Source organism: Telmatherina bonti (assembly GCF_933228915.1).
Source record: "Telmatherina bonti genome assembly, chromosome: 15".
Lineage (NCBI taxonomy): Eukaryota > Metazoa > Chordata > Actinopteri > Atheriniformes > Telmatherinidae > Telmatherina > Telmatherina bonti.
In genome coordinates this window covers 10451007-10574514 of record NC_136613.1, presented here as the reverse complement: position 1 = coordinate 10574514, position 123508 = coordinate 10451007, and the positions used below count along the sequence as shown (strand labels likewise).

At 39.1% G+C, this 123508-nt stretch overlaps 1 protein-coding gene across 1 annotated transcript; it reads right to left on the bottom strand.

Annotated features, from left to right (window-relative positions):
* Positions 1-15529: 15529 nt before the first annotated feature.
* Positions 15530-71008, bottom strand: arhgap20 (Rho GTPase activating protein 20; the record flags this gene model as incomplete). Its single annotated transcript, XM_079254825.1, has 15 exons — positions 15530-17287; positions 18435-18546; positions 24429-24618; positions 24761-24870; positions 25881-26045; positions 26318-26508; positions 29714-29911; positions 30363-30429; positions 30584-30661; positions 30811-30895; positions 31121-31162; positions 31807-31956; positions 32773-32949; positions 41039-41124; positions 70892-71008. 15 exons carry the CDS (start codon positions 71006-71008, stop codon positions 15669-15671), a joined length of 3387 nt encoding a protein of 1128 aa, XP_079110951.1. The 3' UTR covers positions 15530-15668.
* Positions 71009-123508: the final 52500 nt, after the last annotated feature.

Sequence of the window (123508 nt, the reverse complement as noted above, 5' to 3'; positions counted from 1 at the left end):
AGAAAAATCAATTTGTTTTTTTTTTTCTTCCATCTTGTGTGACATAATTTCATATTTCTCAGGAGCAGCTATCTGACGCTCACACATCTACAATTTTTCCAGATTCCCTTAGTTTTTGTGAACATTTTCCTGAAAATTAGCTTTTTTTAAAAATTCTAATCACAAATTTTTGTCAGAAGTTGGCACAGAGTAGTTACTCTTTACACTCTTCCCTTAAAAGCCTTAAGCTTGGGCTGAGTGTTCTCTTTTATATCTAATCCTGACACCCTTACCAATTGCTAAGTATTCTGTTGATTTTTCAACAAACTTTTCTGTATGTCCCACCATTTTTTATGTATTGCTGGTGTTGTTTCAGAAACTACTTTTCTGTTGTGTCATCAGTTTCCAGATGATGGAGACAATTAAACTACACTGTGGATATCACTTATAAAATGACAAACCTGAGACCTTTTCTTTATGTCTTAAGATTTAAGACCACCTTGTGGAAGGATTCCCAGAAAATTGTCAGGGGTTCCCCAAGAATAATGGATAAAAGGAGTCTTCAAAAGATTTTTTTTTATTGATTTCATGGGGAGCATGGACAGGAGTGTTGGCAGTAGTAACAAAGAGGTAGATGAAAGCCGAGCCTAATCCTTTTCTTTTAATGCCAGCAAAGGTCACACTCATGTGCCTTTCCACCCACCTCCTCTGGCACGCACACGAAGGTGACTAAAACATACAAAAGCATACATACCAGCTGTCCTGAGGTTTTAGCAGCATGCAGATAAATGAGAAGTGTAATGAATGACTGGGTTTAGATGTTTGTCTTCAGTGGTGTGTTGCTGTTTGTGTGACTGAGAAAGTGCAAATCCAACATGCTTACACAAGTGTGTGTTCTGGTATACAAGCGCGTACACAGACAGAAAGAGCATAGGAATGGAATAGATGGTGAACAATTGTGGAGCTGTAGTCAAGAAGCCTGTACAGAATCCCTCTTTAAAGAGAGAAAGTCTCCTCTACTGTGTCACTTATAGTTGTTAAATAATAGGAACTTTTGTCAAAGATCACTCACAGCAAATTCAATACATGCAGTATATCAAACAAGGGCTTGGGACAAGTTTTGAGGTGGTTTTCTTTTGAGACTTTATGTGTCTTGACTTCTTTTCATTCTGATGGAGGGTCTCTTGCCTAAAGTAGAAACAAACTTGTGCATCTTCTAAATAAACGAGTGATTAAATTCACTCTTTAAAATGAGGTTAAAAAATGTTAGAAAGCATTTGTTCTACATTTTGATGAAGACCTATCTGGCAAAACCAAGTCGATCATCATCAGGGTTAGTGTTTACCAATGAGCCAGCTCACGCCAATGTACGAGCTGACAACATCTGAAGTAGCATTAGAAGAGGGAAAAAACTACACAAAATTGGAAGGAAAAAAAGAAAGAAAGCAAAAAGAACTCAAAAAAAGAGTCATGAAAAACAAATTTAGGTTCAATCTTCAGCATTTTAAAATGATTCAAAACTTGTTTTATGGTATACAACAAGTCTTCACTCATCACTGAGTTGACAGCCGCACCTTGTCTTTATGTGACTGGTCTATCTTCAATGGGAATAGTTATGGGGAAAAAAAAAACTGCCATCTAAAATAAAATGTATGTACTTCAAAATGTTTGCAGCACTGCAGCTTTTGTGAATTTACACTCCCTCCATAATCACATTTGCAGTTGTTCATCTTTACTCTCAAACAGGTACTGTATCGCTATGCCAGGTTTCCATTGGTTATCCATGTTCTAAAACATAAATTTTGTTGCCTGTTATGCAACCAAACTATGTTGGAGGTCTTAAACTGTTCAAGCTGTGCCCATGATTTGCAGTATTTAGATGTAAGAATGTCAAACAAAAACCTGACATGTTTTTCTGTGGTTGTATACCTCAGCAGAGTCTCATAAACCCCCACATAAGCACTTTTTGTCATTCAGAAAATACAATGATAAAATATGTTTTGTTCTGTTCCAGAAGCTACTTCTATCATGTTGTTTGAGACGGTAAAATAGAAAATAAATTATTCGGTGTTCCAATTTAATGTGTGGAAACTTAACCAACATCAGATGCAGAATCCTGTGGGTTCGGGAAGTTTGGTTTACTCATGCCCTCTATTCAACACAAAATTACTGTTTTACTAAAGCAGCAGAATGTGTGTCAGGAACAAAAATATGTGGGAATTTCAACAGGGTTCCTGTCCAGGGATTTACATGCTTTTTAAAGAGGGTCAACAGAATTATAAAGGCAGAAAAACATTACTAATTGCTGTTTTGACTGAAATTTTGGAGTGGAATAGATTTTATCAGGCATGACCTCATTGCTCAGTAAGCTACGTGTTGGCTGAGGAATCTCACCGAGAAGCCAAGAGGCCTTAAAACTCTCTTATCATCATTATAAAAATAAAACCAAGCTTTTCTGTAGCCAAGACGGCAGCTGAAAGTCAGAGTGTACACTGCACCTGCAAAACTAGCAAGAACCCTTACACAGATTAAGATAGGAGTAAATGCAAAGAAATACGCCACAATAAATCAATACATTTCAGCCATATATGGAGTTGTGTTAAACAGAAACTCCTACTTATCAAAGCTGAAGTTTGACACATAAAAACATAATAAAGAAAAATAAGGTTAAGGTTAAAATATAAACCGATTAGTAAGTAAACATTACAAATAAGTCCAGCCTTACTGCTTCAATAGGTGGGTAAGTCTGAGAACTACTAGAAGCAGAAGTTTTGACAACTTGTTGGTCTGGGGAATTGGTGTGAGTTAACACCATGGAAAAGAGGAAAAAGAAAATAATCCTCTAAACAACAAATTAGAAATGATCCTGCTGCAACTGTTGCTTTCCATCAATCTACAAAGGGTTGTGAGAACATTTCCAAACAAGTTGGAGTCCATTATTTTAAAGTTAAATTGTTCTGGAGTAAAAAAAAAACAAAAAAAAACAAACAAAACAACAACAAAAAAAAATATTTAAAACTGCTACCAATCCTCTCAAGAGTTGGTGCCCCAACAAGTTCATCCCAAGGTTGGACCATATCATTCTTAGAGAAACTGCAAGAATCCCCAGAAGGTCAACTCAGACGTCCACAGTTAGCATATGTTAAATGTTAACTACAGTAAGAAGTATGGTTTGTGAAGGATTGCCAGGAGAAAATCTGTTTTCTCTAAAAATAACACTGCAGCACAGCTTAGGTTTGAAAAATTGCATCTGAACAAACCACTAAACTTCTGGAACAATGTCCTTTTGAAAGATGAACCCAAAATGGATATTTTTGATCATAATGCACAGCGCTAGTCTCAGAGCTGCAGACTCAAGCTTTTATGGGGTAGCCAGAGGGTGAGCAAGACTTTATCAAGGGTGGGCACATATGAAGAAAGGATATTATGTTCCTCTCTTTAACATGAACAGTGGCATACACTGCTGTGTCACATTGGAGACACATGGGAAATAAAATTTCTTTTTGTTTATAATCTGGATCACTAAATGGAAATATTTGCAAGAAGTTTAAAAGGTCCATAGAAAGTAGGCTTCTCCCCCTAGCAGTTCTGGTTAACTGTCTAGTGGTGGCAGTGGTAAACTGAAGCCCTGTGTCTGACCAGAATGGCTTGCTTGGCCAGCTCCACATTGGGAGCTGTTGGGGTTGCTGACAGCGCTGGAGTCTGTCTTGGATTGAATGTCATTCTTTCTTAAAAAAAACAAAAAAAACAAAACAAGGACATAGCTCTCTTTTTCTCCCCATTCTTACATCTTAGCACACAAATTACGACTCTTCCCGGCCACATTTATTGACATTTTCATTCTGTAGCTTACTTTAAAATGGATTTACATCCTTGCTAGTCTCCTGTTAAATCCAACTGGTTCATATAGCACTAGCTTAATCAGCCCTAACTAACTTGGATGCTGTGGTATTCTTTGAGTTGGGAAAATCTTAGTAAATTGTGATGATACATAATCTCTGTATACACTCATTGATAAATAAACATTATGGTTTCCCAAGATTATCCTAAAATTAATCTAATGCCATATCTAGATTAGCACTGCTACATAATTTTATGCTAACATTAGGCTAATATCCTCTTCTAACATTAGTTGGACTTGGTTAGGCACAAAATCTCTTTTGGAAATGTACAGCCAAATATAAATTTTTTTAAAGATGATTAATTAGGAAACCACTATATAACCACTATAAAAATTTACATTAAAATGGTGTTATCAATGCATGTATGGAAAGCTGTTTCTATCATTTACTCCCCTAGTGAACTGTAATTCACCTGAGGTGACATCTGGGTGTCAATCAGATTTCAGAGTTGGCCATATGGGACTATTTCTCTATAAACCAAAGTTGAACTGAATTTGGGTCATGTAAGAAGACAATTATCCAATTCAATAACATATAGCCTACCAATAAAATAATGGCTAAAATAAAAGGAGAAAACAATCAGTGTTGCATTCAAAGAATGTAATAGAATATAACAGAGAGCAGCTTTTGACTCCACTTATGGCTTGAAAAGAAGCTAAAAGCTAGCTCATTTGTAAATAATAGTTATGATATGGCATGCATTACTTTTGTTACAATTGAAGCAGGAAAAAATAAATTCTGAAAAATAACAGAAGCAGGAATATCTCTGCAAACATGAGAACAACATATTGTAAATAAGCTACAAAAAAAACAAAGCAGGCTAAAGCAAACAGTAAGCTATGCTAACAACAAACAGTGTTGCTAGGTCAGCTTATTATAAGTGACTTTGGGCTTGTGTTTTTTATAAAGACGCTTGTAAATGTCATCAGTCGCGGGTTGCGGTTTTTTGGGATTGTTTTCAAAACACTGGTTGCTTATTTGGGCTTAATTTATTCCTTGTATGAACTATTCTTGAAATCTTTTTCACTAATGCACATTAATGTGAAAAGCATCACACAGCAGTTTATCTATTTCTTGGATCTGTCCAAAAAACCCATTTCCTTGGAAACCACACTGGCCCAAACCGGTGTTGTACCATAACGTGATTGTCTGCTAGAAACTGGAGGATAGAAATTCATATATATATATACACATATATATATATATATACACATATATATATATATATATATATATATATATATATATATATATATATATATATATATATACACACATATATATATATATATAATTCTTTTTTCTCTGAGGGGCCAGGACTCTTCTTTTGGGCTTGTTTTCATCCAGCTGGTTGCATGTTTTTCTTACACGATCTGGTAACACTGACAAGCCATTGTCAAGAAGCAAACAGAACATTTGTGCTTGAACTTACTGTTACCAAACAGGACAATTACCAAACAGCTTAATTGTGAACTTACTGTAATTATATTGTGAATATTCAGAAAACAAAAGCCTGTTGTGATTGTTTATCTGTTGCAGTCTGTAGTTATGTTGACAACAAAAGGTCAATATCTTGAGATATATACTGTAGATAATAGCAGGACCAATTCTTGGCTTGTAAGTTTAAGACTTTTTTTTTTATAATGTGCTGTAAGGAGATGAAACAGCTACAGTAGGTGGTTGTTAGATCCATGTTGTAGATGCTGAACCGATTCCATTACATTCAGTAATTAGCATTCTGACATAAGAGAATTGAACTTCAAGACTATACTGGAGGGGAACTGCACCAGAAAAGAAACCATTGCAACCAAGCAGCAGATAAACTTTTATCCTACATGTAGGAGAGAAGTGGAAATAACTACTGTCAGATATGAGAATCCTCTGTGGAGGAAGGAAAGAAGAAGAACCCAACTTTCCAATGATCATCTTTCAGTTCACAGAGGACAAAAACAGATTCACCTCTGACACCGACATTGCTGCTAAATTTTGCTCTCATTTGTTTTGTTATCTTATGACAGTTGCATAAATCTTGTCTTACAGCTGGTATTTACATAACATGAACTTTAGCAAGTCTGATAGTTTCTTTCTTCATCCACACACAGTTGAACCTGAGCAACATAGATCAGCACAGGGAATATTTTAATGTTTTATCTCAGATTTTGACCTTTTATTTAAGTTTTTACATCATCTTCATATGCGGGGCTCTGGTCCCAAAAGCACACTGAAACCAAAGATAGTTTTACTTGTTTTTTTTTTTGTTTTTTTTAGCCAGAACAGATTGAATTTACAGACACAGGAGAAAAAGTTTTTTTTTTCAGATTGAGGGACATGGTTGTTTCCACATTTTTAGCACCAGAATATATCTGATACCCACATGTGCTCTGTTAAGATAAAAACGACACTAAGGTCGGGTCATCTTGTTTAACCTTCATGCATTCTGTTGAAATATGACATGAGTTTCTTTGTCCCACCAGTAACTGGTGTTTAATAAATTTGGAATGTGGTTTGCTGTGAATGTTGACAGCAATGTATGGATGCTAATGGCTGCATTTTTTTGTTGGATGGATGTGACATTGATACAGTACATGTATTATGTGTCTGTTATTCAAATTAGAATTTTATTGATCCTTTATTTAACATAATGTCTAAAACCAAGCTGCGAATTCATGGCCATATGGATATGTCACTACTGTCAACACACCTGAGTAGATGCTATTTGCTCGTTATTGTAGCTACATTGCAGTATTAATATCTGAAACAGAACACTGATTCTTGGTTAGGTTTAGGGAATAAAAGTACTGGTAATAGTAATAGAAACAAGCTGGTTGGAGTTGGTAAAATCTGAGTGCTGCCTCAGTAACATCCTTAATGGACCAGTAGACACAGCAAGTGTTGTGGTTGATACTCGCTGCGATCTAGATGCAGAGCAATTACAGACTGTCCTACATGTGTAGAACCTCCCACATTGGTAGGTATGATATGTGCACTGAAATAAAAAATCTTAACTTATAGATTTACACAACGACATAATTTCTCATTTGCAGCAACAATTTTAAGATCTAACTAATCTGCAGATGTGCACAGATGGTAGCAGCGCCACAGTCAGCCTTAATATTTTTTATCCATCACAGTATTAAAACAAACAAAAAGCTCTTCATTGAATTATTCATTCATTCATTTTCTGAACCGCTTATTCCAATTCAGGGTGGTGGGGAAGCTGGAGCCTATCCCAGCTGGCTTCGGGGGGCAGGCAGGGCACACCCTGGACAGCTCACCAGTCCATTGCAGGGCCACACAGAGAGACGAACAACCACTCACGCTCACACTAATTCCTGGGGGCAATTTAGAGTGACCAATTAACCTATCATGCATGTCTTTGGATGGTGGGAGGAAGCCGGAGTACCCGGAGAGAACCCACACATACACGGGGAGAACATGCAAACTCCACACAGAAAGGCCACTGACCAAACCAGTGACCTTCTTGCTGTGAGGCCACGGTGCTAACCACCGCGCCACCGTGCAGCCTTCATTGAATTAGGTTGCAAGTAATTTTTTTTTTCTGCTTCAGATTTTATCTGAACACCCACAGAACCTAAAGAAAACATACCAAATTAACACAAAGTTGATGACCACTGCTGGTTAAATACTAAGCCAATCCTCTGAAAGAAAACCTGACTACGTGCTTCTTACTGCACCCTCTATCTTGCTCTTCAAGCTCATCTTGATAAGACTGATAGAAGCTGTCACTGCTGCTGAATGCTTGACCAGCCGCTGAAATGTCAAGAATCTGGGACTCCAAGACGCCCTCTCTGAACCTTCACCTTCTTCCTTTGTATCTCTTCTGTCTCGTGATAAAGGGTGATGCTAAGGGAAGGAAACCGAGATGTATAAAAATATTTTACCTGCAAAAGCTTTTCACGGGACAACGGGAAACAAACAGAACTGATTTGATAGTATAGCAAGGTTTTCTTCCAGCTGCTTGCAGCCTGTCTTACTTTTTCCTGAGGAAATGTTCACTTCAGATACAGAACTTAAAAGCTTAAAGGATTCAATAAATGTTTGGATGTCTGTAAGTTTCGAACCTCTCAAGAGGGATAGCCTGAAATTTGGACTTCTTCCACAGTTTCTTTCTTGTTGTTTTTGTATAACTAAACGGAGGATAATTAATTGTAAATAACCACATAATGTAAAATCCATGGTAACCTTAATGTTCAGTTCAAATCTTAGATAAACTGAGACGCAAAGTGGAAGATTCAAAATGGAGCATGCGTATATGCAGAGATACGTCTATTTGAAGTGTGTGGTAGGTACTGCTGGTATTGTTTTAGAAACCAAGCTGGATGGTCCTTCTCATTAGTCCACACCCATGATCCATGGTTTTCCGAACAAATTAACAATCTTTAATTAATAACCAAACCAAAGAACAGTTTACTTTACCTAAATCCATTTTTAAATGAGCTTTGGCCAAAATTCTATTCTAGTCATTTAGCAGACGCTTTTATTCAAAGCAGCTTACATACAAGAGTGAGAACAACACAAGCAAGAAATCAGACAGGAGAGGACATCATGGATGGGTGCTGGTCAGACTACTGACTACTGACAGACTCCAGTTGGATGCGGATGTTGCCAGGTAGCGCTACAGGCTGAGATTTTGTCCCTTTGTTAAAATACAGAAACAATAAATCTCACAATGTTTGTTGCAAAGAACTGGGCAAAGTTCTCCAACTCCTCTGACGAAGCAGAGTTAAACTTAGTGGGGAAGTGCTCCTTGAAGAACTGAGTCTTCAGCTTGCTCTTAAAAGATGATAAGGAGTTTGGCAGGTCGTTCCACCACTGTGGAACAACACAGGAAAAGTCTGGTTAGTGATTTAGCCTGTCGTAGTGGTGGTAACGCTAGGCGTCTTTCCCTGGTAGACTGTAACTGGTGAGAGGGAGTGCAGCTCTGGAGGAGTGAAGGTAGACGGGAGCTGTTTGATTGATTGTTTCATAAGCCAGAAGCAAAGCTTTGAGTTTGATGAGTGCTGTGACCGGAAGCCAGTGAAAATAAGATGGTGACGTATTAAGATCACGTTCACATACAGCTTTTTCACCTGTGGATTGTACAGCAAATGGTGTTCACAGACAGCGATTTCTGGAAGTGTCCCTGAGCCCATGCACCGACTTCCAGCTGAGGCTCATGCATGTTTTGAAAGCAATGCTGGCAGTGGGCCTGGCGTCCACAAGTGTCCAGTTTTGACCTCTGTCCTTGTCCCTTGATGCAAAGACATTCCCTCTGATTCTGTGAATCTTTGATATTATTTCCTGTATATGGTGGGATTCTCAAAGTTTTCAGTTTTATATTGACAAAACATTTTTCTGAAATTGGACTGAAATTCTTTTTTTTTTTTTTTTAATACCCAGTCACATTACTGATCTGTTGCCAGTCAACCTCTAGCTGTTTTTATTTAATTCTTTATTTTTTACCTTTTGTTGCTCCTGTTGAAACATTTTTGAGAGGCTTTGCTGCCATCATATTTTAAATGTGCAAATTTTTTCCATGAAATGGTAAAATGTCTCAGTTTCAGTATCTAATATACTGCTTACAGTACACAGTTTACAGAAATACAATGTGTTTCAAGAGCCAGATGTACTCACATTTATAGCAGTTTTTCAGCTCAAACTTCTGGAGCATGAAGTAAAGTGTTCAGAGAAAGTGCTTGTCAAGACTTGCATGTTGTCCTTTGGAGACCTCACTTGTCCTCCTAACTCTTATCAAGCCTCTAAATCAGTTTGGCCTGAAATTGCTGTCTTCCAGAAAAGATCAGAAGAACTAGGATTTATTTTCTTAGGTCTGGAAGAAGTCCCGAGCTCTGAAGCATTTTTAGTCTCTTTGTCTCTTAGAAGATGGTACAGAATCTCTTTTTTTTTCTTTTTCTTATTCTTACCCACCACTCTAACTCCCTGTGACTAAATCTGGGATTTCAGACCAAATGCCTCAACACAAAGACCTGAATCCAGCATCTAATAAGGTTTTGTTCAATTCATAATTATGTTGCAAATGTTATTTGGGAAAGTTTTATCAAGATGATGCAAAAAAAATGTTTTATTCTGAGCAGCTTTTGTAACAGGTGAAAGTGGTGCAGGACCCAAATGCAGGCCACAGAAATGCAGAAGGCAGTTGGGATGCAGCAAATTGTGTTTTAACCCAACAGAAGGACAATAAGGCAACTACATCAATGAACAGCAAATGAAAACTGAAACCAAGTGGTGTATGCACATAGAAAGCACAACAAGACACAGGTGGATTGAATGAACTAAATGAAACCAGGTGAACTAATGAACAGGAAAGGGAAGCTAAACCAAACACACAGGGGAGGAAAACTACAAAATAAAACAGGAAACCAGGCTAAACACTACATATCCCCACAATAGAACATTAAAAACATAACAGCTAGTCCATGTTATGTCATAGTACACAAAACTACACATCAGTTTAACTGAACCCGTTTAATTTTCTCTAACGACACATAATAAAGTTGTCTCACATTTCAGAAGGTGTAAGGTTAAACGGATCCCACATTCATGGATATCTGTCAATAATGCAAGATGTTAATCCTCCAGTTTGGCTGCATGATGACTTTAGTCATCAGTTGTGCAAAGAAATGTGTAACATGAGTTTTATGGGACATGTTTACATGATGCAGCTAAGTAGTGTTTGTTTTGCAGTGCAACCAGGCCAACCAACGACCAACATCGAGCCAACGTAGCCGCCGTAACCTACCTGTTGATCATAATGTCACCCGCACTGGAAAGTATGAAGCGTCCAGATCTGAAGGTTTTTGGTGAGTTAGCGATATTTTCTCATTGTTTTGACATCTTTATAAATAAATGAGTCAATCTGACTGCCTGTTTCTTGTTGAAAATGTGGCAATGGCTTCCACCGAAGACAAACAAAAGCTCAGAGAAGCAATGACAAAGCCAAAGAAAATATTCCTATGCTGTGTTGTTGGGAAAATCACGTTGGAATTGCTTCTAGAAATCATCCATGAATTAAACAAACATTTGAGAAATTAGTTTTTAAAATCTGTTATGAAGTTGTAAATGTGTCCAAGAACTTAAAACAGGATTTGACATGGGAAAATGTGCATGAAGAACAAAGAGAATGTCCTGTTGAGACTTTTTTAGTTTCAGCAAAAGGCTTGAACATGTCTTTAAGTTAAACATGGTCTAGCTTAAGCATAGCTGGATGTCTGACATTACCTTTGTTTCTAGGTCTTTGTTTTAGAGACATATTAACTCCAAAAGTATTGAGATATCTGCTTTTAGACAAACTATCCCCTCAGTTAGGAGCATGAAATAACCACAAAATGGTTTGGCATGCTAGTGTGATAATAGTTTCCATCTTTGGATATATGGGACCAAGCCCATGCCATAATCCCCCCCTCCACCAAACTTTACACTTGACACTTTGTAGTCAGTCAGGTACTATTTAGGGACATACATTTTGTAACTTAAACACACAGATCGTGACTCCTGTATCCATATTTGTAAGTGTGACAAGTACAAATAAAATATAAAAGTACCGATCAATTCTGGAATTCAGAAAATAAATGTAAGTCAGAAAGCACAAGTAAATTTTACATTGATAAACACAAGCCACAGATTACAAGTTTGAAAGTTAAGTACAAAACATTCATTCATTCATTACCTAAACCCCTTTGTCCGATTAAGAGTCACGGGGGAGCTGGAGCAATATGATGATTTATTGTTTGGATGATGGAAAATATCTATTGTTTTATATGAGGCTCTATCATTTAGGCCACAATAAGGTGCTTTAGTGTAGTATTTTGCATCAAGATGCACTTTATGGCATGCATGTACACTGCAATAAATTAACAAACATGGAGAAATATGGTAGCAGACATGTTTCAGAGCAGAGTAATTCACTAAAAGATGACCAGCCAACCAAAACTGATGAGCTTGTTCATAGAAGAGGGGAAATATCTGTTGCATGGATGCGGTTTGGATCTAACAGGGCTGACGTGGAAACGACAACAGACTTGCTCACAGTCCCAACAATGAACTCCGACACAACTAACTTATTTTATCACCTGCACAAGAATCAGGATAAAGAATACAGAATAAAGAATAGATTCAACGAGCAAAAGCCACAAAAGCAGAGTCAAATGGAGGCAAAAGCTCATAATAAACTCCAGACATAAACACTGTAACAGGTATTTCCCCCAGATGGAAGGAGATCACTGCTGCCGTTATGAAGCACATCTGACACATAACTGATGACTCACATAAAATTACACAAACAATTTTATATCGTTATGTATATCGTTATGGGGATATGAAATGAGCTATATCGCCCAGCCCTAGCCCAGCAGTCTTTGGGCAAAAGGCCCTGGATATACCCTGGACAGGTCACCAGTACAAAACATTTGATTTATATTTTACACACCAACTCAAAAGCCAATAAGATTTAAACTGAAAGCAATCACAGAGAGAAGAGGACGGAGGTCCTCTGTGTTCACCTCTAAACTTTGTCTGGCAAAGTAAGAGTACAGCTGTCTGATCAAGGCCAGAACAACTCTAAAATCTACGGTCAGTTTGATCAGATTTTTCCAACAGATTTAAAATGAGAATATTTTCACAGTGAGGTGATAAATTTCATGCACATTTTTTAAAATTTATTTTATGAAAACTATTTGGTCAGGAGCGGAAATCCACATCACAGTCCAATCTAAGAACAATGACATTCTCTTTGCATCGCAGATGTCTTTTCCTCAGTCTCTAGTTGCTTCTTAACCTCATGACATTTTCCAAGGAAGTCAAAGGAAAGATGATATTTCTGATTGTAATGCCAGACTTGCCACAATCTGTGCAACAATAATAGATGTCACTTCTTGTTGGTTTAATGATGGAACATTTCCTACTTAAAGTATTGTGGACTTTCCTGAAATATAATGCTCGATTATGGCCTGCATCTGAGTATGAACCAGAAGTCACGTTTACTTTCATTTGTGATGAAGTTTAATTCTTATTGCTCGGTGGGCGGGTCCTACCTCCGCAATGTTGGCAGTGTCATGCGCGTTGTCTCGCCCGGAAAATACAAATATGGACAAAGAGGTGGAGCTGAGAGAGGAGCCGTGAGAGTCATGATGGATGATTGACATTGAGCGAACTCCGAGCTAAAAGCTAACTGAGCTAACCCCGAGATAACAGGAGCTAACCAGCTAACGGAGGTAAGCGGGCTAAAGCTAAGTCATGTTGTTAACCGGCTAAAAACCGCGGCTGTTCTACGTTCTTCTTACTTGATTGGTACCTGTCAATCAAAAGGACCCGCCCCTAAATATGCCAAACTTCGAGATTAAATTACTTTTAAACGGGCGAGTTAGAAAAAAATTCACTCCCCCAACAGTTGTCATGAAGGTAAACCTGACCTATTAAACCTAAAATGGATTTTTGTACCAGGCTGAAAACATGTTTATTTCTGCCGTGAAGTTGGCCTTTTTAACATAGGAGTCTATGGGGATTTGCTCTGTTTTGGAGCCCCTAGTGGATGAAGGGGGAACTGCAGTTTTACGCACTTCCGCATAGGCTTCACTTTTCACCGCCAGAGGTTGCCGCTTGGAAAAAATACAGGACAAGCCTCCAAAAGTTTGTAAAATATATCGGAGACTGGTCCAGGTAAAGGAATCATTCCAGATACTATGAACCAGAATATGAAAAAAATAGGGGCCCTTTTGAATTTTCATCAAAGAAAGAGAACAAATAATTACAATTTGAGGAGAACTGTGGCCCATGGCGGAGGTTTGCGCTCTCCGAGTGCCTTTCTAGTTCCTAAATACAACACGTTCTGTAAAGATAACAAACTCAAACATGGTCCAGAGTAGTTTCAGAAGAACAACATTTATTAAAAAAATCACTGATTTTCTTTTTGTGAACGTTACACATCAGATGTACACAATATACAAAGGGTGCGTTTGATAGCAAATATACTTTCTATTAAAGACAGCAGCAGAATTGGCATGTACAAAAATACACATTATATTTTTTCACACAACATATAACAAAACAACATCATATAATTATATATTTTTTATATATATATATATATATATATATATATATATATATATATATATATATATATATATTTTTTTTTTATATATATATATATATATATATATATATCTGTATCATAAATATGCAGAATATACAGGCTCAATACATTTTATGGTAGTGGAGATAATTAGAATAAAAAGAGGATAAAAAATTTTTAAGACAGCACTGAAGATGACAATGTCGTTATTCTGTGAGAACAGTTATGCAAAATAACACTGTTTATTAATTATTGTGCTACTAATAAATCAGTAATTGTACTTTTCATTAGATGAATACTCAGTGAGATAAGGTCATTAATGAAGTTGTGTAAAAATAAACACTGCCATGTTCGCATCACAGACAAAAAGGATCAAATTATGGACAAAACATGAAATACTGGCGACACACACACACACACACACACACACACACACACACACACACACACACACACACACACACACACACACACACACACACACACACAGATAAGAGTTTCTTACTGAAAATAATGAAGTGCTTTAACAGCTAAATGTTTCAGCCTCACCGGCAAAGGTTTTCTCACAATTTTCCATAAGAAAATCCCATCATAATCAATCTTCTGGCTTTCTTCCACACAAACACACACATGGCGACAGCCTTCCCTCCACCTCCAGTCACTCAGACGCAAACCAGCACTGCTCAGACAGAGGGGTATGTGGAAAGAAAATAATAACCAGCTCCGCTGATGCACCGATTCACTCTAGGAAAAAGGAATAATTCCTGTAATAAAAGCATCTGGGTTAAAAAATAAATAAATAAAAATGTTGGCGGGGGGGTGCAAAGTCGGTCCTCGAGGGCCACCATCCTGCAGGTTATGGACATTTCCTGCTGCAGCGCACCTGAATCAGATTAATGGATCAACATGCATGAGCAGAATTAAATCAACTCACAAGAGCCATTTAATTTGAATGAGGTCTGTTGGAGCAGGAAGACACCTAAAACCCGAATGACTGCAGCCTTTGAGCACCAGAGCTGGACCACCATGGTTTAAAGGAATAAGTATGTACAAGAACATCGATGTTCTAACTTTCCTCTCGCAGCAGCACAGAGGAAAACACTGCAGGTGTCTACATTTTCAAGCAGATTGAGCTCAATGTTTTTACTGTTTTAAAGCCGTTAAACAAGCCAGTTGTGTGTTTTCTACTGGCGTTAGGAGCTGTAAAAATCTACTTTTATACACACTTTACAAGTTTCCACCGTTAAAAAGACTCTTTGTCCTTTTTTTTTTTATTATTTCTGGAAAACTCTTCCAGGGTTTCTCTGTGTGCTGAAGATGCAAAATGACATTCAGAGGGAAAATAAGGATAAAAGGAAAATGACTTTAACTAAAGCACAAGTTAAATAATTTAGTTATCAAATTTGTCTGTTTTTCAACTTCTTGGGGGAGAACTGTAAATTACTTGAGGGTTTTTGGTGCAGCAATCTCTGAAGTTTTGTTGAGCACTATTTATGATGCAGCAAGCAGGGAAAAATCAGTACCTTTTTAATCTCTGAAATACCATTACAGTAATCCGCAACACTCCCCCCCCGCAATAAAAAAACAAGCATGTATAATGGTAGAATATATTCGCAACAATAAAAGCTGTATGGCAAATGAACATATCAGATTTAAGTCTGCCTCCTATTTACAATTTGTCTGTACAAAGTTTTTATTTACACATATGACTCTTCTGCAAAAAACAGCTGTTCAAAGTCCTCCAGCCGCGGGTCGCTGCACCGCCTGCTTTGCCACTCCTTCTTACTTTGCACAATAGCGAGTGCAACCTCCTGACTCCTCTGGCGGCAGGTGTCTGCATCCACCTGATTCTGCGAGGAAAAGTAGTCCCTTACGGCGCGGGTGGCGGAGGGAGACAGGCAGAGCTTCGTCTTGCCATGGCTGGGCCCCACATCTGGCGCTCTCAGTCTGTCCTGCGGCTGATGTTTAAGAGCACGAGACCTGTCCAAGGTGAGGCTCGTGGAAGGGTCAGAGTTCGCTAAGACCTTGGCAGGTTCAGACGCTCGGCGGGGAAGAGTCTTTCTCTCTTTATGACTTTCCACAGTCGGGGTTAGAGAGTGGGATTTTGGTCTCTGTAGGACCAGAGTGGTGGCGTTCTGTCCATAGAAAACGCCCTGTGGAGGCTGCACACACTCGCTCCCCAGCGGTGTCTTGGGGTTGTTATGGGAGGCTGGGTTCAGGCGCTTGTTGAAGACGCCGGTCTGGTCATTAAGCTGCCTCAGCTCTTTGACTGTCAGAGGTTTCTCTGCCCCCCTGTAGAAGGGAGAGCGGTGGCGTTGCAGCTGCAGCAGAGCCTGCTGATAGGACGGAGGGCTGCTAGATCTCTGCTGGCAGTTCTGATTCCTCACCGCAGCTTCCTGTGTAGCGGCACTGTGACCATTACTGGTTGGATAAGAGTTTCCATTTACGACAGGCAGGTCCTCTGTGCGTCCACCTTCAGGCTGCCGAAGCGACAGACTGCGGTCCTTCTTAAGCCACGTGTTAGGGTGGAGGCCATGTGAGTGTGTGGTTTGGCTGGTCCGAGCAGGCGGGGCGGATTGCTGATAATGAGGCAGAGCTTCCCTCTGAGGAGGGGAGTTTCTGGGCGACTGCTGCAGCACTGCTCCATTCGTTGCGTAGTCAGTTGAGTACTGTGAAAAGGCGGAGTCTAAAGAGCTGAGGGAGGAGCCTGTTGGCGAGGTTGCCGGTGACGACAGACTGGAACAGCTGGCATCCAGTCGCAGTGGAGGCGGAGGTGCGTGTTTCACCTTCCTCCTCCCACCGCTCTGGAGTTTGGCTCCTCTCTTTTCATCTTTTCCGTCCTCTTTCAGCTGCAACCGGTTCAGGCCCTGCTCCAGAAAGACCTCGTCCTCCTCCTCCCCCCCCTCCATGGCAGCGTCATAGCTTGCCTTCCTCGCAGGGAGGTGGTGGTCCTCAGCATTAACGGGCATGTTGCTTGAGGATGGTGTGCTTGCTAAAGCCAAGGCAGGCTCTGAACTCCTCCTCAGCCTTCGGGGACCCTGGGATGAGCCGTTGGCCTGGCGGGTGCGAGGCTGCCGCACCGCGGGGCTGAACCTCCTCGGCCTTGCCAGAGGGGGGAGCTGCAGTAAGAGGTCTGCGTCAGGATCCGGATCCGGATCACCATCGCTGAGGGTTATGACAGAGTCGCGGCTGCGGCTGTCAGGCTTATCTTTATCACAAAGCGGCAGCTGTTCCTGGTAGGGAGACTCCGGATCGTCGTTCAGCTCGTTCTCAAGACTGTCGTAGGATGAGTCGTTCATCTGGAAGGACGACACATCTGGGGCGGAAAGATCAAAGGATTAAAAAATTTTTCTGAAAGATAAAAAAAAAAAAAAAAAAGAAGATTCTGAGAGAAACCAAGATTGTTGACTGCAGCAGATGAATGAACAAAGTCTCAGTTATCTGCTGGAGATGTGGAGAACAGAGGACAAAGCATCATCCTGCTGTGCGCTCCTTGACCTCTGCTGGTTATTTACAGCACCGGGAGGAAAATTAGTGCGGCGCATGAATGAAGAGATTCAGTGGTGATTTAATCAGCACCTGTGACCTTGCCAGTCACTGAAATGACTGCAGGTCAATCTGCTGACCCCAATCAACAGGACTGAAGGAGCCAGACAGAGAGCCAGTCAGCCTCAACCCACCTCACTGAATGCAACTCATTTGTCAGAAAGGGAAGCTACGAGTCATTTTTCAGGTTCGTTTACAGTCTTATGTTGAAACGCTGATGTCTGAAATCAGTCAGTTTCCGGTCAAGTCTAAGCATTGACGTAACAATAACAAAAGTATGAATAAAATATTTGTTTCTGTCTTGTTTTGGTTATAATTTACATTCCAGGATTAATTGTTGCCCAGGTGCATCTCAAGGCTTTTTCTTGCTGCATCATTTTACAGCTTTATGCACCGCAACACATGCTGGATATCAACACACTGTTTTGAATGCACAAGATGGCTGATTTATTTATTTTTTTTTAAAAAAGCCAAAACAGATGTTATCGGAAGGTTGAGAGGTAAGAAAGAGAATGGACATTAGAGTGGACATCAGGCTGACTTTTACTGGCTGGAGAGAGCTCAGAGTCGAGCTAGGATGCAAGATGGATGCTGAATCAGCGTTCATTAGGAGCCAATCTTTGCCAAAGTTTAGTAGAACTACTTTTAGGGATGAACTTTTAACTTTTAACCCAGCCCATTTCCTCCACTTGGTCCTAACCATGTTTTTCCAGTATAAGTTACCCATTTTTTGGGGGGAATCATTGCGTTTCGGACCTCTAGCTATTCATATTACCCCCCTGTTAAGGTTCTATATAATAATTATTCCAGACACCTTACTTTTGGGGTACAGAAAAACCAACTTGTAGGCAGTAACTGGGACTGGGTACTGCTACCCTCTGTGTAATCTCCTCCTCATCTTTCAACTCTGTCCTTACCAGATCCATGATCGCTGCTGCTGCTCTTCTGGCTGAAGGCTCTGAAGAGCGAGGTGACGTCTCCCAGGATGCTGCTGCAGTTCTCGATGAGGAAGCGAACAAGTTCACACACCTGCAGGGAAAAAGCACCGCCTGGTTAAATTATAAAGTCATTCACATTAAAACACATTTGCCTTTTTATTATGCTCCCGCAGCTGCTGACACTTCTGTTTCTTTTACCGATTTGCAGTTGCATGACGTACTCTGCTTATGTAAAGGTTGTTGCATCAGTTCCTCAGGGAAGCAGCCAAAGTTCAGCAGGCATTTAGCCAACATGTAGTTTCTGAGAGTGTCGGCACAACCTGATGAATAAACTCACAAACTGCTGGATCAAACATTTAATACCTATGTGGAGTGTGTCTATTACTCTTGGAAGATGTTATCTTTATCCTACCTGGTACTGGATGTTCTTGTACAATTAAGAACAAAAAATGCTTCCATTTATCTTATAATTACAGAGCCTTATGGCATGTTTTTTTTATTTTTTATTTTGTTTTTTAAATTTTGTATTTAAACACAAGTTTATCAGAGATTTACCTCTCTTTAAACCACCGAATCATCCAGACAACTGGCTTTGATGAGGCTGCAACTAAATGCCAGTATATGTTTTACCCGAGGACTCCACTAGGGGACAACTCAGACCATATTACGAGATGGAAATAATAATTACCACTGACAACACAAACCTACATTCTTCATCAAGAACAATATAGTTGTTTAGTTTTAAAATGACATATCTGGTAGTCTTTCCTATGTATGGAAAAAAAGACCATATTGAACACAAATACACTTTGGTTTCCAACTTTCTGTAGAAAACTGAAATCAAATCATTGTTTAGTTAAAGTTTAATGAATTCAGTTGTGAGATAACTTAGATTTTCATTGCACTTTATCACCTGGATGCTACTTTAAAGCTATGACCCAAATACATTTGTAGCAGTGGTTTCAAATGGGTGTTAAAAATTGGTGGGATCTTTTTGGGTGATCATCTTTAGAAATGTTTATGCTGTGCTGACGTCAGCTTTCCAGGAGTATTTGCATTCCACGGTGACGGTGAAACTGCCGACCTCTCCATCTCCTGCAACTCCCTCCTCACTGTCCTGCGTAATGTCACGTTGAAATTATATGACAACGTTCACCTGAATGTCTATCACTGGAAATGTTTTTTTTTTTGTAGCTTCCTGGTTGGTGTACTACCTGTTTTGAAGAACACTTTTGTGCAGATATTTGGAGGTAAAGACAGAATCACATTTTCTGTTTACTTAAAAGAGTCGACATTCCAACAAGATTAAGTATTGAAACATGCCAACTGCGCTGTACGAGTACTATCAGCGCAGTTGGAATCTGTCTTCAAACAAATCCCAAAACTTGTCTGAAGACGCCGCCTTTTAAACTAAACAGACAAAATTCACTAAACACGGATGACGTCTTCCGTCACAAAATAGTCAGCAAACACCAGAGCTGCTTGGAAATACTGGAGACTTTCCAGCTGTGGAAAATTTCCACTAAAATCCACCCATCATGTTTATGTATTCGAGTTTTCTTTCGCTTCTCCCGCCATCTCTGTGCCTCTGTGACAAACATACATCATTTTTATTTTCTTCTCCGTATGCAAACAGAAAGGCCACATCTGTAAATGCTGCGCCAGCTCGCAACAACATCTGCATAATTTTACACATTTCAGCATGAAAGAGTAAAAACATTCTGCCATGTGCCATTGCTGGAGAAGAAAACCCTTTTTTTTCTCCCTAAAGAACTACAAGTCATTGTCTATTTGCTCACTTTTACCTGACAAATTATTGGGTAATGAGCTAGGCTCAGTTACAACTTAATGAGCTCCAGTAGTTTAGTTACACAGCTGTTGCTGCAGAACAAATGCAACTTGTTGCTCTTGGTCTTGTATATTCTGCTGCTGCATAAGCTCTACCCAGACTCCATATTTGTTAGTAAGTGCTGCACATGGCTCAGATATTACTTTAAATATTCATGAACTGATCTGCTTTCCATTGCCTGCAGCACACAGATATGAACACATGTGTCTCAACTGTTTAATCCCTCCTAAACTGTACTCAAACAATGGCTGACACTTAAGTCTGCAGCTTGACTATATGCAACATCTTCTTTACCATCTGCCTTCTCTAAAAGAAAATACACAAAGGCATCTCAGTGATTTGCTTGAGGGGGCGTGAAACCCATCAATCATCTTCACAAGACTAAGAGTGTTTTGGATTAAAGGGTAGATAACTTCAGTGACTGTTGCCTTTTTGTGACATCCATCTGCACAGTGACATTCCACTGTCTCATTCCCGAGCAAGAGTGTTTGCAAGCAAACATTTAATCGTGCTGTAAACGAGCCCTGTATGTTAATGGAGTTAAAATAAAAAGGCCTGGAACAGAAATAGGACAGGGATGGGTTGATCATGTGACTTGCAATGCAGCTACAAATGCGGGACACAAACTGGGAAATGTATGCAAGAAGCACATTGAATATTAGATTTTGTATGCCTATCATTAAATTAACTGTAAAAAGGGAATAAAAAGTCTATGTACAAGCAGAATATTGACTGTAAAGCTAGTTATTCCAGCTTATCAGTTAATCATGCAAGGTGCTTTAACCAACTTTCATTTTTTTTTTACCATTTTGAAACCGTAAAAGTGGAAAAAAAAAAAAAAAGATCAGAAATGTGTCACGTCTGTCTTTTATTCCACTTTGTCGCCTTCCCTGCCACTCCTTTCAATGGCTTCACCAGCATTCCTCCCTGTCAGTCAGTGAGGGCTGCTACGTGATGTTACAAAGCACTGTTGGAAAAAGCCTGTGGGCATCCAGGACACTTTCACCCATCTGTCCGTCAACAGTCAGTTCACAACTGTTCCTTCTTCTTCACCTAAGTAGGATGTTTTCTTAACATTGTTTTAAACCATTCAGAAAAAAAGAACAGGAAGTGTATCATCTGAATGCTATGTACCATTCACAAAATATTTGCCTGCTACACAAACACAACTGGAACCGTCACAGTATAAAATACTAGAGCAGGACAGGAAGCACACACACACACACACACACACACACACACACACACACACACACACACACACACACACAGTTAGCGCATGTGTGAATATGCAGTTAGAGGTCTTTTTTTTTTTTCTTTTTAACCAGACCTAACCAGCATCACAGCATACAGTACAACAGCAATCTGCGTGCCATATTTTTGCCAGACAGATTTGCTCTGTCAAGGGAGACATGTCATATATATGGCTGCCCTTGATATTCTAAATATTTTTATTATTATTTCTATTGAAATCATCATTTGACTTGATATAGCAGCACTGGACCTGACATGGGAAAAGAAAAAGAGAAAAGAAAGAAAAGAAAATGAGAAGAAAGAAAAAACAAGGAAAGAGAAAAGATAAAGAAAGAAGAGAACAGAGCGTCCAAGCTGCTAAAAACACGGTGTTCGCAAAGACAATAAAATCTACTACAGTGTTGCAGTACAACAAGATATAAAGTGGAGTAATAACAATATGCAGAGGTGATTTCTCAGGGTGAGGACCACCTCTCGGTTTCAGTCATGTTTGGAAGTCAGGTGAACTTAAAAGAGCAAAACAAAAGTTAGGGTTTGGTTTGCGTTTTAGGAACCAGACATGAGCAGAAAACAAACTACACACAAACTAAAGCTGCGTTTACCTCAGAAGCTCCTACTTATCCAAGTGAAGACGAAAACATCCAAATTATATGATGCTTGGAAGAGAAAAGGACACTGGTCCAAAACCCAGTCCGCTAAAACTCTGCATTCACCAGACAAGGCTGAAGACCAGCCAACAAGTCCGACTGCATGGTGGAAGTTTTCAAATCTCACTTTGTTATTTTGTAAGATCCTCATTTTTTTGTGTTTTTTTTTTTCTTTCCCCAGAAAAATGCAGCCGAGGCTCAGAGCAGATATAAAAACATGCAGTATGGAAGCAGAAAAGCTTCATCAGGGGAGTATTTGTGAAACCAGATCTTTTTGGTATTTGTGGGTGTTGAGGATTTTTGTGCTGACAAGTATGAATGTGTGTGTGTGGACAAAAAAAGAAAAATGTGTGTTTGGTGACATGACTGTCCACACAGAAACACACACATGCTCAGTGTCAGGATTCTGTAGGAAATTCTTTGCATGTTTTCTCAATGAATCTCAACCATTTTAGTATGAACACACACATTTTCACACACATTTGGAAAAAATAGGCTAATTAGCCACCCACAGAGACGATTTGCAACACAAAAACTTTCCACATGGGCCACCGGTCAACAAGGTATGCGTGCTGGATTGTTCCTCCAGACTACATGATGGTTTGTGGTGGGCGAGGTGGCTTCTGCTGGCTGCAGCAGCTGCCTGGAGAAATAAGCCCTTTCAGGTTACGCTGGCTGACCAAGACATAGGGGAGAAAGTAAGGCGCTACTTTCAGACTCCCAGGAATCCACGAGTCTACAAGAAAACTATTCCAGCTCCTGTTCCGCCCATCGCTAAGCAGGTTCCTCCTGCTTTCATAATTCAAGACGTGCTGAATATATTTCCAGGCAATTATGTGAATGTTTCGGAAGAATATGGCTGAAAGTTTCTTAAGAAATATTATATAGACTGAACATATATGGAAAATGTGTTGTTTTTGTCACGTTGTTTGTGCGACTGTCGTATTTTCTCCCAAAAAGCCAGCTGAGGCAGAGTGCGAGCTCCTGGGGTCTGGTTCTGCTGGAGGTTTATTCTTGCTCTGTTCTGCATCCCGATCACGCTCAGGATGGGAACCAAACATGATTTATTGACTTTTTTCAGCTACATTATTCAGGAATTGGCGTATGTAAATAAAATTATCCTAAATTTGACTAAAGTGAACTGATCTGAACTCCAAAAAGGAGCAGGACTCTAAATAGACTAGAAGAAATTAGATGAAAACTGGATTAAATTGAAATTAAATTAATCATAAATTTGACTGAACTGGAATACTTACCCTGACTAAATGGGAATAAATTTGTTTATAATGAATTGGAATAAATTGGATAATTATAAATTAGATAAATCTGGAATAAACTAGATTAAAATAAACTCAAACAAAATAGATTAAATTGAAATTATTTGTATTCTAATGAATTAAACTGAACTGGGAGTTGATGCTTATAATGAAGTGAATTATATTGCAATTTGATTGTAATGAATGGATTATAAATGCAACTGAAGTGTGTGTGTGTGTGTGTGTGTGTGTGTGTGTGTGTGTGTGTGTGTGTGTGTGTGTGTGTGTGTGTGTGTGTACCTGTGTCAATGACACCTCAATATTAAAAAAAACATCTGTCTGCTTGGCTCTGTGGGTTTTATAAAACCTCACAGCACAAACACACTTTTCTGAACCGGTTAGTCTAATTAAGGGTCGTGGGGAGGCTGGAGCCAATCCCAACAATCATTGGCTGAGAGGCAGAGAACAGCCTGAACAGGGCGCTAGTCAATCCCAGTCCACCACAGAAAGACAAGCAACCATTCACACTCACTCCTAGAAGCAATTTAGAGCAACCAGTTAACCTAACATGCATGTCTTTGGACGGTGGGAGGAAGCCAGAGCACCCAGAGAGAACCCACACATACACCCCACAGAGAAAGGCCACTATTTCGAGCCTCCCACCAGCTGAGGCTCGAACCAGTGACCTTCTTGCTGTAAGGCCACAGTTAACCACTACACCACACCGTGCAGCCCACACACACCCATGCTATATAATTCCACTGAAATGATAAATTCCTCCGTCTCAGCAGCTCTCCTTCATGCAGAAGGAGGGCACATCAAACTACCCACACTGACATCTTTACAGCGAATAAAACCAAACATACTGAATATGCATGTTGGATATGTTTATATCCCAACATTTCAGTTTTTTCTGCCAATCTTTTTCTTCTTTCTGTCCAAAACACTTTAACATTCTTCTTCGTACCTTTTTCGTGGCTTCCCCTTCCATCTCAGGGGAGCTTGGGGCTGGAGGCCAAAGCATGCTGGGAGCAATACAGACAGACAGGTTGAAGGCGTTCATCTGGTTGTCGTGGGCGCTGCCTTGTATACAGTGCAGCACAGCGATCACGTGTCGCAGCAGCAGCAGATTCTCGCTGGGCAAGAGGTCCAGCAACCTGTGGCAGATAACACCCGTTATGGAGAGGAACACAGCTTTAGCTCAAAGTGAAGCCTTTTGTGTGTGTACTGTGAAATAATGAGCGGACAGGCAGGATTTCAACCTGAAATATGGATCATTTTAGGACTTAGAGCACTTACCTCTGGACAGCTGGCACCCTCTCCTCCCCTCCTTCCCCCTCCATCACGTCCATCCACTGGTCATACAGATCCACACACAGGATGCTGCCTGGGATGTTTCGCAGGAAGTCCTGTATGCAAAAGTGTCTTTTACTTTATGTTAAGATACTGTTAACAGATAAATTTCTTGATTAGTGTTACATTACAGTCCTGGTCTTTTTTTCTCTCTAGTTATTTCACTTGAAAAACATTCTCATCTTCAGCCAGGAATGTCTCTATATCCAGGTTACATACAGGAATACTAGACCTCCATTAACATACTAGACCTCTTTCTGTTGGAAAACCTTTGTTAGATGCTTTTGGAACAAATGCAGGCTCGATTCTGGAGCGTTTTTAATGGAAATGACTGATTTTCTAGCTTCTGACTTGTGTTTAACTGTCATCAGTTTAATCTTTATTTAATTTATGTGGTTCTGAGTGACTCTTTTGGCCTGCTAATGGATAAAAAAGTCAAATCCTTGATTAAAATGAACTTTTTAATAACTTTTGGTTAATTATATCATTTTTACATTGCATCATTTTGATATCAATTGTGCTCAAAAGGTGTTATTGCAAGCATATAATAGAAATAAGAGGAAAAATTAATGTGGAATTCAGACATTTTTTAAATCTTAAAACCATACTTTCACACAGTATCTTATAATTATAAAAAAGGGTAAATTTAAATTTTTACTTAATAAATTAATTCATCCTGAACCATTTTCTCTTAGGAAAAAAATAATCTAGGTTGGACTTTTTTAAAAAAAAAATTATAATTCACTAATTTTCTGACCCATTTCTGCAGAGCACAGAGGAAGATGATCATCTGTGTAATAAAAAAAAACCAAACAAAAAACACCTGAGCTGCTCCCTGGATGCCTTGCACAGCCGTGGCTCTTTGGCCTGGATCCTAAACAATGCTGCACCTTGTGAATGTGACTGGCCGCCTGCCTGGCTGCACGGAGGCAGATTATCCTGTCTGGTCTTAGATGACTTTGGACACACATCAGTCGTGGCTGCTTTCTGTTGTCTGGCTTTCAAACTGGTGAGATGGTGAAGATTTGTCTGTGTGTGTGTGTGTGTGTGTGTTTGTGGGCGTTACCTTGAGGACAGTGGCAATGACGAACACAGACTGGTGTGTGATCTCTGGGTCCTCGGTTCCGCTGTCCAGCCTGTCTCGAAGCTCCCGGCAGGCTTTTGCACCGGCTGACCGCCTGAAGATGCCTCTGGTGTAAGACCCCTCCAGGTATAGAAACACCAGCATGTCCTGGAGGAAAGACAAAAAGACCATTAACAGTCAGTAATCATGGGAAAGTAAAAAAAAACCACAAAAAAAAAAACAAAAAAAAAAACCTCCTCAGACAAATGAGAAAAAAGGCTGAAATTAAGTCACATTTAAAATAGAAATGGTCCCATATTTTTGCAAAAGCTTCAATATAATTGCTTTTGTTAATGCAAACACAGTCCACCCAAAAATCTTCCTGTGACCCATTAAGAGGAGGTCCTACTACTGGCCCAAGTGATCTCCAATCAGCTCACCATAACAGGCTTAGGAAGACCTTGATCTGGAGAGCAGATGGAGCTCAGGGGTCGCCCAAACAGCCGTCCCTGAGTCGGGGAGATCAGTGTCGGGGACACAGGCACACCATCGAGCTGCGTGCTGGAACCTCTCCAGAAAGGCCAGTTGATCAATGACCTTTTTCTCTTGAAAGACTTCTGCTGACCAGGCTCTGTGGGGGGGAGGACGAGATGAGCTGTGTTTTCTGTTGCTGTTTCAGTGATAAATGTTGAATAGCAGAATGAACATCGAACAAATCCTACATCACTCCATAAATGCAGCCTCAAATATGGTTTTATAACATTTTTATATCATATTCTACCAAACCTGAGAAAAAAAGCTCTGACATGTGTTTTTTTGACAATTTGTACTAGGGGTGTAAGAAAATATTGATATATGAAAATATCGCAATATTTTGTGAGACAATATTATACCAATATTCAAAAGCACTGAATCAATTGTTATCAAACAACTGATCTTTACTGACGAGGCAGATTTTCATGTCTTTATTCATCTTATACATAAAGATGAGCGTTTTTTATTTATTCTGCTGTGGAATGTAGATCATCTGTTCTTACTCAGTAAGTTGATGCCAAGCATGCAACAGTGTTCAGTGTTTACTAGTAGTAAAGAAAACGGTGGCCTGTACTGTGGTACATACAGTATGGTATCGCCAGATTCTTGCCAATACACACCCCTGAATATGTGCTGCTCAGTGAGCGTTTCGGATATGAGGGTTAAAGTCACTCCAGAAAGCTTATCAAGCCTCTTCTAATCATACATCTGCTCAACTTCAGACGAAGCTGTAACTCAGAAGTGGAGGGTTTCAACTCTTTTTGCTCTTGCTCAATAAGTTCTAGATGTTATGTTGGCATTAGATAGAAGCCAGATGAGCCAAAGTTCTTAATTTCAGCTCCTTATAACGTAAACAACAATGCAAAGGAGATGAAGGATCTGAAAGTTCAGACTCAGATATGCGGGTTACGGTATTCTCAGCACTGTTGTTAACCGGACAGCTATCGTTACGTTCTGTGGCGCAACAACATTGGCCATTTTGACATGTGACTTCAGTCAGACTGTGGCTAAAAGAGAGGTCTGGAGCTCACCAGCTGCTCGCGGTCCAGCTGGAGATGAGAAAAATAAGGATCCGAGAATGCAATTGTTTGCATGTGTGTATTCTCTAAGGGTTATTGACCGCATCAGATCCTGAAAGAGGCCAACCATGATCATTCCACATCTAATAAAAAAATTTAACCTGTGAAATAGAGGTTCTGGGAAATGTTAGAAAAAGAAACTGCTGTTGAGTCCATTTCAACTGAAGCATGTCATAAACGTGTTATTATGACTTCAGAAAATGGTCAGTTAGTGACAAAAATATCTACAATGTAGCTATTAAGTCTTCTAATTTCTAATCCCCCCCCCCCCCCCCCCCCCCAAAAAAAAAAAAAAAAAAAAAAAAATCAACAAAGAGGGTAAATATTAATTTTGTCTGCAAAAATCTGTAATCTGAGTAAATATTAGAAACTAAATATCCAACAAATTTACTGATCTTTTAAAAGTCATTTAATTATTCCTGACTAACTAGCCAAATCTGCAATAAATCTTTCAAACACGCTATATTGGTGATTTGAATTAATAACATTAATATTAAGGGTGGGTTGTGATTTTTATCCAAGGGTGGGCCTCTACTAACAAACAATAGATTCTTTCACTGACGGAAGGGTCTTGTGGCCAAAAAAGCCCTCAGAAAACACACAGTATCGCTCGTATGAAGTTCATTATTTAACAACCTGTTGTGGCGTCATGCCTAAATACACTCTGGAGGAAAGTTCAACATTAACAAAGTTACTGGCCTGTTCTGGTTCTTCTCTGCATGCCTCACCATCCCTGACAAAAATACATGACCTCGCTGTACATCAGGTGTTAAGTCCATACAGCTCTGTATGCATGGCGTGGCTTTGGGGCAGGAGAACGAGGAAGCAACACCAATCATCTTATGTTAATGGTCTACATGAGAGGTATGGGCAGGTGAAAAATGTCATGTTTTCTTATGAAGAGGCATTAAAATACATCTGGCAAGACTGGTAAAGACAATTCAGATTTGATCTGCTGTGTGAAAGCTTCGAAGGGATGGTTTTTACACAAGAAGTAAGCTTAAAATGTCCTGCAAACAAAAGCTTGTTTTCCCCCCCTAATACGTCAGTGAACTTATGACAGGACCATTTAAAAAGGTGTGAAAGGGGGCTTCTGCTTGGCTACCGCCCAGTAAACCATGCATTCGTTAGCTTTGGGGCTCAGGGTGAGCAATTAGTCCTCTAAGGCCACCGGGCTGGTATGGAGTGATTACGTAAGACACTGTTATGCTTGAAGCAAAGGAATCTGAGGCGAAGCCTGTGGTTGGCAAAACTGGAGCCTCCTTGACTGGAAAACACACACTTTTTCTCCACAACTTGTTTTCCCCCCTAAAACCTCATGTCATCCTTTTTTCCATCCCATCCTCCGTATCCGCAGTTTGTCCTCATTCCTGTCCACTGTCATCTTGTTTTTCTTCCTTCCTCACCACCCACCGCCTCAGTTCCTTGCTTGAGCACCATCTTTTCGGTTTCTCCCTCTGCGAATTCCTCTTTCTCTATCAGCCAAGGTCGGCTGTTTCTTTTTCCTTCACCTCGGCTGGCCTTCAGACTTACTCAATAGCTGTGTCATCTCTTTTCACTTTCCATCTTCCTATTCTCACACTCGTCTGTCCCTGCTGGGGTTTCGTCCTCTTTGTCCGTCGGCTGTTTTTCTTACTCTGATACACAGTGTGTCCTGCCCCCTGCTGTAACCCCTCATCCGTTAAATTCTCCCTCCCTACTGTTCTCCTTGTTTCCTCGTCCACCTGTTGAGTCTTCCTCGACACCAGAGTAAGCCTATCACTGTCGAGTTTATGTAAGAGGAACAAACTCTGGGAAGTACTTTCTGTTCTGCATTAATACTTCTGTATCCTCATATTTCTTCTAGCGGTTTCAAAGAGAATTAGATTTATGAATGGATTCTGGACACGGTGACTGCATGCTTAGAAACCTCAGCTGTCATGTTAAAGGAAAACTCACATTCTTTACAGCTTTCTTTAGACGCACATAGTTCAGAAGCCTTTGTCGCTGTGGGAAGGTCCACAAGCAGAGAAGTACTGTAAATAGCGGTTGTGCATCTGTCTTGTCACAAGTCTCACCCAAAAGTTGTCACTTTTGAAGCTTAAAGGACATTTTGATTTTAAGATTTGGCTTCTGAAATACTCAGAAAAAATAAGGTTTATACTCCATTTTTACAGCAGAAGTTCTTTATTTTTATGTTTTATGAAGCTGCTGTTTTCTTATAGCGTCATGCGAATAGCTTACCTATCAGCTGTGATGACCCCAGGATAACCTTGTTGGGTCGGAGAATAAACTGGCACTGGGTGTCTGGAGGGAGGCACTGGTCCAGCAGCAGCACTCCTGGGCTGTCTGTGGGAGTCATCGGATCCCTCCCAACTCCTCCAGAACTGCTTCCGCCATCCCGAATGTGACTCATCTTAATGCTGAAGGGAAACTCGTGGCCTGAATGAAAGGTCATAGTCCAGAGGTTAGAGGTGGAGAGTCTGGTATGCACAGTGTGTGCATCGTGGACATGAAGCCAAAAGCAAGCAGGAGAAATTAGAGGCAATGCCGGCAAAAGGAAACGACAAAGCAGAAGTACTGAGCAGGAATAAGAAATACTGCCACTATAAAAGCATCTGCTCTGAAACGCTCCCAGATGTGGAGTTTTTGATGCTTGAACAGGAGTGACGCCCAGCTGTGGGCTATCTTTACATTAGTGCCGCTTGCTTTTTTCTTATTTTTAAAGAATACTCATTCAAGCAAGAAGAAATGAGCATTTCATTCAATTAAGTTATGAAGAATTTGCTTGGAGCTATAAGCATTAAATGTGTTTTCCTTAGTTTCTCAACTTAAAGCTCAGTTTAATGTTGTGCATGTTTATGATGGTGTTTTAATGACTTCTGGAGCTCACCAATGAGAGGATATGGAGGGTCGTCCTTACAGGAACTCACCCACAACCGGTGGTCTTTTACACAGCCCTAAACACACACACATAAAAAGACAAAAAGTTAAAGTCAAATGTTGCACGCATTTGCCTGTCGAGACACCTACATAAATGCATGAAAGGCTGGTTTTAAATTCTCCAACTAGCTACCGAGCTAAGTATCTTGTATCTAGCTCTGTTTTTTTTACCGATATGCCAAACTGCTGCAGAGCCATGCGGATGACATCAGTGGTGCTGTCAGTGTTGCTGACTGCAAGCGTCTTGGCCTGTTGGAAAAATGATGGAAATATGGATCATCATAAATATCCCCAGGGCTAGCAATGCTATGAATTATTTAAATAAGTGTTTTGGTGCTGAAAGAAATCAATTTTAAAAAAAAAGAAAACAAGAGGAAAAAAGAAAAAAAGTTTCGTACATATGCACAATTTCCAATGTCCTTGGCAAATATCTTCAGAGGGATGGTTTTTGGATCGTCCTTCTCTTTTCCCTCACTTATCCGACTGAATGCAGGAAGAAAAAAACAAAAAAAGACGCAATTGTAGAAACAATATGAAAAAGCTTATGCAGACATGATATACAAGATCATTAATCATGTAGCTCTCACAACAAATTAATCCCAACATTCATCAAATTCTTTCTGCACCAGATGTCACATCTGATTTGCAGTGAGATCTGAGATATGATGGTTAAAATAAAAACCACTGGAGGTTCAAGCAATAACTCACCTGTTGATTAGCACCAACCACTTGTCCTTCAGCTCTTCAGAACTGAAAAGTAGGAAAGAAAATGATAAAACATGATCAGATGCTTTGCTGTGTTACGCAAGTCTTGCTGTGTGAAACCGCAGACTTCACCCTGAGCTAAGAACGCATTCCTGCTCACAACAAAAATGCACGGAGCGTGCTTGATTTAAAAACACAAGCGTGTGTACCACCGAGACAGGTGCAAAAACACAGCACGGCATGTATGATTGCATTTATTTACGTTGCATGTTTGAGCTTGCAGTGCGTGTGTGCGCGCTTGTCTGCTCTAGTTTGATTGAGGTTTCGGCTGGGCTGCTCGATAAATAGGAACTGTCTTTGTGCTTGAAGGTTGGAGGATTTTGTGGCTGCATGTTTGGTTTGTAGTTCCTCTCTGTGATGTACTTCTGCACCTCAGAACATTGTGTACTCTTTTTAGAACTATACTGGTCTGACTCAGGGGAGGAGCGTCATGCTCATTGAGCTCGCCATGAATAAAAAAGCCATGTAGGCGCGGTTAATAAAGTTACATAAGAAGACATTAAGTTGCATTGAGCTGATCTTGCTTGATTAAATTAAAATGGTCTACGGAAAATGTGGCGATATTTCCACTTTCCAGACATTCCTCTTTTTAAATATGCTGTAAATTGGATCTGAGGGTGAACACATACCTGAACGTGGCCACACAGTTGCAGGTGGGCCAGCCCATAACGAAGCTCCTCTCAGGGTTCGTACTTCCCTCACACACCTCCTCCATGCAGTTAGCTGTCCACATCTCACACATTCGAACTTGGGCCTTAACTTTAAAATGAGTAGGAGACCTGCATTTGGAAACATTTGGAAACCCTTAAAGAACCATTTCATGTAGAAAGCAAATATTAAACTATCTAGCTATTTTAAGAGGTTAAACACCAGCGCACTCGCTAAATGTGTATTTATTCACCACAACATCTCTAATTATAGTGGAATAAGATCCAACGACGCATATTTGGCACACAAACACACACTTTCTGCCATGATAGTATTATAAAAAGGCAGAAAAACACAAAATACATCACTTAACCTCCCTTCCCTGCTATTGGTGTCTTCCAAATGTACGTTCCTCTAACTCAGCCTGTGTCCAGCCACATTTTTTTAAAGCCAATTATAGCGTATATTCTTTCTACTGGAAGGGTCAGCTCCACCCACTGGCACATGACTCCCTGAACACACCACAGACATCCTGATGTGTGTGCACTGAGGCTTTTGTGTGTACAGTCACTGCATAAGTACACAGTCCGTATGTTGATGTTTGTGTGTGTGGACTTCAAAAATGGCCATGTGCTCTTTAAGTTTCTATTTTTGAGTGTGTGTGTTGTAGTTTGTGGGTGGGGAGCCCCATACTGCAGGCAAAAAGCAGCTAGGTCGGTGGGGGCTTTGATCTTGGCCAGGCTTCATATGGATTTAATTGGCTGGGAAATAATTATACACTGGGGTGGGGGGGGGAAGAAGTGGGAGTCAGAGTACAGCTCAACCATCAGACTAAATCTGAGAAATAACCTAAATATTTTCAGTTTTGTTACTTTTTTCCTGCTGATTTCTCCTTGTCTTTTTTTTTTTTTCCTGTAGGAAACAAACAGCGGGGGAGGGAGACTCACTTCGCCTTGGCGACGAGCATCGTGTCAGTGAAGAGGAAGAGGTGTCTCTCTTGGGTCTGCAAGCCGGTCTTCAACTGTGTTTGGGCGTGACCCAGGAACAAGCGGCCTGGACACTCAGCCAGGAAGGCCTGGACGAGGGGGGACGACTCGGGGCTGGCTGGCATCAGGCAGCTTTCCCTGGAGGACAAAACCAAGACAACACAGGCACACAATGAAATATCGATCCCCAATGGAGAAATGTGTCTCCTGGGTGTATTTGGAGGTATGCGCTGGAGCAGCATGTGTTCAGAAATATGGGCTCGGCCAAAATTCTTTACAGAGAAATTTTTCGTGAAGCGGAGCAGTGCGCTCCAGAATGGTTCACAGCAGCTTGTTGGTGACCTGCGACAGAAATATGAAGGTGCTGGAAAATATGAAACTACATAACAAGCATGTGCAATGTTTCTTACGAAAACCCCTCTGTTGGGACAGAAAGAGAGAACCGAGGCAACAGTTTCTAGCCTTAACAAGGTGCTTCTTCTAATAACAATAAACTTTCTCTACTGGCCGTTTTAGGAGCATAATTCAACTCCAAACTGCATTTTCATGTGATTGAAACAATCCGGCTTTAACTTTAATTACAATAGTAAAGTGTTTAGACATAAATGGCATGTGTTCCCTGCAGCTTGTGAAGAAACTCGCTAAACCTACCAGATTAACCTCCAACTTTATCTGTGGGGCTTTATGGTGGCCACAAGATTATAACGTCACCGTACACACTTTTATTGGGGAGTCATATGTTCCCTTTAATTCGACTGTTTTCGCTGTGGAGGAGGTCTTTGCCAAATTGTTTAAGAGTGTGACATAACCCAACTGAACGCTGGAGGCCTGTGGAGTGGTGAACCAAACTTGGAAAGGCCCACAGGCAGCCTAAAACGTCCAAACAGCTAACAGAGGCTCAAAAAGCTGAGTTTTCACCGCATTATTTCCTTACTTGTTACAGTGGCGACCACGCATGCCATCAGGCATCTGAGTGAAACAAACGCTGCACTTTTAAACCTGTTCTGCAATTGTTTGGCCACAAATCATGAGTTATGTTGCATAAGCCAGTTGGAGAAGTCTGTTAGGCATTATTTGCATGTTTGGGATGAGCACAAAGACGGTTCTGGAAAGTTAAACTGTCAGAAAGATGAAATGGAAACGCTGAAGCTGTTGCCTTTCAGTAAAGCAACTTCCGATCAGAACAAGTTTTACTTTTATGCGTGTTTGTTAACCGTGATTTTAACTGAGAGTTTGCCTCAATGATGTATGGATGTAAACAAAGGGGATTTTTTTTTGTGGTGGAAAAGGAAATAATTTGAGTGCTCCATCCTTTCCTGTTTATTTGTCAGAACCAGATAAAACATAAATACCCACTTGGAGACACATTTTCTATCTCTGCTTCTGCCTCTTTCAAGCACACACACTCTGCTCCTAATTCCATGAATCGTTCCCTAAATAGTTTTCACTTTTCATTTCTAAGTTACAAGTACTTATAGGACACATGCTATTCTCCAGTGGCAAAGCACCGAGGAGCTGTCCAGGTTTCGCTAAGAAGCCAATTCTTTCATGCACCATATTGCTTCCAGCCACGTTGCGTAAGCGATTGCTTGCATAATGATTTGGTGTGTTTCCTTGTTTTGTTAAATGCCTTTGTGTGTCATCCAAAAATAAACCCAAAGGGAGCTTAGAGAATTCAGTTCAATTAAACAAAGGTTGCCAATTAAGCAGGGGTTCAGAGGAACATGTCGCCCTGCAGGAGCAGCAGCAGCTGTGAAACTTTGCACTACTTATTTCCTATCACGCTGCAATGCTGGGAAACGCAGTATCTGCAAAACCTTTAAATCTTGTATTTAAGCTCACAAAATATATCCAAGTGAATTTAAAATTTCTATTTGAATTGGCAGCAAGTTTGTTGCATGACTGGGTAAAAAAAAAAAAAAAAGAGATAAATGAAGATGGGAAAGGGTTCATCAAGCGGTGGAAGACTGTGACTACTGTTACAAAAATAAACCAAAAAAAAAAAAGAGAGAAAAAAAAACTGAAAGAATTTCTTGATTTCATCATCTAAAGCACTTAATATCATTAAAAAATTCTGCACACATTAGGCAAGTATGAACTTCATTACTGGAAGGCCGTGAGGTTCGGACGGCGCCGCATCACAAACTGGCACGACATCTTTGTTGGTGCAAAGAAAGTTCATCTATGGATTAGGAAAAGTACGATAAGACTCACAAAGTCCAATCAAACTAAACATTTCCATCCAGGAAATGTCTTTTTCCAGATGTTTGGAGGCTTGTCTTGCTGATTTCAGCCAAACCACATTCTCCAGTTATATACCACATCTGGTGTGTAGCAGCAGTTCTGCTGTTTAATTAACATTTTGGGAATTACGAATAAAAATGTGACAAAAATTCCAAACTGATGTGGAAATCCAAAAAATAAAATAAAATAAAAGACTCAAAAACAACAGAACACATGCGCATGTTTCAACTTTTCATGAACGTATTGCTGAAATTGCATTTGAAAAAAAAAAAAAAAAGCTTTACTAGTAAAAAAAAATAAATAAATAAAATGTAAGCTCTTTCTACAAGGCAGAAAAGTTCAGATTAGAGTGAAGAAACATGCATTTTAGGAATATAACAGGAAAGAAAAGGAAAAACAAACCTGCAGGATTACACTGAAGGATTCTTGATTAAGTTGCGCTGGGATTAACGTCACCGCGTGAAGCCTCAAAATTTTCATCAGCACATGCTCCTTTGTTCTTTGTTGTCAGTGCAAATCCTTAAAACACTCCTGTCATCACCCCCCATCCCACCTCACACACACACACGAACAAACACACACACACACACAGACAAACTTGTAAAGCCCCTTTCACATCGCGCTGCTCGCCAGAAAGACAACATCGTCCGTATTCACCACACATCGTCAGACTGACAGCTGAGCCGGCCACCCTTTGAATCTGATGGATGAACAGCTAATGTCTCCATTGTACATCATGTGATGTTGATAAATTGAGCACCCGCCCCGCCTGCACATACATGGCCACCTTTGTGGAGGATTGTTGACTTTTTGGAACACAATATAGGGCCAGTGTACAATGAACCGCACAACACTGCATACTAATCTACTCTCGGATGAATATTCAAGCAGCGCCGAGAGGATTTTTATCTGTTTTATCAGTGTAAATCACAAAGTCTGATCAATTTCAGCAACACAGACCAAATATTTGGGATGTCTGTCATCAGACAGCTGACTAGAGAAAAGCATTAAAAACCTGCAACAAAATGCTAAAAGCAAAGCCAGGGGAGATTCCGAACAGTTTGAGGAATGAACTAAATGAATGATTGATTTGAATAACAAAGACGTGGATCTGGTCTCATCGTTTTCGGAAGTTAGCAGGATTTTTCTCGTGGATCGACAACAAGTCGCTCATCAAGTAACACCAAATGAACTTAAATCAGCTGAAAACCTTCGAGGCTTGGGTGAGAATGACGAGTAAAGCCTGAGAACAGCTGGACAAACAGCTGTTAACGTCTCTTCTACTTATATTAAACAGGTTTCTTTCGCTTTTTCATGAATAATTTCCCCTTTTTCTCCTTGTACAGTTTCAGTTTAATAAGTCTGTGTGATATTTAGACTTCAGCATCTTATTTCTCCCTTTAAACCATGAAGAAATTTTCAAAAATCATAATAGAAATGAATAAGTTTTATTAAAGGCACAAGCAGAAGTGAGGTTATCAGGGAGGTTAAAGTGGTTAAATATTAAAGTTGATGTTTTGCCTCGTTCATCCATTCATCTATGTCTGAATTCACTATATCCATGTGATCACCTCAGCTGTCAACTGTTCAACATAACTGAACAGATTGACACCTTCAGGGCAGATATGACACACACTGACGTAACAATAAAGATCCTGAGAACTACTGTATGTGTCTTATTCATGTCTTCATATATATAAAAAAAAAAAAAAAACAATATATCATTGTCTGCATCTGATTTGCCTCTGGGGTCAAATCTGACACCTTCTCCTCAAACAACTTTGAAGATTTGTTTGGCATGAATCCAGTACAGACCAGGAAGAAGCAAATGAATTTACGTCCGCTGGCTGTGAAAGAAGCATTCATCATCTCTTCTGTTTGTGATGCAACATGTAGACTAAGACTGAGATAACGCAGAACAAGAGGAGGGTCTGTGATGTGATGGTGAGTCACAGATGTGTCCAAGTCCAAGAGAATTTGAGGAAAAAAGGGAGTCAGATGTGTAAATGCGTACTAGCCTCTGTGTGCAACCTATTGACCTTTTGTGTTGGTTTTTTTTTTTTTTTGCATACTGGAGGATTGCATCACCAGCAGTCTGACCTGGTTCTCCAGACAAGCAGCAATACACAGTCAAGTGTATGAATTCAGGAGACAAAAGAAATGAAAGAATGCCTGTTTGCATGCAGATTCAGGAACACATCATTTTACACAGCACGCACCACCCCGTACCGTCTCTGAAATCCACAGCAGCAGCTTTTGTTCATTACTGCAACAGAACAACAGTAAGCCCGATGGCAAAACCCACACTGACTCACATTCATCTGAGAATTACACTCATAACAATCAAGATTATTTAAAGGTCGGATGAAAAAGAACAAACAAAAAGCAAACGCTAACCACTCAGTCTACACAGGCACGCTTAATCCAGAAACTGTTTCATAGTCTCAACTGCAACCAGCTCAGTTTTACAAATTAAACTGTCTGTTTCACTTTTTCCCCCCTTCGCCGAGTAATTTCCATATATTCAAACCATAAAGTCATCTGTCGCAAAGCTTTCCATATATCCAGAGGAAAAACATACATGGCAGGGCATGCTTGTGCAGAGGATGAGGTCAGCTGAAACTCAGTAAAGGAGAAGTTACTCGGCGCTGCGAGCAATAATATCTTTAGCAGGGCACACCATTAAAACCAGGAAATGTCTTTTCCATTATGCGGATTCTTGTTATCTTGAGCACCAAATGTCTTCAGACAGCTGGATAGATCACAGAATATCTTTTTTTCAAGGTTTGGGGGTAAGATTAGAATTAGGATTAACTGAATAGTCATATCCTGACAAGTGTTTTAATAAAACACACTTAGATGATAGAGTGCTAAAGGAACAGATGGTCGTGTTGTCAGCAGACAGATGTGTGTGTTTTTCACATTCGCTTTTTTTTTTTGTTTTTTTTTTGGGGGGGTGTTGCATCTTGCATGTGGTGACTAGTACAAGTGAGTGTAAGGTCAGTTCTGTCAGCCAGTCATATGTTTTAATGCTTTATGGTGCAGCCACCTTCCTCAATGATGGATACGTTTCATTCCCTGAGGAGGAAGGGACTTAAACTCCACTTTGCTGCAACAGTATCCTGAACTGTAAGCCCTGAGGCTGAAGGATGAGGTTATACATCTGGATGACGTGTGCCTGTGTGAGAACGTGATGTAAATGGCTGAGCTAAAGTCCAGAGGCCCTTTCCACACCTCGAAGCTGGCAGAACAGAGCAAAAAGACACTTATGTTGAAGACAATAGGCAAGGAGAATTAAAGAGCACAGACTGGGCGTTAAAACTCTTACATGCATATAAATCACATACGTTAGGCCTTGCTTTCATCTGGACACTCCAAATATACTTAATTATCAGGGCTGTGAAGATATGCTTTTGTTCCGATTCAATTCAATACTGATTTTTTTTGGGTGCCGATTCAATTTAAATCGCAATTCTCACAATTCTTCGATATTGCTGTTTTTTTGTAAATTAAAAAACAAAAAAAATCTTTTGTTTGTTCCTCATTTTTCTTGATTTCAATGAGGACAAAACAACACAGTAGCCAGATCATCCTTCTGCTACAATAATGCCCAAGAAGACAAGTAAAAAGAACAATAAAAAAAAACAATAAAAATTACAAACAATTTTCTTATGGATTATTTTTATTTATTTATTTATATAACAAAAAACAAACAAAAAAAATCGATTTTAAAATTGTGAAGCAAAAAAAATCACAATTGTCGATTTTTCAATTCGATTTTCCCACCCCTATCGATTATGAGTGCAAACACGGGTAAGAACAAGAAGTAAGAAGTAAAGTTGATCCCAGGTCAAATGATCGTGTTCCAGTAGGTCAGCATCTTCAGAAAGAGGCACTCTGCATGTGCAGAACGAATCAAGGCAGGATTTAAGTACGTTTAATGAATAGACTAGGATATAATTCAAAGCTAATGAAAGAAAAGACAGTGATGTAACTGAGAAAACGCTCTGCTCATGAGAAATTATGAAAAGCAGCATAAAACACCAGCTGAACAGCTTGTCAGTCACACTTCTGATTTGAGTTGTTTTTTTGTTTTGTTTTTTAATGTCTGTCCTCAAACCAAAGAGCATAACCGCATCCAACCCTTCCAAGCCTATGATTCCATATGGTCAAGATGAAACAAGCAGGGTGGCTTTATCTCTAAGCTCTCCAGCAGACTGCCACATTACAGTCACAGAGTGGACATTTGTGAAAGGAGAAAGTACGCAAACCTTAAAAAGCTGCTCAGTCACAGCAGAAATTGCACACATGGAATATTAGTTGCTCTCTCTGCGGAGCCACTGGGGTTTACTGGGATGAGGAGCTCATTGGTGATGCAATGACGTTTAAGCTGCGGCCAAAAACTGCTGGAACTACTGATACATCCATTTTAGCTGAATTAACGGGGCTTCGGGGTGTTTTTATAAAAAGCAGCTTCCAAAGCACACACATGGGTTGAAAAACCACAGCACAAAAAAATCATGTTAAAAACTGACTGTTTTCCAAAACAAACAGGGACTAAAATCACATCAACCACTATCATGACATACTGGGAATCATCTAACCACTCCGCTGGAGGGTACCCCCTGCACACACATTAATAAACACCTCACCCTCGCACCTCCTGATGTGATGCCAAAGGTTAAAGGTGACAGCTGAGGGTGTCAGGCCCTGGCTCCACACCTACGTTACTTCACACATAAACACACACAGGCCGGTCAGACTTGGACAGACTAAGTGGCTCTGTCAGTCTGACTCTATTTGTCTTTCACTCAATAGGTTGCTTGTCTCAGCCGCTCACTATACCTGCAAGCCGAATATCTGCGTTGCCTCACTTACTTTCTTTAGCACATGCACATTCCTCCCCAAGAGAACTGACCCATTTAACAGTGTGGAGAGTTTCCTTCAGCACTGGTCTGAAATGTTGGTATTTACACACTTTAAAGCATGCTGCAGCCAACTCTGGTCTTCTTCTGCAGTCTCTAAAAGGTGCTGCTTGCATGCATGTATGTCCACCAAGTCTGGCTTGTCTCTTTGGAGGCATTTTTGGATCATTAAAACTTACGTTTCAAAGGCTGAACGTGCTTTGAGGACAAGCTTGCCTCAAAAGTCGCCACCGAACATACAATACAAAAGCAGTTTCAAGTAAATAAGCACCGTCCCCAAAGGGTGTGTAATGGCTTATTTCCGACCCCGTTAAAGGAAGAGGAAAGGCATTTGAGTGATACGGGAGTGATGAAAAGACTGATAGCTCTGGGAGAAGTAAGTGTTTAAACCGCCCCAGTGAATGAATCCCAAAGAAAAACCCTCTTAAACTCTTCAGCAAATTGGGGGGGAAACATGTGAATCTTGTGCAAATATCTACGATGCGGGCTTTAGTCCTCTAAAGCTCTTTTAAAATGCATAATCTGTGTGTGAGACTGCTCACTACAGATCCAGATTTTCACGTCTGCCTGCCGTTTTTATCCGCAGCTCCCAGGCTTCAACTTTTCTGCCCCCTCCTCCTCTAATCTCTGTGCTATCGGCCCTTAAATCCGTGCCTGAGTTTTTCTGGGAGGATTCAGTGACAAAATCATGAAAGGTTAGCTCATAAATGCATCTTTAAATGCAGCTTGCAATACCAAATGTGAATGCCCCCCCATGTTGTAAGCAGTTTTCGTATTATATCAAATCTGCATTTGATAGTCCATGTCTTGCAAGTAAATGGATATTTATCCAGAAGCAACGTGCTCCAAAAGAAACTAAAGCACAGTAAACACAAGCTATTTGATTTTACATTCATATTAGTTACCTTTACAAACCTCTATAAGATGACCAATCATTTATACAAAACAATAAAAAACATAATTTGGGATCATTTGACCATCATCTACTCAGACAAGTCATATAATGAAGTATCAAGTCGCTCCACTGCAGCAGAAAGCGGGTTGTAGGTGTTTGTTACCTGGATGCGCTTCTTGATCTTGTAAGTGCTTTGCTGATGACCAGTGAAGGTGCTGACTGCCGTCTCTGAGCCAGGGTCTTCATCTTCTGCACAGCCAAGGAGAAAGGAAGACACACAGCGTGGGTTAAAACACAGCTTTTGTTTGCAGGTCACGAGAAGTAAATCACGTACAGCCATTTTTCATAGCATGATGGCAGATTGGTTGCAAAGTCCACAGTAAAAACAGTGTGTGAGGCTGGTTGTTAGCTGTGCAGGAAGTACAGGACCTGAGAGAAAGGGGATAATGGTTATTGATAGAAAAGAAGAAGTGACAGCAGGAAAGGGAAACATGAAGAAACCTGACAGAAAAGTGACGAAAGTGATTGACACTCAGACATCGTTAGGAGTTGCGTTAAGTTTATGATCACTCGTATAGCCTCAACTGTAACGTGCCCAGCTGAATGCTCCCTCACAGAAGTATGATCGGCATCCTACTGGCCGCCACAATTATTCCAATTAAATTTAATCTATTTACAACATACCAAAATTCCCCGGCAACATATACTACAGTTATTCAATCTGAGAAAGGGCTGAAACGTCCGAAAGTAGCATTGCAAATGAAATGAGACATGGCATTTTAAACTTGTTTCGCAATGCCATATGGAGAATGTTCATGTCTTTGCAGCCTTACATTAGATATGTAGGACAAAGTTTAAAAAAGCCTTGTATAAATTACATCGTGGTGAGTGTCATGGGACACCAGACTTAACATTTGGAGGAAAAGAAGTTGCACCGACTTTACATTTGACCTAAAATGAACTGCTCTCCCTGGCTACGTCGTTATGCTACAGTTTATTTGGGATGTATAATGTATCAACAAGTTTCAGCCCCCACAACATAAGTCATGGTCCCATAATTTCAGTGAAATCAGGGATAAAGGTGACAGCGAAATCACTGAGATGACACCTTGTTATTCTTGCTGTTGCATAATGGCAGGCTGCAAAAGAAACAAGGAAGAAGCTGGTGAAAAGAATGAACCTTAATGTCTCAGATAATGCTGACATGTCTGCAAAAGCCAAAGAGGAAGCATGGCATACAGGCATAACCTTAAAAAAAACATCAGACTCATCATTTAAGTTACAGTTGCAGTACCTTTGCAGTACCTTTACAGCTGATGCTGTTGCCACATCCACACATATCCAGAAAACTTCTCAATTTTTAATCAATTTTGCAGTCAGTAGCTGAAAGCAAAGGCCTCATTTCTCTCCTCTGTTTTGTTTTCACAACTTCCAAAGCTTGAATGTAAAAGGAGCTACAGGAACATCATTTGTAACTCACTAAGATTATTTTTCACCAACACCAAGCTCAGGCCCGTGAAGTAATAAATGTCTTTAAAAAAAAAAAAAAAAAAAAAAAAAACCCAAGAAGCTCCAGTATGAGAAGCAACTGTAGCCAAAAGTAGATGCTCTGGGTGAAGGACTGCACCAATGAACTACAGCCATGTATGTATCAATTTTCCTGCCAATCTGAAGAAGAGGTTTGGACTGTAAGAAGTTTAAAGTAAACACAGAACTTGATTTAAGTGTCTCAATACTCAGAAAAGGTAGATTTTGTCATCATTGGAAAGGTTTTAACCAAGGATATCATTGATATCTGTTCACACAAGTCATAATGGTAACCTTTAACGAAAAAGAAGATGGAAAAAAGAAAAGAAAAGCTTCTTTCAGGGACACTAATTTGTTCTTTTTCCAAGGCTCCCATCCTGCCTGCTGACAGATGCAGTGGCGGGGTTTGAACACGACATGAAGGGGGGCGCTGTTCACTACAAATTTATGAAGCAACTAAAAGGAATTGCTTATTTAAAATATTGTCAATAAATTGTAAAAAAAAAAAAAAAAAAAAAGAAAGAAATCGGTAGCAAGACTCTACATTTACAGTCCAACCTTTTTTAAAAAAATTTTATTTATTTATTTTACAGAAAAAAAAAACCTCCAAGTAGTGTTGAAAACCTTACATTTAAAGAAATGCTTCAACTTTTTTTTTCTTCTTTTTTGTTTGAGATGCAAGAAATTTTCTTGTTTGGTTGCGTCTTGCCTTTAAAATGATCAAACATCCCTTGCAAACAAAGAAAAACATTCAAGAAAATATTATGCGACATATGAAATTCATTAAATCTGAAGAAAATATCGCCTAAAAATAAAATAAAAATATTTATAGTCTCTTTTGTTCCTCACGCACTCCAAATATTAGACTTTTGCACACCTCGAACTGTTGGTTCAAATCCTCCTCAAGCATGAACCAAACCATGGAAAGATGCAGAATCGCAGGATTAAGATCCCAACATACTAAAGAACAGATGTATACAGAAGGCACATCCTCAGCAGCAGTGTTCACACCAGCTTCACCCACTGATCTTTACTTAACACATATAAACATCTCAAATTTGTAAGAAAAAAGTCATTATCCGATATAAATAACAAGCCACAGTAAATAAAGCAAATAAAGATGACGGAATATAGAAGAAAAAGTCTTGATATTTGCTTATTGATGCTGAAATATTTGTGTGGCTCTAACAAAGAGTCTAATTTAAATGTGGCTTCGTTGTCTCTTTATGGGGGAACCGAGTCAGAACCAGCACCCAGAACCGGTTCTCCTTCACCAAGAGTCATTAAAAAGAGCCTCACTGGTACCTTTTTGTTGTCGGGAGGCGGTTTACTGTCCCCAGTCAGAGACTCGGACCTGTTCTGCCCCATGGTCCCCTGATGCGGTGGCATAGTTTCCATTAAAGCTGTGGAGGTCCGCGGGGCCGCGCGCACCAACAGTATATTCCCATGATATGAGAGTTAACTTTTAAAGTTTATCCGGCAGAGAGGAGGGCGCGAGTTCCGGGACAATCCATGATGGAGAAGAAGCGAGTTGACAGAGCAGGACGTGTGTGCGAAGCTCCGCTCTCCGGCTGAGCTCTGTGTGATCTGAGTGCCGAGGAGACGGTCTTTCTGGACCCGTTTAACGGCTGTGAAGCTAGAGGAAGTGAATCCCGCGACTTCCGGTAAAAAATTTTTTTCCAAAATAAGTTTTTTTTTTTGTTTTTTTTTTTTGTTCAGTACAGAGTGACGTTAGGTAGGTTAATAAAAGTCATTATTAATCAGAGGTGGCAATTCCTGGTACAGGAAGTAAAAGTCCTGCCATGTTTTTGGATCTACCTGTACATTTAGAACATGTGTTTTTCCACTAACTGGCTCGTTTACCTGACAAATAAATTCTGTTCAGGCTGCATGGTGGTGTAGTGGTTAGCACTGTGGCCTCACATTAGAAGGTCATTGGTTCAATCCTTGGCTGGGGAAAGGTTTGGTCAGTGGCCTTTCTGTGTGGATTTTGCATGTTCTCTCTGGGTACTCTGGCTTCCACCATCCAAAGACATGCATGTTAGGTTAACTGGTTACTCCAAATTGCCCCTGTGAGCATGAATGGTTGTTTGTTTCTATGTAGCCCTGTGATGGACTGGCAAGCTGTCCAGGGTTTACCTTGCGTTTTGCCCAAAAGACAGCTGGGATAGGCTCCAGCTTCCCCGCAACCCTGAATTGGATTAAGCCAGAGGTCACCAACTCCAGTCCTTGAGGGCTACCATCCTGCAGGTTTTAGTGTTTCCCTTGTACAACACATTTGATCCAAGTGAAAAGGTTCTCCAAGAACTTGTTGTCATCTTCTGCACCTGCCTGTTAATGAGCCATTGGTTTGGGTCAGGTGTGTTGTACCTGGAAAACAATAAAACCTGCAGGAAGGTAGCCCTTCAGGACCAGAGTTTGTGACCCCTGGATTATGCGGTTAGGAAAATGAATGAATAAACTCTGCTCATTAAATTCAGCTTGTTTGGTGACTGGCTGGAACAGCTGCTGGACAGGACTTTTACTTTTTGGACCAGGAATAGCCACCTCTGTCAATAATAATTTAAAAAAAAAAAAAAAAAAAAAAAAGCACGTGCAAGTATTTCCACAGCTTTTTATGATAAAAAAAAAAAAAAGAGGAAAATAACCAAATAAAAAAATGACCAGGACTTGAATCAATTATAAATCAAAAATCTGTTTGAATCAAGAATCGATTCTGGATCGAATCATCCCCCAAAAATTGGAATTGAATTGAATCGTGAGTTGTTGTTGGATTCACATACATACTATTTATGACAGACATTGAAGCAGATGGGTATTGATACCGTCACCCGCCACTACCTTGCTGGATGCAATAATGTTTTGAACATTTTTTTTGTTTCAGTTTTAATGTTGATTTAATTGTCTTTAAAACTTTAACTTTAACTTTAACAACCTTTCGTGGACTACATTTAGGCAAACTTTGATAAATACATACAGTTGTGCTTGTTACTGTGCAGTGTCCCTGTACAACAAACTAGTCAAATAAAGAAGGATATAATAAAATCTTGCAGATTAGTTCAGGCCAGACTTTTTGTCCATCCAATTAGTGTCTCATTTCTCGCCTTTTACTTTGAAGCCTTACTTCACTTCCGGTTAGGGCTGATCTCCTCATTGACTGAAAGTGAGCTTTGAGCTTGCCTGTGCACAGTGTATGTGTTCATGACCATTCACATGTCTTCTCTGCCTGGCAGTAAATGCAACACAGAAGCTGACTGTTCTCTTTCTACATTAAAGTGGTCTACAGAGGGTCCAGTCCAGGTGTAAGAATGTACAACTAAGGCCAAGAATAACATCATTAATGAGCAGGAATGTTAGTGGTATTTTTTTCCACACAGGTATGACGCACAACACATTTGACTTAAAGCTCAAGCTACAGTATGTGGGAGTGTTACATGTAAGCAATCCGAAGGAAATCTGAGAACACACACCCCCAGCAGGATTGCTCCGTGAAATAATCAATGTAAAATTTCACTTTAAATCTCTACATCCACTGGTTGCTTAATCTGTCTGCTGTTGTCAGACAGATTAAGCAACAACTGCGGTTGCTTCGAATCAAAACTGTTTTCTGTCATAAACTTTAAACAGTTACAGTAAATTACATCTGATCTTACAAAATACTAAAATATTTACTGACAAGGGGTTCAAATTCTGTCACAAAGACATTTTGTTCGCATAAATTACTGCTGTGTGTTGCAATTTCATCATTGACTGCATAATTTACTTGACGTTCAAGAGATATAAATATAACAATAATTTAAAATCCTTTAGAAATACAGTAAGACGTAGCTGTGGAACCTCACAGTGCGGGCCATTGTCCCCTCTGTTCAAACACAAAGGTATGCAGGTATGCAACAATTGTTCTGGTTTATCTGTCCCCTGCAAAGTGGCATGCATCAGATGATAAGAGCATTGATAGTACTCAGCCATCCTCTTTGATCATGTCACAAGCGGCATTAAACTATAGCTGGAAAAATACTGCCTTCATAAAAAAAAACAAAAAACATACATTCCTTCACTCTGCAACGAAATCTGCAGCTGAGTGTATCCAAGTCATATTTGTCATTCATATTAAACTGTGTCCCAGCTTTAGGGGTTAAATGACAGGCTTTGACTCATGCTGTTTGGAGGAATCCAAGGCAAAGGAGGGGAAAAACAGCAAGGATAAATTGAGGGTGTGTCAACAATGTGGTTGGAAACACCGTCGGTTCAGTGTAACTGCCTCTGAGCCGCTCTGTTTTGTTTTCTTCCCCTTAAATGTTCCACTCTGCAAGATGCTGGATTACGACAACTAAAAGAAAGGGGGGAAATGTTTTCCTTTACAAAAAGAACACATGTCTGTATAGCAATAAGGATAATAAAACAGTAGATAGATAGATAGATAGATAAATACTTTATTAATCCCGAAGGAAATTGTGCAGTTGTCCGTTGCTCACATTCATAAAACAGCAAAAGAGAAAATTTAAAGTTTAAAAAAACCAGACAAATAAATAATTCAACAGCATTAAAAGATAAAGTGCTACAGGTTAAGGTGCTACAAGTTAAGGCACTGAAAAAACAAAGTTCAGGACTAGTATCAGTCTCTCCTGCTCCTCCCTGAAGTGGCTGCATTATACAGCCTGATGGCACGAGGGATGAAAGAGTTTTTTAGTCTATCAGTGGAGCAGCCCAATGAGAGAAACCTGGAGCTAACAGAGCTCCTCTGCCGAGAGAAGACAAGATATAGGGGGTGGCTCTGAATATTATTTTAGTCAGATAAAAAAAAACAAAAAAACAAAGAAGTGGGTCACACACTTTACTGTCAGACAGCAGCCAAAAGACTTTAAGATTCTCTGCATGCCTCAGGCAGACTTGGACAAGTGACTTCAGGTCAAGGTAGAAACTGGAAGCCTAATCTTTAGCAATTCTCCCCCTGAATGAAAGACAGAGAATCAATATGAGCCGCCGCGAGTATAATCCAGCATTTGCTTTGAAGTGCGTCTGAAAGGGGAATGTCTTTGTCATGCTTGGGGAGTCAGGCTATTGAAAACTCAAAGCCAAGCAGAGTAACGACTTGGACGGCAAACAGTCGATCCCAGAGGGAGAAAATGAGCTGGAGACAGTCCAGAGTTCTGACAGGAGCTGCACATGAAGGGTTTATTCCTGTTGGCTTGCACTTTACACTGTAAACACACGCACACACTCGCTGACAATATATCTTGATGTCTATTTAAAAAGCAAATATGAAAACAAACACATGCCGATGTGCAGGGGAGGGATGCGAAGCCGCAGGACTGTAAGGGGCATTTTTGGAGGCTCTGGTGGAAAAATTATGGATGAACTAAAGAAGGAATGGCTGAGTGACTGATGACATAGATGCTTCAGGCAGACTGGGAGTTGCTGTGACCCAAAACAGCATCAACCGCCATGGCACGGACGCCTCCGCCACCACAACTGCCGCCACTGTCACGGCTGCCTCTTTAAGAAAGTCAGACTTCCACGTTGTCTGCCAAAAATAAACCCCCACTGTTTCCTTTTCACCTTGAACAACATAATCCAGAGGTTGCTGGCTGACAAATGCTTGAGGTATGGTCGTGCAGAGTCTGGAAAAAATTACATTGGGGTTAAACAATTTCTTATAGCATTTTTTTTAACATAAGTGTTGTGTAAGTCCACAGTTTCTGGGAACTTCCAGGGATTTTACAACACATTTTATAGGCTCAAGATGCTCAAAAATGGCAGCATCTTATCTGTGATGTCTTATTTTGTTTCCATAGTTCCAAACCAGGCAGGAAAAAAATAAATTACTTCAGCGTTAAAGCCTCTTTCAGAGTTACAAAAAGCAGTGTGCGGTGTAGTTGAGGCTCATCAGTTCTGCTGTGGGGCATTCCTGCATTTTTACACGCAATAATACCCTGAAAAGCGACAAACATGGCTTGTATGACATCAGAAGCCAGAAGGGATCCTCTTAAGGTGTGTTTAGTCATTGTTGTGCTTTCATCTGGGTACTTCATTGAATAACGGTGTGTTATCTGCCAGTCGAGGCAGATAGCCGCCCTTCCTGCTGGTTCCGCTGGAGGTTTTACCTTCCTGTTAAAATGGATTTTTTCTTTCCACTGTCGCCTCATGCATGCTCTGGATGGATCGGATCCAAATGGATCGAAGTCACGATTCAATGCGATCTGTTGGTTTCTCTCTTAGCTAGACTATTTACCATAAATTGGATTGAATTGATGTGTCTATAAAGTGCCCTGAGATGATATTGTTGTGAAGTGGTGCTACACAAATAAAGCTGAATTGAATTTAATTGGATTGTTTCAACACGGTGCAATCCTGTAACCTTTTGTTGTTGTTTTTCATTGCAGGCAACTACCACATAATTGATCCCAAATGATACTATTTTTTTGGGTACCACCTCAGCTGAGGTGAAAAGAAAGCATTTGTGAAGTGAAAGCCCTGCAGACTGCTGACTGGTGGGGATACAATATGCTTCCACAACACACACACCAACACACTTCCTTATAAACTATGTATTTGTACGTATTCTATACAATTTAAACTCGTGTGTGGGTCGCACATGATTGCACAACTTACAAAAGAAGGACCATATTTTTTTAACAGTAATTATACATTCAGCAATGCATATTTCTCTTTTTAATTGTCATGGTCAAAAGATATATCATATTTAGGTCCCATTTTTATGTTTTGATCCTCACATCATCCATCTTCTTTCTCCTCAAAGAGGACTTTGTAATGTCTTGAAAGAATCTCTCGCAAATAACTTTTTCCTCTGATATGGAAACACTTGTACAATATGTATGTCCATTATGTCCACTGTAGCGTCACTACTTTTTTTCTTTTTTTAAGTCTTTTGTTTTGGACTGGAAAAAATGAGCACATCATCAGTTGTATTAAGAGGTGTGGCAGTGGCCCAGGTGGTTGCATCTAGCAGGAAGAAGACGATTGTTCTCTGGTCCAAAGCCGGATAAATGCAGAGTGTTGTGTCAGGAAGGGCGTCCAGTGTAAAACATGCCCAGTCACCTGAGTGATGATTCGCTGTGGCGACCCCTTACAAAGGGGAACAATATTATCAGTTGTATTAATGTGGATCATACTATATTCTGAATATAACTGGAGGACACTGAAATGGATTGGATTACTTGTAAATTGGTGATTAATAAATAAGCTGACTTAAACTGATCAGAAGTGTATCGAACTGAACCGATACTGGCCGATTGAATTATATTGAATTAGCAGCCCTTTTGCTTGTTGTTGTTGTTGTTTTGAGTGGACAACCTAAAGTTTTTATGTTAATGTTGTTGCACTTAATGTGTATCAGGATTATCAGGATATTTTCATGTTTATTTTGCCAGTTTTATTTATTCATTTTTTCAATTATTTCATCATTAGGGTTATTTTGAGTTTGTCTCTTGCAGAGTTTTAGATTACTGTTTTATTAATTTCTGATTTAGGTCTGCATTTGGCTTTTCCTCAGCTGAACCAAGTGCTGATGGGCACTGGGTTCCCTCTGCTCTAAAGCGTTCAACATTTTTCCAAAGAAGTTTAATTGTGCAACAACTGATTTCCGCTCTCACAGCCATCATTGACATGGCCAAATACGGTGCTAAATATAATACAAAGTAATAGTTTAAAAATTAGTCATTCTTCAGATGAGAACAGCCATGAAGAGCCTTTTTAAACCCTAAACACGACAGTGATTAAACATTTATGAAAGAATTATGTGGTTAAGGAGTAAACACCACCCCCCCCCAAATTATAACAGAAAGCTCTTTTACTGTTAAGAGTATACTTTTACATTAATGAGGAGCCGCTTTAGAAAGTTTGAAAGTCAAGCTCTGTTATGTTATGTCCTGCACATGCTGAGCCCATCATCTGTTTACCCCTCTGAGATTTAAGGATCCGGCCTTTAAAGCCTCTGAGACAAACATGAGGGTTAGTTACAGAGAATGAGATGGCAGGATTTTAGCATCACCCTCCTCTACAGCCAGCGTGTCTCTGTCTCTTTCAGTTTGTCTAAACATTGTGGCGTGGGGTGACCGAGGCGTATCGAGCCTTGGAGACGCGTGGAGGAGACAGACGGAGACGGCCCTGTTGAAACAGACTGGGACACAAAGCATGCGGTGAGAGGGAGTGACTCAGGTGGAGGAAAGTGAGGGTTGACATCCAAAATCCCTGCGTTGGAGATGGAAAATGGTGGTGCAACTGCCTTTAACAGATCTCAAGTGGTGCGATGCTTTCATGGCAGGTTTTTAAGCTTGTCAAAGTACCCAACAGCTGTTTTTTCATCACGTTAAGGCCACATTAATCCAGATTATCTCCTGTAAGTTGTGATATATGTTCTGGCTTCCTGTTTGTTTTCTTAGATGAGAAAAATCTGATCGCGTTTCCTTTTTGTTTATTGAATTAAAGTCATGTTTGTCACAGAAATTGTTCTTTGAGAAATAAGATTAGTTGCTTTATTGGAGAGTATGTGATCAGTTTCCTTACAGATCAGAACAATTTTTCTGTCTCACATTTGATTGTTTTGATAAATTTCTCCTGCTTGAAGGTCTTAAGAATGTTGTTAATTAATGAAGACCCAACTCATTAAAATGCGTCCTTTTTTTTTTTTTTTTAAACATGAGGTCTTAATTAATCCTTTTGACAAAATGTAAAAAAAAAAAAAACAAAAGTAAAAAGTTTTATTTAGTTTTTTAGGGATATTTACTATTTATAACCATGTAATATGTCAACATGTTATTTGCGTAATCGTCTGCTTTCTGGTGTCTATTAAGGGACAGAAGACAAAAAATTGTTGCACAGATTTTTAGAAAGTTTTTACCATAAATTGATGCCAAATGTCTGTATGTATCACAAAAGTTACGCTGGGTTCTTACGTGTTAAGACAGTCTCTTAGGCTACATCGAGTAAATCTACTTGACTTGAAGATGATTTTCTGCACCAGTGCTCTGAAAGAACTGCTAAAGGCCCCCAAAAGTTTGTTATTATCAATACATTTTATCTCAAACGAATGTCTCAATGAGTCATCAAGCCACATTTAGAAAACCTTTTCTAACGCCTTTGTGTTGTCTTAATGTCATCCTGCTGAGACATACAGTAAGTCAGACAGACAGACAGACAGACAGACAGACAATCACTCATTGAGTCAGAAATACTGAGAAAAATCAGAGAAACAGACTGTCTAAGCCAGACTGTTGGCTTGTAACATCTGCTCTCATATTGTGTACACAAACACACACACACACACACACACTTAGACATTACCAAGCCCCCCTCCTCCTTCCAGACCTTCTAACCCCAGTAATCTGATTAGTGCCGTGTTCCTACAGAGTGAGGATGCCACTGGCAAACTGCAATGTGTATGTTTGTGTGGTATTGTTGTTGTTATGACATCCTGACACACAGCAGCATGTTGTTTGATTTATGGTGTGCATAATGCTACGTAGCTTAAATATGCGAAACATCAGAAAGAAAGCACGGATCAACAGTTAAGAAGAATTTTTTTTTTTTTGTAAATTTGGGATTTCTCTGTAGATCTACACACATTTTTCAATAGTTTCAGATTCTTTTTGCAACATTCCTTTAGGTTACTCATTGCGTTGCTGCTAGCAGAATTAGCATCTCACATAATTGTTTATTTTTGTTGCTTACTTTTATTTCTTTTTCCTTTTTTTCAAGTCTGGCACCACAAATCAAGTGATCATTTATCTTCTTCTATTAGCATGCACGCATGGTTGACATGTTTATTTGTGTGTGCACTCTCAGCCAAGGGGGAGAGGTCACTGTAAGGATGCAACAGACAAGTTATTTCCTCAAGGCTAACTGAATTGTTGTCAGCTCAAGGGTTGTTCAGGTGTCAGCAGCAGGTTCAACTAAACAGGTTTTTTGTGTGACAGCAACAGGAATCCTGTATTTACGTGACTGATTCTAGAATTTTGTGTGAAGTAAATTGGTATATTTTAAATGGAATAATTTAGTTTAAATTAAAAATATTCTGATTTATTGAATTGAAAACCTTATAAAAATTTGTGAAACTTTTTTTTGTCATTCATTAGGACATTTAATAAACAAACACAAAGGAAAAAACAGTTTCTAGTTTTATCGTAGCTTCTTCAAATCAATTTATTTAGATGATAAAACCAGCAGCACACATAATACCTGCTGGGGAAGTGGGATCTTTGCCTATTTTACATCACATTTTCCTTACATTGTGACTTATCATCACAATACAAGAGTTCATAATAACAATGTTTGTGTGGCAAAATCTAAACACATAAAAATAAAGTATATAATTTTGTTTTCTTTTATTTTGGTAATTGTATTATACTCAAAATAGGATACAAGTAACAGCAAAAAATATATTTTCTAAAGACAATCATCTCTATTATCAGCTACATATGTCCCTCTTATGGTTTATATTTCTATAATTAGATTATAAAATATAATGCAACCTATAAAAATGTAATGCAGCATTTTCACACGGAGATATTTCTAAATTCTCAGAATTATTTCAAACTTTAATGCTTTGTAAATGATGAACAAGAAAGATTTGTGTTATCTTGAATTGACGAATAGATTTTGGGACTCTTTGGTGATTCAATGACTGAGTTTGGCATAAATCTGATCTGGCATGCTTTATTGGTTGGAAAGACCAAAGCATTTTGGATATTCCTTTTATACCCAATGTTGACACCCTTTTGTTACCAATGAATCTGCTGATTGAAGAATCTTGCAAAATGTTGTTACTTACAGTATAAATTAAAGGTTTGCACACACATACCGTTTAAATGTGAATTATGATAAAACTTATGACAGAAACACATCTTGGTTGGCGACAACACTAAAACCTTTTTTTTTTGTTTTTGTACTCGTGAATGTTAAATAAAGGTTCAAACAAATGAAAAACTCTCAGTTTAAAAATGGTGGTGCATTTTAGTAAAAATCTCAAATTTTCTAGAAACTGTATTTATATGATAAACTATAACAGAGACATTCTTCTAAGGATGATCTTTGCTCCACAATCCCTAACACAGTGGATGTCCAACTCGGAGCATCTCCAAATAATAACATTCTTTAAAGCGAGTTATTCAGGAAAAGCAAGAGTGAATGTTCTAGCTGAATATTTTTTGTTTTGCTACAGTTTCTACAGCTGGAAGGAATGAGCACAGTTTTTGGTTTTTCTTTTTACAGCTGAATGTTATTTTCTAGTATTGATATTTTTGTTGTATTGTCTCACATCTTTTACTGTGCTGCTTTGATTCTTGTGGTTTATTATTTTATTCAGTAGATATATAGTATTCCAACATTAAGGATTTTTGTGGAATTCCACAGGTTTTTTGGATAATAATGTGAAATATAATGCCATGCAACACAAAAGCTCTACTTTAAATTCTTCCCTTGCAGACCTCTGACATTTACAGTTTTTATTATAGTCAGGAAAGTTATTATTTTACTAAATGCCTGTTTTTTATTCTGTGATTGTTTACAGAGAGGAAGAGCAGTTCAGAACATTATTATTGGCTACTATCATTTGTGTAAATACTAATTACAATAATTTAATGGTTAAAAGCAATTCATAGTTTTTATACAGAGTTACAATATATATATATATATATATATATATATATATATATATATATATATATATATATATATATGAAGCCTAAAAATATTTTTTAAAAATCAAAGTTAGATCAGGGCTGATATCACAGAAGGTATTTAGGTTCAAACAATGATTTAGTAATGTCACATGACATCTACAAAAAGGTTTTACAGGCTTCAAGACACCAGAAGCCTGTTCCTCATGACCAAACTGTACCTGCGTTTCCATCACAACTTGTCACAATATAAAAACCATATTTGTAAAACAAACAATTGTGATTTGCAGGTGTTTAGTGCATAAATCTCAGTTGTTGTAAAATCTCATCAGGCTCACGAGATTTAACGAGACTTGCTGCTTATGCAAGGTAGCCACGTTGCGTTATTTTGGGATTTTCTATTGTTTCAGAGAAATTTCCACAGCTTTTCGAAGCCTTACTTCCTCATTTCCTTTCTAATTCACCTTAAAACTCTGAAATTTGCTTACGTTTGTTTCATACCGCGCCATCATTCCTGGAAATGAACCGGTCACATGACCCCCTTACCTCACGTCCAGGGACACGTAAATCTGAAAAAAAGAGTTTCCATTAAACTGTTGCAATATACTTCAATATCAAAACGTCTGAAATACCTCCTCGTAAAAACTTTTTGACATGTAGGTGCTTCCATTAGCGTTTTAATTGCGATATTTAGGTTTTTGTGCAATTCTAGGTGTAATGGAAACGCAGCTCCTGACATCCTGAAACAAAGGTCATCTTCCAGTGTCTGATTACAGAAAGCTGTAACAACACAGAGCAAATATCTTCTCGACAAACAATTTGATAACATGAAGTTTTTGCCCAAATCTAAAAGAAATGTCGTCTTCTGAGTTTATTTCCTCTTTCACCACATCATCAAGCCCCGGTGTCTCATTTCTCCCTACATTTGGCCTACTTTTGGAGCATACACATCATGTGAGCATTTGAAACGTGATGCTTATACATTATTTTCTGGGAAAACATAAATCCCATACAATCTTTCACTGCATCTATTTCTACAAAGAGGACTGAAAGAAAGATTACCACAATTTACAAGCAATGAGAGCCGTAAAGACTCTGGGGGAAAGTGAAATGTGACAGCTGGAAGCAAGAATTCCTCTCAAGCAGTTTGACCTCCGTGCAGAGGATTAGTTGGTCAGTTTGAGACACTGAGCAGGAGCACTTTTTTCATGTTGGTGGAGGTTTAGTTAAAACTTTTAAATGATGAATCATTTTCAGGAGATCTTTTGGAAAACAATGACATACATTTTCCATGAATCATCAACAATCCACTGGGTTTATGACTCAAAAGGCTGTTATCATTTATTAATAAAGTAGGATAAAAGATATAAAAGTTGTTGTTGTATTTGATTTAAGAGCATTTGTTGCCCAATTATTGTTTAAGATGACCATTGAAGCTGAGAGAAAGTAGAGAAATTACAACATGATAACTGTTTGCACAAATATACATTTCAAGTCTTTCATCAGCAGCCATGCAATCAATCAATCTGCCCTCCTGCCATCAGCAACCGAAGGCAATAATGTCACTAACCAGAGTGAGACATTTAATATATGCTCATATCCGGCCCAGCAGCTAAGCCCTCTAAGGGGGGTTTAAACTGGTGACCCCGTCAGCTCTCCAGCAACATGTCTGACAGCTCGACAAGGTGGACTCATTAGAAAATATTAGGGGGAAAATATTGTCGTTTGGGCCAACGCAAGTCAGTGTCTCAGTTTTAATTAAAACCATACGCATTTTCTTTGGGGGACAATTTCATGTTGGCTTGACTTTTCATCACCTCGCAACGCTGAAACAGCAGCCCCATTTTCTACTTCTGCTGTTGCAAAAGTAGAAGGTATGTTAAATATGCATGAGTACTAGACGGCATTCTGTCCTGGGGGTAAGTGATGTGTTAAGGTAAGAAGAAAGGAAAAGGTTATTTTCCATTGACTGCTTTTGTTCTGACAGCCTTCGTGGTAACCGGTATGACAAGTCTGTCTCCGAGGAGAGGCAACACAGAGGAGAGCAGAAACAAAGTTCTGATGTCAACTTGCTTTAAATCCTGATCTCCTTCTTTTGTTTTGAATTTTCATTGATATGTGTGGATAATCCTTGTCACAATTTATATTGTTTTACATTAGCCATTGCTTCTAGCACAATTACATTTTTTTTAATATTCATTAATGTGCATTTCCCTTTTAAATAAATAAATTGAAACTGAACTTTGTTCACTGCTGCTTTGATAATTAAATTAAAAATACCAGCTAGGTGATCCGTCAAGACAGGAAACAATCAAGTACTCAAGTCATTATCGTGCTCTTACTCCATTTTTGACACAGACAACTTAAATTTGAGTAAAAAACACAGCTTTTAGACTCGCCCTTCACATTGTTTTTAATAATCCTCACACTTTTCTACAAAATAAAAGCTTAAATTGCCTGAAAAAGCTGCATGTTTAGCCACAGCTGCCCTGTGGCAGACTGACGTTTGGCTGCCGATACGTGCCAACAGCCTGTCATGACCACCATCAAACATTTATACATCTGTGTTGCCGACACTGGAGGGAAGGTGGGTGAAGCTATGACGGTCTACTTCCTAAGCCAGTGCTGCAGTTATGTTCAGTAACTCTAAATTCACTGATCAGTAGAACAGATCTACATTCACTCATTATCCTAATCACTTAGTCCAATTAACAGTCGTGGAGCCTATCCCAGCAGTCTCTAGGCGAAAGGCAGGGTACACTCTGGACAGCTCACCAGTCCATCGCAGGGCCACACAGAGACAACCACTCACACTCACAAATCAATCTAGTAACCAATCAACCTAACATGCATGTCTTTGGACAGTGGGAGGAAGCTGGAGTACCTGGTGAGAACCCACACATACACAGGGAGAACATGTGAAAGGCCACTGACCAAACCTAGCCCCAGACAAGGACACAGTGCTAACCAATATGCCACTATGCAGCCATGAACTGATCTACTTTGTAAAAATGATTCAAACTTATCTAAAACAGGCTTAACGTGAAATTATTTACATTTGCTTGGTTCTGACAAATACTTTTTTTTTATTTTGGTGTGATGATATTTATGCTGATACCCACAAATGTAGCATGTAGCGACGCAGAGTTGAATTTAACCACTGGTCATTTTAGGGAAATAAAAAGTGGAAGACAAAAGAAATGTTTCCACAATCTCATGCTTTAATGCATCTTTCAGGTTTCTATTCAGATTTTAAGCTCAATGTAAAGTAAGACACAGTCTTTGAAGAATGAGCTCAGAAATAAAAACATTTGATTATGTTGTCTATGTTTTTTGTTATTATATGAACAAATCAGCATGTGACATAGTCTCATTTTGATCTCTTGCTACTGAAACAACTTAAATTCAATTTGTGTCATGATGTCACTTATCATCTGACTTAATATAAAATAATGATCAAAGTTCTATAACCACAGAGAGGCATTATGGCCGTTTGACCAGTGGACAAGTGTCAGAGCTAATATTCTGGTGAGATTATGGTGACAATATCTCATATGGTGTTAACAAATAAGTAAAAGGGGGCAATGTTTCTGCTGAGGAATAAAACCAGGATCCAGCTTTTCTTAAATCTCACCATCACATGTAATGTTGTTAAAAAAGGTTTTGCTAATTTCACTTGTATTATTTCTATGAACTCGGGTTAATTAAACCTGGTAGACCCCTTCACATGTTAAAGACACAGTGGCTGAGTGATACATTGAGCAAGTCACATGCAGCTATCATACAGCACAGAGATCTTTAAAACATCTGATTCATGTTTTAACACATTTTCCCTTTCTATACATGAAAAAAAATAGAAAGCTTTGATAAAATATGAGTACACTGAGTAATTTTTCTGTTAATTTTAACAGTGATGACACCTCTGACTATGACGCACAGCCTACAGAATGTTTTATTTGCTTTAAAAGATCGTTTCTCAAACGGTATCAGCCTGTATTAGATTATTCTATCAATAATGTGTCTGAAAACACAGCAGGAACAGTTTGCCTTCTTGCTCTCCGCACGAGGAGTCAGACAGGCAGACGGGAGAGAAAAAGCCAATCAATCAGGACCTCCGAGAGGAAAAGGGGAAGGGGCATAAGTGTGTTTATGGACACTTCAGGAGCTTCATCCTGTTATCAGTCACAGTGTAGTTGTGCATGTGTGGTTGTAAAGACTCTCTGCCAGAGTTTTTTTGTTTTGTGCATTTGTGTTTGTGTGTGTTGTGTTGTCGTCACATTAGTCAGTGCTCATATTCAAAGCATCCACAGGGCGCTTTCTGTTGGTTGCTATCGCTACCAGCAGAGCCTTATCAGCCCTGCAGGGGTTAAAGGTGGAGAGGTCAAAGCCTTCAGTCCACCACAGGTCAGGATTAGTGGATGCTCAACCCAGAATGAAAAAAAAAAAACTGTGTATCTACACAAGCATGATTGCAAAAAGAGCTTCCTCTGCTGACAGCAAACATCTCAGCACCAACAGTCTAAAGGTCATAGATCATCCAGCAGCGAGAGCTGGGCATGGATGCAGCTCACATGAGTGCAGAAAGCAAAGTCTTGTAATTCTCCAGTATGGCTAAAAGTCCTGATCTCAGGTCAGAAGAAAAATGTTGTCTGTGTTTCATGTTTACATTTAGCATGTGAAAAAAAATGGCATCTGTTTTTTGCTCACAAAACAAAACTGAAATAAAACCCCACAGATAAAGAATCAGTTGAAAGCAGATGATGAGGGAGATGTATGACAACTTGTGCAGGGCTGGAAGAGGAAAGCTGATTGGATGAACAGCTCAGCTGTAATTTTCCCCACTTCTGGCTTTACTGACTGTGTAAAAACAGGCAAGATGCAGTCTGGATTTTATTAAAAAGGCGGGGATTTGGGTGTGTGGTTGAGTGTGCGTGTCTTAATTGAACTAGATGGCACTTCTCGCTTGTGCAGCGCCAGAAATAAACCAGGATCTACAGTACAAAACTTTTTTTTTCCTCTTTATTTTCTGGCCACAATTATCCTGCCTTAATTTAAGGACACATGCGCAAACACCGTCTCTTGACACACAACTCCACTGAGCTAACTTACACACACTTTCAGTCACAAAACTGTGTTAGTTGCACACAGAAACACACAACAAGCTGTCTTCCATTCTGCATTTGGAGAACGTCTGTTGATATTTTTAACTGGACTGCAGAGGAGTGAACCCTGATTCTCTTTTTTTGTTGTTGTAGCAGCACATTCAGTCATGTGCTCTGTCAAAACAAAGTGGGAGAGAAACGTGCAGCTGCAGTCGGGAGCCAAATGTAGATAGGACTTTTGGCCTGGTGCCCTGAAAAAACAACCATCCTGCTGTGTCAACATCTGGGGGAGTGTAGCGTGTTTTACTGTATGTATGACAAACACCTGCCTCCTCGCTGATATGCCCCGCGTACGCTGAAGTAATGTTAGTGTTTGAAACTCCAAACAGAAGAGATTTCTTTGACGTAATTGAGGGACTTACACATCTTATGTTGATCAGTTATTTTACACCAAAACAAGAAAATCTCCATTTCATAAACAAAAATTGTTTTTATTAGAAAAAACATTCATGGTCAAGTGAAAGCATTTATAAGCGCTACAACATGCAGTTTGAGTATAAGTGCAATGCAGAGTCACAATGTTGCAGCCAGAATGAGGTATTAGATCATCTTAGATCACATCTAAAGATGATCTACACATTTCTATTTTACTTTATTCTTATATATGCACAGTAAAGCTGATGTCTGCTGCTGTGAGCAGCAGTGCATTTGACAAGAATAAAAGTATTAATAGTCTCTTAAAGAGAATAACATTATTTGAGAAATGTAATGTTAACAGTAAAGACTCCTGAGCAGACAGAAAAATAGCATTGTTTAATAGAATCATGGCCCTTTTTTTAAAGAATCGTTGGTGTGAACAGAAAATCAGCAATGTCCTACACAGTAAAAGTTTTACAACATTTTTTTTTTTTTTACAAAACTTAATGAACATGCTTAAGTATAAAAACTTTAAGTTGGCCTCGATGTGGTTTTTATGCTAAATAACTGTTTTCCAGGCTACAGCATGTTTCTCTCATCTGTCTGTCAAAAACCAGCTGATCTGAACCAGCTGATTAATGGGTTGCTATGGTGACGCTGGCAACAAAGTGATATTACAGTGATTGAACTCATTAAACTGCATGTGCATATATATATATATATATATATATATATATCATCTATCTATCTATGTATATATATATATATATATATATATATATATATATATATATATATATATATATATATATATATATATATCATCTATCTATCTATGTATCTATATATATATATATATATATATATATATATATATATATATATATATATACATATATACATATATATATATATATATATACATATATATATATATATATATACATATATATATATATATATATATATATATATATATATATATATATATATATATATATATATATATATATATATATATATATATATATACAAATATATATATGCAGCATATATACATGCATACTGCATGTATGAAAATAATGCACAATAGTTGGCATTAGTATTATCCATGATATAAACTGTTTTAAAGCACAACACGGAAAACACCACAACGTGCAGTATTCCTTACATGATGTTTACCCATAAAAAGTATGATAAGAAATATTGAGCAAGTCATGAAAAGAGCTCAAACCAATCAGGACATGGACATCTGAGGACATTAAGGATATGAAATTCCAATGAGGGTCTTTTGTAGATTGGCTTTGGTTCCCACAGATGCCATCTGATCCAGTTAGTTTAAAGACTGATCCGTCACTGGAAAATTTCAAAAGTAACATCCACATATAGGAGGGGTTTTTTTCAGCATGATATTGACCTTGCCAGCTGTTTTAATGTTACAGTGGGCGAGTGTCTCTCTCTCTATACATAAAAAGCAAAAAAAGCAGTAATGTTTTTTCATACAGCAATACTGTAATCAAATCAAATCATGAGGATAAACAAAAAGACAATTTAATGTCATTTTTTGACATTCTTTTCTGGTTCATCAGGGACAATTGTGTCTTTTTGAAACAAAAAATCTGTGCGAAAATGGAGGAAGATAAAAGAACTACCAGGAAGCAAGGCTGCACATTACTGAATTGTAATTATTTTAAAATGTTTCTGTTTTCGCACGCTGGCACAATGAAAATCAGGCCGGAGTTGCATTATTTACAAAAGGCTGCAGGCGTTTGGCCCGATTGCTTTATTACTGGGCTGGGTGGAGAAACATGGTTACTTCCCTTTAAAAAGTCTGACTCATGTCTCCTTGAAACAAACTTTCAGAACTGAAAAAGCACCACAGAGTGAGACAACTGAAAAGAAGTCATGCCACTTCCAGCACATCTCAGCTCATCATGGCCAACCTGACAAAGTATCAGCTGCTTGAAGGGTTCCTGATTTCCATTAAGACAAACATCAAAGTGTATGTGTGTTCACTTTATACCACATTTAGTGTTTATTAAAACTTGTTCACACAAGTGTGAAGCTGTGAAGACATGCAGTGTGGAAGGTTTGATAAGATTCTTATGAGATAATTCGACCTGGTTGGGGTCTATTTATTGTAGTTGGAGCAGTTTGTGGTTATTTTTCTTGTCAGTTTGTAAGGAAAACATTTGAGTCATGATTGATGCTATTTACTCTTCCCATTTATCTATGACCCAAGTCACCGCTTGAGCAGCCGACTGGTCTCCTGTTTTGTTCAGTTGTAATGATGAATGAGAGGTAAAATGCACCACTTCCTTTGCTGCATCAGCAGTAATCATTTCCCAGGAAAGACCTTCCAGGTGGCGATTGTTCATAACTGAAAATAAAACAGATTCAGTAATGATTGTGTTATTTCACTTTCTAATGAAAAGAAAGAATTTGGCAACAACTTTTACAAGAAGCTGAGTGGCCTTAAGTGCCTTTTTTGCTGCTGGTAAGTACACAATTGGCTTGTGTCAATAAGCTTTGTTGCTTTTTTTTTTTTGGCAAGTCAAAACATTATGACCTTCCTGGTTGAATGTCCTGTTTGTCCTTTGTGAGCCACTAATGCAGCTTTGATACACTAAAGCCGATTCTCACACTCTCACAATAGCGCAGGTAATTGTTGCTGTTTTGGAAGTGATCCGATCTAGTTGTTTGGCCACAGTTACACATAAAGTTGCCCCGTCTTGTATCTAACGAACAAGAACTGAATGTTCGCATCATTTATTGGGTTGCTGGTCTTGAATGTTCTTTGTAATTTGATTCACTTTCTTCTGGAGCTCATCCAACCTGCTTGCATCATCATCATCATCAGCAGCAGCAGCATTATGAATGTCAAATGAAAGGAAATGCCTCCCCATTGTGTTGTATTTCTTTCATAAAACTGACCATCTTTGCTGCCAGGAAGTAACAGTAAATCCCCTCCCAACAGCAAAGTCTTCAGCACTTTTAGGATCAGTAAAACAGACAAACAAACTAATAAACAGATTAAACTGAAACTGTTGTGTTGTGCAGACAAAACCGGTGTTTTATTAGGACTTTCGGAACAAGAAAGGGAAAGATAATCATGCAAAGAAGACGAATAGACACTTCAGCTGATTTCCTGGCAGTTCGCCTTCACGAGACACACACACACATACACACACACTTAGAGGTAAAATGTAAGCACTCACAGAAGTCATTAAAGCCTTTGTTGCCATAACAGAACTCCAGCTACCTTGGAAAAGAAAATGTGGCATCATATAAAGAATCATGGGTTAAAATTAGCTCTGAGCGGTTCATCATCTCTGTGTTTTCTTTGTTTCTCTGTAACCTTCAAACTATCTCTCTGCCATGTAGTTTCTCACCAAGTAGCTCTTCTTCTTCTTCCTTACCAACAAGCAGAAATCCAAAACCTTGTCTCGGTCATCTTAAATGTGGTCTTTTTAATGGCAGTATTGACATTTGAAAGTGTGTTTAGTTCAGAAACATATGGGTTTATATATGTAGGGTTTAAATAAAATATATTTAAAAAAAGAAATTTGATTTACACTTCATGTCTTTGAGCATAGATTTTAAATCTCCTTTTCTTCTCTCTGCAGCAGAACTGCAACCAACTCTTTATGGAAGCTATCAGCGCTCTGTGATGCCTTTCTGTCTGTACAACAATTAGCTGTAAGATTTATGTGCAGTGAACATCTTTAACCAGCAACCACAACTCATATCCAGCCACCGAATCTCTGTGCTTCTGCGGCTGTGCGCCTCACTAGGGTGCAACATTTTGCTGCAAGTGCAGGAGATAAAGCTGTTATCTGACTCACGGAAAGCTTCTGCTGGACAAGATTGGTGCAGTGATGATTAGTGGCACAATACATCTGATGTTATCAAGCCGGCATGAAGCTGCTTTGAAACAGGAAGCAGAGCAACAAAACATGCAGAACTCATCTTCGCATTGATACGCGAAGAGATTTTATTGTTTATAACCTGAATGTCTGCAAATCCTCAGCTCAACAAGCTTGTTCAAGAAGTAATTTTAACAAAAAACTATGGTGATAAATTGTTTTAATAATAATTTAGATGTGGAAAGGAAGTCTCAAAACAGACAAGGCAGTTTATTGTCCATGTAATCATGAAACAAATGTTTCCCATTTAATAAATAACACAATAAAGTTTGATCGTCATCATCAGAGCTGATTTACCTTCAATAGCTGCCACTATATCACACATTTGAGAAACTTGATTGTCTTGCTAATATTGTAGCTCTGTTTAAGAATAAATAACAACACCACACTCCAAATTCTTTAAAGATCTTTAAAAGTTTGTAAAATCCTGCCACCTGAAGCTGACCTAAATCCCATTCTCCTATAAAAGGCATTTTTCTAGCTACATCCCGCTGCACGCTCCTCCAAGCAATAAAATATATCACGATCCATTTTTCCCCTTCAGTTTTTCCTCTGTATCCCATCCCAGAGATTTCCAGTCCTAGATAGTGCTCAGGTTTAGTGATGAATCACTCTCTCCGTTGTGTCAGAGATCTTTTTTTCCTTCTTATTTGGGTCTGTTTTTGTCTGGTGTCACCCCATACACATCTCCTCGCTGGCTCTTTTACCCCGTATATCATTTTCATCTCATAACTCAGGTAATATTATATCTTTTTTATTCTGTCTGCATATCCTGCTCATGTGTGCGAAGTGATAAAAATAGACCTGCACAAGTTTTTACACTGGATCACCATCAAAAACCTACAACAATAAGCCAATGTAATGACCATATTACTACACGGATAGCTTAGGAATGCACACTGCTAAGGAGCATGTGCACACACAAACACATGCACACAAATGTACTCACACACTACAACAACAAAGGGTAAAGCCCACTCCAGTCTTCCATCTCCTCTAATGCTCTGGATATCATCAGGAGAAGCCCATCTGCTGCAGAGTTCCCAGGAGAGCGGGATGTGGTGATACCACAGTGGTTGTGTTTGACGGCGTTGCCGTAGCAACGCAAAGAAACACTTTTCACATTCCTTTGTCACTTTTTTCCTTTTCAGTAGTATCTGTGGCATTTTAACTGCGAGGCGAATGGTCACACGAGACGCTGCAAACTCAAAGTGAAGAGAGAACAAAAACCTTTCTCAGTTTTCCACCTGTTCTGTCCAGAAGCATGTCTTGGTTTTTTTGTTGCACATCCTTATCAGCACAACACAATCTGAGAGTAAATTTGCAAATAGTTTGCAAATTTTCTAACTAAAAGGCACCAAAATGGATAAGGAGATGTTCAAAGTGCTTAGTACAGTACTCTATATGTGGCTGGAGTCTGTGCATATTCCTGAAACAGCAAGAACTGCTTTCATTTGCATTATTAGTGTGCATAAGGTGCAAAATCTCTACACTACAGAGGCCTGAACTCACAGTGAAAGATGTTTATCACTCACATTTATGTCATGCTTGTATCGCTGAAAGGCACAGTAATCCTCCAGTGACGATAAGCCACTTGCTGTGTTTCTAAAAATGCAAACCACTAATGAGCCAAAGACTCATTTTTCTCTGCCTGCATCCTATGGTTCTCTTTAGAAGTCTGTTAATCAAGCCTTATTATATCCTTCTGTTTTTTATTCTGTACATCATAAAGTGTTTTTTATTTGTAATCAGATAATTACTGTGGCACAAAATCAAGTCAAACAGAGAACAGTTGCAATATCAGCCTGATCAAGCAATCTTGTAATTAAACATCGGTTTAGATTTAATAAAGACTCGTGCTTTAAAACGCTGTTTTCAGCATTATTGAGGACATGGCAGTAGAGGGAGCTATCTTTTCCACTGTAGTTGTAAAAGTTTTCAGAGCGGCCAAAACCTGCCAAATAGCATCTCATCAAAAACCTTATCCTCTTCTCTCCTCTCGTCTCGCCTCTTTTTTCAGCTTTCATCCTTTCTTTCTAACTAGCCAACACCTTTCTGTCACCCTTTCTCCCCCTCCTCCTTCTCCTACATCTCGCCAACCTGGGAATGCAGAATCAATGGGGCGTAATCCCTCCTCTTACAGCCAGCATAATACCTACTGCCGCCACCTCGATGTCTCACACTTCACAACCAGCCGTGTCACGAAGTCTGTCTGAAGCCAAGTAGAGGTAATGCAACCTGACATTGAATCCTTTGCTCTTGTTGTCTCTGGGGAAGCAAAGCTCCGATGATGACATGTGAAGTGGCCACAGCGAGGCCACCCATTGCACGGGGGAAGCCGGGAGAAATTCCAATAATAAAAACACCCTAGCTGACTGCAAAACAAGCTAAATCTTGGCTCTGACTTGGATTGAACAGTGTGCAATTACTGACATCTTTCTGTTTGATCCAAATGGTGAAATTCCCTCCAGCTATGGAGAAGAAACTACTGAGGTGCAAGTGTTGAAGTTTTGCTTGTGTCAAAGAAAAGCTTAAAGCTTGACAAGCCAAATTTTCTTGTTCTGTTGGCAGATAATTTACCTTATTTTCAGCAACATTTACCTCATTTTTGTATATTTTTTCTTGTTCTTTAAGGCTGAGTTTTTGCAGTGTAAAGGGTCTAAATCCAATCAAACTGCAAGCAATATGACAACATCAAGCCTTAAGTTACGAGTCAAACAAGGAAAGTTTCAATAAAATCAGATCTAACACTTTCAGTCTCAAGTTCGATTTTTTTACAGCAGATTGTTCGTCTTAAGGCAGAGCTAAATGAAAGGCAGCTTCCATGCTTGCCTGCCTTTCATATATATATTATTATTTGCTCTTTTTTCAGGTCAAATTCTGACACTTGAATGTTTTTGAGCTCACGTTTCAAGTCTTTGGGGAGTGAAGTCCTCCGTAGGTCAAGCCTTAGAGCTCTCAAGTTCATGTCAAGTCTTAAGTGTTCATTTTTTGTCTCTTTTGGTCTGTGTCTCAGGTCTGAACTCTGCTCAAGCCATGCCCAGACTGAAAGCTGTTCATAGCCGTCCGTCTCACGTTCACATGTCAGGCAAGATGCATTCCTGCATCTATAAATCCAGATGTCATCCCTAGTGGTGCAAAGACTCACCTTTTCCTTGTTCTTCACGCTAAAAATGGACCAAACATGTGTTAATAATTCAAGTTTACTGTAGTGCTGATGCTAAAAATACAAGATCAAATGCATTCCCGGCCTTCTTCATACCAGCACTGAGGTTTTACCTCTGTAAGGTCTGACCTCTCAGTTTGAAACATTGCGAGTTGATCTTTTAGTTTCTCAATTTGTTCGGCCTTTAGAGGACTTGGGTGGGATTCTCCTTCAAATAGGAACACTCTAAAGAGATAAAGAACCCATTCCCCAGAGGAATCTTTCACGCACACACATCTGCGCTTCTATGTTTGTGGGAATACTAACCCTCGTTGACATAATTCCTTCGCTAGACTTTACCGACCTGCCTTTATCTACCCCGGATTTTACCTTCAAGCTAAACTCGCCTCAAAAGTTCATTTTAAGAAACGCTTTTTTAGTCATCTTAAGAATTAATCAATCACGTGAGAATAATTGCATACTTTCATATAGCATGGCTGCCAACCCCGCTGAACCCTCTTACTCACACTCGCAGGGCTGAATGTATACACAGGCACATTCCTAAATGCATATACAGTGCATCAATATGGCTGGATTTGTTATGACTTGGGCCGCAGTAATGATATACTTGAAAGAGTCAGGAGATAACTTTAATGATACACTCAGCTTCAGGGCTCCCGGACTTCAGGCTCTTAACTCCGTGCGTGTGTTTGTGTGCGTTTGTGTGCATGTTGGTGATAGTTAATGCCGGATCAGACACAAACAGACCCTCCAAACCCCGTTGACCGCTGAATTACGTAGCTGTTGTCGTGCTCTTGTGCTCCAGATGCAGAAATGTGTCTGCTTTAAAGCACACATTCTATCATCTGGTTAAATGTGTTATTCCTTCTTCATTTTTGCACATATTTAACCTCAAGAAGTGTCTTAGAGGGCAGTGATGGCTTTCTCAGTATGGAAAAGTAGAGAAAAATCAGCAGGGGTGCTGATCTAGCAGTCACCCAGAAAAAAGCCCAAAGAAGAGCAAATCATTGCCATTTGATCAACTGACCGGTTTATGACGTCAGATTCAGCTTATTCAGCTAAATTTCATCAGCGATCCACTGCAGAACAAGGTGATGACGCACAGACATGAATAAAACACAGTTTAAAACATAAAATAAGTATAAAATAAGTAAGAAATTCTGATATAAAAGTGAAATAAATGAAACAAGATAATCAGGAATAGTTAGGTAATATTGCATACATGAATGAAGAGTTTTTGCAAGGTTTCTGAAATATTTACTGTGCAGCGATGCTGTATAAAATGACTATATTTGAGGTATGAGTTTCTTAATTCAGCAAAAGTTTGCTCAACTGTGGCTCCTGTTCTGGTCATGTCTTTGCTGAGCTCACCTGCCAGAATTCCTCCTTGTTTTTCTAAAACTGCTCCGACAGCTGCAAGTAAGAAACTGACTCATTCCAGTTTCCTCATAAGACTGAAAAGTTTTCCTGTAATTTCTCAACCTCTCCAACATCTTTGTGTCCTACCAGTGTTGTGATACATCCATTCATGCACAGCTTCCTTTCTAAAATATTGTTATCAGCTGTTGCTAACAGTACATTATAATCTATATCATGTTTTTTTGTTTTGTACATTGTAAGTAATCGTCTTATGAATTTAGTCTGTGGTTGAATATCTCGCCGTTATGAGAATTACCATGTGGTCATGCTGCACGTGTCATTATTTTAAAAGGTCAGCACCATAGATTTGATGAAATCAAGCAAAAATTACTTGGGAAATTGGTATTTAATAACTTTTTGTTGCAAAAAAACTTGTAAAAATAGCAGTTTTAAAGAAATAGTAGCTAACTCAGTGCCTGTTGTTGAAATCTTCAGTTTGAAAAACGGTTATTACTTTACAATACTGGACACAAAATTTGCTTTGTTACTAGAGAAAGCCTGAAGGTGAATCAGGAACTAAAGGGTATTAACCAGTGTTTACTGGTTGCCATGAAGACCAGTCGTTTCCAAATAAGCTCAGACATTGCTGTCACCAGTAAGTACTGGTTAAGTATATATTAGTCACTGACTTGTTCCTTCCTGGGTTTCCTAAAAACTAGCCAGCAGGTCCCAAATAAGCTTGAACTTTGTAGTCACCAGTAAGTACTGGTTCATTACCCATTAGATTCACCTCTGAGGCATTCCCTAAAGAAGCAAAGTTTGTGTCCAGTATTGTAAAGTGTGACCGAATAAAAACTAACCAAAGTAAATCACTCAGTTTTTAAATAACACTGTGGATCAATGCACACCGCCATGACAGTGATTAAGAATGTTCCTCAAAGCAAATTCATTTTTACAGTCTGCAAGCTGAATTGCATAGAGTTTATTCCGAAAACGAATATTTTTGTTTTGCTGTAATAGCCGCCTTGTGTGGGCATTTTTCTGGACAAAGAGCAGGCGTTCACACTGCACCGAAAAGCAGCATTCCTCTCAGCCAGTCCAGTCTCACGTGATTTCACCGGACTTCACTCGCATTTCAGCATCCAACCAGCACAAATTGTATGTGTATGCAGAAAGCACAATGACTGACAAAAAGACTAAGCAAAGACACATTTTCAGCTTTTTAGAAAGGAAATGAAAGTTTTTAGAAATTTACTCTACAGAAACTCTTCTTTGGAGCAAACTGCATACGCTGATGAGCTGCTGCTGATGCTGCTGACACTGACGTTCAAATCGCTTCTCTGTCTGCCGCACAATACTTCACATCCCTTCCATTTTGCACTTAAAATGAGGCAATCCAGTGTCTTCCTTCTGCAGCGTGATGCAATGCAGAGCTGGCCAGGCAGGTATTGTTCAACATGCAGCTGATGATTTGGTTAAGAAGGTTGAATAAAGCTGGTCAGATGACTTAATGCAGTCAGGTGACTGTGTTGCTGTAAAGTTTCTCTGACATTGCTATCAATACTTCCAATGACTCCAACATTAAATCCAATAACAACACAGAAAGGCTTTGGTAGTCACTTTGTAAAAAGATCCAGGGTTACAAATGAAGAGAAATTGGATAAAAGGTTCAAAATAACCAGAGCTGACCAAAAACAGGCTTCAGTTTTACCTTCACAAGAACACCCCTCCAACTAAAATCATGCAGCACTGCATGCTGATAGTCGAGCACTGAGTTGTTACAATAAACAGCTTCCATAAATAACTGTCAACTAATGTATTTCTAATAGGGACAAACTACAAGAAGCACTCCTTGAGTGACTGTCAATATGCTTTAGCTTTATAGAAGCATATCCTCCTCTATTTACGCTTTTGAAGGCCCTGAGGATGAATTTGCCAAAGAGAATGCAGGACAAAGAGAATAATGTCCTTACACCAAAGGCATTTGCTTTAACTTTGGAATTCCAGTGTCATTAGCTCAAATGACGCCGAAAAGGTCTGTGCTTTCAACTGCAAGTCGTGCAGCATGAAGACACGTTACAGAATCACATCACTACCAAAAGCTACAACCTGCATTGTGAGTTTTTAAAAGAGCAGAAGTGAGAAACCCGTAGAAAAGATGTCTGGCTCAGGCCAAGCCTCAGCAGAAGTTTAGGCATCTGGCAACACAGCCCAGCTCCGTCTTTTTCCAATCACGTCCAGATCTGGTTTGGTCTGCTGGCTTTAACTGAAGCACAGAGAAGTGGTTGTAATAACGACTGAACTTATCCGTCTAAATGCTACCTACATTAGTTGCACTTTATTGAATTGCAGAGTTTCCCATCAGCAGAAAACACACACCATGAGTCCAAGATTACAAAAACAAAGTGCTTTTGATCTGTGTTTCAACATGTGGTTAACAGTACATGGTTTTACTTTTATACCTGCCTCGGAAAAGAAAGATTTAACTTCTGCTTTGATGGAAGCTACGGTGCAAATATTTTAGTACAAGCACTACAGTAACTTGTATGTCAAGTTAACTTAAAACTCCTTTAAATAACTCAGTATTTATTGTATCTGCACTTAAATCATGTTTTGATTTTCTGTGATACTGTCGGCACTAATATTTCAAAACTCTTTGATTGTTTCTGAAATGCAGCAAGTCAGCACAATAAAACTTATTTTGGTGTATTTCTGTGATATTTGTGGAATATTCTTCCCATTATGCAGTCTGGTTTCTGCAGCTCTCAGTTCTAAAGTCAGCCTGGAAGTCTTAAACATGATGGATGTTGATTTTTGTGTACGCTGTCTCAACCTACAGGTCAAACTTTTTTAACATTTTAGAGAGGAAAGAAGAAAACGTACTTTGATGCTGTGGAACTCCACACAGCTCCCAGCTCTGCTCCTGGCAGCGTCCACTTGCTCGTCCTCCATCCCAACTAACATCTCCAGGTCAGAAAACCTTTGTCCTCCTTCTGGCATCATGGGTCTGCACTGACAGTCTGAAGCAGCTAAACTGACATCCGCTCAATCTAACACTCCGACTCCTGCCTCCTCCCTCTTTAAGTTCAGTTTCTTCCTTACTCTTTATCTCCTCCTCTTCTTCTCAGGTCTCAGGTTCAGAAACTCATGTGCACCAGCAGCGTTGCAGCTCCATGAAGGACTAAATGGTATCGCAAACTTTACTTCAACAAACAAGAAATAAGAGATTTTCATAAATGAAATCTCCGTTTAGGTTTCTGTCAGTGTCTCTGTTCCTGTCTGGCTGGCAGGCTGTTTGGTTCTGTCCAGTTGGTCATCCCCACCACATTCCCATTCATTCCATGCCCAGACAAGCCCGTCTGGTTCCATTGGCTAGTCAGGTGGAAAGGGGCAAACAGGGGGAGGGGCTGAGGGAGGAAATATGGAGGGGGAGGTAGAGGAGAAGGAGATGAAGGGGGGGGTAAACCAAGTCCTCCAAACTGTCGCACGGGTAAGGAGCAGAAGGAAGTACATGGTCAGGGAGCTAATCTGTAACAAACTGCATGTGATGGGAAGAATTTCTTTTTCTTTTTCTTTTCTGATTGGGTTGATTTCCAGTACCTTTCCTGTCCTGGTGGGGTCAATCAGAGAATGGAGGGGGGGGAGCAAAGACATCAACAGCTCAATATAAGCCTCTCTGTGCGTCCTGAGATTTAACGGAGCGGCGGTCTTAGACGGGGAAATCCTTCCAGCAGAGAAGATGCTGAATAGCAAATAGGAAAACAAAGAAAACAAAAACATGTCAGATGTTGAAAGAGAAAGCACACAGCAAACTAGACTGAAACTATTCACTCTGTGTGGGGTAGTGCAGTCCAGTTCACCTCCACTACTACCCTTTTCCATTCTAATACACTGTGCTAAAGTGAGAATAGGATCCATTGTAAAGAGCTATCTGGCCGCTCACACTAACACACACACACATGCACATGCACACGACTTAATAGGGAGAGGGAGTTTGTATGTGTATAAACATCCACTGCATTCCCCCGTCTCTCGGGGTTAAGTATTTAGTTGTCCGTGATTAAGATTAAAGTAAATACCTCATGGAAAGATTATGTCACTGAAGATCCAAAATCAGAGTTTAAACGTGCGGATGTGTGTTTTTGTTACAGAGTTTACGGGGAGTTTATCTTTTATTCCACATGTCATCTTCTGTATGAATGTGTTTTGTTTCTTTGGAGATTTGTTACAGGAAGTGAATACACAGGCCAGTTAAAACAACACAAGCCTGCGCTGCGTTGTCAAGTCCAGCACTTTGTATGAACGCTTTGCGTTAAATGTTTACATGTCTGCGCTATTAGCACAAACACATGCTTACATATGGAATAGTTACTGAGACTTCTGAGGCAATTAGCTTTTTTTTCTTTTTTTTTTTTAGAGTTAATGCAGAAAATGTTAAAAAAGGAACCTGCTGCCATGACAAAAAGGCATGTTGTTCCTTTATAATGTGCTACGATTGAGCCACCTGAGGTGAGCCGACTGTTTGCGCAGTTCATAGTTTTCTCCCATCCTGATAAATAATAGCAGCAACATAAAAAAAACATTTTCAATTTCTACGAAACACAGAGGGAAAGGTTGAAAAGTTGCTTGAATTGATCAGCCTGGTTTTGCTCCTTCCGTGATCCAAGGCTTTTTTATTCACAGCTTTTTGCACCAACGATTTTCTCTTTCTCTGCTGTTTAGCGGGAGGAGGGAAATAAACCAAGCCGGGTCGGGGGAATCCTTCCTGCATTTTCTCAGCCATGTTTGCCCTCCAAGTTTCTTCTTCACTTCTTTTTATTATCATTCTAACACGCTATTTATATGCAGGGTGTGGCTATCAGGTATGCTGGAGGAGGAGGAGGGGAGTGGGGACAAGAAGCTTAGGAAATATAAGCAATGAACAACTTTAATTAGTTTAGAAATAAACGTTTGGATTGGTCAGAGTTTTTACAGATTTACAGTAAACTGAGGGGTCTAATTAAATTTCTTTTTGTTCATGATCACAAAATATGTAGACTACGATTAGGACGAGGAAATACTTCACCCAGAGTAAAAATGTCCCTGAGCAAGATTACCAACGATAGCTTAAAGTTTGGCTGAACTAGTTACAGTTGGGTTACTACAATTTGGGATATTTGTCTGTTTTAGGGAAATTTTATCTGTGCTTTGTGAAGGATGAATGTGATGGCTTTGCTGAATTCAGTCATTGAGTTTGTCTCATGCCCATTTATTCAACAATCTGTTTAAGGGTAAATACTTAGCTTTCAGAAGTTATATATTGTTTTAATCTCATTCTGCTGCTATGTTTTCCACTGATTCAGTATTTGTTGTTGAATTTTACACCACAAGACTTTAGTAATGGATGACAGAACACATGACCAAATCCAACCAGTGTATGGAGGGCAGAAAGGCTTATTGCTGGACACACTCATGGCCCATGAGATGTAATAATCTATAGGCTCTATATAACCCATTCAATCTTTCTGCATCTTTTTTTTTTACATCCACAGCAGCCATGAAATTTCCACAAAAGTTTTCCAGGTGTGATGATACGTGTGATGCATTAAACTCTATAGAGAGATCACACAGCCACGTGTGTTGTGTTAATGTGAGGGTTTCCACAATGTGAGGACCGAGTTTCAGGACAGAGAGGCAGAAGAAATACAGGAACAAAGTTTAATTCAGAATATCTGTCAAGCTACAGTGGCAGAAAGGAAAACTGGACAGAGAGGCGCAACAGGACAATCCGACAAAGGAAACTGAGAACCAAGGAGTGTAAATACTGAGAGACTAATAAGGAGCAGGTGAAGTAAATGAGCAAATCAACCAGGTGAGCTGATCAACAGGAAGCAAAATAGAATACAATACACAAAGGAGCTCAACAGGAAAAACTACCAAATTAAATAGGAAACAACAAAAGATTATTCTAAAAAAGAATAAATTCAAACCATGTAAGTGAGTTCTTACACTGTAGTCATGTGTGAAAAAGACATTTAACTATCTAAAGACTTTATATCAGGTATGTTTATGTTTAAAGTCTGCTGCTTAAAACTTTTTTCTTCTTACCTGTTTTGCTTTTTACTCATATGTACACTACTGATGTATCTAAACATAGTTTTCAACTCCAAAATAGTTATTATAAGTCAGCTGCTTCATCCAACATCTCTGATATGCTGCAAAGAATTTAAAAAGCTGAAAAATAATCTCTTAAAAGCTGCAAAACGTTACATTTCGGTCAAGAGGTTTCGTAGCAAGTAAATCAAGCTGTTTAGTGTCGACACTGGGAGGGGACGTAGTCTATACTGGTATTGGTTTCAATAGAAAACGTGGTTAAACTAAACCAGAAACAAACCTCGTAAAGAGAGAAAACAACTGGTGAACATCCACATGAGGAATATGGAAAGAGCTCGTAGGCAGGAAAGGAATCTCTGAGACTCTCTGGGAAGATGCTAATCAGGCACATGAGTTAAGTGTCCCAGCCAGGACCAGAAACAGCTGCTGAGTCATTTCAATATTCATTAGGTCAGATGTTTTTATTATAAACTAAAGTACATCAGGCTTTGAGTCAGATTAAAGAAAACTTCATCAAGTAAATTCTTTCTGTCTTTCTGTCTTTCTACAGTTTGAATTTCTTTTGCTCATCATAAGTATAACACACCCCAGCTCCTATAATCTCCACAGTACACATTTGCATCACTTTCTTCAGGCTTTTGCTGGGTCATCCTTCAGAAGGTGTACAGCAGGTTCCACTGGTAACTTGTTAGTGTTAACTTATTCTATAAATCTACATTCCCAGAACCAATAGCACAATGAGCAGCATGTTAGTCCCATATGTCTTCTGTATGCTCTGTGAAGGGAGGATAATGATGTCAATCCAAATTAGAGTCAAACTTTTCATTTATGTCGCTTTGATCAAGTTTAACTTGGTTCCTTTTCCAATCTGCAACTTCACAGCTGGATGCTACTAAATCCTACACAACTGACCTTCAGTGACTATGATCATGTTAAGATCTAGAGGTGTGATGGCTTTATCAGAGATTGAAGTCCCTGTGTGTGTGCTGTAATCTCAGCCTCTGCTCTGTGTTTTGGCAGCTGCTCCAGCTGTGCATGTATGTTAGTGCACGTGAGGCTCAGGAGACTTCTGTTGGGAGGTGACCTTTCAGATCTTACTCCTCAACAGAAGCTGGCAAACATGTACCGAGATCAAGAGCTTCCTGAGCTGCTGAAGGGCTCCAAGTTGACTTTATGACTGTCAATGTGATATATGGCAGGACTACAGTCCAACACTTAGAGAAGATTTATTTGTATCCATACACAGTGTGAAAAGTAGTTGCAGTTATACACAGACAAACACACACACACACACACACATCTATCTATCTATCTATCTATCTATCTATCTATCTATCTATCTATCTATCTATCTATCTATCTATATATATATATATATATATATATATATATATATATATATATATATATATATATATATATATATATATGTGTGTGTGTGTGTGTGTGTGACACACTTTTCCATTTAATGTAATGAGAAAGTGTGTCCAAACTTTTGACTGGCCTGCATTTCATTTAATTTTCTAAAATTTTAGCCCCACTTCAGCATAAGCATACAGACGCCACTAATGTATGAATAAATTTTCTTATTTTTAAATATACAATCTGATTTGTTTATAGTTTTTTTTTGTTTGTTTTGTTTGTTGTTGTTTTTTTTTTGGGGGGGGGGGAGCAAATTAATATTTATTTATTTATTTATTTATTCGTTCATTCATTCATTCATTCATTCATGATTTTATTTTACTAATTTTTGCACATTTAGACTAATAATGATTAATGTACACAGTCTTTAAATTTACATTCAATTCAATTTAATTTAATTTGAAAAGAAGTGAGATTTTTGGTGTAATTTGATGGTTGGAATATAAAATGTTTTGGCAGGTAGGGTCACAGTTTCAAACAGGGAGGGAAAAAAAAAAGAGAACAATGTCTTTTTTTGTTGTTATTTTTCCTCTACGTCTGCCTGAGCGCTTTGTGCTCATTGCAGGACTGGCTTTTGGACCATGGAGCATGCGTCATCAGGTCTTTGGGTCGGAGCAGGACTCCATCACAGACACCACTGCAGTTTTGCCATGGTTACAGAGGTTTTAGTGCATGGAAACCAAAACAAAAGGAGGCCAGTCAAAGAAAATATTTCCAAGTCTTCTGGAAGCTAAAGACACAAGATGCTGTTGCTGGTTGAGACACAGCTGAGAAGATTACACCATCCAATATGAGACAGTTTTAACAGCTTCAGTCACCTCCGGAGGGAAACACGTCCTAAACAAAGACAGATAGATGGCTAATAATGAAAAACATAACAGTAGTAAAACCCATACCAGGTGCCATTATCACTCTTTAGTTCGAGTTTTGGCTGTTGTGAAACTTTAACCTTTCTGTAATGACATCAGAAGTCCTGGAGCTGTTTTCTTACTGTGCTGATGGCCTCCGCCAGAAATGGTTTCTTATTGGAATGTTTATTCCAAGTGGTGATGATTAGCTGTAAAGTCAGAAAATACACATTTTTATTCAACTTTATTCAGGGTATTTAGACTATTTCTCACACGATATCTGACATCTCTTTTATAGTCATTGTGAGGAGTTTCCATTCATGAGGGTTTGTGGAAAGTCATTTTATTTCTCCAAATGTAACTCAATGCAATTCAATTCAATAAACTTTATTGTGATTGCACAAGTGCAATGAAAGTGACACAGACCCCTCTCATGTTAAAACGATTAAATAAATAATTAAACACATAAATAAAACACAGATACAATACTATGAAAAACAAGACTATTGATAAGATAATGCTAAAAAAGTATGAAAAAGTGACATTTGTCTCACAGGCACTAAAACTGCAGCTAAGATGTTGCTATGTAAAAACAGAGTTCAGTGATGCAACAGCTCGAGGATAAAAACAGTTTTTCAGCCTGTTTGTTCTCCCTTTAAACATCCGGAAGTGTCTACCTGAAGGTAGAATCTAATCACCCATGAGAAACATCTTCTCAATATGAATGTAACCTCAAAGTACTGATGTGTTTGAATAAAACACTTGGACTCATAGTTTTTTGTTTCTTTGAAATGCTGTATTTACAGACAGCTGTGACGGCCGACTTGAAGCTCTGAGATTTGTTTGTTATCCCAAAGTCACGGGGCATTTTAGTAAGGTTGTTCTGGAAACATTCTAATATATGTAAAGAATTATCTTATGCCATTCTATCATTACCAGATTGACCGTATGACCCCAATCATTCCTCTGATATCACCCTATTTGTCCTGAAGAATTTTGATTTGCAGGAATCAGGCATTAAGATAAGATGAGATAGTCTGACTGCACGTGATCCCTGGCTTGAACTCAGTCAAATACCTTCTCTGAACTGTCTTGCTATGTAAGTTTTGTTTCACCTTGTGCACAACCATAAACATGTATTTATATGTAGGGATTATGCTTTTTTTTCTATCTACAAGACAAGGAGTGTCCAGAGTCAAATGTACTCACACATATATCGTCTTTTTGACCTGGAAATGTCAAAAGAAACATAAAACTAAGTGAAAATCTTCAGATTTGAAGAAGCCAAATGTGTACAATAAAAAGCTGATGAAGTAAATCATGACTAATTACAGTCTTCCCGCACATGCACACATAAAATACACTCTAGGACGACATATTTTTAAACTTATGCTTCGTTTGAAGCTTTGAAACTCAATAAAAACACATTGTTTTTGTGTTATCTAATGATGAAAACAGGTATCTGCTTCATCCAATCAGATTTCCTCGCTCCCATGCCGTGAGACTTCTTATATAAGCCAAACATCTTTGAGACTGGCAGGTCTTCGGTCAGGGTCTGGAACTTACTAATTGGATCATGACTCACTCAAGCTTTAATAATACCAGACAGACAGCTGACAAAGGCAAGCAGACAAGGAGTTTTGGAGGCAGAAGGAGATAAGATGTTTAATTAGCGTTTGTTTGTTCAGTCTGCAGTAATGAAGGCACACTTAAGATAAAGTCTCAGCTCCAACAGATCTCACGACTGAATGCTTTTCTTTATATCTGTGTTATTTTAACATGCGTCAGTAAGCAGTAAGCAGCAGTGTTATTGCTATTATTAAACAATCGGAAATTAGCCTTATAATTGGACTTATTTAATTGTTTGAGTTGGGTATTATTAGGTATTATTCTATAAGTTTTATTATTACTTCTAAGCAAGTTGTAAGCTATGTTTATGTTTATCTTTGCAACTTTATGGATAAACAGGGCAGATTTTTGTGATTTGTTTTTTTCTAAAAATGGGTCTTGGTCTAACTTAGATTTTGTTTTTATGATAATGATCTGGAAGTATTTGTTGACAGGAATTTTTTTTAGAGGATTCATCACAGTATCGCTACAAACGAACTGCATGGGGGAGGTCTGTGCTCTCCCGGAGCTTTCATAGTTGGAAAATGGTCTCATGCTCATCCAACAAATCCAACAGTACCTGTCTTATCTTTGTTTTTCCATCAAAATCATTAAAGTTGAGATCACTGTCTGCCCACCTAAAAGAAATTTTAAAAAAAAGAAACCTCTAAGAACATTGTTGCCACATGGCCTTTCATGTGCAAATGCAGATAATTAAGCAGAAACTTCTAACTGGAAAGACTGTCAAATCACTGGCTGGGCTCTTCCACTCATGAAATAAATAGTCCTGCCCCGCTAAAGGAAGATTTACCAGGTGATGATTTTTTATCAGTTCAAAGAGCATGCAGGGAAGACGTTCCTACAGACAGCTGATGTCCTCACCGCCTAAAGTTAGTTAGAAAACTCCAGTCTCTGCTGAGGACTTAAATGAGTTATTTGACATCTGGCAGAAAGCCTCGAGACTCGGATTCCTCCTCTTGGAGGAAGAGGAGGAATGTCCCGGAATGTCCTGTCCTCTGCTCGCACCCTTTCCATCGCATCGCTCTGCCTCTTCACATCTTTGCACCTTCTTTATCTGCTCTCTCTGTCAGCTTTCTGTGAAGCCACAATAACATTTGTAAAAACCATCTAGTTTAACCATCTCAGATGTTTTATGTTCGCACCAATAAAGGCACACTGTAAATCTCCCCCTGTAAGAGTTATAGTCACTGCAGCGAAGAGAAAAGAGGTTTTTGTCTACTGACAAGATTAAATTTGACTACTTTTGTGAATAAATTCAAATTTTATGCAGTGAAAACATGAGCTTGAAGGTCTGAACTAAGCTATGCAACACTTGAATTGGCGAAAACCCAAACATATGTACTGTAAATATATATGCAGACGGATCCTCCTTAGATAAGTAGGTTACGAAGAATTAATTACAAACTATAATGTTTCTCTGACAAAGAACTGGTCATGTACTGCAAAAGTATCACATTGTTCTCTCGTTGTTCACATTGAATTATTAACCTTACAGTAGATTTAGATCGCACAAACTAAACATGGCTTCAGACAAAAGAGGTGTTTTGTTCCAAATGTAATATCGATTGCACTGATTAATGTCATAGATAGAAGATTTACAAGTTTGACCATCATTCCAGGAATAAAACAATAAAAGTAGATATTTCTTAATCATTAAAGAGGGTGTGAGCATCCTTAGAACTGTAGCATGCCAAAAATCATCTAAACACACAGATCCAACTGGTCATTTTCATATATTTGTAGTTTATCCAGTGAAACTCCTGAAGTTATGTTGAGCAGGGGTAATAACATGAAGTAAAAGACTGCCTGAGCTGCATGCGGTCGTCATATGTGCTGGTGAATTTCCAGGTTTCTGATCACTGGATTTCATCTGGAGGGAAAGTGTCTGAAAGCAGCAGCTGTTGGTCATTTTGATAATGAGCAGCTCCTTTCATAAATGATTTTTTGACGTCTGTGTGTGTCTTTTTTTTTTTTAGAAGAGTGCAGCCGTGAGACAGGAAAGCACGTAAGAAAAGACCTACAGTAGGTTTTTTCTGCTTTCTATATCAGTTACATTGAAAATGTTCTGATGATATGTCACGTGCTGATGTCACGCACCTCTGGTAGCTATTTCATTACCTTGAATGTCCACTTCACAGTTTGCACATATAAGTGTCACTGATTACTGACTGCCAAGCATAATAAGATGTATGCCTATTAACGTGATAAAACTCCTGTTCACTCAGTTGTTTTGCCGCTGGCAAAGTCTTTTATAGTGCTGGCACTGGAAGAAGCAAAATATTTTTCTTTCTTTGGAACACACATTGATTTGGCTGACCCTGTTATGCTCCCAACCTGCATCCCGAGGCTGGGAAAATGACTGAGCTGCAGACATGATGGACAAGACCATTACACTACTACAGCAAGGCGTACATTTTATAATGAAAGGGAAATGGTATCGCCCATCCTATTGAAGGTGATATTCTTCATTTGCATTTCTGCAAGTGAGAAAGCAAGACTTTTTACTTTGGTGGCATCATAACAAAGATGCCTTTTTACTCTGGTCTTCTTCATTTAGTTTAATCATCATGTGCAATGAACATTACTGCTGCAAAAATAAACAATGCATGGTGACATATGACTTATGGAGCTCTTGGATGACTGCTGTGCTGGTTTCAGATGTATCCTTGCTACAATACATCTGATTGAAATTTAATGGATATCAAACAGTTTGATATCAACTTGTGCACAAACCTTTTAATGATATTTTACTTTGAGTCAGGTGTGTTGCAACAGGTATACATCTAAAATCTGCAAGACTTTGACTGAAGAAGTCCAGGGTCAGTTATCTGACATGCACTTGGTTGATAACACAGATCATCAATTCAACACCAGTGTTAGCTTTGTGTGTTTTAACTTTTCTCGTTTAAATAAGGACATAATTTGTGTGTTTTAGGATTTTCAAGAATTTGTCTGTCAAGCAGGTAATATGTTAGCCTTTGAGTTAATTTGTTATTCCAACGTCTGCCACATGCCGCTGGTTTCACTGTATAAATGATTATGCAGTCAGTTGATGGACACTCAGAGCTGTGAAGATTAGCCTGCAGGCTTAAAAATACTGAGTGTAAAAGCTGGTAAAGTCACAACAAAACTGTTCTGACTCCAGAAGACAAACTGTTTCCCACTCATAATTATAAGTGGAAACCAGCGGTAAGATGGGGAGTGCTGTGGTATTTCATACACTTCAAAATAAATCAGGATGTGCATGTTTTTATGGTACACTGAACTCACCTGCCAGACAGGGTGCAATCAGTCCACACACCAACACCTCTTAGAAATCTTGTTTTGACCCCAAAGTCTCAGACTATGTGGATACTGAGTAGCTGCCAGTCTCATATACGTTAATGTTATTAAGAATTGGAAGCTGTTCCTTTTGTTATTAAAACCTCAATATCCCTATAAATGTCTGACATCACTCGTCCAACTCTTGTCAAAGACCAGTGCTGGAGGACAGGGGGACTATTTTTATACACAAATGCACAAAAAGATGGGGGTTTTTTTTGTTTATTTGTTTGTTTTTTGTTTGTGGCTCTTTTTTTCTTTGAAGAAACAATGGAGGATATTAGATAAAATAAAAACTTTAATGTATTAGATACTTGGATAGATCACATATTGATAGATTTAGGAGATTTATTGGTCTTATTGGTAAGAACTAATGAAAACTTGGAGTTTTAGGATGGAACAGATTTTCAGAAGTCCACAAAAGTCCAGAAGTAGAAGTCACATTTCCTGCTTTAATCACCGTGAAACTAAGCAAACTGTTTTCAAACACTTAAATGAGATTGTCACAAAGCAGTGGTGAGGACCCAAACACAGACCATGAGGCAGGATCCATCCATCCATCCATTTTCCTAACTGCTTAGTCCAGTTCAGGAAGCTGGAAACTATCCCAGCATTCATTGGGAGAGAGGCAGGGTACACCCTGGACAGGTCGCCAGTCCATTTCAGGGCCACACAGAGAGACAGACACCACCACAACAGAGATGTTTCATACAAATTCACACAGAAAACACAACAAGACACAGGAGGAATGGATAAGCTAAATGAAACCAGGTGAACAAGAAACAAGGCTAGACAGAAAACACAAGAAAAACTACAAAATAAAACAGAAAATCTGAACTAAAGACCACACAGAAACTCCACACAATGTCAGGCATCTTACACTTTAAAGGTGGAGTATGTAAGATTTTCAATATTTTCAAAATAAATTAACTAATAAAATAACTGCAATCATAGTTAGTTTTTTTTTAAACAAGTAGGTTCCAGTCTCTCCATATTTGATGCGTTATTAAATTACAAGTTTAATTAATGGTAAGTAACAAAAAGCACTTTTTTTTACTGGTAGGCAACCATTTAAGAAGGGTCTTTGTTTATTAATTAAACTTGTAATTTAATAACACATCAAATATAGACAGACTGGAACCTACATATTTTTTAAAAAAAAAAAAACTATCTAATTATGATTGTAGTTATTTTTTTAGTTAATTTATTTTGAAAATATTGAAACTCTTACATACTCCACCTTTTAAGGACTTTGTAGGATTTCATGCTACTTATTACAGGTAAAAGCTAAATGTTCTGGAGAGATTCTTTTTCTACCTGCAGCACTTGAAACAGTAAAGAAAAGTAAGAGGAGGAAAGACAAGTAATGCGCCTAAAGACTTAAGATCTCTTGCCAGTCTCCATTATCATGAAACTGTAAACAAGTACTGGATAACCCTTCACCCTGAGGCTCGGCGTGTTTGAAACCACAGCGACTTAGCAGCTAAGGCTCTGGTTACCGTCACAACGCTTCAGCTGACGACATTTTATGAGAGCAAGCATGCAATATTTCAGATTTACACCTGGGTTAGCACCAGTTTTGTGTCCCATATGAACCTTAAACCCTCCCTGCATAAACAGTTTGCTCATTCACTCGACTGGCAGACCATCCACGACAGTGTTGACACAGTAATGATTGAACAAGACCGAGGGGATCCGGTGTAAATTTCACACATACCACAAGCTTGATCACCACGTGATCAGATTTTTGAAAAGTGGGATGTCAATGTTATTCTTGTATATTAAGGACTGGCTCAGCTCACACTGGACTACACAGAAACTACACACATCTTCAGAGCAAAGACAGACTTTGACATTTGCAGGTTTCTTTCCATTTCATGACGAGACGTGACGGTATGCTTGCAAGCACACAACCCATGCACAAAGAACATGCTCAGAAGCCTCATACCTGCACGTAAAAGCCAGAGCAATGTCCTAAAAACCTACATTTTCCCTATACGTCATCTCTAATTATGGGATATTTATTACTCAGATAAAGAGCTTAATTTATTCCTTCTCAGGGGAGCTTTAAAACGAACATGAGCAGTCACAGGTGACGGCAGACCTGCACATGAAATATGAAATGGGGCCCTTCAGGTGAATATAAAATAGATTAAGTTTCACTGCTTATTATAGCTCTGGAGCTAAATCTTTATTCCCAGAAAGAAGGGGGAAAAAAAGAGGTTTTTTTGGAGGTTTAGTCATGTGAAAACTTACAGAGCTGGAAGTTGAAACACCGTTAACATCCAAAAAAATAAATAGAAATAAAAAGAATAAAGAAGACTCAGTTAGATGTCAAATTAGAATTTGAACAAAAATCACTTAAATGTCTTTTCTCACTTGAAATGCATCTTCAAGACAGTTTTTGAAGGAAATCAGACCTTTCTGTTCCTTTAATTGTCCACATTTAACAGGCTGTTGTTGCAAAATCATTTTCTCATCATGAAATTAGGTTTAAACTTGGATTTTGCTCAGATTTAATTGTAACTATGAGAGAAAAACTGGCTGCAAAACACAGTTGACATCATTTAAATTTCCTTTGATGCATAAAACTTTTTTCCAAAGTGATCAGTCTTTCCATCCGGCACAGAAATGGGAACGTTGTTGACTTTTTTTTTTCCTTTTCTCATTGTAAAACAGCTGACAACAATAAATGGGAGACGTCATCTGGATTAGTTTTAGAGAGCTGCACACATTAAAAATCATCATAACTGGGACATAAAAGAAAGTTATATGAGTCTTACATGAATTAAGAATTTTAACAACCAAGCTGCAAAACAAAACATTTTAACTGAAAAATGATCATAATATGAGTAAATCTGAGTGACTTCTTTACTGCACTCCTACCAAAAACGGTGGGATCACCGGCCACATATTTCAAACTTTGTCTCATCAGATTTAAGATTTTTTTCTTGACTGAAAGTCATTAAGGGACCTCCTGATTTCGATCCATCAACATAATACAATACAATACTACTTTATTTATAAGGCACTATAAAAAAAAACAACAATGTTGACCAAAGTGCCACATTGTGGGGGGTTAAAAAGAAACAGAATAAGTAGCATACATTAGGACAACTTAAAAAAAATTCAGACATCTAACATAAACCCACTGTGTTCTACATGCGAGTTGGATCTTGGACTAGAGTTCCTCATTGATGGCTCACCAAACAGAAACATTCATGTTGTGGTTGGTGACCATTAATCACACGATCAATATGTCATGATGTGTGTTTTGTATCTTAGTTCTGGTTTCCTGTTTTAGTTTGTCAGTTAGATTCATCTGGTCTCATTAGTTTCAACCATTTCACCTGTGTCTTGTTCTGGTTCAGTCTTTATACCCCTTGGTTTCTGTTCCCAGTGGCTGGTCCATTGTTTGTGTGTGCATGTGTTTAGTCCTGTCCTCCTGTATCTGTGTACCCTCAGTTTTTGTTTTTGGAAGAAATGCTCTGACTATGCATCTCTGGCTCCTGTTTCCTGCATTTGAGTCCTCACTCACTTTGACCACAGCCATGATTCAATATGCCTCAAATCTGGACCATTTTTTCTTTGTGACCTCCAACATTTGCTTTTTAACATGATAATTAGGTGAAAAATATCTGGAAGCAAACCCCAGATCTCCTTTAAATAGACCAGTGGCCTGTTGACGACATGTCTGACGCGGGGTTCAATCCCAGATTCCTCTGTTTGGCAGCCAACTCTCAGAAGTTTCTGATTTTCACACCATAAACCTTTTTCTGAGAGGTGTGTGTGTCTTCATGTGAGGATCTTAATTAGGCGTGTAAAATCTTATATCAACCATAAAGTCTGTTCAGAGCAAAGAAAGCATGAATTAGCCGATGTAATTAAGATGAACCTACAGCTAGGCGTGTTTACAGAAACTCCAGACTGGATCCCATCACCGTAGATTCCCTCCAATGATATCACTGCATGTTTATTTTTGTCCAGTTTGTTTTCTCAAGTTTCCATTACCACATTTTCGTTCTCTGTCCTCTTGCTTTTGAATGCTCCACTCTAACATTTTGTAAAGACTTTTACTTCATGTAGGAGGACATATGTGTCCTTCAGAGCAACAGTTCTTCTCACACACTACAAATATATTAAGATATAATTCAGAAGCCTAAAGCTTCATAATTCAGAATATTTTATTAAATTCCATCATTTTATGAGCATGGCCTCACACTAAACTCAGCTTTGTTGTCACTGTATACAGTGTTATGTTAGAGCAACACATTCGTGCCCTCAGGACACTGGCGTTACAGAGCTAGCCAATGATGGAGAGTCTCATTAATCTAATTTATTATTGCCATCATCACCCTGGAAAATAAACTTTCTGACTCTGTTAACATTAGCCAGTGCTCTGGTTTACTGCCAACAGGGTATTAGTGATCTGGCTTTGAGTGCTAATGAGACCCCTTTTTCTGAACTTCAGAAAAACTAAATATTGTGTTTCAAAACTCTGCTAGCAGCTGAATGCTCTTAGTGCAATGTTTCTGAAGTCCAGCCAAAGACGAGGAATCCGCCATCTATCTGGATTTATAAATGTCCTTAACATTTTCATCTAAAAGCCAGGGATTAAAGGTTTTAATACAGAATTACTCAATGAAAGAAAAGGGAAGAGGTTGACCTCAGAATCTATGTAAACCACTCTTTGGATTTTCACCTACACAGGCGACACATCACTCAGAAAAACGGGGAAAATGTTCATTATCATAGTATGAAAATCTTTTCTTTATTTATATCTTTTTTGTGTGCAGTATGGCACAAATGTAACACATAGAAACACCACTTGGAAATTGGAAAAAGTCAGATTCACGGGTTTGCACCTTGGTTTTAACTTAAAGTAACAAGTGAGCAACAATAAGTTATAGGTAGATCCTTTGCGATTGTATTAACCTTTATATTGTAACTGCTACGTGGCTCTCAGCTTTCTCTGACTAAATTTAAGCAAGATGCTTGTTTTGTGTCTACAGCTCTGGAAAGAAAGACCTCTGCTAATTATTCTTAAATCAGCATCTCTGTGTATTACTACCAAAAATGGTTCAAAGGTTCTAAATAAGCATATCTTTCTCCTTTAAAATGATAACAAAACTACAGTGTGGCAGAGAGAGAAAACTAATTTGAACCGAAAGCAATGACCACAAACTTCATCAGTCAAGAACCATGGGCAAGCATCATGTGACCGTCGAACACAGTGGGAAACTGAGGCTGGGATGAAGTAAAGTTGGAAACAGGCTTCGAGCAGGACTGGAGTCATGCAAAACTCACCTTGAACGGTGAGAGGCAAAGACCTCAGGCTAAAGGTTTGATCAAGACTACAGGAACTGGACAGAAGAATGGCGTATGGTCGTTTTCTCTAAATCCAACTTCCAGTTCTTCCCAACATTGTTTTATGGTTAGACGGAGACCCAGTAAGGCCTTAAGAGTCTGATGTCTCATAATATAGCAGTGAAGATAAGGAGGTGCTTCAATGAAAATTGAGTCATGACAATTTTATTGATCCCAAAAGTGCAATTTATTTGTAGCTCTCCACAACAAGCATCAAGAAACATTTAAGAAATAAACAAGACAAACAAACAAAAGAAAACTCCAGACCAGAATCCTAGATAATTAAAAATCCACTGTCAGAGTTCAACAGTCGAAAGGCTAATGGAATAAAAGACCTTGATAAACAATTTTTATTTATTTTTTTTTTATTTATTTTTTTTTACCAAATTGTTTATTAAGGTCTTTTATTCTTTTATATAAAAAACAAACAAACAAACAAAAAAAAAACTATTTGGTTTGATCAAGGGATCAAGGTAGCAGCGATTACAAGACATTATCATAAATTCATCCAGCATAATGGGATGGGGTTGCCTGAATAAGGCCTTTTTTTAACCTGAAACTCCCAGAGTTAACTCAAATCTCTCCATTTGACAACACGCATCTTTGAACCAAGCCCATAGACTGTATATAAAGAGATGGACGGAGTCTCCGTGACGTCACCCATAGGTTTCTGAAGAGCTGAATTGAAGCTCGGTGAGCGGTTCCTACCGTCACCATGTTGGCAGCATCATGCACGACGTCTCGCCCGGAAAATACAAATATGGGCAAAGAGGTGGAGCTGAGAGGGGGGCCATGAACGTCATGGTGGATGATTGACATCGAGCGAACTCCGAGCTTTCTGTAGCTAAAAGCTAACCGAGCTAACTCTGAGATAACGGGAGCTAACCAGCTAACGGAGGTAAGCGGGCTAAAGTCACATTGTTAACCAGCTAAAAACCGCAGTTGTTCTACGTTCTTCTGACTTGAAACCTGAAATTGGTACCTGTCAATCAAAAGGAGACACCCCTAAATTTGCTGAACTTCGAGATTAAATTACTTTTAAACAGGCGAGTTAGAAAAAAATTCACTCCCCCCACAGTTGTCATGAAGGTAAACCTGACCTCTTAAACATAAAATGGATTTTTGAACCAGGCTGTAAACATGTTTATTTCTGCTGTGAAGTTGGCCTTTTTAACATGGGAGTCTATGGGGATTTGCTCTGTTTTGGAGCCCGCCCCTAGTGGATGAAGGGGGAACGGCAGTTTTATGCACTTCCGCATAGGCTTCACTTTTAACCCCTCGAGGTTGCCACTTGGTCAATCCTTATGATGTTGCTCAGGATGTTCCTACCCTAACAGAAAATCTGTGAAACCAAAAGATGAAAGAAAAATAAAATACTTTCAATGAATCAACAGTAAAAAGTGCATTAAATACACTTAGGAACTCTAAAAGGATCCAGGATCCACAATAAAAGGAAATTCTTTTCTGACTTCTTTTGACCACAGACATATAAAATCATGCATCATACCCGGTACTTATAAGACTCAACATCCTGAACCACTTTACCATCAATAACGCTTGGTAAAGCCACATACAAGATTGTCCTAAAACATTTACCTCCTTATGCTAAGACTGTGCTCCGCTACTCAAATGGATCATAGCAGGACAATCCTCCATGCCACACAGCCAGCAGAACCAAGGTCTGGATGGAGGATCTCTGCATCAACAACCTGTCATGACCAGCTTAGTCTCCAGATAAAGGAAGGTGGATGGTCGGAAACCATCAAGCAAAGCTGAGCTGTTTGATTTTTTTTGCAGAAGGAGTTATAGACAGCTACAACAGCAATGAACTGCATGATTATATTCACAATGGACGGTTGAGGGGTTTGACAAACATGTTTACAAGTAGAGAATGAGCAGATCCATCTCTTTCCTGATTTATAAACACTGTGGAAGTCAATGGTACAAAGACATCTGCTGTGACCCAACATACAATGATGCTAGACACGGTGATTATGATGGGATTCTGTAAAGTGGCTCCTGAACAAGCACTCAGAGGAAAATGACACTCAAGCGCGCTTATTCATATCTCATCAGTGCAGGTCAGACGAATGATCATTTTGACAGCAGAATTTAAATAGCGAGATGGGATTGTGTTCAAAAGAAGAATTTATTTAAATATTACAGTAGATACAGTACATAGACAAAAAGTTTAGATATTGTATATAACTGTGGTTTAGACACACCCAGTAAGACTGGGTAGTGGGACTCTCACCAGCATCGAGTTGGCAGGCTTCATTTGTTTCATGTGTAACCTTTTAGGTTTACTGTCCATACTTTTCCTGAGGTGTTGACTGTTATGAAAGAAAACAGGGTCCAGGGAGCTGTAAGCTTGAGCAGGTGATGTGGTCTTAGTGCTCTTTGTCTCCTGTTCAATTTTACCTTAACTGGAAGATTGCAAATTGTATTGGGTTTATCCCAGCTTTGTCAAGGATCAAGGCAGTGAGAGTTCGGGAAGTAGGATCCAAATTCAGGACTGACACAAACACCAGAGGCAGATGCAACACAGACTGACATAACAGCAAGTGTTGCAATTATTATTTTCAATTTCCTGAAGTTCCATTTTGCTAACTTAAAGCTGTTTTGGTGTTTTATTTTATCTTTATATGCATTTCAATCATTGGTCTTCATTTGTCCTATGTTGAAGCACTTTTCCTTCTCCTACATTCATTATACAGCATTAAGGTGAGGTAGACGTCAGGTAGTCAGGTAGGCGGGACAATTACAAACCAGAAAACAGGTGAGCAGAAAGTAAATGAAACAGAATAAACAATGGGATGGACTAGAGAATAAAACAGAAAACACAAAAGATGTTAGACCAGATGGGAACTACAAAAAACAACAGAAATCCTCAAGAATTGATCGAAACTCATAGACCTTCACGAGATTTTGGAGGAAGTGTGTGCTTTACATTTTTAGCACCAGCTAATAAATAAATATGGCTCTCTGCCACCATTGCTGTCATGGTGAAGAAGGAACTGAACCAGAAGGCGAAGGTCTCAATTTACCAGTCGATCTATGCTCCTACCCTCACCTATGGTCATGAGCTGTGGGTCGTGACCGAAAGAACGAGATCTTGTATACAGGTGGCTGAAATGAGTTTCCTCCGCAGGGTGGCCGGGCTCTCCCTTAGAGATAGGGTGAGGAGCTCGGTCATCCGGGAGGGGCTCAGAGTAGAGGTGCTGCTCCTCCACATCGATAGGAGCTAGTTGACATGGCTCAGGCATCTGGTTAGGATGCCTCCTGGACATCTCCCTGGTGAGGTGTTCTGGGTACGGCCCTCCTGAAAACCCAGGACACGCTGGAGGGATTATATCTCTTGGCTGACCTGGGAACGCCTCGAGATCCCCCCCACAGAGTTGACAAATGTGGCTGGGGAGAGGGAAGTCTGGGCTTCCCTGCTTAGGCTGCTGCCCCAGTGACCCAACCCTGGATAAGCGGCAGAAGATGAATGGATGGATGGCTCTCATGGAAAATGGGACATTGATTTCAATTTTCAAATTATTTTAACCCATAAGAACCCAGTGTGACGTGATACGTCCAGTTTCTGAGACTTTGGCAAAAACTGCTCCAAACCCTGTGGAACACAACTTAATTTTGTCTTCTGCTCCTTAAACGCCACTACAAGACAGAAGATTACACTATAAAAAAATTTGAAATATCACATGGTAATAAATAGTAAATATCTGTAAAGATTTTTGGTACTTTTTTTTATTTATAATTTGTTAAAGGCCTCATATTCAAATAATTGGACTCATCTGATTATTTTCTTATTGGCTGAGTCTTTATGGATTAAGACGGCAAAAGGTGAGTTAAGGATATGAGAAATTCTTTTTTTAAGCATTTCCCAAAGTAAATCTGGATCACCTCATTCATCAGCTGTTTAATTAAAGTTCTGTGCTGTCAAAATGCAAAAAATCCCATTTTGTTGTCTTGTTTAGCAGTGTTTGCTGAATCGGTGTTGACACACAGTGGGGAAGTTCACTTTATCAGATATTATCTGGTATTTCTACCAAAAGGTTTTTCATTACACTTATCTTAACTCTGAGCTGGGGGAAAGAGGTGAGACTAAATTAAAAATAAACAGTGAAAAAAGAAAGAATGGAAAAAATAACAAATCATAATTTCAGAGTAAAGCTCTGTTTAACAGCTAGGAGGGGTCTTGGTTGTTTTTGGCTCACTGCAGTAATCTACCCGTGTCAGCCATTAATAAACAGCTGGCTTATCATTGAGCTCCGTCCAGTAAAGTGTCAAAACAAGTGGGTCAGAAAATGCCTCCAACTTATTTTGTTCTTGTTTTTAGCGAATGCTTTAATTAAATCTGATACATATAGACACCAGAGAGAAGGATGAAGAAAATATCTGCCTCCGTAAGATATGTTTAGATAGCAGTTTTCATGTTTTAATTTGTTATTCATGTTACTTGTGTCTACTGAGGGGATTTTTTTTCTTCCTAAAACTTCATAATTGCTTGTTTCAAATGATTGAGCAGCATTTTTAGAGAAATACATTCTCTTTATATACATTCTTTTATTTTATCGGTTTAATTTTGCAGTGATATTATACCTAAATAAACATAACCATAAATGTACCAGAGTTATCCTTAAGGCTATTCTTTATTTGTAGTTTCTGAACTCTTGTATCTTTTCCTCTGTGTTCCACATCAACTTTTAGAAATGTGTGATTTCTCATGTTTATAAGCTTTAACTTGCAGTGAAACACATCTACATTTAATTACAATAAATTCAGATTAGATGTATTTGCAATTTTTAGTTATTTTGTTTATTCATTCATTTATTACATATCATCTCCACTACATTTCACAATTTCAGTCTCTAGATAAAGTTTACAGTTTTTGTCCACTGACAACCACATCTCTTAAAACAATGGGACAATGTCAGCTAAAGTACTGTAAGAAAGTTACATGTCCAACATTTACAGGCCTCATTGCACTGACTGAAAGTTTATTATGCATTATTATTATTATCAATTATTATGAATTATTATTATTATTATCATTATTATCATAATCATCATCATTATTATTATTATTATTATTATTATTATTATTATTTGATGCAGCTGCATAATGGTTGGCACTGTAGCCTCACAGCAGGGGCCTTGCCTTAAAAGATGACCTTTCTGTGTGGTTTTAGCATGTTCTCCCCATGTACGTGTGGGTTCTACTCCGGCTTCCTCCTACCATCCAAAGACATGCATGTTATGTTAACTGGTTTCTCTAAATTGCCCTTAAGGAGCAAGTGTGAGCATAAATGGTTGGTTTTCTCTCTGTGTTGGCCCTGTGATGGACTGGCGACTTGACCAGGGTGTGACCTGCCTCTCACCCAATGATGGCTGGGAAAGGCTCCAACTTCCTGCGAGCCTTAGTTGGACAAATTGGTTCAGAAAATGATTGACTGGATTACTGTAGCTAACCACAAGTTTCTAAGTTATGACTTAAACTGAAGTTCTTTTCACAAACACAAGACCTTCCAATGATTCAGATATCTGCTGGGGCAACATTGGACACAGTTAAAACAATTATGTTAATCTGACAATAATTCTCCAGTGTACAAGATGTCATATTTACAAGCTTTATCAAGGCAACACTACACAAAAAAAAATGCTGTGGATGGCTGAATCTTATCTATTTAGTTTTTGCTGTGTATGACGTTGGAAAGTGTTTTTTTTAACCTTTGAATCAGAGTCATGCCTTCAATGTGTTAGAGATCACTCAAACAGTAAATAATAAACTTGTGTAAAAATGTTTCCCTGTCCTCTTAACTTAAAATATGTCAGCATAAACTATCCCACCAATATCTTTGACTGTGACAACTGACAGACAGCTTGAGGACTTATTAGGGATTTATTTTGAAATTTGATTAGGTTTCCTTATTCTTTTTTTAAGCAGGGCTGTGCCATTAGCACCTTGCTAACATCTAGAGCATCCATTTTCTTTATGACTCACTGTGAAGGAGTGCGCTGACCTCAGACAGTAAAGGGAAGCAGGTGATTTAAAGCTGGGTAAGTCAGACGTCTATGAGATGGAATCTGATGTATGCGATGACCTCACCCTCCAACACCTGGATCTGAGATTCAGCTCAAGGTTTGGGTCATACATTTAAGTGATGATGGAAATTTGTATGTGCTTTAGCTACCTGTATTTGTCTTCATGCACATTTGCAGCAAGGTGTGAAGTCAATAATTCAACTGTGACTGTGTCAGCAACCCTCCTCTCCACCTTATTTACCTTCTTCTGTCTCATCTTACTGCCAAGCCGCTCACTGTCTCCAGTGGGATCGTACACTTGTGTGTGCATACTCTTCTGAAGTTAAAAGAAATAAAGTGAATAAAATAAAGGTGCAAAAAACAACCTTTTGTGCAGATAGTCGGGTTAGGTGCGTCCTGAATCTCAAGTTTCTTCCACAGTTGTCACTGCTGAGTTTCCGCTTTTCACTTCAACCACAAAACGTAGAAATGCAATTTAAAGGCTTTAAGAGTGTGGGAGGGTACAAACGATTACCTAGATATGTTTCTACAATTTCCACACTCCTAAATGGTATTTAGATGAACAATTTTAGTCTCATCCATGCAAGAATTTATAGTGCAAGGTGCTCTTTTTAGCCCTCCATCCTTTGATGCAGCAACCATTTGGCATCACTATGGAATCAGATTTGTTTCAAGCAAAACTTTTTAAAACTCAAGCAAAAAACAACAATTAGAACCAAAACTTTCTAAAACTTAAGTAAAATACATGATCTCAAAATCAAAAATTATCATCATGAAAACTATCAGGCTTTTATTTGCTTAAATAGAGTAGTTTTGTTTGTAGTTTTCTCTTCCTCTTTCTCTCTTCTCGCTATTTTGGTTGCACTTCACAGTCTTTGGTTTTGATTCTCGATTGTTTGGTTTCATTTCTGACAAACCTTTCATGGGCGGGCTCTTTTCAGGGGCGCATTCCGATTGGCTGGTGAGTTTTTGAGTGACCCAGCTGTCGCCCAGATGTCGCCCAGATGTTGTTTAAACCCTTTGTATATGTATGCCAAATTCAGCTTTGAGTTATGTTTACACCCATGTCTGTTTTATCACCAAGTGGGCAGTTTGCATCAGTTTCTAGATACAAGTCTGTGTGCTGAAAAGTAAAAGTGGCTGAGTTAATGAGGATTCAGAAGTGAACAGTTAACTCATCTTTTAATGGTTTTAAGGATGTTTACATTGTTATGGTTAAGCAGCACAGATGAATGCTGATGATTAAAGAAAAAAACCATTAAACAATAACAATTCCACAGTTTCAAATTCTTTGTCAGAGAATCTGAAGTCGTTTTAATTTTATCTGGATACCAGAATTTACAGAACTTTGCATTCCTATTAAGAATAACGATAAAGTGAAGATGATTGAAATATTTAAAAACGTGTGTGCATTTGTGATTTTACAAATGAGCAGTGTGCTTTGGTTAAAACAAGTTCTGTTTGACATTGGTGTGGTTTCATTTGAACTGAATTGAGGTCTGTTGTTTGGAGTCAAAGACAAACACACTACAAGCATTAATAAGCAGAAACTTCTACATTTTCAGCTCAATTCTGAAACTATTCGGTGAATGATCATTGATGAGTGGTTATTAACACATTTGTGTGTGCAGTGAATAAATCAGAATGTAAAATTATTTCTGTTTGTTCTTTTGGATTAGATTAGAAGATTAACTAAATTCCTATCTATGCATCAGTACAGAAGATGGTGGTGATAAAACTTAAGCAATTTACCAGCTGAGCTTCTGGAAGGATGAGCAGCAGACCCTGACAAGGTGAACTACATGTAGTAGGAAAGTTCAGTAAGTAGCCAGGTACATTTCTCACAATCCACTTGGCAAATGCTTGCTTTCTGGTCACCATGATGGATAAACTGCTGCACCTTTACATATTTAGTGAATATATGGTATATGGTGAATAGTTTCACCACTAATAGTAATCACCACTTTATTGTTAGGAAAAATTTTCAAATGCAACAAATTGTTATACTATCATATTTTTTGCAGCAGTATGTATAATACCTACAAATCAGAGAAATGGGGTTTTAAAAGACCTCAGCTAAAAGGAAAATAAGGGACCCAATGGATATTGCCCTGAAATTTCAAGTGATGGTTTTCTGCTCAGTGTCCTGTGCATCTTCTGGATTCTGATCAATATCCAACTCATTTTCTTTGAACTTGCAGCCAAATACTAAAATCTAATTAGTAAGTGGTCAAAGAAACACCAGCAGTAATTAAATGATTCAATCAAACAAAGCTGGGTTTGTCGGCCTGTTCCTGCTCTACTCACTGCACTGCTTCCATAGCTGCTGCTATAAACACCACCTAACTCATGGACAATGTACGGTTAACATCAGTATTTGTTGCAATGTGTGCACTGCATTAAACTCTTTGCTTGAATATTAACAGTTAACCCTGATTCACTGAAAAATGTAAACAGCTTTCTTTGCCAAGAAAGAGGCCTGCAGATCAGGGGACTGGATCCTGTAGCTTTCAGCTGGGGACTTTTCATGCTCTAATAAGGAGCACAAACTGCCATACATGTCCTTGTATGCCATTAATATGGCACGCAAAGATGTAAATGTGCAAAAACAATACATGGCAAGGTGTCATATCTTTACATTGCGTTAATAAACAAATAAAAACTGCTGAACACAGCATCCAGAACATCAGTCTGCTTGCTTAAATGCTGGTCAAGACAAAAAAAAAAAAAAAAAAAAAAAAACAAATAAAAAAATTAAAATTGTTCATTTTAGCTGGCATTCATGGTTTTCATTTAATTTCTGCCTAAGTTTTCTTGTAAAATAAAACAAAATTTGCTATTTCTCTCTTTTTTTAACCTCTACTAAGAAGATTTTATTGGGAGTTGCCGTCTTTTTCTGTGCCTGCCATATTCATTATCAAATCACTCTGAGGCCCCTTTAAATAAAGTTTCTGAAAGATAAAGATGCTCTTTTTGTTGCCTTCTTTGTGGAAATTAAAACAAACTACCAGCTGTTTTTCATTATGGGGGAAGGTTTTACAATTTTTTAAACTGCTTTTGTGTTTGTTTGTTTTTATAATTTTCTTTATATTGGTATATGTTAGCACATGTGTTGACAAATTACTGAACCCATTTCCTGTTTTCTTCAAAATATATAAATAACCAAAACTTAGGGAATGAAAGTGTAAGATCTAACTGCAAAGTCAGTTTAGTATTAAATGAAAGTCTTCTCAATCTGAAAACTTAACTTATGGATCCTATGTATGTATGTATGTATGTATGTATGTATGTATGTATGTATGTATGTATGTATGTATGTATGTATGTAGTAACATTTTCAACAATTAATGGAAGTCACGTCTCCCACAATGCAGCCATTCTGCTCCACTGTGCAAATTCTCTACAGCGAAAGCTGTTGCATTTTTCACTCGAAGCTGTGATTCTCTTCCTGTGAAGATGTAAATCAATACATCGATGAATATACATACAAAATGGAGTTACAGAGATGTGCTTGCAGAGGAGTCATTGTCCATCACTGTATCTTTTCCCATGTTGCTCTGTGCATGCTCAGGATGCAGGACTGGATCAATGAGACGAGTCAATGCAATCTGAATTTCCTTACTGAAGCATTATTCATAATGAATTGGCTTGACAGTGATTATAAGTGGACTAACATGGATCATATAACTGATTTGTTTTAATAGGAGTATATCTGATTATAGTTAATTCAACTGAATTGTGTTGTATGTTTGTATGTTGTGTTGGCTGTTGTGAATCAGTGCTAAAAAAAAATAAATAAATAAATAAATAAAGCAGAACCTAAGTTTAAAAATAATTGAAGTGGAAGCTTCTTCATAAACATGAACTTTTTAAGAGAGAAATTCTGCAGAGTTATGTGATATGTGCAATGATAGGATGCCATCAGACCCAGGTAACATCCAAAGTCAACAACTTCCACTGTGATGAATCTGCAAAGTGATTAACTAAAAAACATTCCTATGCAGGAATCCCATCCGTCAGACACGCTGAGTAATTATGCGCGGTTATTGATGCTGGTGTTTTGATATAAAATTTCTCACTTGAACCATACAAGACCATCCCAAAACAGCATTCATTAAAGTTTATAATCAGATTGTAAATAAATCTCATTCAGCCAACCGCTAAGGGAGAGCAGATTTTTCCAGAAATGATAAAATAAAAAATAGGTCAGCAGATGCCTTCATGGTGAGCGATTGTCCTTTGACCACAACAGCAGAGTGAAACTTTTACAAGGCGTTCCTCCACACAGCTAAAGTGCCCTTCAGCTAAACTTTAAAAACTTGCCAGCCACAGAGGCAACGCTCTGCAGCAAAATCCCCCAGAGAAGCAGCAAAATTTCCTTCAGAACTTAGGAATCGATAACTAACTACAACATTTACATTTGTCCCACATTCCTCACATTATTAGCTTTGGCGATCATAAACTGTGGTGTAAAAACTGATAAACAAGCCACATTCCTGTGGAAAACTGTGGGAGATCTGCCTTATAACTCTTCACAGAAGTGACAAAGACAATCCAGCTGTGGCCAGAATACTACATTTACTGAAGAGGATGAGTCGAATATGGTCTTATACACATTCCACTATGTATGTCTTTGTTGTTTATTCATATTTGACACTGATTGGCTTGTAAACATTATGAAGTTTTGATTTGTTTAGACACCCCAGAGTGGTTTTATGCTTTAGGAACTATTGAATCTTCACTGTAGCAGCTTTGTGGCCCATAAATACTGACACACACTTAACTAAGCACAAGCAATTTTTCAGTTTTGCTTTACAGTTTTACTAAAACACTCTGACAGTACAAACAGACACAGTACACACCGGCTGCAGTAGGTCAAAGATTTAATAAAACAGTGGGGGGAAAAACACATGGAGGCAGAGAGGAGCAGAAGATAGACCTGGAAGATAGAGCTTAATGGGAACAGCAGAACCACAGGGGATCTCAGTGGGCGATCACCTGATATTCTGTTTTTTAGTCAGATTTTGCTGAAACAATTAGCATAAAAGAATGAGGAATATATTTCTGACAGGGATATTAGTTGATTAGTCAATAACAGTGTGCAAAGTAGACCACTGTATTCATTTGGGGGAGCATTTTGCCTCATTGCACAGGGACGTAGAAGTTTTAAAGCACTTCGTAAAACCAAGCTATAGAGCCTTTACGTTACTTTGGCCATGTAAACGTGTTTTATTTTAAGTCTGCTGAACTAAACTCTAATTAAAGTGAGAGGGAGAGCGATGCACCATTCGCTAGTGCGATCCTCTGTCTGACATGCAGCGCTAAGTGTCTAAGAGATAGTGCAGTATGCTAACATAGCAGAAAAAGCTAACTGTGAGAAACAGCCTGTTTAGTTTAATGTACAGCTTGAGTAAACAATTTTCACAAAAATGTTGTACTTACAGAGACTAAAAGAACAGATGGAATGAAAACAAAAACTGCTTTTGTTGTAGCTGAACACTCATTATCGGGTTGTGTTTAGCTTACTTGGTAGGGTGGCCAGCTGACCCGGATTAAAATCCTTCTGTGGGACATTTGCTACATGTCACCCCCTGTTTCTGGCACCCTTTACCATCTACCTGTTTCACAATAAAGGCCAGTAGAACCTGCATAACACAGCAGTTTACAATTTCTTACAATTTCCCTCTGGAGGTAAAGTATTTTTTATTTCAGTAATTACAACGTCACTATGACATCACAGCTAATCAGTTTTTATTGGTCTGTTTTAAAAATCACTTGACATGGTTATGCATAATTTCATCATAAGATGGCAACTGAGTAAGATGCAAACATGCGTTTATAACAAATGGACTTTGTTCATGACCTGAACTGAGTTTTCAAATGTGTGTTATTACTGACAGCAGTCTATTTTACCACAGAGAAGTCAGGTTAATGTGACATTTACGAGAGGTGGTTTAGGTGTACAGAATTTCAGCTCCCAAAGACCCTGAATGTTTTTCATCCAGTGAGTCAGAAGAGAAACATGTCTGCTAGCTGTGTCACATGTCCTCTTTCTTAAATCACTAAAGGTAAATGTTATTTCTGAGGTTCTGTGCAAACATACAATAAATCCTAGTTTTGTCACACTGATTTCACAGTGTATTGTGGGACAATTCAACGTTCCTCAACTTCACTAGGATTTCTCTTTATTGTTGTGCCAGAAAACTTTACACACCCATCAAGATTTTGTGTATTTTCTTTTGACTCTACTTTTTTCTTAATCAGTTTAACTTTACACAGTTTACCACACTGTTTATACAGAATCTGTGTCTAAGTGATGATGGAGAGTTTCTCTCTTTTGCTTCAAGTTTATCCAGGCCAGAACAGTGTTTCTGATCCCAACATGATTCAGCTTTAAAAACATTACAGTCATGAGGTCACAGATGGGAAAGACAGGAGTGCTGCAGGGGGCAAGACTGAGTCCTAAGAGTGAAATAGAGCAGATAAAACTCAACTAAACGAGAAGAAATAGTATAGATGTCTGTACTAAGAATTAATCAAGTATGCAAGTACCCTGAATTTGCGTTCATAACTTTTGTAAATGCACTTTCAGTTGTCTGTTCATTAGCTATATAAAAATGCAGTTCAACACCACCAACAAAAGAGAAAAAAATCCAACAATAATGTTTATGTTCTGTTCAAACTGAGACTGAGAAATGTTCATTCAAGTGTATTTAAACTTCAGAGGCTGCATCTTGTGGTGATGATGAGCTGCGGGAGTCCACCACAAACTGTGAGAACCACAGAATGACTTTTATTTATTGTAGCATTCATTTCCAGTATGATTAATATTCATTCAGAGTTTTAGTAATTACCAAGAGTTTGGGCTGTGAGATGTATCCAAACCACAGCTTAAGGGCCTGAACATCAGTCACTTACATGAGAAAATTCTAGTTTTGTGCTAAATGTGAAACATTATAACCCTAAATGTACTTTTAGACTTATTGGTTCCAAATGGTTAATAAAATCAGATAAAATACATTAACCTTCTTAATTATAAAATATTAAAAGATGCCACATTTTTTTCACATGCGATATTTTACTTCTACAGACATGTAAAAACACTTTTCTTTAATAGTATTTGACTTTTTATTAGTTCATTTATTAAATCTGCCTTTCGCCCAAAGATTGCTGGGATAGGCTCCAGCTTCCGCACAACCCTTAATCGGATTAAGCGGTTAGAATAATGAATGAATGAATGAATGAATGAATGAATGAATGATTTATTTAATCTATTCTATAGAAATATTTATACCTAAATTCTTTTCACAGCCTAATCTTTCAGTTCATCTGCATCTTTTCTTAAATACTCTATATTAATTGCTGCCTTCTAAAAAATAAACGTTCTCAGTTTACTTAGATTGTTTGGGGTTTTTTTCTCCTTCTTAAACTGTTTTTACTCCTGACAAACTGCTCATGTAGAATAAATCAAGATTTTCAACAGAAGTACAGTTTTTGTTTAAAGTTTAGTCCCTTTAAATTAACAACATGCATTTTACAAGCCAGGGTTACATGGTGATGTGAGGGTGAGCACTGTTTTCTCACAGGAAGAGGAAGTTTGAATGTTCTCTCCATGCATTCATGGCTTCTCTTCTGGTACTATAGCTGCCTACCAAAGTCCAAAAACATGTTCGCTAGATTAAATTGACATCTCTAAACTCATCCTAGGAGTGTGAGTGGTTGTCTCTTTGCAACTGGAGGTCTACCTTACTTCTTGTAAACTTGCTGCTGGGATAGACTCCAAACATCTTACTCTGCATTGGAATAAGTAAGTAAAGACAATGGATGGATTTACCAAGCTAATAGCTCTGTCGAGATGCACTCTTATCTCATCTCTTGCTCTGTCCATCTCTTTCTTTTCCATCCTATAATGTCTTCTTGTGTTTCTTGCTGAATCAGCTACAGTGCACATTCAAAGCAGCAGGTGTGTTTATATTCAAATACTAGCCTATGATGCAGTACACAAAGTGAAACTCAGTTGCAACATCACACAGCATCCCATAAGAACAAGCTGTATGCTGCAGTTTGTCACATGGCACTGCTGGGACAGCAACAGCTCCAGAAATCCATATAATTGCAATGGGACATCCTTGGGGACACAGAAATTCGGCCACACACAGGAAACAAGGAGTCCAGAAGAAGCTCTGGCATTAGGTTCCTGAACATGCTCTAGTATCCTTAATCATGAAAAGGGAATCAGATATAAAGGCACAGGATCCACAGTCCAAAGGTGTCGTGATCAAACAGACAAGGGTCAAAATCCAAGAAGGCCATAGACAGGAAAAAGTCTGGTCAGGTACAAGAAGATGCGAGGGATGTAACTGGGCCAACGACAGGAATCTGGGGACAACAGAAAACACTGGACACAACAAGGTGAAATTAACTGACTATCTGGTGGGGAAGCAGAAACAGGAGAAGGTTTAAGTAGGGCGGAGAACAGGTGAAGATGGTGTGCAATCAGGAAGTGCAGGTGGAACAGATGAGCTTGATGAAGAAGAGGAAGTTCCGACAGAACAGCAATCACAACGCGTAAAACACATCACTGTGCCATCAAACGAGTCTGAAACATGAAGTTTTACGGTTTTAAAGTTATGTAGTCTCTGAAATCTTAACATATGAATGTATATATTATCATTTCTGAAGCCACATAAACTCATTGATATGCTATGCCAAAAATAGTTTAGGACCTCTTTATGTAGCTTATCTTCTAAAGTTGTATTATTTGTGGTAGCCTGTGGGTTAAAACAGTGCAGCCATAAATGATTACATTATTTTAGACAAAATTCTGTTTGAACAACCTACAATTGTGACTCTCAATCCAAAGAAATAGATATGATAAATGATTGATTAAAGTTGTTATGGGTCATCAAAAAGTTGCATTCCTGCAGTCGGTAAATCACCTTCTCTGGGGAAACAGAGAGTTCACATCCGCAGATCAACAAATGCTACAGTAATAGCTAATCGGTTTGGCCCAAATCTTGCAGCTTGTGCCGATATTGTTTAATAGCATTCTTTGTTTGGATGATAAAATATTGCAAAACAACAGCCAGAAGCTCACTTAAACTCTTAATCCTCACTATATGACCAGAAACAATATAATATTTTTGTCTGTGAAATTCTAATTTTACCATGAATAAACCAAAAGATGTATTAAAGGACTTCACTGGTCAGACCGGCTCTTCTCATACTGAGAAAACTGTTGATAATAACAAACACTGCGGGGAAATGTTCCCATATGGTTTTTATTTCAGTGTGGTTTCTGTCTAAGTATTCAGTACTGAGAAAATAACAACAGAATTATGAGTAAGATATGCTCGGAAATTACGCCATAGGGGATACAATCCCACAACAGAAACTGCTAACACTGATCATATTTGAAACTATATTCTTTGTCAGTCGTTCTTTTGTCTGATGCTGGTTTAAACCTTGATTTGAAGTCTGAGATTGTGCAGAGTTCAAGTGCAGCCTGACGTCAGGATGTGTGCAGAAATGTACAGTAAATACTAGGGCTGTGACTTTTCGCCCGATTCGATTCGATTCAGATTTTTTGGGTGCCGATTCAATTTATCTTGCGATTCTTACAATTCTTCTATGTTGTTGATTTTTGTAAGCATAAAAAATGTACAAAACTTTTTTTTTGCTTGTCATTTTTTTTTTATTTCAATCAGGAAAAAAACAAGACAATAAGCCAGACTATCATTCCGCTGCTATAATGGCCAAGAAGACAAGTTAAAAGATCAATAAAAACAATAAAAATTACAAAAAAATTTGAATGGATTATTTTTATTTATTTAAAAAAAATTATTTTGAAGTTGTGAAGCAAAAAAATCTCAATATTCAATTTTTTTATTCGATTTTCCCACCTTCAGTAAATACAAAATGTTAAGTGTAGGACATGTTGAAGCAGAGGAAAGCAGGATTTTGAAGCTGTACAGGAAAAAAAAGAACATTCAGCACCAACTCATGGACTAAATAATAAACTTGTGACAACATGTTTTGTTCTGCTCATTTGCCAGAAGAAAAAGTATATCAGCACATTTTATATCTATAATAATTATAAAGATGTATCACCTTTCTGTTGTGTGATGTGAATGTTCTGTCTGGAGCAAACATGGTGTTAAAATGCCAAATTTTAAGCCATGTAAAGATATTTTTTCCATTTCCTAAACAAATTTGGGGTAAGTTCAAAAACAAAAGAGCAAGCAAAAATCATAAAAGAAAGTGGCTTCCCCAGAGTTTTCCTTTTGCATTGTTTTGTTTTTCCTACAAGTGTGTGTGTTCAGCATTTACTGGGGGACATAGAACATTTTATTTACAGCTTGGGTTAAATTTTTTGCACCGAAGCAACAGCTCCGACTCTGAGTCATTTCAGGCCATGATGAAGTTTCTCCGGTGCAAGTTCTTCTTGAATTTGACATTTTACAGAAAAGTAAGTTGGAGACATAATCTCTTTCTGCCTCCCCATCCCTCCCCACTGCTTTCCTCAATGGCTTGTATTTTGGGTGTTTCTCAAGTATATATATAGCTTTATGCATCTCCAAGCCACTAACCAACATGACCACAATTCCAGACCTCTCCAAGAAACCTTAATTGTGGTAGCTTTACAGAGAGACCTCTGATTGGTTAAGAGACTACAAACAACCCCCACATTGGTGAAATGAGGGACTTTATTAAAGAGTAAAATATACATTCTGAATGGGGTTGAAGCTGGAATTAAAGTGGAAACAATTTAATATTTACTTTGATAAGAGGTTTGTTTGATTTCCAACATCATTTCATCACAACATTTAAACCATCTGACTAGGAGACTGTCTTCCATTATGATCTGTTCCTGTCAGAGAGGCCACCGCAAGGCAAGCGAATCATAGAAAATCAGTTACAGAACATCTCAAGGCGACTCTTTTGCAGTGAATCACTGTTTTGTTCCAACCTTGGAGATGAGGTCGTCAGCATGAGGGGTCTGTGTCTGTGGGGGGGGGTGTCTCCAAATGTGCAGGATATTCTTAAGGAATGCTCACTCATCATTACCAGCTGCATTTTAGAAACATAAAGTGTTTTCAATCTGACATTTATTTCGCTGTTATTGTTCCATGATTATCAGATACTTTGAGCTCCCAAAGTAGAAACATTTGCTAAAAATGTCTTGATGCGATGTGATGTGAGCTGATGGTTCAATGTAAAGAAAGGGTGTTTTCTTACGAATGAGTGAAAAACGTTTGTTTAAGCTTTGGTATAATCCACAATACCAAAAATTACTTTCTTTATGAGTCGTTTCGCAAATGCCATTTTATAAATTTTGTAGAGTTCCGATTATGTGACTGTCAATAATTTTGCACATTTCATCACCACATTGAACTTTTTTGCTATAAATAGCTGCATTTTTATTGATTTACATTAGTTGGGCAGTACTGGGATTGGGGTCCTACGGATCCCAATGCAATCTCCTTTTTTTTTTTTTTTTCAGAACTGGTCAGAAATCCATCTGACAGAGTGGGTTTTAGGAAACTTTACTTTACAGAGGTTTTAGATTAAACATCATCAAGCTAAACCATTGTTGTGCAAATGATAAGAACTCATTTCTGGCCACTTTATATCTATGTAACGTAAAAGTGTTGTGTGTAGGATGGCATGGCATCTACTGTAACTAGGACAAAGTAAACTGTGGCAAACTCAGCATACTCTCCCTTAAAGTGCTACACACATTGTCAATAAAATGACAAAAAACAAAACTTCACAACTGGTCTGATATTTTGGGTAACTGTAAACTCATACACTGAGTCTCTGTGGGAGATGATCCATACAGTTAGATAGATGTAAATTTGTTTCACAGTAAAAACAGGATGTTTTAAAACCTTTTTTAAAAGAATTTTTAAAAAGTGCTTCAATTCTGATTTTTACTGATAAAGAAAGAAAAACTAAACATGTAGGAATAATTTTGGGCACTTCTGCCAATAATTTGGGATTTATTGAATTATTTCTATTCTGTCTGTTTTCTTAACCTCTTGTTCCAATTAAGGGTCATGGGGAAGCAGCAGCCTATCCCTGCAGCCATTGGGAGAGAGGCAAACTACATTATGGTAAACTCACCAGTCCATCACAGGGCCAATAATTATTTTTATTTATTTATTTATTTATTTATTTATTTATTTATTTATCAAATCTTCATTTCAACAACAAAAGTTTTCTGCCAAACATGTTGCCATAATTAACACTTGAATGGCTTCTTTGTATAGTTTGTAAAGCTGTCAAATAGCCTGAAAGTAGCATCGTTTTGTGTTAGAGAGGGAGTTTTTACTTTCAGTAACTTTCACAGAAGTTGGTGGGTAATGTAGATAGCTTCCTTTCCTGTCCTCTCCACCCCAACCAGTCGAGGCAGATGGCTGCCCTGCCTGAGCCGGGTGCTGCTGGAGGTTTTTCTTCCTGTTAAATCGGAGTTTTCCTTCCCACTGTCGCCTCATGCATGCTCAGCTTGGGGGATTGGATCAAAGTCAAGATTCGATCATATCAGTTGGTTTCTATTAGCTCGGCTATTTTTGCATCGTTTTGAACTGATGTGTCTAAAAAGTGCCCTAAAACAACATTGTTGTGAAGTGGCACTATAAAAATTAACCTAAATTGAATTGAGTTGAAAATAGATTTTAAAAAAAAAAACACTATATTATCAAACTGGGCCTAAATATTTTATAGTTTATAGTTTAAACAGACTGATGGTCAACTTCTGTCCTTTTTGTCTGTGCAGCTCTGGTAGGTCAGCAACTTCTATAAGTTACATCAACAGATGGCTGCAAAGCAGACGATTCTCTCAACCCCACACTTTCTGTATAGAAGACATGCAACATCTTTGTGCAAACACTGAAGGACCTGAGCTTCCTGGAGAAGCAGAATCTGCTCTGTCTCAGAGTTGCATTCGCAGCTTAGCCTGTTGTTTAAGTAAACACCCAGGTCTTTAGTCCACCTCTTCTCCCAGGATGGAAATAATGTTTGGCTTATTCCTAATCCTCCTAAATTCCACAATCATCTCCTTTGTCTTGTTCACGTTTATCTTTACGTGATTGTTCTTGCACTGTGCCACAAGGCGGTCCACCAGATTCCAGTATTATCTTTGTATTATGTTGCATTATGTTTGCATATACAGAATAAACAAGGTACCTAGTTAGATTCACAGATGTGTTGTCAAGCCTGTAAAAAATAAACATTTTTATGTGGTCAATAAAAATTAACCAGAAACACCACCTTATCTTTATTTCACAAAGAAATTACCAAAAGAACGTCAGGTCCTGTGTCATTTAGAACCAGAAAACACTACTTTATGCTGTTCAGGCGGCTTGTTAATGTTTAAAGGCCTGTGCTTCTGTTATGATCGTGGGTGTTCACGTCAAGAGTTGTCCACACTGCCACAGATGTTCTTTCTGCCTCTGTACTTAACAAATATAGCATAACATTAGCTGAGCTATGACGTTACAGCATTCCTGTCCGCAATTTTATAGCTTTGTGTGTGTATGTTTGTGTATGTGTGTGACGATCCAACAGGGATAACCTAGTTACAAACACGAGAAACTGAAACAGCATGCTGTTCTCTTTTTCTTCATTTATCTGAGATTGTGTTAACATTTCTTCCAGATACTTCAGTTTATTCAGTCATTTGGAAGCTGAAGTTGCTACAAGAGTCTTTTTACACTTGATGAACTGTGGAATAAGAAGCCACATCAAAATTTTACATTCCTTAAGTCAAAGGTTTCATGTTCTGCAATACTCTGAGACATATCAGCACTCTCTTCAAGGGAGACTTTCATAGCTGAGGAGGTCTATAAAACAACAGAATTTCAGTAGATTTCTCCATTTAAAAACAAACTTAAACAGTGTTTTGCTAAAATGATATAAAATGGGAGTTTCATCATAGCAAATGCAGGGGTGAACATTGCTTAACCCTGTAAAGCCAAACGTATCATATTTGATACATAGTTTCTTAGACATTTTGCATCTTTTTATCTTAGAAACTTTACTAAAAACCCTGTTGTACACCTTCTGGTCTTCTGCCCCCTGTGGACACCAGAAAGCAGAAGATTACACTGTTATCATGTTGACTTATTGCATGGTAATAAATTGTTTATATACTTGCTGTAAACAGTGCAAGCATGCTGCGGCCAGAACGTTCAATACTGGAGGTCACCGCTAGGGGGCACCGCTAGGGGGCAGTACGAAAACTAATGTAAAGTAATGAAAAGGTCAATCCACCTATAACGTTGTGTTTAGGTGACATTTCGGTGGAAAAAAAACAGTTTATCGAACTGTTGCTAAATGTTAGGCACGAGTGTTTGTCTCTGTACAATGGGGAGGAACAATTATAAAAATGCCGGTAGTTGTGAACAAGGTCCGAGTGGCGCTCTTCTTAACTAGCTACCATTGTGTTTGGCTCCAATCTAACGTTGATGCTGTTCTTTGCATGAGCGCCTTTAGAATTCAGGTCAATATTGCACTTTCTGTACTATTTTTTTATGCTGTGCCATAAAAATGAAATAATTCCATCTGGGGATGGAATAAGGAATGGTTTACTAAACATCCATAGATGTGTCTCACTAGTCTGTGAGCCAGTACTGGGTTAGTAATTTCATAACTCTTCCTTCCTGAGACCAAAGAGCAGAAATGATATGACAAAGTGCAAATAGTACAGATTTATTTTGGGAGTAAACTAAATAAAGTAGTCTTGCATGTTGCTTTTTCCAGAACACTGTTTATCTGGATTTTATGTTTTTGTCTTTTAAGGCAAAAAAATTAAGAGCACATCCACTTCTTGGCCACTGCTACTGATGAAAGGTTGATGGAAATGGTTGAAAAGAGAGGATGTTCAGGTAGTATATAGTGGAAACCAAATACTTTTATTAAATGGTTATACGTTATCCATCTGAGCCTAAATAAGACGCCTAAAAAAGTGTATGTTCCCAACAATGAAGCCATTAACCCTATTTATACTTGTTTCAGTTTGATTAAACATGTGTGGAACTCCATTATAGTGCACATCACATGCTGATCAAAACTTACCTGTTCATTACTTGTACATATGTTTACAGATACTACAGGCAGGAACAGCACGAACTTGCTGTGATAGTGGCAGCCAACCATCTCTTGTTGGACAGCGACCAGCAAAGCAGCAGAACATCCCCTTATAGCGCTCTGTATGTTCTTTGTCTGATGTTGTCTCACTCTGAACTCTCCATCCATAGCCAAAGATAGACACGAATGACAGGGCCCCATTTTCCTCCCATGCCCCCTTTCACATCCCAGTTACATAAACCCCATGTCCTCCAAGTAACCCTTCCATAGTTGGCTGAGCAGGAATCGCACCAAGATGTGCGTCCTGCTTTTACTACTATTACACAACCCTAAAGTTTGGCAGAGACCACTGGAAGAAACCCTCGGCAAGGCTCAAACATCAAGATACTCTTGCTTTCTTTATTAAATGAAATCTAAAGGCCAAGGCTCAGTGGCTGAAGCCTGCCTCAAGGGGAGAGGAGTTAGCTGAGACCTTAAACCTCTGAGAGTTTCGCATCATACAGCATCCCCTCCCTGCTAGATTATGTGCATGTTATGACATTATGTCACTCTATTACTCTTATATGCATTTATGAAATGTGTCAGTTTGCCTACAAACATTGCAGAGGTAGGATATTATCTGATTCTGCCAACTCTGTGGTTAAACCAGAGTCCCAGCAGAAAATGAAGCTGTGCATAAATCTGGGATGGTGTCATTGTGAACACTTTGCAATTTGAAAAATATAAAAAGCTTTAATGTCTACCACTTCTTTATAGATCCAAGTCAGACTTTTTTGTGTCATTTGTATGGCTGAAATATTGTTATAGTGCATTGACAGTGGTTGGTTCTTCGCTAACCTTATAAAACCTCTAAAATATGTCTGACTGTTCGGTGATGCAACGGCTTGCTTCGTGCCAGCAGATCCTCGGTACGTAACAAAAACTAAAAATCAGAAAAGCCCATATGTGATAGCATCACTGTTTGATAAAATGACTGCTGTTAAGGAGGCACGGCTTCACAACAGATGGACATACTTGGATTTAAGGTAGAACCCAATGTTATGACCTGTTATCTGGAATGTGGCGTTTGGTGAGTGATGCAATAATGTTGGGGTGTTGAGTTGGATCCCGACCCCGAGCTGCACAGATACAAATAACAGAAGTGTGCTTTTAGGTATATGTTACGACCCAACGGTCTAGGGGTAAGAGCCGCAACATAAAACAAATGTGCCAGACCAAAAGGTGTATTGGGAAACTTTATTGTTCCACAGAAAAATAAAAAGGAATCAATACAGGCCCGCTTGGAAGGGCAGGGCAACAAAATACTAGAACAGAGTAATTTTACACAAACACAATCAAGCACCTTTAACCCAGGCCATTAAACAATCAAAACAAACAGCAAAGATCCAAGGCTACACAAAAGCCAACAAAACTACAGACTAGGCCTTAAAGGCTCTTCAAAACCAACCACCAAAATAAACCAGTCTCAGAGAGGGCAAGCTGTAGCCACCACACAGCTGCCACTGAAGGAAGAACTTGGCGCTCTTTTATCCTGGATCGGAGAGGTGTCGAATCCTCATTGGAGCAGAGGTCAGCCATGCAGAGATGTCGACGAGACCAGGTGACGTGGAGGAACCAATCCCAGCCAAGGGGAGGCCAGATGATGGTTTCCAGGCTGAATGAAAAATGGGTTGATGGGTTGCAGCCGTAACAGTATAGAAAAGCAACTATTTGCTGATAACTCTCAGCTTTACTTCAGTTTTCCAAAACTTGCCACTGCAAAGGGTGCAAAGTAACACAGTATATTATTTAATAAGACTTAAGAAGTCAGTCAGTCAGTTTCTTAACCACTTAGTCCAATCAAGGGATTGCCGGGAAGCTGAAACCCATCGCTGCAATCACTGGACGAGAGGCCGGCACTCCCTGGACAGGTCAGCAGTCCATCACAGGGCCAAGACTTAGCAGGAATGAGCTAACAGCTATTAAAACCTGAATTTACTCACTGAAAGTCTAAAAAATTACTCAATTTAAGTCCAAACTATTGTTTTTTTGTCACAAACACAAAACCAAAATCTGATATCAGAATGACATCACTATTTATTACCAGTTTCTTCTCCTATGTTTCAGTTTCTTGTAAGTATTTGTAGCAGTTTATTCTCTCTTTTCATTTGAATTTACTTTCGCTTCCCTTTCGAGTTGGATTCAGTTGTTCAGATGATGCTTCATCATTCTGTGTTTTCCCAAAACCTAAAATGTTCAGGTTTAATTCTCAAAGAATTTACTTAAAAATAGTGCTGTTGGTTTAGAAAACACTCAATGTTTTAGGGCCAAAACACATTCAGCATCTTCTGGTTTGTTTTGAACCAAGCAGATCCTTCAGGTCATCAGGGTCAAATCTACTTTCTGTTCCCAGAGTCCAAACTAAACATGGAGAGGAAGCGTTCAGTTTTTATGCTCCTCATGTGTGGAGCATGTAAACGGCTCAGCGGTTTTAATCAAGATTAAAAACAGCTTTTCATACATTTTATCTACTTCATTTTTAGCTTTTCTCATTTTATTTTATTCATTTAACATACTTTTTAAATGCTTCCTGCACCCCACCTTAATGTTTTCAATGTTTTATGCACAACACTTGTCTTGCCTCATAACTTGACTATGGAGATTCCACAGAGCTCAGTTACAGATTATTCCTTTTTTTTTTTCCCTTAACCTTTCCACGCAGTTTTCATTGTTGTGGACTAAAAGCTGTTCTCTAAGACATAAGGTAAGTCTTTATGCTGTATGACCTTTTCTCCTCTCCCTGAGCCGTCACCTTATCGTGGTGGAGGGGTTTGTGCGTCCCGAAGATCCTAGCAGCTATGTTGTCGGGGGCTTTATGCCCCTGGTAGGGTCACCCATGGCAAACAGGTGTCTAGGGGAGGGACCAGACCAAGCACGGCTCATAGACCCCTATGATGACGACCAACCTGGGCATGAATGTTCCCTTGCCCGGACGCGGGTTACCGGGACCCCCCTCTGGAGCCAGGCCTGGAGGCGGGGTACGAGAGCGAGCGTCTGGTGGCCGGGCCTTCGCCCATGGGGCCCGGTCGGGCTCAGCCCGAAAGGGTTACATGGGCCCCACCTCCCGTGGGCTCACCATCTGCGGGAGGAGCCGTAGGGGTCGGGTGCAATGTGAGCTGGGCGGCAGCAAGGGGCGGGGACCCTGGCGGTCCGATCCCCGGCTGCAGAAGCTGGCTCTGGGGACGTGGAACGTCACCTCTCTGGTGGGGAAGGAGCCTGAGCTTGTGCGCGAGGTTGAGCGGTTCCGACTAGATATAGTTGGACTCACCTCGATGCATGGCTTGGGCTCTGGAACCAGTACCCTCGAGAGGGGCTGGACTTTCTTCCACTCTGGAGTTGCTCATGGTGAGAGGCGCCGAGCAGGTGTGGGCATTCTCATCGGCCCCCAGCTTGGTGCCTGCACGTTGGGGTTTACCCCGGTGGATGAACGGGTAGTTTCCCTCCGCCTCCGGGTGGGGGGACGGGTCCTGACTGTTGTCTGTGCTTATGCACCGAACAGCAGTTCAGAGTACCCACCCTTTCTGGGGTCCTTGGAGGGAGTGCTGGAGGGTGCTCCTTCTGGGGACTCCATTGTTCTGCTGGGGGACTTCAATGCTCACGTGGGCAATGACAGTGAGACCTGGAGGGGAGTGATTGGGAGGCATGGTCCCCCCCCTCTGAACCAAAATGGTGTTTTGTTATTGGACTTCTGTGCTCGTCATGGATTGTCTATAACGAACACCATGTTTCAGCATAAGAGTGTCCATATGTACACCTGGCATCAGGATTCCCTGGGCCGCAGTTCAATGATTGACTTTGTAGTCGTATCGTCGGACCTGCGGCCACATGCCTTGGACACTCGGGTGAAGAGGGGGGCGGAGCTGTCAACTGATCACCACCTGGTGGTGAGTTGGCTCAGATGGTGGGGGAGGAAGCCAGTCAGATCTGGCAGGCCCAAATGTGTTGTGAGGGTCTGCTGGGAACGTCTGGCTGAGTCCCCTGTCAGAGTGAGCTTCAACTCCCACCTTCAGCAGAGCTTCGAACATGTCCCGAGTGAGGCGGGGGACATTGAGTCCAAATGGGCTGTGTTCCGTGTCTCTATTGCTGAGGCGGCCAGCCGGAGCTGTGGCTGCAAGGTCGTTGGTGCCTGTCGTGGCAGTAATCCCAGGACTCGTTGGTGGACACCAGCAGTGAGGGATGCCGTCAAGCTGAAGAAGGAGTCCTATCGGGCCTTCTTGGCCTGTGGGACTCTGGAGGCAGCTGATGGGTACCGACGGGCTAAGCGGCATGCGGCTTCGGCTGTTGCCGAGGCAAAAACTCGGGCATGGGAGGAGTTCGGCGAGGCCATGGAGAAAGACTTCCGGACGGCTTCGAGGAGATTCTGGTCCACCATCCGGCGGCTCAGGAGGGGGAAGCAGTGCTCCATCAATACTGTGTACAGTGGAGATGGGGAGCTGCTGACCTCAACTCGGGACATTGTGGGTCGGTGGAGGGAATACTTTCGAAGACCTCCTCAATCCTACCAACACGGCTTCCCATGAGGGAGCAGAGCTGGTGGACTCAGGGGTGGACTCTCCTATCTCTGGGGCTGAAGTCGCTGAGGTGGTCAAAAAGCTCCTTGGCGGCAAGGCCCCGGGGGTGGATGAGATCCGCCCGGAGTTCCTTAAGGCTCTGGATGCTATGGGGCTGTCCTGGCTGACACGCCTCTGCAGCATCGCGTGGACATCGGGGGCAGTACAGCTGGATTGGCAGACTGGGGTGGTGGTCCCCCTTTTTAAGAAGGGGGACCGGAGGGTGTGTTCCAATTACAGGGGAATCACACTCCTCAGCCTCCCTGGTAAGGTCTATTCAGGGGTCCTGGAGAGGAGGGTCCGCCGGATAGTCGAATCCCGAATTGAGGAGGAGCAGTGTGGTTTTCGTCCTGGTCGCGGAACAGTGGACCAGCTCTATACCCTCTCTGGGGTCCTGGAGGGGGCATGGGAGTTTGCCCAACCAGTCTACATGTGCTTTGTGGACCTGGAGAAGGCATTCGACCGTGTCCCCTGGGGGCTCCTGTGGGGGGTACTCCGGGAGTATGGGGTACCGGACCCTCTTGTACGAGCTGTCCGGTCCCTGTACGACAGGTGTCAGAGCTTGGTCCGCATTGCCGGTAGTAAGTCGGATTCGTTTCCGGTGAGGGTTGGACTCCGCCAAGGCTGCCCTTTATCACCAATTCTGTTCATAACTTATATGGACAGAATTTCTAGGCGCAGCCGAGGGGTTGAGGGGATCCGACTTGGTGGCCTCAGGATTGGGTCCCTGCTTTTTGCGGATGACGTGGTCCTGTTGGCTTCGTCTGGTCGTGATCTCCAGCTCTCGCTTGAGCGATTCGCGGCCGAGTGTGAAGCGGCTGGGATGAGAATCAGCACCTCAAAATCTGAGACCATGGTCCTCAGCCGGAATAGGGTGGATTGCCCTCTCCGGGTCGGGAATCAGGTCCTGCCTCAAGTGGAGGAGTTTAAATATCTCGGGGTCTTGTTCACGAGTGAGGGAAGGATGGAGCGTGAGATCGACAGACGGATCGGTGCGGCATCTGCAGTAATGCGGGCTCTGTGCCGGTCTGTCGTGGTGAAGAAGGAGCTGAGCCAGAAGGCGAAGCTCTCGATTTATCAGTCGATCTACGTTCCTACCCTCACCTATGGTCATGAGCTGTGGGTCGTGACCGAAAGAACGAGATCTCGTATACAGGCGGCTGAAATGAGTTTCCTCCGCAGGGTGGCCGGGCTCTCCCTTAGAGATAGGGTGAGGAGCTCGGTCATCCGGGAGGGGCTCAGAGTAGAGCCGCTGCTCCTTCGCATCGAGAGGAACCAGTTGAGGTGGCTCGGGCATCTGGTCAGGATGCCTCCTGGACGCCTCCCTGGTGAGGTGTTCCAGGCACGTCCTTCTGGGAGAAGACCCCGGGGAAGACCCAGGACACGCTGGAGGGATTACATCTCTCGGCTGGCCTGGGAACGCCTCGGGATCCCCCCCGCAGAGTTGGCAAATGTGGCTGGGGAGAGGGAAGTCTGGGCTTCCCTGCTTAGGCTGCTGCCCCCGCGACCCGACCCCGGATAAGCGGCAGAAGATGGATGGATGGATGGATGGATGGATGGATGGACCTTTTCTCCAGAATGCACAAACCTTTTGCTCACAATCACACTCTCTGACTCTACTCTCAGATTATTACTTTGTCCATTTCCACAGTTCTCCCCCCCTAACCCTCTGATGCACACATTTTTTGTGTGCATCACTCTTTTTGTCTTTAATTTTATTTGACCCTTTTATTTAGTTTATTTATATTATCTGTTCTATGGAAATATTTATAAAATAAAAGACTGTCATATTTCTATGACAGAAATATTCTATGAAAATGAACTAGTATGATTTTCTTGTCCTGTTTATCACATGACTTCATGATTATGTGTATATATGATATTTATACTATATTTGTCTGTTCTTAGAGAGTGGCTGTGTGATGGGTGACTCTCCTAATGTCCACTGAATTGGCAAAATTGCAAATCTATAATCCTTATCAATGAATACACCAGAAAACAGCCCTTATGGGGGTCCACTGTAGTCACTACATGGAACTCACTACATAGCACTCATTAAAATGATGGTTCTATCAAAAATCAAGTCTTTTCTTCATGATACCCATGAACACATCCTCTGCAGATTCATACACCTCAAAATTTCTTTGGAAAAACAAACACATAGTAACTTAAAAACTCCACATAAATCTACAAATATTGGATGACAAGAGTTAACAATGTTTTTCCTGCTTTTTGTTGTTTTTCTTTACTATTTTGTGGCCAATAAGTTACAGTATGGCAACTTATTGGCCGATGCATGAACCATGGTTTGATCATAAACTATCAATCTTCCAAATATTAGCCAAAATATCAAATATCATAGCATCAACATTAGCTCGTCTCTTTCAGCTATAGGTGGGAATTTCTCAGAATAACCACTTTCACTCTTCCCATGTACGCATTCACCCATACGAAACAACCTGACATCCTGCAAAAGAAAAGAAAAACAGAACTTTATTAACTGGAACAAAAAAGGAACAATGTATCTAGAATTGTAAGCAGAGTGATCGATCATTTGACATACTGTGCAATATTGAATTAGCTGCTGCAGTTCTTTCTGATATCAACAACTCAATTATATAATGAGAGAAAGATATCCTAAAGAAAAGAAAAAGTACTATATACCCCCAATTAGATGAAGCATTCTTTTTACAACCTCAAAATAGGAGTCATATTTCCCCATCAACCAAAACTTCAGGTTACAGATAAGATAAGATAAGATAAGACTTTATTTATCTCACAGTGGAGAAATTCACTATTACATAGCCTCTCAGAAACAACAAGGAGGGTGCGAATAGTAATGAAAGGTGCGAAAAAAAGTAGATAGTGCAAATAGGTAGTAAATAATAATGATGAAAATAAAAATATAACTAAAATCCACTACGAGTTAAAAAATCTGAAAACAAGCAGACAAGCGAAATACTATAGACAATGCACATTAAAGATGTGATATACAATATATATATAAAATATAATATATATTTATATATAAGGTATATCCATCTGTCTATACATATGAGATATATACATCTGCATCTGCACTATTTACACAGTGGAGTTGTACAGTCTAACAGCTGTGGGTATGAAGGACCTGCGGTAGCGCTCCTTCCTGCTCTGAGGGTGTCTAAGTCGCCCACTGAAGGAGCTGCTCAGCTCCTCTACAGTCTGGTGCAGTGGGTGAGAGCTGTTGTCCATGATGGATGTGAGTTTGGCCAACACCCTTCTCTCACCCACCTCCTCTACAGAGTCCAGTGGGCAGCCCAGGACAGAGCTGGCCCTCCTGACCAGCTTGTTAAATCTCTTCCTGTCCCGCTCTGTGCTGCCCGGGGCCCAGCAGACTTCGGCGTAGTGGATAGCAGAGGCTACTACAGCGTCATAAAATGTCCTGAGCAGAGGTCTGCAGACTCCGAAGGACCTCAGTCTCCCCAGAAGGTGGAGGCGACTCTGGCCCTTCTTATACAGGGCATCAGTGTTGTGAGACCAGTCCAGTCTATTGTTGAGGTGAACACCCAGGTACTTAAAACTGTCCACTACCTCAATGTCCTCCCCCTGGATGTCCACCGGTAATATGTTTAAACACTTTTTCAGGGACAAAACATCTAAATTTACAACTTATACGATGTAAAATTCTTCACAGAACACATTATACAGGAAAACTCTGTTCCAGATGGGCCTTGCACAATCTAACATCTGCTCACACTGCACAGATAACACACCTGATGACTACTGTGTGTGCATACTGTGTGGGTTTGTGCACCGGTACAGATGTTGTGGCTTTAGGTATGCAACTTACCTCAGGTGGGTTTGCCTTCGCTGGTTGGTGGTGCCCTGCAGGGTGCTTGGCTGGAGCATTTGGGAGGTGCTGACCTGTGTTGGATGGTGATCCAGGCGGGGCTTAGTACCCCTTGAAATCTTTGCCTGGTTTCATGTACACGGTCACACTCTTTACTGACCCCATTACAGGGCAACAATAATTATGTTTATGGAATTTCTTTTTGTGTTGGTAATGTTTTTTTATTGTTGTTTTGATTCATGTTTTTTTTCTGCTTGTCTGTCTTCTTATATGTGCTCCCGAAGATTGTCCGCTGTGTTTTGTTGCAAATGCAAAAGCCTGTTTCCTGTTTTTTACAGGTATAGCAGGTGTTTGTCTGCTTTTTCTGTTTTGACTGAATATTTGCCATTGCTGTTGCTTTCCATCTGGTGTATCTTTATCTTCTTTTTCATCTTTTTAATCTACTATTATATCTATATTCCATATAACATATTTTATATGTGTCTTTGATTGCACCCCCACACACACACATATACACACATACACCACACACATATAGATAAATGTATTGCAAAGACCCGTTAAAAATTGGGATTGAATACAAAGGAGTCAGAGCAGGAGGTCGCCTGCACCGGGTGCTGCTCACAACCAAAGGCCAGTATGCCTGGGTGACTACCTTGCGACAGTTCAGGAGGGGCCCACAGCAGCGAAGCACTGCCACAGACCCCAATCCCAGATCCCACGGAGGAAACATCTCACAAGCGCTCCATTTAAAACAACGTCATTAAATCTAAGGTTTTCCACCTTGTCAGACTGAACGTTCCCAAAATCTTCTTTTTTTTCCCATGAGGCAGTAACTTGAATTTTTTTGTTTTGACTGTCTCACAAAACAAATGTAAAAGGCAAAACTTTCTTCTGTCATTCAGAAAGTGCAGCCGAATTAACCTGCTGGATTGGTTTCCCTGTGGCACGATGAGCAGTTTCTTCCTGCTGCTTACTGCTCAAAGCAGAGTGAAATGATGCATTAAATGGCCAGCTTCGGACACTTAAAGTCATGATTTGTTTGCAGACTTGACAGAGGTCGGAAATGTGAGCGTCAGTTTATCCATAAGCTCTCTACGAAACACTTTTCTCATCTTTCAGCCGGAGGGATGTAATCAGAGTAATTGCTCAGCTCTCAGGTGCAGTCCAGTGGCTCTAACGTGTTAAAGTTATTTCAAGCAGAGAGCATAGAGTCAGCTGTTGCAATAATATTGCCAGTGTTAGGTTGGATTCCCACCAGGGCCGCCCATATTAAAAACGTATCCATTCATAGCACTGAAGACACCATGGATAAAAGCACCCACAAAATGGCATGTGTTACATGTTCTGCAGGTTGCATAATGTTATTATAAAAGGCTTGTGGACAGCAAACAAGAGACATTCTTTGGGTTTACATGCGAGACCTCTGAAGGAGGAGACTCTTAGCCCCAAACAAGTAGCATTCCTGTGATTTTGATCATTTGGACCATTTCCTCTATTTTGAGATGTTGGTGCAGATTGCAGTATTTTTCTTGATTTTATTTTTGATAAGCAATAAAATGAAATATCAGAAACAAACACACACTTCTATCATTTGCTCAGAATTCTTCCACTGATGTAAATTCAAGGATTCTTTGAATAGCAAATATTCATCTTACAATGTATCTTTACTATTTCAGAGAAATCTTTCTGGAAACCTGACATGTCAAGTACACTGTAAATATTTTGAGATCTGAACCGCTTTTCCTTTAGTTTAGGCTCCTCTTTTGTGGAAATCAACACATTGATTTGTCCTGTTTTAATATGTTTGTCTTGAATGATTTTAATAAAGACTTGCAAAGACTCCTTTGCAAAGACTAGTTATTCACAAAAAAGGGCCATAAGGCTTATCAATCATGCAGGTTATATGGATCATACAAATAATTTATTTTTGAAAGCACGTTGCCTCAAATTTTTTGACTTGGTTCAGTTTAAAATAGCTCAATTTATGTTCAAAAGTCAAAGTAAAAAGATGACATATAATATACAAAAGGTGTTTAAAGACAGAGTTGCTGTGTACAATCTGAGAGGTAAAGTTATGTTACAGAAACCAAACGCATCGCCCTAAAAAGCAGATGTGTTTCCATTTATGGAGTAACTTTATGGAATGGACTAAGTGATGATTTAAAATTATGTAATAACATTATTCAGTTTAAAAAAATGTACAAGAAAATTTTTTCTGAATAAATATAAAAAAGAAGAAAATTCATGATTTATTTTGCTGCTTTATATTTTGCATCTGGCTGATGACTTTCAGTATGTAATCTGTGTATATAGCCATATAAGTGTGAAAATTCAAGACTGTAAATAAAGAGTAGTATTTAAGTAAGCCTTGGGCTTCCTTCTGCTTCTCAACACAAATGTGCATCCTTATTTTGTATTGTATATGTGTTTGAGATGAATAATAATAAATAAAACTATATATGTATATGTATATATATATAGATATACATCTATATATATATATATATATATATATATATATATATATATATATATATATATGATCAAATCCATAAGTGTCACCATTATCACTTGATGGACCTTTATTTGTTCAAGGTCAAAAGACGGTTCAGGTAAAATACAGTACAGACACAAACCTGCATGTAGCTTCCACAGAATGATACAAATGTATGTTCACAAAGCATCACAGGCTCCAGAACAGTATGAAGGTGTGTTTGCTGTTTGCATTCATTCCTTCGCCGCTGCATCTGAGGAAGGAATGTTTTGACAGAATGAACAGTGTTCAGACTTATCGGTGTACAGATTCCTAACCGCTTCTCTGGTGAAAGTTTTATTGTATGACTGAGTCTAAAAATCTTTTGACCTTCTTTTTGATGGACAAGTTGATCAGATGCTGACATGGCTCCATGGTTTTAAGTGATTTTTTCTACCTAGTTTCTAAATGGTGTTTTACATAGACTTTACAAATCTTTCTCCAGTGAAAGAATGTGGAATATTTTACAGTTTTGTTTTTTTTTTTCCTCTGATACAATGTCATATGCAGGGAATGGTTGAACATTATCACTGCTGGTTTGTCAAACTCCAGAAACCCTGAGTGAAAATATGAAAATAAGAACCATCTACCTTTAAAAATATCAAATAATAGATGGAGAAAATGTTTTTTTTTAATCAAAATTTTCAAACCACAAAATAAAAGACATCTATATTCCTGACTTTGCTGTAGTGAATGTAATTTAATACAGTGTTTGAGTGATTTAAGTTTGACTTATATAAAAACTGCAGAGTTCTCATGTTTATCTGATGATGCCTTATTTAAAGGTGTTGTTTTCCACTCACATGTGTGGGTCTAAAATATTGACCAAAAGATCTGCAACATTCAGGAATATTAACTCCTGAAGTCAATGTCGATGAGCTGGAACGTAACACAATCGTTAACATGAGGTTTGTCAAACTTTAGGTCACGGCAGCCACATGTCAGACCCCGTTACATAACACGAGTAACCCCAAAACAAACTGTGTTCTGCTTCAGTAAGAATGAATGAAGAGATCGTTTAATTGGCCCAGTTCTCATCAAGTAGGTTCTATGTTTGTTGTATAGATGTCGCTTTGAGGTCCTGCTAAAGAAAAAAAAACAAAACATGGATACACAAAGAAGTATAGATGATGCAACTTTGTTGTGTCTTCTTGAATGTTCATCCAGAGTCCAACCATGAATCCCGCTGTACCAAGACAATGACACAATGAGTTCAGTGAAGTCAGAGATGATTGTTTAATGGACTGGAACATGTTTTGTGCAAACAAACACGGACCACTTTGCATACATGTGTGCAGAACATACGTTTCCAAGCTTTTATAAATATTTTATTATTTACTCTTTTGTTTTGCCATAAAAATGCTAAATATAAAAAGAAAAAAAATTAAAGCTGGACAGAGATTAAATGTTTGTGTTTGGTGGAATAAAATCAATTTTGAAAAATTACTTTACAAAAGGATAATTAATAAGTGAATTCATATATATGAAACTAACCTAATTATTAAAAGTTCTGCTTATGACTTTAGGTCTGTCTTTGACTTTTACATTGCTATAAAAGTCAATAATCACCACACAACAATGAAAATGATTGAAAACAATGACTGAGCTACTGCTCAAACCTCTATTTACACTAATTTATTTATTCATTTTGAGAGGTTTGAAATGATGAGAAATTCTCTCTTTTGACATTCGGCATTAAGAAAACATTTCCAAATTGCAAGGACTCTGACAGCTGTTATGCAAAGTAATTCATGATTGCCGAGTCTCCTGAAGTGCCAAAAGTTTTATCATTTTTGCTATTTTTCCATTACATATGCGGACAATTGTGCACAAACCTGTACTGTAATGGCACATCTTTATATATCTACAACAAAGAGTAGACTGTTCATGTAAAGTGTAAAGCAAATAAGGGATGATAAAAAAAAAAAAGAATATGCTGCATAAACCACAGTGTTTTCATGTGCGTTTAGTTTATACAGATGTCTGTTTGTATTGAACTCATCAGCATTATTAAACTGTAAAAAAAAAAAAAAAAAAAACATCATGAGGCACCCTCATTCATGGTGAATTCACTAACTGGTTTATTTAGTAATATTGTTGACTGAACACTGCCTAAACTCTGTTTAACCCATAAAGACCCAACCCATTAAAAAATCACAGATAAGTCCGATTTTTTAATATGAGGTCTTTTATTTCTCTCTTTTTTAATGTAAAGTAAACCATTTACCATTTATTACCATGTGATATCTCAATTTTTATAGTGTAATTTTCTGCTTTCTGGTATCCATTGAAGTGCAGAATACAAAAATTATATTTTGTTCCACGGGATTATGAGCAAAGTTTGTATCATAAAATGATGCCAAATATCTCAGAAATTGTATGTATCACATATGTCATGTTGGGTTCTTATGGGTTAAAGTCTGACACATGTGATGTAGAATTACCTTAAAAGTTTTAAGGCTAGAGCACAAGAGGAACCAACTTATCTAAACATGCATTTTAAACTTATTTTTGGTGCGAACGTCTACATTTCCTTTGATGACCAACTGCATAATAGCTGGTTTTACTTATAATGTTCATTTTGTCAAGGAGATGATGATATGATAGACGTTAAAGATTGGTTTTATTTTTGGTTGGTACAAGAAAAAAGTGAATCTTTTGCACCTGTACAATTCTGCTAAAAGGCTCTTTTTTACTTTCACCATGAAGTTATACATGGGTAAGAAGAAGATGAGCCACTCCCCTCTTTTATTATGTTATTGTTCTGTGACTGTGTTTCTTTGTTATACATGTTAGTTCAAAACTGTAATTCCAGCCCCATAGACATCACTGACAATCATGCGTTTTTTTCAATGCCTCGCCAGAAGAGTGTTCCCTGAGGTAAGCTAGCTAAAACCCTGTAAATTGCCTGGGTGAGTTAGAAGACGAATACACCCAGACAGTCATGTAACTATGTCTACTTACCGATGAGCTGGGTATCGTAAGCAACACTGAAGTGTAATATATTAGTCACAAGATCCAGGATAAAAAGGAGTTGGCCACTTACCCATATTTAGTTTGTGTCTGTTGTTTTATAATGTTTGTTATGTAAATTAGCTGCAGTGCTAATGGTTAGCCGCTAAAGCTAATGTGGAGAACGCACTGGGGATATTGTGACGGGATAAGGAGTGTGTTGCATTCATGCTTATCTGTTATCACAGGAATATGAGTGTTATGAGTGTACATGTTATTTTAATTCAATTCAACTTTATTTGTATAGCGCCACTTCACAACAATGTTGTCAAAGGGGAACTTTACTTACGTGAATCAACATACACATCATTTCGAGCCAATTCATCCATATCCTATAATAGAAACCAACTGATTGCATTGAGTCATGACTTCGATCCAATCCCCCATCCTGAGCATGCACGAGACGACAGTGGGAAGGAAAAAACTCCCCTTTAACAAGAAGAAAACCTCCAGCAGAACCCGGCTCAGGGAGGGCAGTCATCTGCCTCGACTGGTTGGGGTGGAGAGGACAGGAAAGACAGATCAACATGTACAATTTCACTTATTCAGGAAGACCTGCGGAAAAAAGGAGAAAAAGGCTAGAGATTTAATATTGGCATATATTTATACATTAATATATTAGAGAAATAGAGCGAGGTACATCTCAGTGCATCAGGTAACATCCCCATTGCTACATAAGTAATGGTTGGCTTGACTACCCATAACTATAAGAGCAATGAGCATAACCTGGACAGTTGGGTCCAGTACATGCAGACCCCAACTCAGGAGATACTCATATCCTGACTATAAGAATCATGGAAAAGGAAGGTTTTCAGCTCGATCTTAAAGGTGTGGAGGGAGTCTGCCTCCCGAACCCCCAGTTGGAGCTGGTTCCATAAGAGAGGAGCCTGATAGCTAAAGGTTCTTCCTACCATAGTACTCTTTGAGACATTTGTTGATGCTTCTTGATGTTAGTACCACAATAAAACATTGTAAACTGCCTGGATGAGTTAGAGGATGAATACACTTAGCCGTGTAACGCTGTGCTATGTCTACTTACCGCTGTGCATCGTTTCACTAAAAGCTCATGAAAATCCATACTAGTCGGGTCATCTTTGTCGACTGTGCAACACATGCTTCTTGCTTAACAAGCTTGGCTTTCCCCTCAGGAAATGTTGGGTGTCTGGGCAGTCTCATCCCAAAACAAACAAGCCCACCCGGCACCTCTGACCTCTCATCATAGCAGTCATGAGATGTTCAGACACCTGAACATCTCCCATGCACTCCCATGACTCTTGCATAACGATTAGGACTAATTTTGTAACTGCTCACCTGATCGACAGGACCAACTTAGAGGGGCAGAAAGACTTTTTTTTTTTTAACTGTTACACAATATTTTGTAAATATGATGAATCATATATTTTTGTTTTTACTCACTTGATAACCAGAGCTATGATGACACTAGCTTCATGGAGGCGCACAGATTGGCAGATTATGTTTCATAACATTACACACCATTTCATTCTCATTTTTTTCTTTCTTTGGTATCCTAAGTTTTCAATAAACATCAGTTTCACTTACCAACATCATCTGCATGACCTGATACTTTCCCCTTAAGCCTGAATCTCTGTGGCTTTTTATTTCGTCTTTACAGGCGCAGCCAGCTTAGTCAGCACATTTGACTTTGTTTGGAAGCTGTAACATGTCAGATTAGATCAAGTCAGCGTGTTTGGT